General features: G+C 45.8%; 1 protein-coding gene across 1 annotated transcript; it reads right to left on the bottom strand.

The window, feature by feature from the left end:
* Positions 1 to 7,650: 7,650 nt before the first annotated feature.
* On the bottom strand, positions 7,651 to 10,455 carry LOC123430627 (1-aminocyclopropane-1-carboxylate synthase-like). Its single transcript, XM_045114482.1, has 4 exons — positions 10,065 to 10,455; positions 9,841 to 9,972; positions 9,536 to 9,696; positions 7,651 to 9,011 (listed from the first exon to the last, which is right to left on the bottom strand). Exons 1-4 carry the CDS (start codon positions 10,224 to 10,226, stop codon positions 8,003 to 8,005), a joined length of 1,464 nt encoding a protein of 487 aa, XP_044970417.1. The 5' UTR covers positions 10,227 to 10,455; the 3' UTR covers positions 7,651 to 8,002.
* Positions 10,456 to 144,179: the final 133,724 nt, after the last annotated feature.

Genomic DNA, 144,179 nt, shown 5'->3' with positions numbered 1-144,179 from the left:
GAAATAGAACAACCATTATTCTCGGACTTAAAAGAGTAACCGTCTCGCAATAAACAAGATCCAGATATAATGTTCATGCTCAACGCAGGCACTAAATAACAATGATTTAAGTTCATCACTAATCCCGATGGTAGCTGAAGTGACACTGTGCCGACGGCGATTGCATCAACCTTGGAACCATTTCCTACGCGCATCGTCACTTCGTCTTTCGCCAGCCTTCGTCTATTCCGCAGTTCCTGCTTCGAGTTGCAAATGTGAGCAACAGAACCGGTATCGAATACCCAGGCACTACTACGAGAGCCGGTTAAGTACACATCAATAACATGTATATCAAATATACCTGATTTTTCTTTGCCCGCCTTCTTATCTGCCAGATACTTGGGGCAATTGCGCTTCCAGTGACCCATACCCTTGCAATAGAAGCACTCTGTTTCAGGCTTAGGTCCAGCCTTGGGTTTCTTCGGCGGATTGGCAACAGGCTTGCCGCTCTTCTTCGAATTGCCCTTCTTGCCTTTGCCGTTTCTCTTGAAACTAGTGGTCTTGCTCACCATCAACACTTGATGCTCTTTACGGAGTTCAGACTCTGCGACTTTCAGCATCGCAAACAACTCGCCGGGAGACTTGTTCATCCCTTTCATGTTGTAGTTCAACACAAATCCTTTATAGCTTGGCGGCAGTGATTGAAGGATTCTGTCAGTGATAGCTTCTTGCGGGAGTTCAATCCCCAGCTCAGCTAGACGGTTTGAGTACCCAGACATTTTGAGCACATGTTCACTGACAGACGAGTTTTCCTCCATCTTGCAAGCATAGAATTTATCGGAGGTCTCATACCTCTCGATCCGGGCGTTCTTCTGAAAGATAAACTCCAACTCCTGGAACATCTCAAATGCTCCATGACGCTCAAAGCGACGTTGAAGTCCCGGTTCTAAGCCATACAAGACTGCACATTGAACTATTGAGTAGTCCTCCTTACGTGCTAACCAAGCGTTCTTAACATCCTGATCAGCCGTAGCGGGTGGTTCATCACCTAGCGCAGCATTAAGGACATAATCCTTCTTCCCAGCTTGTAAGATTAGCTTAAGATTATGAGCCCAGTCTACAAAGTTGCTTCCATCATCTTTCAACTTAGCTTTCTCTAGGAACGTATTAAAATTCAGGATGACTGTCGCGTGAGCCATGATCTACAACACAAATATATTCAAAGTGGACTTAGACTATATTCAAGATAATTAGAGTTCAACTTAATCAAATTATATGCTAAACTCCCACTCAAAAAGTACATCTCTCTAGTCATTTGAGTGGTTCATGATCCACTTACACTATCCCAAGTCCGATCATCACGTGAGTTGAGTATAGTTTGAGTGGTAAGCATCCCTATGCTAATCATATCAACTATATGATTCATGATCGACCTTTCGGTCTCATGTGTTCCGAGGCCATGTCTGCACATGCTAGGCTCGTCAAGCTTAACCCGAGTGTTCCGCGTGCGCAACTGTTTTGCACCCGTTGTATGTGAACGTTGAGTCTATCACACCCGATCATCACGTGGTGTCTCGAAACGACGAACTATAGCAACGGTGCACAGTCGGGGAGAACACAATTTCGTCTTGAAATTTTAGTGAGAGATCACCTCATAATGCTACTGTCGTTCTAAGCAAAATAAGGTGCAAAAAAGGATTAACATCACATGCAATTCATAAGTGACATGATATGGCCATCATCACGTGCTTCTTGATCTCCATCACCAAAGCACCGGCACGATCTTCTTGTCACCGGCGCCACACCATGATCATCCATCAACGTGTTGCCATCGGGGTTGTCGTGCTACTTATGCTATTACTACTAAAGCTACATCCTAGCAAAATAGTAAACGCATCTGCAAGCACAAACGTTAGTATAAAGACAACCCTATGGCTCCTGCCGGTTGCCGTACCATCGACGTGCAAGTCGATATTTCTATTACAACATGATCATCTCATACATCCAATATATCACATCACATCGTTGGCCATATCACATCACAATCATACCCTGCAAAAACAAGTTAGACGTCCTCTAATTTTGTTGTTGCATGTTTTACGTGGTGGCCAAGGGTATCTAGTAGGATCGCATCTTACTTACGCAAACACCACAACGGAGATATATGAGTTGCTATTTAACCTCATCCAAGGACCTCCTCGGTCAAATCCGATTCAACTAAAGTTGGAGAAACCGTCACTTGCCAGTCATCTTTGAGCAAAGGGGGTTACTCGTAACGATGAAACCACTCTCTTTTAAGCGTACGAGTAATGTCGGTCCAAGCCGCTTCAATCCAACAATACCGCGGAATCAAGAAAAGACTAAGGAGGGCAGCAAAACGCACATCACCGCCCAATAAAACTTTTGTGTTCTACTCGAGAAGACATCTACGCATGAACCTAGATCATGATGCCACTGTTGGGGACGCCGCATGGGAAACAAAAATTTTCCTACGCGCACGAAGACCTATCGTGGTGATGTCCATCTACGAGAGGGGATGAGTGATCTACATACCCTTGTAGATCGTACATCAGAAGCGTTAGAGAACGCGGTTGATGTAGTGGAACGTCCTCACGTCCCTCGATCCGCCCCGCGAACAATCCCGCGATCAGTCCCACGATCTAGTACCGAACGGACGGCACCTCCGCGTTCAGCACACGTACAGCTCGACGATGATCTCGGCCTTCTTGATCCAGCAAGAGAGACGGAGAAGTAGAAGAGTTCTCCGGCAGCATGACGGCGCTCCGGAGGTTGGTGATGACCTTGTCTCAGCAGGGCTCCGCCCGAGCTCCGCAGAAACGCGATCTAGAGGAAAAACCGTGGAGGTATGTGGTCGGGCTGCCGTGGAAAAGTCGTCTCAAATCAGCCCTAAAACCTCCGTATATATAGGTGGGAGGGAGGGGGCCTTGCCTTGGGGTCCAAGGACCCTCAAGGGGGTCGGCCGAGCCAAGGGGGAGGACTCTCCCTCCCAAACCGAGTTGGACTAGGTTTGGTGGGAGGGAGTCCCCCTCCCTTCCCACTTCCTTCCTTTTTTTTCTTTTCCTCTTGATTTTTCTTCTCTTGGCGCATAGACCACTTGTGGGCTGTCCCACCAGCCCACTAAGGTCTGGTGTGTCTCCCCCAAGACCTATGGGCTTCCCCGGGGTGGGTTGCCCCCCCCCCCCCCCCCGGTGAACTCCCGGAACCCATTCGTCATTCCCGGTACATTCCCGGTAACTCCGAAAACCTTCCGGTAATCAAATGAGGTCATCCTATATATCAATCTTCGTTTCCGGACCATTCCGGAAACCCTCGTGACGTCCGTGATCTCATCCGGGACTCCGAACAACATTCGGTAACCAACCATATAACTCAAATACGCATAAAACAACGTCGAACCTTAAGTGTGCAGACCCTGCGGGTTCGAGAACTATGTAGACATGACCCGAGAGACTCCTCGGTCAATATCCAATAGCGGGACCTGGATGCCCATATTGGATCCTACATATTCTACGAAGATCTTATCGTTTGAACCTCAGTGCCAAGGATTCGTATAATCCCGTATGTCATTCCCTTCGTCCTTCGGTATGTTACTTGCCCGAGATTCGATCGTCAGTATCCGCATACCTATTTCAATCTCGTTTACCAGCAAGTCTCTTTACTCGTTCCGTAATACAAGATCCCGCAACTTACACTAAGTTACATTGCTTGCAAGGCTTGTGTGTGATGTTGTATTACCGAGTGGGCCCCGAGATACCTCTCCGTCACACGGAGTGACAAATCCCAGTCTTGATCCATACTAACTCAACTAACACCCTCGGAGATACCTGTAGAGCATCTTTATAGTCACCGAGTTACGTTGCGATGTTTGATACACACAAAGCATTCCTCCGGTGTCGGTGAGTTATATGATCTCATGGTCATAGGAATAAATACTTGACACGCAGAAAACAGTAGCAACAAAATGACACGATCAACATGCTACGTCTATTATTTTGGGTCTAGTCCATCACGTGATTCTCCCAATGACGTGATCCAGTTATCAAGCAACAACACCTTGTTCATAATCAGAAGACACTGACTATCATTGATCAACTGGCTAGCCAACTAGAGGCATGCTAGGGACGGTGTTTTGTCTATGTATCCACACATGTAAATGAGTCTTCATTCAATACAATTATAGCATGGATAATAAACTATTATCTTGATACAGGAATTATAATAATAACTATATTTATTATTGCCTCTAGGGCATAATTCCAACAAGAGGGACGATAATGTGGTAATCATTTAGTGACAAAAAGTTATGCATGACCGATATCTCACAAGTATAGATGATCTATTATTGCCTTTTCGATAAAAATGTCAAACCCAATGAAAGGCAAAAGAGAGTGGTTGATGAAAAGCAGTAAGAAATCTCTGTAAAAGCTACAAAGAGTGTTGGATGATTTGCTTGATCATAAAAACATTTGCAAGAAAATAAATAGTATCAAAAGTGTAATGATGCAGTAAGTGATTCAATCCTTAATTGTGCTAAGGAGGCCCTATGCGGACGTCTTTCGACGTCTTTCGGCATGTATTTTCCTCTAACTAAAACTACTTAAGAAATTTATGGAATTTCCTGCCGCCGTCTCAAGGTGAAACTGAGGTAGAGCATTTTTGTCCTCCGGCAGGCTGATTCAGCCGGAGATCCTTCTCTCTGAAAAGAGAAATTCGAAGACATCATCATCACCAACACTCTAGACATCATTGTGATTATCATCTCCTAAAACACCTTCAACGACACCATTATCTCCATCAAGTCTCTTCAACCTAACTTTCTGATATACAAACTTTTGCATCAGAAGCTTTGTTGAGTATAGTTTATGGTGCTAATGCGCCACTATGACCCCTCCCCCGTGACCTAGCTTCTGGCTCCTATCTTCTTTCCTTTAGAAAGAAGTTCTGAATTTTCTTGTTATTTTTGGAGCTCCAAAAAGTTACCATTTCTTCTCGTCCATCTCCGCTTATGTTTTCCCGTTATCCGATATTTTCCTCATAATTTCCCACTCCGTGTGTTACATTCAAGTTGAAGAGAAAAACATATTAAAATTGAGCAATAATGTGTAAAAGATCGATCAAAAGAGGAGATTAGAATAACAATTAGTAATGTAAACTGAACATATCAGGGCCGTATGGGAACACTTGTTGCCCCCAATTAATCTCTCTCCCGCTCATTCCGATGAGTGTTTTCCACATGGGCACGTAGGTTATACTTCATAGGATTGAATCGATAACTCAACTCACACTAAAAAATATTGGATCGATAACTCAATTCACACTAAAAAAGATTGGATTGATGACTCCAGTAAATTTGTGATATTAGCAATACCATAAGTTAACAAGATAAGATGGTAATATCCAACATTAGTATAACAAAGTCAGAAGGATATTTTGTGTGTGCTCTAAAAATATGCTATTCCAAGCAAGCATTCCACACATATTTGTTTGAAGAACTGCTTGTAATGCTCCAACACTCCAGGTGGTTTTGTTTTTGTTACAACAGTTAATTGAGATCAGATTTATCGGTTTTACAATCACCTCCAATAATAAGTAGTTCTCCAGTTGGTTGGAGATGGTACAGGAATACAAAGAGGAATGCGTGGAGTAACCGCCTCCAAAGTGGTTTTATGTAATAATGATACTCGGGCAAAAAAACTTACAGATATTCCAACACTTCCGCGACAAGTTTTAAAATTGGAAATATTGTTTTTAAGTTCACTCTGCAGATAAGAATGGCAACACATCTCGTGCATGGCATTATTTTTATTATGTTATTTGAAGTAATGATAGTTTAACTCATCGTTCCTAACAAAAAACATAATCATCTATAAGAATATAAGATCACCATATTATGTTGCCTCGAGAAGAAAAAAGGAAATGCAGCTAACCGTGAGGAATATAAGTTAGATAATATTGAAACGCAGTTTGCCCTGGTAACAAAAGTTAGTAAAATACCATTATATTTAGAACACTAATATTATTTAACTTTATATGAGTTTTGTATAAAGAAACTTACCAAAAGTGTATATATTCATCATTTTCCACTTACAAGGCATTACCAATTCAGGAATGTTGTTCTTTTTAGTGCCAATGCGAATGCATTTTGTTTGTTACATATTTTCATCTTTGAAAGGAATGTCAATACTATTGAACATATTCAATTTGTCCTATCAAGCACGTGCAAGAAAAGAGCGAATCATACAGTAAGGCGGTATTTAGGCCTTGTTTGGCACGTATGGCCTAGGGAGATTTTAAGAGGACTATCCCTCTTTTTTGATAAAGTACGCTTTTATCAACTTAAAATGTAGTGTCGAGCAGATACAAAGCATAAAGAGCAACACCTGATCTCTGCATAACTAAGATGAAAATGATTATCCCTCTTGAGTTCAAAATCCTCGAAACTCCCGAAGCTGGTGTTTGGTTTACAAGGCTTTGACCAGAACGACCTAGAAATCCCCTTAGACCCTCCCACGCCCCTAGTTTCACTGGGGTTATGTAATAGCGACAGTCCAAACCAAAAGAAGTTCTAGATGTCTGAACACTTCGGCAAAAACTTTCATAACTTTGAAAGGCCTATTTTTAAGTCTACTTTGCAGATAAGAACTACAACCCATCTCGTGTAGGGTATTATTTTTTATTATGTTATTTGAAGTAATGATAATTGAGGTCGTTGTTCCAAGTAAATACAAAATCAGCTATGGATCACACTATTATGTCGGCTCGAAAAGAAAAGGAGAATTCATAAATAACCGCTTGCTATACGGCTAAAAGAAAATGTTTAGGGCCACAAAGACAACAACGAAGATGCTCTAGCGAGGGAAGAAAGCCTCATCAAAGTTAGATGTTAGGGTTAGGTGATTATAACAAGCTGGTGCTCAGAGGGGGGGGGGGGTAAGATTTAGAGGTAATGCCTGATCAAGTGAAGAACTGACTACATCGCTAGACATGAAGAGTTTATTTTGTGCGAGGGAGACATGAAGAGTTAGATAGCAATGAGAGCGTGAACGAGCGCATGTTGGGGTTGAATGAACTGGAGCGCAGATTAGAGTTAGGTTTTAAGATTGGGTTACTGTAGCTTAAGTACAAGAACAAGAAGAAGAAGAAGATGATGATGAACAGTAATTTTTTTATAAAAAATAACTTCATTTTTTAATGCTATTGTTTGACAAATACTTTATATACTTGCGAAGTTTTATTCTGAAATGACATTTGTGAAAGTCGTGACAAAAAAATCAACACTGGTAGTGGTCGTGTCGTAATGGAAGGACGATCAGGGGCGGAGCATATATAACGGAACCATACCAGGCCATGGCCCATCTTCTTTTCTGGATGTGCTCTTGGTTGTTTGGTTTTTTTAGGCATCTTGGTATTTGGTATGAATTTGGTTCAATAACAGGAGATGACCCATTCAGCAAGCTTCTGGCTCGTCCTAACCCGTTCTTCACTTTGCTCCATGTTCCGCCACGGAGGACGATGACAAATTTTAACAACTCATAAACTGGATTGCTTTTATTTTTAAATAACAAATGTAGATAAACCTTTAGGTATAGACTCATCACTCACGTCTCACGTGGTGTGTGGTACAACATGGACCCTTTGTCGAGGGTGATATACAACATCAATCTTGTACCTCAGTGTACAAGTTTATTACAGCACCTGATCGGGAAGCCTTGATCCGATCAGACCAGACCAAACCATAAACAAGCAAAACAAAGAGGATCGTAATATCCTACGTGGTAACACACGGCTTACCCTACATCAGTAGGTAAAACGTTAATCTACAGCTACATGCTGCATCCGCATGCATTTTGCATGCCTAAACCTTCCCAAACAATCGCATCCATGTATGCACCAGCGGAGCGCCCAGACACCAAGGCCAGGCCCCTGCATGCATGCATGCATGTGATCGAAAAAAGCGTGTACGTACGTACGGCTCACTTGACCGACCGTGGTGACTAGTGACTTAGCTGGCGGCGTGGACGAGCGGAGACTGGGGCGACAGCAGCGCTGCCATGGGGCTGGAGAGCGCGTGGTACTGCGAAGGCATGGCGCCGTGGCGCTGGAGGCTGAGGTGGAGCTGGCCCCTGGCTGCCCAGCGCCGGGCCTTGGCCTTCTGCTGCTGGTGCTGGCGCACGAAGAGCCGGATCCGGTCCAGCGCCACCCCCATGGTCTCGTCGTCCATGTTGGCGTGGCAGACGCGGAACCACCCGGGCTCCCGGCACCGGAACGACGTCCCCGGCGACACGTTGAGCTTCACCTTGCGGATGATCACCCGCCACAGCTCCAGCTCCGCCTCCGCCGTCTTCTCCCGGAGCATGCCCCGCAGGTCCATCCACGTGAAGAGCCCGGCGTTGCCGCCCAGGCACCCGATGCCGACCTCGCGCAGCCCCGACGTGAACAGCTCGTGCCGCGCCGCCAGCCGCCGCGCGCTCTCGCCCAGGAACCGCGCCATGAACTCCTCGTCCCCGAGCATCTTGGCCAGGAAGAGCTGCGTCTGCGACGACACCAGCCCGAAGCTGGACATCTTGCGCGCGCAGGACACCACGGCGTCGTTGTACGAGTAGACGATGCCGACGCGGAACCCCGGGAGGCCGAAGTCCTTGGAGAGGCTGTAGGCGATGTGGATCAGGTCCCTGTCGACCACGCCGGGGACGTCGTGCTCGATCACCTCCGCGATGCTCACGTACTCCGGCTTGGCGAACACCGACCCCGCGTAGATCTCGTCGCAGATGAGGTGGACGCGGTGCTCCGTGGCGAAGGTGGCGAGCATGGCCAGCGTGGCCCGGTCCGCGGTCGTGCCCAGCGGGTTGGACGGGTTGGTGATGAGGATGCCCTTCACGCGGACGCCGTTGCTCCGCGCGCTCTCGTACGCCGACACCACGGCCTCCCTGGTGATCTTGAAGTCGTTGGAGCTGTGGCACTCGATCGGCAGCAGCTTCACCCCCGACCTCCAGCAGCAGTCGCGGTCGAATCTGTGATCACGAACGAAAGCACATACGTCAGGCTTGATGAAACAACTCGTTGTGTGCGTGCATGCATGCATCCTTACGTTGCGCTGTGTATCTTTAGTAGTACTAAGTCTTTTTGAATTTTATTGGTCATCAATTGACCGTGCATAGGTCAGAGATTAACCAAAAAGTCACCAAAGACCAGACCGGCTGCTGGTAAACGTCGTGTGCATGCGTGCGTCTCGCTGAATGCAGCAGGCTAGGTTGCGCCATTCAACTTGAAGACATGAAGCCAAGATTTTTTTTTTATTTAAAACTATGAAGCGAAGAACTTGAATCCTACCTACTTGGACGCATTTTCGTCTCGAAGGTTGGCTATTCCTCGTTGACAATAGACTAGTCTTCTGAGCCCAAAATGGGTTTCCCGACAACTACATAGTATTGTCTACCATTTGACCCGGCTTTCAGGGTCTGTGATTGACTTCTACATGCACGAGAGGTGGCCATGCACCGAATTCAGTTGCTGTCAAGGGGTTGACGAAGCGTACCCTGGGTAGTAAGGCGTGGGCACGAGGAAAGCCTCGCCGGGGTTGGCGAGGCAGAAGGCGAGCGTCTCCTGCGCGCCGGTGGCGCCGCCGCTCATCACGACGCGATCTGGGTCAAACCTGGCCTTCCACCCCCTCACCTGCCCCATGAACTGGGCCATCGCCTGCAACATCAGACTCATATTGGTTAGCAATGATCTGTCACGGCGCTGCTCCGTCGCTTTCGCACTCGTCAACATCTATATTATCACTAATCTTGTATCACTGGCTAGCTTGTCTTATTTCGTGTTAGTGCGTGCTGAGCTCACCTGTCTGAACTCCGGGAGGCCGTGGTAGTCCTGGAAATTGGCGATCCTCTTGAACTGCGAGGCGCCCTCCGCCGTGCAAATGGATGCCTCCGGGTGTGCCTTGCTCCACTCCTCGATCAGGTCCAGCGAGAGCTGCAGCGCCGCCGACGATTAGCTCCATGATTAATGGCGGAAAATGGACAGGAAATATCACTGCTCTGTTATTCAAGGAGACAATTGCGTACTTGGTTCTCGGCGAGGCCCATCTGGATGACACCATCGGGGTTGTCCTGCAGGTGGAAGGGGTTCTTGTCGTACGCCTTCCACCCGTCGAAGTAGGACGAGTTCTCGCCGTGGCCGTCGCCGGCGGCCATCCTCGACAGAAGCTCGGCGGATTTGCTTGCCATCTGCGCTATCGGGTTTCTCAAGATGAGCTAGCTAAAGGTCGATGGATGAGCAGAAGCAGAGACAGAGACGGACAAGAAGAGAGGCCAAGAATGTTATGCGCTAATCTAGCTGAGGATGAAGCTTCTTGAGCTTGCTAGGGAGATTGGTGAAGCTTCTTGAGCTTGAGCTGGCGAGGGAGGGAGGGAGATGGATGGGTAAGCTGGCCGCTGGCGCCTATTTATAGATTCGTGGCCGCTGGCGCTGGCCATGGCGCGGTAGACGCAGGTCAAGGGCAGGGCCTGTTTGGCATACACGCGCATGGTGGTGGGGGAAACTTCCATGAAAGGGAGTGCGAAGATGCAGCGGCTAGCTGGGCCAGATGGTGACCTCTCAGGCCCCGCACGTCCTCGTCCTTGCACCACCCCCCGCCCAGCTGACAATGGTGGTAATCAATTGGCCAATTGATTTGGGAAGAATATATGCGATCCAACTCCAAGGCGACGTGACTTGACGATGGACGCGCGGTCGTGAATTTGAAGTTAGACGCAGTAACGTGCTTGCCCACGTGGGGCTCGGAGAAAAAAAAACCGTCCCGTCGCCGGCGATCCGTTCTGCGGCGTGCGGGCTGGCGACTTCGGCGGACGACGGATGGCGACGTCGGTATCGTCAGCTCGAGCTGGAGATCATAGCCATAAGCTGACAGGAAACCGCGGCGGCCGGACGGGCCTCTTGGATGAAAGCCCTAACTGCGGTGGGCGACCCGACGTCTTTGCCGTCGTTTTCTTTTTGAAGGCGTCGATTTGGGAGCTATGTGGTTGATGACACTGTTTGATTGTCATTGGAGGCGATCTGGACCAGGGAGTGGTGCGACGTGGCATCTACGGCGTTGATGATGGTAGGTTCCGACGACTGGTGCAGCAGAGTCTCGACGATGGATGCGTTTTGATGGACGTGCGTAGGGAGGTGGCATTGTATGGCATCGTGCGGACGTCAACGGCAGGCCTCGCATGAACGATGCGCCAATACCTGCTTTGAAGATGGATCTGTGAAAGACGGCAACCACAAACTCTAAGAATATGTCAGATTGGTGTGTGCTCCAGACTCGGCAAGCGGCTTGGTTAGGGCATTCGGCTTTAGATGTGAGGCTTTGGTGCGAGGTTTGGTTGGTATTTGACTTGGATTATCGGCACCCCTTCATCAACCCGATAGAAATAGCGACATATGATGTTAAAGATGATGACTTCAGACTTACTGATGTACCTCCTTCGTAAAAAAATAAGATAATCTATATCATTAATTTAATGATCTAAACGTTTTTATATTTAAAAAAATATATAATTTTATAATGTTTTTATGAATAATTAATAAAATGAATGCATGCAACGTTTAGATGCTCACGCAGGTGGTCATCCTTCCTTTCTTGGAAAAAAAGCATCGTCAGCTCGATGGGTTGAGGCCCTGTTTGTTTCATAAGTTCTAGGACTTTTTTAAGTCCCAACTTATAAGTCATAAGTCTCTACCTGTTTGTTTACAGGGACTTATAAGTCCCGAGTCCCTATCTGTTTGTTTACAGGGACTTATAAGTCCATGTTGCACCTAATAATACACTTCTTCACATAACCCTTGTTCATACAAATTGCATCGCACAGGCCGACGAGACGGGACGGCGGGGGACGGGGCGATGGGACGGGACTAACCGAGGCAGAAACAGGCGACGGGACGGGACGGGACGGCGGGGGGGACGGGGCGACGGGGGTGGCGACGGGGGGGCGACGGGGTGGCGACGGGGCGACGGGGCGACGACGGGGCGCTACTCCAGCGATGCGGGGCGGTGGGGCGGCGACGGGGCGGGCCGCGACGGGGAGGCTAGCGATGCGGGGCGGTGGGGCGGCGGCGATTGGGGTTGGGAGCGGCGCGGGGTAGGGCGTGGGGCGGCGGGCACTGATGGATGCGGGAAACGACGCGGGCCAACGAGCATAAGTCCCAATAAGCTCCTCCCTGAGAGTCTTATTTGATAAGTCTCAAATCACCACAATAAGTCTCAATAAGTTCCTTGTGTTTGGTTTAGGTGGGACTTATAGGGACTTTTTTAAGTCCCTAAATCAATAAGTCCGTGGAAACAAACACCCTCTGAGTTGGTCAAAAGGAGAGAGCTGGCGTAGCCGGCGCGAGCACCACCGGCGGTTCGCGCTCGTGTTGGACGGGGCGGGGACTGACTAGCCGCCGGCGTCGTGCCTCGTGCGTGCAGCCCGCAATAAATCGGGAGGAGGGTTCGAGAAAGCAGGGGTTAATTTTGCCGTGGAACGTACGCTTGCAGGATTGAATTTGCCTCGAAACTGGCCCGCAATTTTCTGTGTTTTGTCTGAACTTTTGTCGACCTTCTTTGAACTGTTTTAGCAACAACTCGAAACAGATCGCACCGTCGCGTCCTCAAGATCCGGCTGCTTAGCCATCCTGTGTGCAGCATAAACTAAAATTGAGTGTGCAAATAAACTAAACTTGAGTGGTCGCACACCAACCGAACCGAATATACGTGCAGGGAGGGAGGCACACACAGCGCAGAGACAGGTTTTTGGTCGTGTGGCGGTGCGCGTAGGTTTGTGTCGTTCCAATCAAAGAGAAAGTGATGCTACGTTTTTGTCATATTTGTACTTCCGTGTGGCGGTGGCCAGGATCTCCGAGAGTTGCGATGCATCCGCTGTACTACCTTGTTTGGTGTAACGATTGTTTCTCCCTTCCCGAATGCAAGATAGAAGTTTCCAGGTTGACTACACTACCTGACAGTGCGGGTGTAGTATCCGCGTGTATGTAGGCATCTGCGTTTATACCGTTTAAGAAAAGGTAGACAACTTGACATGAAAGTCTCCGAGGTAGGTCCGATCTTCATTTTCACATGACATGAGTACTCTGATTGTTCATTGTTTTGATATAGCTCACTGTTCATGCCGAGTGGTCACATGACACGCATGCATGAGTAGTCGACTGGCCAAAACAACTAGATGGCTAAGCTGGTACCTGGTGGTTGCCAGAAGCAATTCGTGGCCAATTTGGGCACTACGGCGACCACATTGTTTGCGCGCCAAGCCGAGAAAAAGGTGCTAAACATTGTGATCGTGCATGATACTGGCACCACGCATGTGCTGAACACACTGTGACGGTGCTAGTCCAAGGACATGCAAAAGCGAATCCAACAGAATCATCTTTTGGCAAGAAGGTCTACGTTATACAATGAACCTCATATGTGGATAGTAACCATAGAGGGGCGGGCAGTTCATAACTGCGAGAGCGATCAAACACACCAGTAAACGCTCCGCCCATGACAGGTCAAAAGAAAATTAAATCGTGACGGTTTTCGCCACCTCGCGACGACTGACTTTTGGCAGGACTATTTCGTCCGTCTGCTACGGCTGTCTTAAATGTGTAGGTTTAAATGAATTTTCTTGTCTGACATATGTGGTCAAACACTAAATTAATGTTAGTCAATGGAGTTGACAACCTTCCTGGAGTAATTATACAACAACGATGCGCACAATATGAGGGACTTTTTTATTTATGGACTAAAAAAGTTCCTTTAGTCTCATCTAAACCAAATATGAGGGACTTTTATGAACTAAAAATGGGCATTTGGGACTAAATAAAGAAATCCCTAAGAGAGAGCCTTTTTGGGATTTTTTGGACTTTTTTCAACAGTGTCTTTGCTTTTAGCATGTTATTTAATAACCTCTAGTCCATTAGTATGGGTAACATGATCTTTTAACATGTTATTTAATAACCTCTAGTATACATGTTTAGGTTGTCTGTAATGGGAGTATCATAACTAGTATCATGCATGCCAACTAAGCAATTTTGATGAGGTTGCATAGAATTAAGTGAAGAATGAGAGGGTTGAGTATCATATTATGATACCGTATCATATTAAATGATATGCTAGTATGTGTCTTACATGACAATAAATGAACTACCTATAAGAGCAAGTACAATAGAGCTGAGTCAGCTGACTATAAGGAATAAACTAATATATTTTTGCTTAGTTAGAGGAAAGAGAAGAGGAGAGAGAAGGTAAGCGGGCTCTTAGCTAAGAGCCAGCTCTAGCACGTGCTCCTAGGCCTTTTGTGAGTATGAAAGGTGGACCATATAATAAAAAAAGTAGTACACTTTTGCAATGAACTATTGTACATGTTGGCTATAAGATGGGCTATAGATGACATGACAATGGCTTATAGCCACCAGCTGGCTATACTATTGTACTTGCTCTAATACTAACATGATGGACAAGACCCAACCTATGAATGTAGCATATGATCATGTCAGTTTATTGCTATTGTTTTCTGCATGTCAAGTATCTATTCCTATGACCATGCGATTGTGCAACTCACTCACACCTGATGAGTACATTGTGTGTATCAAACGTCGCAATGTAACTAGGTGACTATAAAGGTTCTGTACAGGTATCTTCGAGGGTGTGTGTTGAGTTCGCATGGATCAAGACTGGGATTCGTCACTCCGTGTGATGGAGAGGTATCTCAGGGCCCTTTCGGTAATACAACATCACAACAAGCTTGCAAGCAATGTGACTAAAGAGTTAGCCATGGTATCTTGTATTATGGAACGAGTAAGGATACTTGTTGGTAACGGGATTGAACTAGGTATGGAGATACCCACAATCGAATCTCGGGCAAGTAACATACCGATAGACAAAGGGAACTGTATACGGGATTGATTGAATCCTTAAACATCGTGGTTCGCCTGGTAAAGATCTTCGCATAATATGTAGGAGCCAATATGGACATCCAGGTCCCGGTTTCGATTATTGGCCGAAGAGTGTCTCGGTCATGTATACATAGTTCTCGAACCCGCAGGGTCTGCACACTTAAGGTTCGGTGACGATTTTGTATTATGAGTTATGTGTGATGGTAACCTAATGTTGTTCAGAGTCTTGGATGATATCTCGGACGTCACGAGCAGCTCCGGAATGGTCCGGAGGTAAATATTTATATATGGGAAGTCATATTTTGGCTACCGAAAAAGTTTTGGTTTTTTTCTGGTATTGTACCGGGAAGATTCTAGAAGGTCTCGTAAACTCCCGAAGGAGTCCGTAACTCCACCAAGGGTTCTACCACGTCCCAAGGGTTTGCATGGGCCGAGGGGAGATATCATGGCCTTATTGGGCCAAGCACACAAGTCCCTCAAGGCTCATACATTTGGGAAAGGTGGATCTAGTGGAGGTGTTGAACACCACTACATAACCGAATGCAAAACGGTGGTTATTCATGATCTAGGACATGCTTTCTTCACAAGAATTTATCTTTGTAACTGTAACTGTATGGGAACTTTGGTATGCGAGACGTCAGGCGCTCCATGAACATATTTTTCACAACCCTCTATCTACATACAATTTCATCTTAAAGTATATCCGGGAACTCGAGGAGTGCAATCCAAAGAAAGCTATGATGGGATCTCCAATGGTAGCACTAGTGCAGCTAAGATGGCTACCTCCACTAGAAGGAATTGCAAAAATTTGAGTCGATGGAGCTGTCTCTAGAGATGGTAATTTTGGTTCTTTCAGTGAAGTTTGCAGAAACTCTTCAAGAACATACTTGGGTGCTTCAGTTATCAAGATCAATGGAGTGACGGATCCGACGACACTGGAAGCGTTGGCGTATCGTGAGGCTCTTGCTCTCGCTACTAACATGTACCTTGCTTGTATCCTCGTCGCGAGTGACAACCAAGGAGTAGTCAACGACATCAAGAACCGCATTGGGGGTGCCTACACCAGTACCACCACGGAGATTGTGGAGACAAAGGATAGTTTTGATAGTTGCACCTTCATCTTTGAAGGTAGGGCCACCAATGTTGAGGCACATAGCCTCGCTAAGCATGCTTTCGGTTTCGATTATGGGCACCATGTGTGACTGTTAAACCCTCCAAACATTTCTTGTATCCCTATGAACATTATTGAGCAATAAATGAAGCGTGTTTAGACTAAAAAAGGGACGATCCACCTTTGTATGGAAGGGAAGGAGGGGGACTAGGATTCCACCTCCCCCCTTGGCTACGCCCTAGGGCTTGGAGGGGTTGTTCCCCACGCCCCTGCACCTATATATAGAGGGGAGGCGGCTCCCCAAGAGCACACACGAAGCCCTTGGTGCCCCTCTCTCTCTCTCCCTAGATTGTTTTATCCTCCGTTTGCGGTTTTGGTAGCGCCAGGCGTAGCGTCCCGGGATAGCACCACCACCACCACCACCATGACGTTGTGTTTCTCGAGAACTCATCTACTACTCTGCCCTTGCTCACTGGATTGAGGAGGCGGAGACGTCATCGAGCTGTACGTGTGTTGAATGTGGAGGTGTTGTCCGTTCAACGCTCGATCGGGAGTTCGTGGGACGGATCGTGATTGGATCACGAATACGTACCACCGCATCAACCACGTTCTTTAACGCTTCGGCTTAGCGACCTACAAGGGGATGTAGATACAATCTCTCCTCTCGTTTATGTGCATCTTCTAGATTGATCTTGGTGAGCGTAGGAAAATTTTGTTTCCCATGCAACGTTCCCCAACACATCCATCCCTCCAATAGTGACTGGCTTCCCTCCAAGGAAGTGAACACCAACGCACATCCTTGTCACCCAGAGTTGCGGTTATCCCTAACCCTAGCTCCCTACTTGTGGTTATGTGTCTCATTGTCTTTACTTATAATATATTGTGTTTGTTTACCTTTGTACTAGTTGTTGAATATAGTTCTTAGCATAGATTCACCTTTGCAATTGATAGGAACACTTTCATATTGCACATTATTGCCTAAAATTGCTAAGTGACAATAAAAATTTATAATTGTACCTATTCACGCCCTCTAGGCCCGTCTCTATCCTTTTACCAATCCAACATCGCCCCGCCGCCACTGCCATCAGCGCGGACATGATGGTGGCGGGCCTCTCCTTTGAAGGTGGTGGCGCAGCCAAGCGTTAGATCCGACAATGGTGCTTGGAGCACTAGGTCGTAGCCCCGAGGAAAATCACATTGGCGCTCCAGACGGTGCGACTGTGGATTATTGGTAGCCTCTATCGGTTGAGAGGGTAGCGGCGATACTGCCATAAGGAATTCCTATAGGGGCATGTGGGGGTGCCTCGACAAGATGTAGTATGGCTTATTCCTCTTTTTTATGGCTCCGGTCTATTGGCGGCCGGTGGTGGTGTGATGTTGCTTGCTGTCTCATAAGAGTGGTTGTGTATCCCAAAGTGTAAGGGTGATGTAATCTAGCAATAAGTATCTCCCCCGATTGGATAACCAAGGTTTATCGAACCAAAAGGAGTTCTCCTAGCAAACAAAGTCAATATTACCTACACACACACCACAAAACAAACTTGTTCTCAACATGTGAAGAAGTTTGTCAAGTTTCTTGTCCTGCTAGTTACAAGATTTGCACGGGGCAATGATAGTTGGTAGCTAGATAAAACAGTGCATCAAAGAATTGTAATTGCAAAGAAATTTAAGTATGGGGGAATAGAACTAGGGCTATTGCTTCACTAGTGGCATCTCTCTCAAGCATAAAAGTATGGTGAACAAATTATTGTTGGACATTGATTAAATTGCAATATTTATATTTATGACTCTGATTAGTTATGGTATAATCTTATATAGGCATTATGTTTGTGATAAGTAGACTTTTTCCGATTGCATCTACTACTAATACTCTACTCGAAGACCGCTATCCATCTCTCATCTCAAAGTATTATGTTTACAACAAACAGAGCATTGCAATAAGCATGCCATAATGTAGACAGTAAGACATCAATAAATACGATGAAACACCAACGTTTTATTCTTAGTGGCAACAATACAATACATATCTTGTCATTTTGAGTAACTCGGATGTAGAACACCGCAATATTAGAACCCACTACAATGCACTGTTGGGTAACGTAGCAAAAATTCAAAATTTTCCTACGCATATTCAGATCTTCCTATGGAGAGACCAGCAACGAGAGAGGGGTAAGAGCATCTTCATACCTTTGAAGATCGCTAAGCGGAAGCATTACTAGAACGCGGTTGATGGAGTCGTACTCGCAGCGATTCAGATCGCGGTGTGATTCCGATCTAGTGCTGAACTACGGCACCTCCGCGTTCAACACACGTGCATCCGGGTGACGTCTCCCGCACCTTGATCCAGCAAGGAGGAGGGAGAGGTTGGGGAAGAACTCCAGAAGCACGACGACGTGGTGTCGATGGAGAGACGAGGTCTCCCAGCAAGGCTTTGCCAAGCACCAGCACACAAGAGGAGGAAGAAGGGCAGGGCTGCACCGAGGGAGAGGCAAAAGTCTATCTCCCAATGGCCAAAAGTGCCCGGTATATATAGGGGAAGGGAGGGGCTGCGCCCCCTTGAGGGTTTCTCCCTCCTGGGGGGGGGGGGGCAGCCCTAGATGGGGCTGGTGCGGCAGCCAAGGGGGGAGGAGGGGTGTGGCGCACCCATGGTGGGCCTTAGGCCCACCTGGCTTAGGGTTTGCCTCCCCCCTTTTCTCTCCCCTGCGCATTGGGCTGAGTGGGGAGGCGCACCAGCCCACCTAGGGGCTGGTTCCCTCCCCTACTTGGCCCATCTTACCTCCCGGGGTCGTTGCCCCCCTTCGGTGGACCCCCGGGGCCACCTCCGATGGTCCCGGTACGTTACCAGTGCTGCCCGAAACACTTCCGGTGTCCGAAACCATCCGTCCTATATATCAATATTTACCTCCGGGCCATTCCGGAGCTCCTCGTGACGTACGGGATCTCATCCGGGACTCCGAACAACTTTCAGTAACCTCGTATAACAATTCCCTATAACCCTAGCGTCACCGAACCTTAAGTGTGTAGACCTACGGGTTCGGGAGACAGGCAGATATGACCGAGACACCTCTCTGGCCAATAACCATCAGCGGGGTCTGGATACCCATGGTGGCTCCCACTTGCTCCACGATGATCTCATTGGATGAACCACGATGTCAAGGATTCAATCAATCCCATATACAATTCCCTTTGTTTGTCGGTATAGAACTTGCCCGAGATTCTATCGTCGGTATACCAATACCTTGTTCAATCTCGTTACCGATAAGTCTCTTCACTCGTTCCGTAGCACGTCATCGTGTGACTAACTCCTTAGTCACATTGAGCTCATGATGATGTTCTACCGAGTGGTCCCAGAGATACCTCTCCGTCACACAGAGTGACAAATCCCGATCTCGATTCGTACCAACCCAACAGAGACTTTAGTAGGTACCCGTAGTGCACCTTTATAGTCACCCAGTTATGTTGTGAAGTTTGATACACCCAAAGCACTCCTACGGTATCCGGGAGTTGCACAATCTCACGGTCGAAGGAAAAGATACTTGACATTAGAAAAGCTTTAGCATACGAACAATAGGATCTAGTGCTATGCTTAGGATTGGGTCTTGTCCATCACATCATTCTCCTAATGATGTGATCCCGTTATCAATGACATCTAATGCCCATGATCAGGAAACCATGATCATCTATTGACTAACGAGCTAGCTAACTAGAGGCTTTCTAGGGACACATTTTGATCTATTTATTCACACATGTATTACTGTTTCCTGTTAATACAATTATAGCATGAACAATAGACGATTATCATGAACAAGGAAATATGATAATAACCATTTTATTATTGCCTCTAGGGCATATTTCCAACAGTCTCCCACTTGCACTAGAGTCAATAATCTAGTTACATTGTGATGTATCGAACACCCATAGAATTATGGTGTTGATCATGTTTTGCTCGTGGAATAGGTTTAGTCAACGGGTCTCCAACATTCAGATCCGTGTGTACTTTACAAATATCTATTACTCCACTCTGGACATGGTCCTGTATGGAGTTGTAGCGGCGTTTGATGTGCTTCGTCTTTCGGTGAAACCTGGGCTCCTTGGCTATGGCAATGGCCCCAGTGTTATCACAAAAGAGTGTCATTGGACCCGACGCGCTTGGAACCACTCCAAGGTCGGTGATGAGCTCCTTCATCCAAATTCCTTCATGAGCTGCTTCTGAAGCAGCTATGTACTCCGCTTCACATGTAGATGCTGCCATGACTTCTTGCTTGCTGCTGCACCAGCTCACTGCCCCACCATTCAACACATATACGTATCCGGTCTGTGACTTAGAGTCATCCGGATCTGTGTCGAAGCTAGCGTCGACGTAACCCTTTACGACGAGCTCTTAGTCACCTCCATAAACGAGAAACATTTCCTTAGTCCTTTTCAGGTACTTAAGGATATTCTTAACCGCTGTCGAGTGTTCCATACCGGGATCACTTTGGTACCTCCCTACCAAACTTATGGCAAGGTTTATATCAGGTCTGGTACACAGCATGGCATACATTAGAGAGCCTACGGCTGAAGCGTAGGGGACAGAACTTGTTGGAATTATGCCCTAGAGGCAATAATAAATATATAGTTATTATTATAATTCCTGTATCAAGATAATAGTTTATTATCCATGCTATAATGATTTAGACGGTGTCGTCTCAACGGATTTAGACGGTGCCCTATTTAAAGTAAATGCTGCATTTTCTAATGCGTATCCCCAAAATGATAGCGGTAAGTCGGTTAGAGACATCATAGATCGTACCATATCTAATAAAGGGCGATTACGACGTTCAGACACTCCGTTGCGTTGCGGTGTGCCAGGCGGCGTCAGTTGTGAAACGATTCCACACTTCCTTAGGTAAACTCGTGACTTAAATATTCTCCTCCACGATCAGATCGTAGACATTTAATTTTTCTGTCACGTTGATTCTCAACCTCACTCTGAAATTCCTTGAACTTTTCAAACGTCTCAGATTTGTGCTTCATCAAGTAGATATACCCATACCTACTCGAAATCATCGGTGAGAGTGAGAACATAACGATAGCCACCGCGAGCTTCAACATTCATCGTTCCACACACATCAGTATGTATTATTTCCAATAAGTCGGTTGCTCTCTACATTAGTCCTGAGAATGGAGTCTTAGTCATCTTGCCCATGAGGCACGGTTCGCATGTGTTAAATGATTCAAAATCAAGAGACTCTAATAGTCCGTCAGTATGGAGCTTCTTCATGCGCTTAACACCGATATGACCAAGGCGGCAGTGCCACAAGTATGTGGGACTATCATTATCAACTTTACATCTTTTGGTACTCACAGTATGAATATGCGTAACATCACGATCGAGATTCATCAAGAATAAACCATTCACCAGCGGAGCATGACCATAAAATAGATCACTCATATAAATAGAACAACCATTATTCTCTGACTAATATGAGTAGCTGTCTCGCATTAAGCAAGACCCTGATACAATGTTCATGCTTAAAGCTAGTACTAAATAACAATTATTAAGGTTTAAAACTAATCCCGACGGTAGATGTAGAGGTAGCGTGCCGACGGCGATTACATCGACCTTGGAACCATTCCCGACGCGCATCGTCACCTCGTCCTTGGCCAATCTCCGCTTATTCCGCAGTTCCTGCTTTGAGTTGCAAATGTGAGCAACAACACCGGTATCAAATACCCAGGAGCTACTACGAGCGCTGGTAAGGTACACATCAATAACATGTATATCACATATACCTTTAACGTTGTCGGCCTTCTTGTCCGCTAAGTATTTGGGGGCAGTTCCGCTTCCAGTTTCCCTTGCAATAGAAGCACTCAGTCTCAGGCTTGGGTCCATTCTTTTTCTTCTTCCCGGCATCTGGCTTACCGGGCGCGGCAACAGCTTTGTCGTCTTTCTTGAAGTTCTTCTTTCCCTTGCCTTTCTTGAAACTAGTGGTCTTGTTGACCATCAACACTTGATGCTCTTTCTTGATTTCTACTTCTGCAGACTTGAGCATCGAGTACAACTCGAGAATGGTCTTCTCCATCCCTTGCATGTTGTAGTTAAGCACAAAGCCTTTGTAGCTTGGTGGGAGAGACTGGAGGATTCTGTCAATTATAGCATCATCCAGAAGTTCGACTCGAAGTGAAGTCAGACAATCGTGTAACCCACACATTTTGAGTATGTGCTCACTGACACAACTATTCTCCTCCATCTTACAGCTGAAGAACTTGTCGGAGACTTCATATCTCTCGACACGGGCATGAGCTTGAAAAACTAGCTTCAGCTCCTGGAACATCTCATATGCCCCGTGTTGCTCAAAACGCCTTTGGAGCCCCGTTTCTAAACTGTATAACATGCCACACTTAACCAGAGAGTAGTCATCACTCCGCGTTTGCCAGACGTTCAGAATGTCCTGGGCTGCTGAGGGAGCGGGAAGGTCACCTAGCGGCGCATCAAGGACATAAGCCTTTTTAGCTGCTTCAAGGATGAGCTTCAAGTTGCGAACCCAGTCTGCATAGTTGCTACCATCATCTTTCAGCTTGTTTTTCTCTAGGAATGCGTTGAAATTGAGGTTGACGTTGGCCATCTACAATATTTATAGAGAAAACTTTTAGACTAAGTTCATGACAATTAAGTTCATTTAATTAAATTAAGTATGAACTCCCACTTAAATTGACATCCCTCTAGTCATCTAAGTGATACATGATCCATGTTGACTAACCCGTGTCCGATCATCACGTGAGACGGACTAGTCACCATGGTGAGCAACTTCATGCTGATCGTATTCAACCATACGACTCATGTTCGACCTTTCGGTCTCTTGTATTCGGGGTCATGCCTGTACATGCTAAGCTCATCGAGTCAACCTAGGTGTTTCGCGTGTGTAAATCTGGCTTACACCCGTTGTATGCGAACATTAGAATCTATCACACCCGATCATCACATGGTGCTTCGAGACAACGATCCTTCGCAACGGTGCACACTTAGGGGAATACGTTATCAAAATTTTAAGAGGGATCATCTTATTATGCTACCGTCGTTCTAAGAAATAAGATGAAAAACATGATAAACATCACAATGCAATCATATAGTGACATGATATGGCCATTATCATCTTTGCTCTTTCGATCTCCATCTTCAGGCATCGCATGATCATCATCGTCACCGGCGTGACACCATGATCTCCATCATCATGATCTCCATCATCATGTCTCCGTGAAGTCGTCATGCCAACTACTACTATCACTACTACTATAGCTAACCGTTAGCAATGAAGTAAAAGTAGTAAGCACATGGCGTTGCATCTCATACAATAAATTAAGACAACTCCTATGGCTCCTGCTGGTTGTCATACTCATCGACATGCAAGTCGTGAAACCTATTACAATAACATGATCATCTCATACATCATAGATGCAACATCACAACTTTGGCCATATCACATCACATGTCAAACCCTGCAAAAACAAGTTAGACGTCCTCTAATTGTTGTTGCAAGTTTTACGTGGCTGATTTGGGTTTTAGCAAGAACGCCTTCTTACCTACATGACAGCCACAACGATGATATGCCAAATCTATTTACCCTTCATAAGGACCCTTTTCATCAAATCCAATCCGACTAGAGTAGGAGAGACAGACACCCGCTAGCCACCTTTATGCACGGTGTGCATGTCTGTCGGTGGAACCAGTCTCACGTAAGCGTACGTGTAAAGTCAGTCCGGGCCGCTTCATCCCACAATACCGCCGGAAAAGAATAAGACTAGTAGCGGCAAGAAAATTGACAAATCATCGCCCACAACTTTTGTGTTCTACTCGTGCATAGAATCTACGCATAGAAAACCTGGCTCGGATGCCACTATTGGGTAACGTAGCATAAATTCAAAATTTTCCTACGCATATTCAGATCTTCCTATGGAGAGACCAGCAACGAGAGAGGGGTAAGAGCATCTTCATACCTTTAAAGATCGCTAAGCGGAAGCGTTACTAGAACGCGGTTGATGGAGTCGTACTCGCAGCGATTCAGATCACGGTGTGATTCCGATCTAGTGCCGAACTACGGCACCTCCGCGTTCAACACACGTGCAGCCCGGTGACGTCTCCCGCACCTTGATCCAGCAAGGAGGAGGGAGAGGTTGGAGAAGAACTCCAGCAGCATGACGGCGTGGTGTCGATGGAGAGACGAGGTCTCCCGGCAAGGCTTTGCCAAGCACCGGCACAGAGGAGGAGGAAGAAGGGCAGGGCTGCGCCGAGGGAAAGGCAAAAGTATATCTCCCAATGGCCAAAGGTGCCCACTATATATAGGGGAAGGGAGGGGCTGCGCCCCATTGAGGGTTTCCCCCTCCTGGGGGGCGGCAGCCCTAGATGGGGCTGGTGCGGCGGCCAAGGGGGGGAGGAGGGGTGTGGCGCACCCCTGGTGGGCCTTAGGCCCACCTGGTTTAGGGTTTGCCCCCCTTTTCTCTCCCCTGCGCATTGGGCTGAGTGGGGAGGCGCACCAGCCCACCTAGGGGCTGGTTCCCTCCCCCACTTGGCCCATCTTACCTCCCGGGGTCGTTGCCCCCCTTCGGTGGACCCCCGGGGCCACCTCCGGTGGTCCCGCTACGTTACCGGTGATGCCCGAAACACTTCCAGTGTCCGAAACCATCCGTCCTATATATATCAATCTTTACCTCCAGACCATTCTAGAGCTCCTCGTGACGTCCGGGATCTCATCCGGGACTCCAAACAACTTTCGGTAACCACGTATAGCAATTCCCTATAACCCTAGCGTCACCGAACCTTAAGTGTGTAGACCCTACGGGTTCGGGAGACACGCAGACATGACCGAGACACCTCTCTGGCCAATAACCATCAGCGGGGTCTGGATACCCAGGGTGGCTCCCACTTGCTCCACGATAATCTCATCGGATGAACCACGATGTCAAGGATTCAATCAATCCCGTATACAATTCCCTTTGTTTGTCGGTATAGAACTTGCCCGAGATTCGATCGTCGGTATACCGATACCTTGTTCAATCTCGTTACCGGTAAGTCTCTTTACTCATTCCGTAGCACGTCATCATGTGACTAACTCCTTAGTAACATTGAGCTCATGATGATGTTCTACCGAGTGGGCCCAGAGATACTTCTCCGTCACATGGAGTGACAAATCCCGATCTCGATTCGTACCAACCCAACAGACACTTTCGGAGGTACCCGTAGTGCACCTTTATAGTCACCCAGTTACGTTGTGACGTTTGATACACCCAAAGCACTCCTACGGTATCCAGGTGTTGAACATCTCACGGTCGAAGGAAAAGATACTTTACATTAGAAAAGCTTTAGCATACGAACAATACGATCTAGTGCTATGCTTAGGATTGGGTCTTGTCCATCACATCATTCTCCTAATGATGTGATCCCGTTATCAATGACATCTAATGCCCATGATGAGGAAACCATGATCATCTATTGACTAGCTAACTAGAGGCTTGCTAGGGACACATTGTGATCTATTTATTCACACATGTATTACTGTTTCCTGTTAATACAATTATAGCATGAACAATAGACGATTATCATGAACAAGGAAATATGATAATAACCATTTTATTATTGCCTCTAGGGCATATTTCCAACATGCACCACTCCCTCTGAAGAAAATCTCATCCAACTTGGCCAAAGAAGATAGTTAGATTGGAGGACACACAAAGCTATTTAGTTATACAATAATAAATCCTCAAAAGATTCAATTGAATTTAACGAGCAATCCGATCGCAAAGGGACAGCTCATCATATCCAAGCAAATACATCCATGAATTACATTGATTTGAGCCCGATCATGTGAGGTAGATCACGAGAATTTGATATTGAATATGAGATAGATAGATAGAGAGAGATTGTTATGGACCGTAAGGTCCTAAGGGAACTACTCACACATGGTCATGGAGGCAGCAATGTCGATGAAGAAGCCTCTCACAATGATTCCCTCTCCAACAGAGTATGAGAACATGCCTCCAAATTGGATCCCTCCCCGAAACATAAGCAATGGCGAAAAATTTGGAGAAAATTGGTACAGTGAGTTTCTAAAATTATGGAATATATAAGTAGAGGAATAGGCGTAAGGTTGTGCTTGTGGGGCCCATTGTCCATGAGGCGTGCCTCTAGGCCACACGGAGGCATCGTGGGTCACCTCGTCCCCCTTGGTGCTTTCTCGATCATTTGTTTCCCAAAACATCGTATTAAATCCTCATTTGTTTTGACCTTGCTAGATATTGATTTTCTGATAAGTAAAACACATGTATAAAATAACAACTAATACTGGACACTAAATTAATAGGTTAGTCCAGAAAAAATATAAAATGCCATAAAAGTATACAAAAGTGATAATATAATAGCATGAAATAATAAAAAAATGGTTACACTTGAGATGTATGAAGTTCCATCCTGTGGACGGCACGCATGCCCACTTCATGGTAGTGTTGCGACTATTGGACTCGTATCACGCGGGACGAGCTTGTCAAGGGTGGCAGATGGCGGGATATGGTCCCATGTGTGGTTGTGGTGGTTGTTGGGATGCGGTTGGTGGTTGGCTGGTATGGGTAGTTGGTGGCGAGAAATCTTCATGAGAAAGCCCTTTATGTCCTTCATCGGTTCTCGCGACGATGACTTCGACGGACATCGCGGTTTTTCTTGAAAGCATCATCGAGGAGTTGCTCCTACCTATCCCTCACGGCCTTAGATGTGGAGGGAAAGCTTAGATCTCATGTATTAGGTGATGGAGCGTCTTCGCGTATTTATCCTCCTTGTCGACATCGCCTCTGAGCTCGCTACAATTGGGATACATGTGGTTTGAAGACGACTTGTCATGTGGTTTGTTGAGTTTGTTGCCCTAGCAGCGATGATGTCTATTTGGGGACCATGATAGCATCAAGATGAGTTCGGGTCACGCTTGAGATCTGGTATTGGGTTCTTCTCGGCGTGTCTGATGTGTTGTTCCATGGCTCGCCTTGTAGCTGTGTAATCAGATCTTTGCTGGAATGTGTCCACTTGCTGACAATGAACTCCTCTCCGTGGTTTGGCAACGACTTGTCATGCAGTTACCGAGTCGATGGGATTGGTCGGCACAATCCTTGCATACTTCTCTCACGAAGCTTGTCATCAAAGTCGGAGTTGTCGGTCGTTTGCACGTGTGGTCGTCTGTTAGCATGGGCTATCGTGGGCTCACTTTAGCTATTGGCTAGGATGATTTGTAGGTGGGCCTCTCTAGTGGAGTTAGAGACACGAGTTTATTTCAAAAGCCCAGAGCATCCAAGACAACATCCCAAAGTTTATCCACAACAACCTATGGGCATGTTCATTGTAGGCGGCCGTACTTTGATAGACACCCAAAATTTTGTGTGGCCCCACTAGTCATCCCGCACTTCCCACACACTGACTCCCAAGAAACTGAGCTGAGACACCGGTAAAGGAAAGGTGGTTCATGTTCGCCACAATCTCGCAAAGAGGGCATTGCCCAATACGATTCAACACTTGATCATCGAACATAAGTCTTCGACGGATAAGCTGGCCGAGGAAATAATTAATGTGAGAGGGAAATGTACCCTCCAAAGCTCTGTTAACTCATCGGGTTTATGCACGTCCGCTATTTGATTATATAAAGATTTGATGGAGGATTTACCCGAGGGATCAAACATCCATGAGGAATTGTCCCTTGAACCCGAGAGCGAGAGATCAAACAACAAGTCCAATAAGAAGAGCGCTCTATTGTCTCTGTATGACCCAATGAGTGATTAATAAGAGGTTTTTGAATGCCTTTGTGCACCGCCTCAGCCACCGAGATATTATGTTGAGACGCGATGGAGAAGAGACCCGGGAATTGATCTTGCAAGGAATGGTCACAACGCCAACGATCAAGCTAGAAGAGATTGGCAGTCCCGGAACCCAAATTAAGGTTTAAGAGATTGGATAGCAATCCAAAATTGTGACTGTCGTGGGTATAAGCTTGACAGTAGATGTGTAGGGTACGAATGAGATGGGCAGAGTCCTAGCTACGGCGAGGTTGTATGAGTTCAGGACCCTCTGCGGTGGAGGTAACAGCCCTACGTCTCAGTGCTCTCGGAGCTTGTTACCGAGTGTGATATGATTACAAAGATTTGCTAACCCCTTTACCAGTGGGGGAGGGCGGCTTATATAGAGTGCGCTGCCCCCCACAACGGTTCTGACTCAGGGGTGGAGTAGTGGCGATTGAATGCGGACGTTACAGGTAATGTATGCTCTAAATGCTAATAGATGCACCCGGAAACGTACGGCAGTTTCCCTCCGGAGAGGTTACGACGTACCGAGTGTATCCAGTTGGTGAGCCTGGTGTCCTCCCAATGCTAGTTACCGACTGGATGACGGGGATACCTTGATTCAGTCGGGGCAGACTTAGGGTCCTGTCCTTTGTGTGGGGTAGTCCTTGGATAGGACGTCTACGGCAGGCCTATGACCCTACCCTAGGACTATGACCCCATCATTAGTCCCCAAATGGATTGGGGTTGAAACGTAGAAGCGGTGCTTGAGGTTCAGATCCGACTGAACTAGGTTCGGCTTGGGCGTTGCTTGCCTCTATCCATTTTATGTCTCTCGACCAACGCTCCGAGTGGAAGTGCTTGCGAAACAGACAGTCGGAAACCGAGTACTTCCACGACATCTTTTGACGCGACCGGTCAACTGACAGCGGCGGATTTTCCGGGATCTCAAATTTCGGGTTCCGCGCGCTCAGCGGGGGCGACGTCAGCGCGCTCGAGTAGCGCCTGACTCCTCGATCCTCGCGCCTTTAACTCCTCCACCGATATCGTCGCGGTTGGTTGGGTGGATAAGATTTCGGGCACGCTCGCCAGCGACCCAGTCGGTGTTCTATTTAACTCTGGGCGACGAGACCTTTCAGTTACAATCGCCGAATCCTTCGCTCTTGCTTGCTCCGTCTTCCTCGCCACCTCCTGCGCCTGTACGCCCTTCCCTTCTCCTCTTTCTCGAGAGCTCGCCTTCGCCGCCATGACCAAAGGTCAGACCAGCAAGATGGAGGCAAGGAAGAAGAAGAACAAGGCGGCGGCTGCTCAGCGGCGGCAGCGGCCGTTGCCGACGGGGTGGATCCAGGGAGACTTTCTCCCCTCCACGGTGACGGAGGGGGACCTGCTGGACCTGGTAGAGCACGGCCAGCTCGTGCATAAGTCTTGGAGGCTGCCGACGGACGACGAGGTCGAGCCGACGCCACGGGAGGGGGAGCGCATCTTGCTCCTCAGCCATGTTCACAGAGGTTTTTCTCTTCCCCCGCATCCCTTCTTCAAAGGCATCATGAATCATTTTGGTGCTCAACTCCATCACTTCCCTCCGAATGCCATTGCCCACCTTTCTGCCTTCATTGTTCTGTGCGAATGCTTTATCGGTTGCCCCCCCATTAGGGTTTATTCAAACATATCTTCTCCGCCCGCTCTCAAACCATCAAACGTCTTAGTCAATCGGATGACAAGACGCATCTCCTCCAGCTCTGCGGGGGTTTAGGGTTTCAGAAAAAGAGTCGGAGTAGCTACCCTGCTCTCCAGTTGAGCGAGTCGGTTAGGAACTAGCAGTCGACGTGGTTCTACTGCCAGGACATAGCCTGTCCGAACGCGTCGACTGGGCTGCCTCCATTTAGTCTAGACCGCCCTGCTCCACCCAAGCAACTCGCCCTCTCGAAAGCCGAGAAGAACGACATCCAGCCTTTGGTCGAGGCACTCGTGGATGTTGTCAGGAGGGGGGTCACCGGTATTGACCTGTTGGAAGTCTTCATCGGTCGGCGAGTCCATCCTCTGCAGGCCCGCCATCACGCTATGTGGCACTACTTAGGGCCCGAGGATTCCACTCGGACCAACGTGGAGGGCATTCTCGAGGAGAAGGTGACCTCATGGGTGCTCCAAATCACGGGTCCCTGTGAGAACCCCAAAGGAGCCCGCCGAGTGGCGCCTTACAGCGCGGACAACCCTCCACCGAATCAGGTGAGCAGCATTAGCCGAGTGCATTGAACTGTCTTGATTTCAGTCGTTTATTTATATCTCCGTGTAATGCTTAATGTTTCCGACTGAACCTCATGCAGGAGTGGACCAACTGGTCTTCCCCCGTCTCGAACGGGAATCCGGAGGAGGAGGAGGAAGAAGGCAGCCAGGAGGGGAGCGTGGAGAGCGCCGAATACGTCTCCGACAGCGGGGAGTCGGAGGAGGTAAACAGCGAGGAAGAGGAAGAGGACGAAGAGTCGGATTCGCCACCTCCGCGGCCAGAGCATCGGAGTAAGCGTCGGCATGAGCCTGCCGTCCCTTCAGCCCCTCCTACGTCGTCGAGTGCTCCGCCTGCTGCTCCGGCGGTACCGAGTGTTAGAGGCACCAAGAGGGCCAGGGACGCAGCCACTGAACTTGCGGGTCAGTCCTCCAGGGCGCCCAAGCCGAGTGGGCCCAAACCTAAGAAGGCTCTGCCGCGGATGAGGATGGCCGTCCCCGTCACCTCTACGTAAGTGAATCTAGCTTTCGGCTCTTTCTATTGACCAAGTGAACTCCTGTTTTACAAGTCGAGTGGACTTCACTCGACAGGGTTGCCACTTCTGCGACCTCGCCGGCCCGCCAAGGGGACGACCCCATGGACACGGACGACGTCGTTTCGTCTCAACCAGGTATGCTGTGGGAGAGTCGGGTATTTTATTTCTGTAGACTGCGCCGTCCTTTTCTTTTTCTAAGGCGTTATGTTATTTGGCTTGTCAGGGGCGATCGGCCTGAACGAGGGTGACCAGGGGAGAGCTGACCCCGTCGTGGAGCCTGCCCAAGAGCCTGTCCTGGAGCCTGTCCTTGAGGCCGCTCTTCCTGCTGCCGCCCCCGCCGCCAACGCTCCCCCGACCGAAATGCCTCCCCCGACTGAAGTGCCTCCACCGACTGAAACGGTGCCGGTGGGTGAAGAACTTACTGGGGCGAACCTTGGGATGCCCCATGAACTTTCCACGATTCCCGGTTCGTCGACTGCTGAATTCAGCATTCGGCGTGTCCCAGAGGAGCAGGTGGGGGCGGCCAAGGGGGCCATGATCCAGGTGGAGCTGATGGCCGGAGAGGCCAAGAGGGCTTATGACTCCGTTGCGGCCTTGTATCGGCAGAGCTTGGAGCTGCGCGATGACATCCGAGTAAGTAGCCTAGTAAGTACTTAAGTTTCTTGTGTAACCCACTGGGTGGTATTGTTGTTGCAATGGGTTCACTCCGAGTGAACCCAGTGGGTGTAGTCCCCGAGACTTCTGTCGAGTGCTTGCACCGACAGTTGTCTTTATATATTTGGTCTTTATTTTGGTTGTGTCCGTAGACAATATTTCCGAGTGCGAGTACTTATTGCAGTCGGAGCACTCTTGCGTTAAGAGTCGCCGAGAGTAAGTTGCATGTAGGTGGAGTAGAATTAGCCTTTGAGGCGTAGGAAAACATGCATCTCAACAGGGCGGACCTGCGTGAGGTGCATGCCAGTGGGGTCACTCTCAGTGAACCCACTGGGTCTAGTCCCCGAGACCGCTGTCGACTGCTTGCGTCGGCAGGGGTCTTAAGAACTTAGCCTGTGAACTGATAAACTTGCTGATTACCCTTTGCTTCTTGATGCAGAAAACTTGTGAAATGGGAACTGCTTATGAAGCCTTGAGAGCAGAGAGGAACTAGTACGCTGGTGAACTAGAAGCTGCAATGCTCGCCATGGCCGGCATGAAGAGTGCGCTGGAAGTACGAGAGAAGTCCTTGGAGGAGGCGCTGAAGGCAAACAGGGTGCTGGTGGCGGAGGTGGTAAGGCTGAAGAAATAGAGGACCGAACTGCACAATCAAATGGCTGTTCGGAACAAATGATGGACAGCTCAGGAGAAGTATGTCAACGACTGGGCTGTCCATATGATGTCTCGTCTGGCAGGTAAGTCTTATGCTTTGTCGAGTGGTTGTACCGTGTGACCAACACTCGGTTTTGATTGTCTATTTGCTCGTTTGGTGCAGATTTTTGTACTGATGCCGAAGCTGAAGCAGCGGCTGTGGAGCGGTCCATGAAGGACAATGTGCCACTCAGCGAAGGCGCCAACCGGGATCTGCTCCGTGCGCATATATGCGTAGGCAAAGTGGGTCCTTTCATCAGCCAATTGAGAGAAGTCTTCGGCCGCATTGAGGAAGAGCTTTGGCCGAAAGACGAGCCGCGGCAGGAGATGGGGAGTCTGTTGGCGCGACTGGATGATATTTCGGCCCGAGTGCAATCCTCGAAGAAATCGGCAGCACGTTGCGGTGCTGACGTTGCGTTGTCTTTGGTCCGAGTCCATTGTAAGGAGGTGCGGGAAGATAAGCTGAAAGCATTGAAGGTCGCCAACACAAAGAAGCTTCAATTCGAAGACTTCATGGAGACGTTCCTTGAGACTGCTACCCGCATCGCAGATGGAATCGACTTGGACACTTTTGTGGAGCCCTCCAGTCCTGACGCCGGCCCAGCTGACGCATGATCGAAATTTATCCTCGGTATGCCGAGTGTTTACCTGTAATATACTCTGGCCACTTCTGTTGGCGGTCGTACTTTTAAATCGGTGTGGGTAAGCTTGATCCTCACCGAGTCAGCTATCATTTTTGAACTTATGTCGTCGGAATGAAAACATTTATTCTATTATTTGAATGATGTGTCGAGTGCAACACTTAGTGCATACTCGGAGAAGATTGAGACTGAGGTGATTCTTGGTCACGTCTAAGTCGCCGAGTGTGACGTATATCGCACACTCGGAGGAAGTGAATACTTAGGCGATTAAGGATCGCATCTAAGTCTCCGAGTGTGACGTATAGTGCACACTCGGAGAAAGTTAATACTTAGGCGATTCAGGATCGCAGCTAAGTCCCCGAGTGTGACGTATATCGCACACTCGGAGGAAGTTAATACTTAGGCGATTCAGGATCGCAGCTAAGTCTCCGAGTGTGACGTATATCGCACACTCGGAGGAAGTTAATACTTAGGCGATTCAGGATCGCAGCTAAGTCCTCGAGTGTAACGTATAGTGCACACTCAGAGGAAGTTAATACTTAGGCGATTCAGGATCGCAGCTAAGTTCCCGAGTGTGACGTATAGTGCACACTCGGAGGAAGTTAATACTTAGGCGATTCAGGATCGCAGCTAAGTCCCCGAGTGTGACGTATAGTGCACACTCGGAGGAAGTTAATACTTATGCGATTCAGGATCGCAGCTAAGTCCCCGAGTGTGACGTATAGTGCACGCTCGGAGGAAGTTAATACTTAGGCGATTCAGGATCGCAGCTAAGTCCCCAAGTGTGACGTATAGTGCACACTCGGAGGAAGTTAATACTTAGGCGATTCAGGATCGCATCTAAGTCCCCGAGTGTGACGTATAGTGCACACTCGGAGGAAGTTAATACTTAGGCGATTCAGGATCGCAGCTAAGTTCCCGAGTGTGACGTATAGTGCACACTCGGAGGAAGTTAATACTTAGGCGATTCAGGATCGCAGCTAAGTCCCCGAGTGTGACGTATAGTGCACACTCGGAGGAAGTTAATACTTAGGCGATTCAGGATCGCAGCTAAGTCCCCGAGTGTGACGTATAGTGCACACTCGGAGGAAGTTAATACTTAGGCGATTCAGGATCGCAGCTAAGTCCCCGAGTGTGACGTATAGTGCACACTCGGAGGAAGTTAATACTTAGGCGATTTAGGATCGCATCTAAGTCCCCGAGTGTGACGTATAGTGCACACTCGGAGGAAGTTAATACTTAGGCGATTCATGCTCGCAGCTAAGTTTTTTTTTTGTGTGTGAGAACTCTGAATCTGCACAAAACTGAATCTGTGGAATATATTATTTCTTCAAACTTGTTTGTTACACTGCTTCAGTCGACGATCATGTATAAAAACGCTTGAGGAGATCTCCGTTCCATGTGCGCGGCTCATCTGTCTCCCTCTGAATATTGTAGAGTCTGTATGCTCCGTTGTTCAGTGTTCGAATTATGCCCTATAGGCAATAATAAATATAGTTATTATTATAATTCCTGTATCAAGATAATCATTTATTATCCATGCTATAATTGTATTGAATGAAGACTCATTTACATGTGTGGATACATAGACAAAACACCGTCCCTAGCAAGCCTCTAGTTGGCTAGCGAGTTGATCAAAGATAGTCAGTGTCTTCTGATTATGAACAAAGTGTTGTTGCTTGATAACTGGATCACGTCATTAGGAGAATCACGTGATGGACTAGACCCAAACTAATAGACGTAGCATGTTGATCGTGTCATTTTGTTGCTACTGTTTTCTGGGTGTCAATTATTTATTCCTATGACCATGAGATCATATAACTCACTAACACCGGAGGAATGCTTTGTGTGTATCAAACGTCGCAATGTAACTGGGTGACTATAAAGATGCTCTACAGGTATCTCCGAAGATGTTAGTTGAGTTAGTATGGATCAAGACTGGGATTTGTCACTCCGTGTGACGGAGAGGTATCTCGGGGCCCACTCGGTAATACAACATCACACACAAGCCTTGCAAGCAATGTAACTTAGTGTAAGTTGCGGGATCTTGTATTACGAAACGAGTAAAGAGACTTGCCGGTAAACGAGGTTGAAATAGGTATACGGATACTGACGATCGAATCTCGGGCAAGTAACATACCGAAGGACAAAGGGAATGACATACGGGATAATATGAATCCTTGGCACTGAGGTTCAAACGATAAGATCTTCGTAGAATATGTGGGATCCAATATGGGCATCCAGGTCCCGCTATTGGATATTGACCGAGGAGTCTCTCGGGTCATGTCTACATAGTTCTCGAACCCGCAGGGTCTGCACACTTAAGGTTCGACGTTGTTTTATGCGTATTTGAGTTATATGGTTGGTTACTGAATGTTGTTCGGAGTCCCGGATGAGATCACGGACGTCTAGAGGGTTTCCGGAATAGTCCGGAAACGAAGATTGATATATAGGATGACCTCATTTGATTACCGGAAGGTTTTCGGAGTTACCGGGAATGTACCGGGAATGACGAATGGGTTCCGGGAGTTCACCGGGGGGGGGGGGCAACCCACCCCGGGGAAGCCCATAGGCCATAAGGGTGGCGCACCAGCCCTTAGTGGGCTGGTGGGACAGCCCAAAAGGGCCCTATGCGCCATACAAAGAAAAATCAAAGAGAAAGAAAAAAAAGGGAGGTGGGAAGGAAGGGAAGGACTCCCACCCACCAAACCAAGTCCAACTCGGTTTGGGGGGAGCCTTCCCCCCTTGGACTCAGCCGACCCCCTTCGGGCTCCTTGAGCCCCAAGGCAAGGTCCCCTCCCTCCCACCTATATATACGGAGGTATTGGGGCTGATTTGAGACGACTTTTCCGCGGCAGCCCGACCACATACCTCCACGGTTTTTCCTCTAGATCGCGTTTCCGCGGAGCTCGGGCGGAGCCCTGCTGAGACAAGGTCATCACCAACCTCCGGAGCACCGTAACGCTGCCGGAGAACTCTTCTACCTCTCCGTCTCTCTGGCTGGATCAAGAAGGCCGAGATCATCGTCAAGCTGTACGTGTGTTGAACGCGGTGGTGCCGTCCGTTCGGTACTAGATCGTGGGACTGATCGCGGGATTGTTCGCGGGGCGGATCGAGGGACGTGAGGACGTTCCACTACATCAACCGCGTTCACTAACGCTTCTGCTGTACGATCTACAAGGGTACATAGATCACTCATCCCCTCTCGTAGATGGACATCACCATGATAGGTCTTCGTGCGCGTAGGAAATTTTTTGTTTCCCATGCGACGTTCCCCAACAGTGGCATCATGAGCCAGGTTCATGCCTAGATGTCTTCTCGAGTAGAACACAAAAGTTTTTGTGGGCGATGATGTGCGTTTTGCTGCCCTCCTTAGTCTTTTCTTGATTCTGCGGTATTGTTGGATTGAAGCGGCTTGGACCGACATTACTCGTACGTTTACGAGAGACTGGTTTCATCGTTACGAGTAACCCCATTGCTCAAAGATGACTGGCAAGTGTCGGTTTCTCCAACTTTAGTTGAATCGGATTTGACCGAGGAGGTCCTTGGATGAGGTTAAATAGCAACTCATATATCTCCGTTGTGGTGTTTGCGTAAGTAAGATGCGATCCTACTAGATACCCTTGGTCACCACGTAAAACATGCAACAACAAAATTAGAGGACGTCTAACTTGTTTTTGCAGGGTATGCTTGTGATGTGATATGGCCAACGATGTGATGTGATATATTGGATGTATGAGATGATCATGTTGTAATAGAAAATATCGACTTGCACGTCGATGGTACGGCAACCGGCAGGAGCCATAGGGTTGTCTTTATACTAACGTTTGTGCTTGCAGATGCGTTTACTATTTTGCTAGGATGTAGCTTTAGTAGTAATAGCATGAGTAGCACGACAACCCCGATGGCAACACGTTGATGGAGATCATGGTGTGGCGCCGGTGACAAGAAGATCGTGCCGGTGCTTTGGTGATGGAGATCAAGAAGCACGTGATGATGGCCATATCATGTCACTTATGAATTGCATGTGATGTTAATCCTTTTATGCACCTTATTTTGCTTAGAACGACGGTAACATTATGAGGTGATCTCTCACTAAAATTTCGAGACGAAATTGTGTTCTCCCCGACTGTGCACCGTTGCTACAGTTCGTCGTTTCGAGACACCACGTGATGATCGGGTGTGATAGACTCAACGTTCACATACAACGGGTGTAAAACAGTTGCGCACGCGGAACACTCGGGTTAAGCTTGACGAGCCTAGCATGTGCAGACATGGCCTCGGAACACATGAGACCGAAAGGTCGATCATGAATCATATAGATGATATGATTAGCATAGGGATGCTTACCACTGAAACTATACTCAACTCACGTGATGATCGGACTTGAGCTAGTGTAAGTGGATCATGAACCACTCAAATGACTAGAGAGATGTACTTTTTGAGTGGGAGCTTAGCAAATAATTTGATTAAGTTAAAATCTAATTATCTTGAACATAGTCTAAAGTCCACTTTGAATATATTTGTGTTGTAGATCATGGCTCACGCGACAGTCATCCTGATATTTAATACGTTCCTAGAGAAAGCTAAGTTGAAAGATGATGGAAGCAACTTTGTAGACTGGGCTCGTAATCTTAAGCTAATCTTACAAGCTGGGAAGAAGGATTATGTCCTTAATGCTGCGCTAGGAGATGAACCACCTGCTACGGCTGATCAGGATGTTAAGAACGCTTGGTTAGCACGTAAGGAGGACTACTCAATAGTTCAATGTGCAGTCTTCTATGGCTTAGAACCGGGACTTCAACGTCGCTTTGAGCGCCATGGAGCATTTGAGATGTTCCAGGAGTTGAAGTTTATCTTTCAGAAGAACGCCTCGATCGAGAGGTATGAGACCTCCGATAAATTCTATGCTTGCAAGATGGAGGAAAACTCGTCTGTCAGTGAACATGTGCTCAAAATGTCTGGGTACTCAAACCGTCTAGCTGAGCTGGGGATTGAACTCCCGCAAGAAGCTATCACTGACAGAATCCTTCAATCACTGCCGCCAAGCTATAAAGGCTTTGTGTTGAACTACAACATGCAAGGGATGAACAAGTCTCCCGGCGAGTTGTTTGCGATGCTGAAAGTCGCAGAGTCTGAACTCCGTAAAGAGCATCAAGTGTTGATGGTGAATAAGACCACTAGTTTCAAGAGAAACGGCAAAGGCAAGAAGGGCAATTTGAAGAAGAGCGGCAAGACTGTTGCCAATCCGACGAAGAAACCCAAAGCTGGACCTAAGCCTGAAACGGAGTGTTACTATTACAAGGGTATGGGTCACTGGAAGCGCAATTGCCCCAAGTATCTGGCAGATAATAAGGCGGCCAAAGAAAAATCAGGTATATTTGATATACATGTTATTGATGTGTACTTAACCGGCTCTCGTAGTAGTGCCTGGGTATTCGATACCGGTTCTGTTGCTCATATTTGCAACTCGAAACAAGAACTGCGGAATAGACGAAGGCTGGCGAAAGATGAAGTGACGATGCGCGTAGGAAATGGTTCCAAGGTTGATGCAATCGCCGTCGGCATAGTGTCACTTCAGTTACCATCAGGATTAGTGATGAACTTAAATCATTGTTATTTAGTGCCTGCGTTGAGCATGAACATTATATATAGATCTTGTTTATTGCGAGACGGTTACTCTTTTAAGTCAGAGAATAATGGTTGTTCTATTTCTATGAGTAACATCTTTTATGGTCATGCACCTAATGTGAGAGGATTGTTCATATTGAATCTTGATAGCGATACGCATATACATAACATTGAGACCAAAAGAGTTAGAGTTAACAATGATAGCGCCATATTTTTGTGGCACTGCCGCTTAGGTCATATTGGTGTAAAGCGCATGAAGAAACTCCATGCTGATGGACTTTTGGAGTCACATGACTTTGATTCACTTGACACGTGCGAACCATGCCTCATGGGCAAGATGACTAAGACTCCGTTCTCCGGAACAATGGAGCGTGCAAGTGACTTGTTGGAAATCATACATACCGATGTGTGTGGTCCGATGAGCGTGGAGGCACGCGGCGGATATCGTTATTTTCTCACTGTCACTGACGATTTGAGTAGATATGGTTATTTCTACTTGATGAAGCACAAATATGAAACATTTGAAAAGTTCAAGCAATTTCAGAGTGAAGTGGAAAAATCATCGTAACAAGAAGATCAAGTTCCTACGGTCTGATCGTGGGGGTGAATATATGAGTTTCGAGTTTGGTACTCACTTAAGACAATGTGGAATTGTTTCACAGTTAACACCGCCTGGAACACCACAGCGTAATGGTGTGTCCGAACGTCGTAATCGTACTCTATTAGAGATGGTGCGATCTATGATGTCTTTTACTGATTTGCCGTTATCGTTTTGGGGTTATGCATTAGAAACAGCAGCATTCACTTTAAATAGGGCACCATCAAAATCCGTTGAGACGACACCATATGAACTGTGGTATGGCAAAAGGCCAAAGTTGTCGTTTCTTAAAGTTTGGGGATGTGATGCTTATGTCAAAAAGCTTCAGCCTGAAAAGCTGGAACCCAAAGCGGAAAAGTGCGTCTTCGTAGGTTACCCAAAAGAGACAGTTGGGTACACCTTCTATCTCAAATCCGAGGGCAAAGTGTTTGTTGCTAAAAACGGAGCTTTTCTCGAGAAGGAGTTTCTCTCGAGAGAATTGAGTGGGAGGAAGATAGAACTTGACGAGGTTGTCGAACCTCTCATCCCTCTGGATGGTGGCGCAGGGCAAGGGGAAACCTCTGTCGTTGCAACGCCGGCTGAGGAGGAAGTTAATGATGATGATCATGAAACTCCAGTTCAAGTTTCTGTCGAACCACGCAGGTCGACGAGACCACGTGCTGCTCCAGAGTGGTACGGTAATCCCGTCTTATCAATCATGTTGTTAGACAACAATGAACCTGCGAATTATGAAGAAGCAATGGTGGGCCAAGATTCCAACAAATGGCTAGAAGCCATCAAATCCGAGATAGGATCCATGTATGAGAACAAAGTGTGGACTTTGGAGGTACTACCTGAGGGCCGCAAGGCTATTCAGAACAAATGGATCTTTAAGAGGAAGACGGACGCTGACGGCAATGTGACCGTTTATAAAGCTCGACTTGTGGCAAAGGGTTTTTCACAAGTTCAAGGTGTTGACTACGATGAGACATTCTCACCCGTAGCAATGCTTAAGTCCGTCAGAATCATGTTAGCAATAGCTGCATTTTTCGATTATGAGATCTGGCAGATGGATGTCAAAACGGCGTTCCTTGACGGTTTCCTTAAGGAAGAGTTGTATATGATACAACCCGAAGGTTTTGTCGATCCTAAGAATGCTAACAAGGTGTGCAAGCTCCAGCGATCCATTTATGGACTGGTGCAAGCATCTCGGAGTTGGAACAAACGCTTTGATGAGGTGACCAAAGCATTTGTGTTTATACAAGTGGTTGGAGAATCTTGTATTTACAAGAAAGTGAGTGGGAGCTCTGTGGCGTTTCGAATATTATATGTGGATGACATATTGCTGATTGGAAACAACGTGGAGTTTTTAGAGAGCATAAAGGATTACTTGAATAAGACTTTCTCTATGAAGGACCTAGGAGAAGCTGCTTACATTCTAGGCATTAAGATCTATCGGGATAGATCAAAACGCCTGATAGGACTTTCACAAAGCACATACCTTGATAAAGTTTTGAAGAGGTTCAAAATGGAACAGTCCAAGAAACAGTCCAAGGTACGAGATTGAGTAAGACTCAGTGCCCAGCAACTGATGAAGATAGAGAGCATATGCACTCCGTCCCCTATGCTTCAGCCATAGGTTCTATCATGTATGCAATGCTGTGCACTAGACCGGATGTTAGCCTGGCCATAAGTATGGCAGGTAGGTTCCAGAGTAATCCAGGAGTGGATCACTGGACAGCGGTCAAGAATATCCTGAAGTACCTGAAAAGGACTAAGGAGATGTTTCTCGTGTATGGAGGTGGCGAAGAGCTCGCCGTAAAAGGTTACGGCGATGCAAGCTTTGACACAGATCCGGACGACTCTAAGTCGCAAACCGGATACGTATTTATTCTTAATGGGGGTGCGGTAAGCTGGTGCAGTTCCAAGCAAAGCGTCGTAGCAGATTCTACATGTGAAGCGGAGTACATGGCTGCCTCGGAGGCGGCTAAGAGGGTGTCTGGATGAAGCAATTCATGACGGATCTTGGAGTGGTGCCAAGCGCACTGAATCCAATAACCTTGTTTTGTGACAACACGGGTGCCATTGCCTTAGCAAAGGAACCACGGTTTCACAAGAAGACCAGACACATCAAACGACGCTTCAACCTCATCCGCGACTACGTCGAGGGAGAGGACGTGAATATATGCAAAGTGCACACAGATCTGAATGTAGCAGACCCGCTGACTAAACCTCTTCCACGGCCAAAACATGATCAACACCAGAACTGTATGGGTGTTAGATTTATTACAATGTAATTCACATGATGATGCGAGGGCTAGATTATTGACTCTAGTGCAAGTGGGAGACTGTTGGAATTATGCCCTAGAGGCAATAATAAATATAGTTATTATTATAATTCCTGTATCAAGATAATTGTTTATTATCCATGCTATAATTGTATTGAATGAAGACTCATTTACATGTGTGGATACATAGACAAAACACCGTCCCTAGCAAGCCTCTAGTTGGCTAGCCAGTTGATCAAAGATAGTCAGTGTCTTTTGATTATGAACAAAGTGTTGTTGCTGGATAACTGGATCACGTCATTAGGAGAATCACATGATGGACTAGACCCAAACTAATAGACGTAGCATGTTGATCGTGTCATTTTGTTGCTACTGTTTTCTGCGTGTCAAGTATTTATTCCTATGACCATGAGATCATATAACTCACTGACACTGGAGGAATGCTTTGTGTGTATCAAACGTCGCAACGTAACTGGGTGACTATAAAGATGCTCTACAGGTACTTCGAAGATGTTAGTTGAGTTAGTATGGATCAAGACTGGGATTTGTCACTCCGTGTGACGGAGAGGTATCTCGGGGCCCACTCGGTAATACAACATCACACACAAGCCTTGCAAGCAATGTAACTTAGTGTAAGTTGCGGGATCTTGTATTACGAAACGAGTAAAGAGACTTGCCGGTAAACGAGATTGAAATAGGTATACGGATACTGACGATCTAATCTCGGGCAAGTAACATACCGAAGGACAAAGCGAATGACATACGGGATTATATGAATCCTTGGCACTGAGGTTCAAACGATAAGATCTTCGTAGAATATGTGGGATCCAATATGGGCATCCAGGTCCCGCTATTGGATATTGACCGAGGAGTCTCTCGGGTCATGTCTACATAGTTCTCGAACCCGCAGGGTCTGCACACTTAAGGTTCGACGTTGTTTTATGCGTATTTGAGTTATATGGTTGGTTACCGAATGTTGTTCGGAGTCCCGGATGAGATCACGGACGTAACGAGGGTTTCCGGAATAGTCCGGAAACGAAGATTGATATATAGGATGACCTCATTTGATTACCGGAAGGTTTTCGGAGTTACCGGGAATGTACCGGGAATGACGAATGGGTTCCGGGAGTTCACCGGGGGGGGGGGGGGGGGGAGGGGCAACCCACCCCGGGGAAGCCCATAGGCCATAAGGGTGGCGCACCAGCCCTTAGTGGGCTGGTGGTTCAGCCCAAAAGGGCCCTATGCGCCATACAAAGAAAAATCAAAGAGAAAAAAAAAAAGGGAGGTGGGAAGGAAGGGAAGGACTCCCACCCACCAAACCAAGTCCAACTCGGTTTGGGGGGGGAGCCTTCCCCCCTTGGACTCGGCCGACCCCCTTGGGGCTCCTTGAGCCCCAAGGCAAGGTCCCCTCCCTCCCACCTATATATACGGAGGTATTGGGGCTGATTTGAGATGACTTTTTCGCGGCAGCCCGACCACATACCTCCACGGTTTTTCCTCTAGATCGCGTTTCTGCGGAGCTCGGGCGGAGCCCTGCTGAGACAAGGTCATCACCAACCTCCGAAGCACCGTCACGCTGCCGGAGAACTCTTCTACCTCTCCGTCTCTCTTGCTGGATCAAGAAGGCCGAGATCATCGTCGAGCTGTACGTGTGCTGAACGCGGAGGTGCCGTCCGCTCGGTACTAGATCGTGGGACTGATCGTGGGATTGTTCGCGGGGCGGATCGAGGGACGTGAGGACGTTCCATTACATCAACCGCGTTCACTAACGCTTCTGCTCTACGTTCTACAAGGGTACATAGATCACTCATCCCCTCTCGTAGATGGACATCACCATGATAGGTCTTCGTGCGCGTAGGAAATTTTTTGTTTCCCATGCGACGTTCCCCAACATTCAGCACCTTGGAAATGATGAAAGTCCCTTCCCAGGCCGGAGCCAACTTGTGTGGTCTTTGCTGATCCAGTCGAAGCACCAAATCGCCAGCTTGGAACGTGCGACTCCTGACGTGACGTGCGTGAAAGCGTCGCAGATCTTGCTGGTAAATTGTTGAGCGAGTGAGTGCCATCTCGCGCTCCTCCTCTAGAAGATCGACTCCATCTTCCCTTGCTTGTTCTGCTTCAGCTTCGGAGAAGAGTTCGACTCGCGGGGCATTGTGACGCAGGTCGCTCGGAAGGACCGCTTCTTCCCCATAGACGAGAAAGAACGGTGATCGCCCCGTTGATCTGTTCGGAGTGGTACGGAGGCCCCAAAGCACCGAGGGTAACTCGGTGACCCATGCACCAGCAGCATGTCCTACCTCGCGCAAGAGTCGAGGCTTCAAACCTTGAAGGATAAGTCCATTCGCACGCTCAGCTTGTCCATTGGATTGCGGATGTGCCACTGAAGCAAAATCCACTCGGATACCCTGACTCGTACAGAAACCTTTGAATCTGTCCGAGTCGAAGTTTGTCCCGTTGTCCGTGATTATGCTGTGAGGCACTCCAAATCTGGAGATGATGTCCCTGACAAAATTAACGGCTGTGGAGGTGTCGAGTTTCTTGATGGGCTTGGCTTCTATCCATTTTGTAAACTTGTCGACTGCCACCAACAGATGTGTGTAGCCTCCTTGGCCTATCTTGAATGGTCCGACTGTGTCTAATCCCCAAACTGCAAATGGCCACACAAGTGGGATTGTCTTTAGTGCAGATGTTGGCTTGTGGGACTTATTGAAGTAGAACTGACAACCTTCACATCGGTCGACCATAGCTTTGGCCATCTTGTTGGCCTGCAGCCAGAAGAACGCAGCTCTGAACGCCTTGGCGACGATTGCTCTCGAAGAAGCGTGATGGCCGCAGGTTCCCGAGTGAATATCCTCTAGGATCAACTGTACTTCTTCTGGGGAAATGCAACGTTGGAGGACGCTTGAAACACTCTCCTTGTACAATTGACCATCAATGACAGTGAATGCCTTCGATCTGCGGACTATTTGCCGGGCTTGGACTTCATCTTCTCGAAGTTCTTGTCTCAGGATATATGCCATGATCGGCACCGTCCAATCGGGAATGACTACCAGAATCTCTGTGACCAGATCAACCACAGCAGGCACATCGACTTCAGTCGGATCTGTTGCGCTCTTGGGTTGTACTGGTTCTTCCGTGAAGGGATCTTCTTTGACTGAAGGAAGATGGAGGTGCTCGAGGTAGACATCACTCGGGACTGGTCTCCGAGTGGATCCGAGTTTCGCCAACTCGTCAGCTGCTTGGTTCTTCAGTCTTGGAACATGATGAAGTTCTAGACCTTCAAACTTCTTTTCCAGCTTCCTGACTGCATTGCAGTATGTTGTCATGGTGGGGTTCCTTACGTCCCACTCTTTCATCACTTGGTTGACCACCAAGTCCGAATCGCCGTAGACCATCAGGCGACGGACGCCGAGTGAGATGGCCATGCGCAATCCGTAGAGAAGAGCTTCATACTCTGCCTCGTTGTTAGAGGAATCAAAGTGTATCTGAAGCACGTACTTGAGCTTGTCACCCTTTGGCGATATGATCACAACACCAGCGCCGGATCCATTCAACATCTTAGACCCATCGAAGAACATTGTCCAATGAGCCGAGTAGATGTGAGTCGGTTGCTGTTGTTCTACCCATTCTGCTATAAAGTCAGCCAGGGCTTGAGACTTAATAGCTTTCTTGGCCTCGAACTTGATGTCACAGTACAACATCTCCATCGCCCACTTCGCCACTCGGCCTGACACGTCTCGATTGTGGAGAATTTCGGACAAAGGAGAATCAGAAACGACAGATACCGAGTGGTCTTGGAAATAATGGGCAACCTTCTTCGCAGTCAAATAGATCCCATAGATAAGCTTCTGATAATGGGGATACCTCTGCTTGGAAGGGGTCAGGACCTCGGAGACGTAGTACACTGGCCGCTAAACTTTGTAAGCTTTGCCTTCCTCCTCTCGCTCGACTGTAAGAACAGTACTAACCACTTGATTTGTGGCCGCGATATATAGAAGAAGGGGCTCTTTACTGAGCGGAGCAGTAAGAACCGATTGGGTGGAAAGTAGGACTTTGAGGTCGTCGAATGCGATTTGGGCTTCGTCTGTCCACTCGAAGGTATCTGACTTCTTCATGAGTCGGTACAGAGGAAGTGCTTTTTCGCCGAGTCGACTAATAAACCTGCTCAAAGCCGCCAGGCAACCTGTGAGCCGTTGAACATCGTGTATTCTGACCAGCCTATCCATTCGGACGATGGTCCCGATCTTTTCGGGGTTAACATCGATCCCTCGTTCGGAAACGAAGAAACCGAGTAACTTTCCGCTGGGAACGCCGAATGATCATTTGGCTGGGTTTAGCTTGATATCGTACCTACGAAGGTTGGCGAATGTTTCTGCCAAGTCAGTCAGTAGGTCGGAACCTTTGCGTGACTTGACTACGACATCATCCATATATGCCTCCACATTGCGACCGATCTGGTCGAGGAGGCATTTTTGGATCATGCGCATAAAGGTAGCCCCTGCATTCTTCAAACCGAAAGGCATGGTGATGTAGCAGAAGCACCCAAACGGGGTGATGAAGGCTGTTTTCAACTCATCGGGACCATACAGACGGATCTGATGATAACCCGAGTAGGCATCAAGGAATGACAAACGCTCGCATCCCGCAGTCGAATCGACAATTTGATCTATGCGGGGGAGCGGAAAATGGTCTTTCGGGCAGACCTTATTGAGATGCTTGAAGTCAATGCACATTCGGAGTGACTTGTCCTTCTTGGGTACCATGACGACATTGGCGAGCCACTCGGAGTGGTGAACCTCGCGAATGAAGTTGGCAGTCAACAGCTTGGCCACCTCTTCTCCGATTGCCTTCCTTTTGTGTGCGGCGGACTGACGCAGGCGCTCTCGGACGGGCCGAGCGACAGGATCCACATGCAGTCGGTGCTCAGCCAACTCCCTGGGTACACCCGGCATGTCAGAAGGTTTCCATGCGAAGATGTCCCAGTTCTCACGGAGGAATTGGGTGAGCTCGGCTTCCTATTTAGGATCGAGGGTGGTGGAGATGTTCGTCGGGGAGGCAGACTCGTCCGTCGGGTGGATGCTGATTTTCTTCGTCTCCCCCGCCGACTGGAACGCGGACTCGGAAGCTGGTTTCTTCGAGCGCATCAAGTCGGCAGGGTCGACTGTCTTCTTGTATTCGTCGAGCTTGAGCACCGCCATCTGATGGTCGGCGATTCTTGATCCCTCTTGCAGACACTCCTCAGCTCGCTGGCGGTTGCCGGTGATGGTGATAACGCCCTTTGGGCCCGGCATCTTCAGCTTCAAGTACACATAGCACGGGAGTGCCATGAAACTCACGTACGCCGGGCGGTCCAGAATTGCATGGTAAGCACTCTGGAAATCTACCACCTCGAATGTGAGCTTCTCCTTGCGAAAGTTTTTGTCGGAGCCGAAAGTGACGTCCAACGCGATCTGGCCGAGTGACTTGGCCTTCCGTCCGGGGACGACTCCGTGGAACTGCATATTGCTCTCGCTGAGTCTGGACATCGGAATGCCCATTCCCTTGAGGGTGTCGGTGTACATGATGTTCAGTCCGCTACCGCCGTCCATGAGGACTTTGCGCAGACGGACTCCCTCCACCACCGGGTCGACGACCAGAGCATGTCTTCCTGGAGTGGGGACATGTGTTGGATGGTCCGACTGATCAAAGGTGATCGCAGTCTGAGACCATTTCAGAAACTTGGGAGCAGTCGGAATGGCCATGTTGACCTCCCTGTTCACTAACTTCAGACGACTCTTGCTTTCGACATCAGCAAAAATCATGAGGGTTGCATGGACTTGGGGGAACGGATCCTCCTTGTCTTCCTCGTCCTGCTCGGGATTCTTCTCACTCGATTGTCCTTCGCTGAACCCCTGGATCAGGAGACGACACTGCCGAGTGGTATGCTTCGCGTATATGAGATTGCCTTCTTCGTCCATCTTCGTGTGTACTGGACAAGGCTGATCCAGGATGGGATTGTTGAACGGCTTCTTCTTGGGGGCGGACTGCGCTTTCCCCTTGCCCTTGGACTTGGCGGTGGTCACAGCTGCAGCTTCTGCCTGCGTTATGGGTGGAACCTTCTGTTTCTGCTTCCGAGTGTTACCTCCGTCGGTATCGCCGACTGTCTTGTGTTTGCCGCTCCGGATGCGGTCTTCTTCCTCGCCATTTGCATAACGAGCAGCTATCTCCATCATCTTGCTCATGGAGATGTTGCCTGTCCGGCCGAACTTTAAGTACAACTCTCTGTACCGTACGCCTGCCTTGAATGCGCAAACCGCTTGATGCTCGGTGACACTCTCCACCGTGTGGTAAAGAGTCGTCCATCGCTGGATGAAGTCGCGCAAGGGCTCATTCGGCTTCTGGACACAGTGCTGAAGCTCCACAAGGCCTGCAGGGCGTTTGCACGTCCCTTCGAAGGTCCTGATGAACACTCGGGCAAGATCTGCCCAACTGTAAATGCTTGAGGGGGCTAACTGGTTCAGCCAAGCTCGTGCCGAGCCGTCCAGCATCAGAGGGAGGTGCTTCATAGCGACGTAGTCGTCCCCTCCTCCGATCTGGACTGCCACTCGGTAGTCGTCTAGCCATGTTTCAGGCTTGGATTCCCCCGTAAATTTACCGATTCCCGCTGCCAATCGGAAGTTGGGCGGGATGTGAGCCGAGCGGATGGCTCGACTAAAACACTCGGGGCTGGACACGATGGTCCTGCTGCCACTCGGACGATCCAGATCGTGGCCATCGCGGTGAGCTCGACCCCTGTCGACTCTTCGCTGGGCGATTCGGCCTCTTGCGTCGGGTCTTGGGTCGTAAGCGTCACCGACTGAACGCCGATCATCATGATGTCGGGACCCATAGGGTCCACCCCGCGGAGGGGTGCGTGAACGGCGGCGATCTTCACGGACCATGGAACGACTGCCTCCTCTGTTGTGCTGATAGGAGCCGGGGCTATGAACCGACCGATGCGTGTTCGCATGGGCGGAACTATTGTGGATCCGATTTTGCGATTGGGAGACTGCCGAATTCTGTTGCTGTGCTGTGTGCAACAGAGCACGGATCTGCTCGATTCCTCTTCCTGCCTCTGAATCAGTCGGCTGGAGGGAATCGGCGATCTTGGCTGCCGCAGCCAAGTTGAGGAGAGGTGTGCGGAACAACTCTACGTTGCTCTGCCGGGTGTGCCGACTGGCAGAACGGCGAGGCGGACGGCGTGCACCGGATGCTTCACCGACTTCGCGCTCATTCCGGCCGGCCTGATGGGGATCTTCATGGGTGTTGGCCATGTGAACTTCTGCTGCAGGCCCGCGGCCCACGTACTCGGAAGGGAGCTCAGTCGGAACTGAGCCCGAGCACTGGGGACGCGGGGCAACCACAACAGACTCCAGAACCGCCACTTGAGAGGACGCGAACTGGCGTGCTCGGGCATGTTGCACCCAACGTTGTAGACGCGGACTGCGAGATCGCCTGCTGCGGCGCGTGACGAAGGTGCAAGCCGGTAATGGAGCCGATTGTTGGAGAAGAAGAACGCCGCGAGCGCCGGCAGGGAAGTGCGTGGCCCCGCGACGGGGAAGCGCCTCGACATCGAGAGGTGCATCCCGAAGCCACGCCGAATCGTCGACGATGAAGGAGAGAGCGCCGAAGAGGATCTGGTGACCCATGCTCGAACCTCCACCGGACGATATGACGAAAGGAAGTAGTCGCAAACTCGCCGGAAGTCGCTTAGACGTCTGCCCCAAGGTGGGCGCCAACTGTCGTGGGTATAAGCCTGACAGTAGATGTGTAGGGTACGAATGAGATGGGCAGAGTCCTAGCTACGGCGAGGTTGTATGAGTTCAGGCCCCTCTGCGGTGGAGGTAACAGCCCTACGTCTCAGTGCTCTCGGAGCTTGTTACCGAGTGTGATATGATTACAAAGATTTGCTAACCCCTTTACCAGTGGGGGAGGGCGGCTTATATAGAGTGCGCTGCCCCCCACAACGGTTCTGACTCAGGGGTGGAGTAGTGGCGATTGAATGCGGACGTTACAAGTAACGTATGCTCTAAATGCTAATAGATGCACCCGGAAACGTACGGCAGTTTTCCTCCGGAGAGGTTACGACGTACCGAGTGTATCCAGTCGGTGAGCCTGGTGTCCTCCGAATGCTAGTTACCGACTGGATGATTCAAGGCCTGTTACCGACTGGATGACGGGGATACCTTGATTCAGTCGGGGCAGACTTAGGGTCATGTCCTTTGTGTGGGGTAGTCCTTGGATAGGACGTCTGCGGCAGGCCTATGACCCTACCCTAGGACTATGACCCCATCAGTGACCCCATACTACAATGACAAGTCGGAGAAGATTGGCCCCAAAGATATTTGGCTTTGCCCCCAAAATATGCCCATATTCATGATAATATGGGTTGGGTGTAACGGATATAGCCTATTTTTTCGCAAATTAACTGCACAATTATCACTCTCCTCTTAATTAATGAAAATGACATGCTTTTGTCTCGTTTCGAAGAGAGAAAAAGAATGTGTTTCTGTATTCAATGGAGCATGGTGTCAAATCTGTAGTCAATTTTGATAATCATATGATGCATATATTTTGTAAACAAGAGAACTGTTAGTGCTTGGAGCACACACTAAAAGAGAGCACCAAGGATAATCAATCCTAGCCCGAATTTTCTATGTGTATGCACCCTAGTTATTGCGTTCGTCAAAGTTACTTTACGGCTAGTTAAACATAGGTCGTGTATATGCGATCAATAGAAGATCTTCATGCATCGGATGAAGTTGTATAGATTTTTCGTATAAAAGATATGGACATGTACAATGATTTTATCTTAAAAGTGCCACAAAAAATAAATAATGAGACGAAGAAAAGAGAAAAACTTGTCTTTTCTTATATAAGAGAAGACAAGTGATAATTTTTAGAACAATATTTATTAAAGATAAGTATAAGAAGTGAGTCATTGTAGACCAAGGTTGTCAGAATCGCGATTATGAATCGGATCGGAGCTCCATTTGTAGGATCGTGAATCGTAGATCATAACTACCAGGATCGTAGAATCTAAGATTCTATGAGCAAAATCGTAGAATCGGAGGGGCTAGTTTGGATTGTAAAGTCGTAAGATTCTAAGACTTGAGTCGCGATTCTGACAACTTTGTTGTAGACATATATTTTTATCATTTACAAATTACATACAAAACTTAAGATAAAAATATTTTATTAACCATTGTACATCTATACTACTAATAAAGGATCAAACAAGAACTTCTCTAAGTACACACAACTATTACACCCACAAAAAACAAACACCAATCACCACCACACAATTAGTCAACGAATTGCAATCTAACGGCCTTCCACCATCCATGCACCACGGCATTATGCAGTTACCAAATTCACCAAAGGCTGACCGTGCTCCACCTCCTCCTACAGTCTCATCGTGGATCATTAAAAAATTGCAGGCGCTACAATTAGGCACCCCTGCTGCCATCCTTCGGAGCGGCTCGCCGCCCCGGCGGCCGGCGCTCCTCCACTCAGCCGCCGCCTAACGCACACCAGCCTCTCCATAAGCGCGGAGTCCACAGCTGTTGGGTCAGGCGGGAGTGTGGGTGACGCGTCTCGAGGCGGTCGGGGATGTGGGATCCAGGTGTCCGCGGCGCATCTCGCCGGATCCATGGAAGGCGACGGCGACGACAACTTACGACGAAGCGAGGCGACATGGAGGATCTCGGGCAAGACGCCGGCACTTCTGTCGGTGTTGGGTATAGGCGGCGGCGACCGGATCTGGGGCGGCGGCGGTTGCAAGCGATTTCGATGGCGGCGTGATGTCTCATGTACGGTTGCAACGGTGAATATATAATGAAGGAAGATATAAAAGAAAAGAGAGTCGTGGTGGCGTGGTTCACCGTTTTGGTCACCGGCGGCGGATGAAGACCCGTGTTTTACCTTCGACAGATTGCGAGAGGCCCAAGAAGTTTTAATGAAAGGAGGAGATAGCGGTCGTGCACGCACATCACCAGAACCATAAAGGTAAACATTCATTTATGCATTTCCTTATAGTTCTGTTTCCTAGCAATACTAGGCATAATTTTTACATATTGTAACGGACCATTTTAGAATTAGCTAATTAGTAGGTCATGGCTTTTCAGTTTGCAGGATAAGTTTATCTTAATATTGTAATTACATGTAAGCATCTTCCTTCTACTCTAGGGGGGGGGGTTATTTTGCTGGGCAGCCTATTTGGAATCGCTAATGGATCCTCTGTATCTATGTAACTAAAATGGGTGTTTGTTCTTACTTTGTCGTCTTGGGTATGAATTGCTGAAAAATTCGACATTTGGGTTCAACATCATAAGATTATCACACCAATGTGCTATAATTTTATATATGATAAGATCAAAGGCTGGCAGTTCTATCTAACTCCACTAATTAACTTCTATGTCAATACTGGCCTGCAACTTAGCAACAAATGACACATTTGACACAACTATGACGACACTATGTTATCCTCCCTGATTTCTGTCTTGGTGATCAGAGGTATGTGGATCACACTCCTTTGTATACTTCTTTACCTCGGAAGTGAAGATGTGTGTTTTTAATGTCATCTGAGTTGCATTTTTGTTTTGTTAAGAGAATATTAGAACTGGACTATTTGTCTGGACAAAAAGACAAGGGATCTTCTTATTGCGCATATACAAACTATGTAGTAAAAATACAAAAAAGCGAGCCACAAGATCCAAATTGTAACATGTTGTGTGTTCACTGCATCAGTTAGCCTTAGTGCAGAGAATATGTGTAGAATGTAAGAATTGTTTTCCCTGAACTTTAGCCGCATTGATACCATTTTCATGAGGTAATTACTTACTCATAATCTCTTTTTTTTTGTGAATTTAGTTACTCATAATCTAGGACCTTGAATTTGTTATTGCTTCAGGATTATTGCATGTCTGTTTATGTTCGTTCTCAAATTTAAGCCATTTTTTCTCCTCATGCTATATGATGTATCTCAAGATCTTGTTGCTCTTCGTTCTGAATTTTTTATCCGCAGAACAGTGAAAGGGGACAAGGCTGCACATAAATTCCATGCTGAGGAATGATTTCAGTCTTTCGATTCCACATAACAGTAAGAAGGGCAACATGGCTGCACTTAAATTTGTGTTCATGAAATCAATATCAACAACCAGCAACTCCAAGATTCAAGTGTGGATGCGAGGTATAATCTTTACAACTGTGACTGTCTGGCCCTACTTTGGTCATGTTATCGTTTCCTTAACATAAGCATTTATGATAGGTTTTTTTTCTTAAAGAATGTCATTGACAAGATGCTATGCAGTTTGTTTCAGATTTTAGTCTTCATAGTCCCCTGAGGTTGTTATCTCTGCAGTCTGGCAATGGCAGCTTCTCACCTTTATGGATGACGGACTTGGTTTTCTCATAACGATAGTCGTTTTTTGAATTTTATTGGTACAAAAATTATATTTGCATTCGTGTCTACGCAAATAGATAATAACGACGAACCCTTTAAATTATTCATTGTCCAACAAGGGGATTCGAGCTTCTATTGGATTATATTGTAATAATATGACTTGCTAATTTTGAACCATTATATATCTGACGAAAAACACGATGGCCTGAAGTCAGCCTGAACACTTGTGGCAGATTCTATTTGTTTGGGAACTACATATCGAAAAATGTTGTATATTGGTAAGAGAATATATAATTGATACTACAAAAACGAAAGATGGCTTGATATTTGTATTTTGTGCCATACCGATTTACGTTAAAAAAAAAAAGGCATGCTGATTCATGAAGAATAATATTTCTATGTTTGTCTATCAAATTTGTGTACTAAGCACTTTGTCTAAATGTCAAATTTCACGATGTTTGAAACATCGTATGTTTGTCTAGACGTGTGTTGCACGTGCACTTTTACTAGTACCTGCAAATCTTTGGAAGTAACAGTGGAATCAGTTTGGTGCTAACGTCATCGCAAAAAAAAAAGTCTGGTGCTAACTAACAGCAATGAGAAGCGGTCGCCTTCCCATGAGCATAGCATCAATAGGCAGAAATCGGCAGGTGAGCTGCTCGCTAAATTAGCATCATTAGGAGTAGAAGAGGTGTACGACGCAGCATCTTTTTTCTTCTATTTTTTTGAGAATAACGAAACATCTTTTCAGGAAGGAGACTCCTTTTTGGCATTTAGCAGCCCCTGGGCTGGCGCATACGTATTGCATAAATAAACACATGGAGAGAACCATGGTTGGTTTGATTTGACAGCAAAATACAAGTGCTCCTACCACATCATTAGATTAGTACGGTATTATTTTTGTGAGAAAGTACATAATTAGCTTTCAGTCCTGATGAGAATAAACAAGCCAGGTACAAACCCGTCATCAACATGCAACCGAAAAAAAGGGTATGCCGGTCAACATGGGCAGAGAGCCACACACGTATGACGTGCTAGGTGCTCGGTGGTCCACCACCCTCCATCTACTGACGCATGGGTCGCCAGGTCGGCATTGCACGTACCCACGCGTCCAGTTTTTCTGGAGGCCGGTGAGCAGTAGGGCAGCATGTCATTTATGCCAATGCCACTTGCGTGACCGGTCCGCTCGGGTCCCGTTACACGCTCACATCAACTAGAGCGCGTCCACCATGATTCTCAAACGATATCGATCCAGCTTGTAGGTTATAGCTTGCACCCCGTCCTGGTCTCTCGTCTCGCCCGCGGCCAGACGCGTTCACGCCGCGCGCCGGTGACCACGCGCCGGTCACGGCGGGACGCCACCGTTGCTGTCGCGCGTGGCGTGGGGTCGTGACCGTCGCTCCAAAACCGCCGGGGAGATCATGCCGCGGCCATGCCAGCCGAGTGCCACTGGGTGCACTGACGCCGGCACGCACGGTGTGAAAACGAAACCGAGAGCCCGGGCCGCATGGAGCCAAACCGTCCGTCCGTACGCGCGCGCGCTCTGTGACACTGAGCCACTGAGGCACTGATGCAGTGATATAGTCAGCAGCACTAGTCCAGACGACAGTACGGCAGCGGCTAGCTTGCTTGTGGATCAAGCACACCGTTGGTTGGTCAGGTCTGATATTTTTTTCCTTCTCCCGCGTGTGAACCGCGGGGACATGTATGTCGTCGTTGATCGGACGGCAAGTCAAGCGCGCGCCAGTGGCTAGGGGCTGGTGCCGCCGTGCTCGCACATAGTTCCTCCCGCGCGCACAGTTGTGGAGACTTTGAGGACGGTCTCGGCGTGCAGGGGTGAAAACCATGCGACTTTGTGATCTTATCTGACTCGCCAAAAAATGCCGAGGAGGCGAGGACTGATCTCATCTCTCACGATGGACACCGGATGTGACCTTTTCCCTTTCCTTGCTGATGATGATTCAGAGCTGGGGACCGGCCGATCGGCAAGCGTGGCGCATGTACTCCGACTCCGACGGCAACCGTGCATCCATCCATTCTCCGAGGGAAGAAATCCACGTTCAGCAGATGGCCGTCGTACAGTCGGTCGCTGTTTTCTCGGTTGATTTTGCGTGCATGCGTGTGTGGTCAAGTTCCATTCGTACAGACGAGCACGCGTGTACACGTGCCGTCAATGCTCGCACACGTTGGACCGATCAACGCCGAAAGGAGCTCCATCAACAGGATCGTGGTGACAAGCACCACTGAGCTACTCCCTCGCGAGAAAGGTGGATGGTACAGCGGACAAACTTCGTGCAGTGCCAAAGACTATATCGCGATGGATCCATCTCGAATGCATGCTTGCCGTCATGCCGTGGAGTCGGCAACGGTGAATATTGACCATGGAAAACCGCAGCCAAAAGCGCACCGTGCGTGACTGCATGCGTGTCCATCACTGCTTGCGCATGGGCGGATAAACCGTGCGTGGCGTCTGAAATCGCCACGATGAAATTGTTTCAAAGGAAGCGCAAGCAAATGGGAAGGCGAAAGGGGATAGTTCCTCTTTGTTCACTAAAAAAAAGGGGCAGTGCTTTTTTGTGTACTCGTTGTGGCAGTCCATAAAGGGACGGCATGCAAAGAGAGTTATACGTGCGTGGTTCGACAACGAGCTGCGCATTCGTTTTTTAAATTTAAAAATAATGCAAGCATCATGATTTGAATCCTGATAAGTTAGAAATAACACGGTCCGTCCAACCATCCAACCATAAATTGGTTTGCGTATTGTTTCCTCGTTAATTGGTTTAAAACAGTGCTCCTATAAACACCATACACATTTTGTTGCGGGTGTGCATTCTTGGCATGTCGACTAGCTCATGATGTTGTGTTGTTAAAGAGGCTATTGCACGTGGTATGAGCTATATGTTGCCCATTGTAAAAAAAAACTTTACTTGAGCAAGTCACATTCCTTTGCCTTCATTGGTGGTGCGAGAGGCCATGCCTCAGGCCTCGTTCGACATTAGGGTATTTGCATGTTCTGACGAGTATTTTACCCTCCAGTATAGAAATCCCAAAAATTCTCGAGAGGCTCATTCGGTACCCCAGTATTGGACCAGCCCATCCTGAAAGTTACACCCCAACCCTCCAATACTCGTGTGAGAGGAGACGCGAACTCCTCCTCGTGAAATTTCTCCCCCGACTGTAACGGCGCCGCCTCCTCCGCCCTCTGTCCCTAAGTTCGCAGTCGTCTCGCTTTCTTCCTCGACTCCGTGCAATTGAGCCAGATCAGTGCTGCCTCAGATCCCGATGCTTATGGGCTCTTGTCGTCATCGTCGTCCACTCCATTGCAGCCGTCACCGTCGTCGTCCACTCCATTGCAGTCGTCACCTTGGCCGTCCACTCCAGTGCTGCCACCGTCATGCTGCCTTAGCCCCTGCCGTCTTCGACCGAAACCTGGCATTTTTGTCGGTATGTACTGGTTCCACCTCACCCGTCCCCTCTGTCTAGGGTTTGACTCGTTAGTGTGCTAATATGATTCATTGATGGCTTTGTATATTCTTAGTAGGATATGAGGGTGTAGGGGATTGGGATGGGAGGAAATATGGGGATTTGAGAGGACTGGGTGAAGGCAAGGGGATCATCAAATCCCCTACAATCCCCAACCCCTTGGGGATGGAAAAACTCTTGTGCCGAATGAGGCCTTAGAAAAAAGATACTAGAGAATGGATTCAAATAACTGGTGTTGAGAATGAAATTATGATTGTAATATTTCTTCAACATTTTTTCTGAACTGAATTCTTCTTCTGTACTTTTTTTGCGAGTAAACATTCCTTCCTCATCGCCACGGCCAGGTTAGGAATTTCGGATGCGAAATCGACACGACTAGGTTAGGAATTAAAACCCGTGCGTGCATACCACATACGGTCTTGTCTACTTTCAAAGGCATGCATAATGTATCTCATTGGACAGTTGTCCCGGTCTTTTGCTTTATTTTCTGAGAACTGGAAAATGTCATGCTCACATGCACAGAAGACAAAACTAACGTACAGAAGAGGTCCAAGTAGTCAAATAATGTCACGTAGTACCGTTTTGTATTTGGAGCGTCACTTGCCTTGACGTTCGTCTTCGACTAGCTACTTTGTTTATTGGCAAGCTACGTTTTTCTTTTTTGCTTTTTTAAGGAGAAAGACCTCTGGTCTCCGCATCTAGATGATGCATGTAATCATTTTATTATTTATTTATAAAGATCTTATAAAATAATATATCAGTAAATTTAAAGCCACCATCCTGATAACATTTGTTGTTATTTTTATTCACTTGATGAAGGGATGTCGTTAGTCCGAGACAGCGAGACTAATACCAAACAGACCTCACACTTAAGCCTTAACATCTAAAACCGAAGGCCCCTAGCCAAGCCATATACCTAGCTGGGGCAATGCTACACATACATAACTTTACATGGTTTTTACAAACAAGTGGATTTTGATTGGACATTAAGGGGGACGAGGGCCCACCCCCCTTGAAAATCAGGGAGGGAGTGGTTAGTTAGAAAGAAAGAATCCTAGTCAGCATGTAACCTTATGTGACTCTTTGTATGTCTAGCATTTTTGACCTAGCTGGGGCACACACTAGTCCGGCGCACTCTTAGAGGCCACCGCCGTCGTCTTCCATCAATCAATCTTCAGAGCAGATACCGATGCCACGACCTTGCTAGGTCTGCCATAGACGCCACCACGACGCTAGACAACGCCATCCTCCTGCGTGAGTCCGTCTACACACATCGAATGTCGAGACTCCACTGCGTCCCGCCGTCGCGATCCACAGTTGTCAATGTGTAAGATGAAACACCGCTCCACGAAACATGTTGTCCGTTGGTGCCTCGAGACCATGCACACCTCCAAGACTGACACCCCCAAGGAGGAAACGACGCAAGAGCGCCGCCGCCATCCGATCTACCAATCTAGGGTTTCCCTCGGAGGTGACAGGTAGAGGTCTGGAACTTCTCCATGGCAATGTCTTCAAGAAGAGCACGACACAAAAGAGCGCTGCCATCGCCGGTCTTAGCATCTAGCCGAGCGCAAGGTTTTAACCCAGATCTGTCCAAAGAACCTCCATCAAGTCTTGTGTACGAATCACCACCATCTCCACCGGAGACTAGAAGTAGGCTGCATGCTGTCCCCGTGATGACCAGCCAGCAACTGCGCCGCGCGAGCAGCAGGGCCGCCCGCAAGCCCCAAGCGTGCCACCGGAGAACCCTACACCGAACCCCGCCGCCTGTCAAGGAAAGGACGAGGCTACGTACGCCCAATAGCCACCGCCGCCAGCTCGTGTCGTCGCGCCGTCGGGCCCCATGGTCGTGCCTCGTCGCCACTAGAAGAAAGCGTCCCGCGCCGCCGTCCTCGGACAAGAGGAGTAGAAGGCCCCGCCGCCGACTAGGACGAACGGGCTTTGCCCGACGACCTGCATCAGCGGCGGCGATGAGTGGCGGAGGTGGGAGGAGGGGCGAGGGGCGAGGGGCTGCAGATCTGGGCTCCCCTCGGCCGCCCGCGGGGACGGCGCGGGGAGAGGAGAGGGGGTTAGATTTTATTTGAGAGGAAACTATTTCTGAAGATAATATAAGATCATGCCATTGGCGAGCTATGTAGGAGTATATGACACTATTAACACGAGCAAACCCAGCTGTTAGCATGTCCAAATCAGATCTCACCATCACGCCAAGAGATAAAATAAATCAGATCTCACTAGCCCGATCGCATTGCCGGAATCATGCTAAGCCATTAGCTGCAAAAATGCAGCTAGCTAGCCTGGTCACATCTTTGGAAGAAAAAATGGATGCCTGCGTCCATGCTACTTTCTAGGAAGCCGATAGTGAGGCAGCCTGAATTATCCTTAAATTATTGGCATCTACAGTACGTACTAATAGCCCTTTGCTTTTAGCACGCTAACGATCCTTTTTTGATCTGGTCGGTGCACATGCATGCTGCATGCTGTATGCAACGTACGCTCGACAGTGTCAATTCATGTTTGTAACATGTTTAATTACCGAGTCCTCTCCTTTGGCTGTTCGGAGTTGAGATCAGCCTTCTCGTTCTCGAGCAGAGGAGGACCGCAGGAAGCAACGTGCATGAGGTCCAACACGTCATTGGGATGGGACGGGACCGAGACACATAAGGGGACGTAGTACTGATGGGCCAAGCTTCATGATTGTACCCCATCTTATCACTGAATTGACGGTGCTGAGGATTGTTCATGCTGCACGGTGCTCACTGATCCACGTCGAGTAGAAGGTGGCCAGGAAACGGCTTGGCGTAGGGTTTTCTCAATCTTTTGTCCGGATTGCTGTGCGCGATCCGGCTGTCATTTCGGCGGTGATTCGGTGATACGGCGCCACGTACGTGGGAGCTGGGCGACAAGGGCAGAACGAAGGCGGATGGGACAAAGGCACACCCACCAACGGGAGACGGTAGGCGGGCACAGTTGACTTAAGCCAGCGGCCAAGTTGTTACACGGGGAAGCCGTTGGCCAAATTAGAAGGGTTTTTGGTTGTCCGTATTAGGTTCAATGTCGTTTATACAGAAAAAAAAACTTTGTTGATTAGTTTTTTTTCTTTTGCGAATGAAAATATTTCATTGAACAATCAAAAGAGTCTTTCTTACATATGATATCGAGCTCCTCCGGAGTACTACGCAGCCACACCGCAGTGCGCTGTTTGTGATGACCGAAATGGGCAAGGGCATCGGCAATCTTATTCCTACTTCTTACCACATGTGATATGACATGTTCCCCCACCTCATCTAAGTTCCGTTGGATCTGTGTCACCATGGTTGCACACGGTGATCTATTGAGGCCATCTTGGGTAATCATCCGAGCCGCAGCCAGGCAGTCTGTCTCGATGATCATCGGGAGTTCACTCCAAGCTCTTGCAATGGTTATCGCCTCCAAACAAGCCGCCAGCTCCGCCTCGAGAGGTGATGAGCAGGATCGGAGGTAACGGCAGGAGGAGAAGATCACATGGCCGCCCTCTCCCCGGAGGATCATTCCTGCACCACCAGTATGGTTGTCTGCTTTGAAAGCCCCGTCCACATTCAGTTTTGTCCAACCCGGAGGTGGTGGAAGCCATATTTCTTCCGGCACTGTTGTGTTACTGCTTTCCTCATGAGCTGCTGTAGATCTCCCCTGGTGAGAGATGACCATCTTTCCTTTGGCCATATCGGTATTGGGGTACTGCTTTAAGCACAACAAGGTCTCAATGTAACTGGATAGAAATCTGGTAGAAGCTTCGATAGGCGGGGCCTTTTTGCCATGGGTCAGCTCGTTGTGGACATGCCAGCTGCGCCACATGGTCATCAACACAAGTAAGCGCTCCTCAGGCCCGCACTGATCCAGAAGGTGGAGGAGCCATTCCGCACCCGTGTTTCTTACCTCCTCTAGCTTCGGCATCCGCCACGATTTCGCCATGTCCGTCCATAGTCGTTGGGCGAGCGGGCACCTACAGAGAGCATGGAAGGTTCGTTGGGCGAGCGGGCACCACGAACTCCCTTTTTTAGCAGTTCTAAACCATAAGTAATAGCTTGCCATGATGGTGATGCATTTCCTGTAAACACCTTATCTTCCAAGGCTCCATTAGGGTAATATTTCGCCTTGATTACCTGTGCACATAAGGAATCTGGTCTGGTTAGGAGCCTCCATGCTTGCCTCGCCAAAAGTGCTTGATTGAACAGCCGGAAATCTCGGAATCCAAGTCCCCATCTACTCTTTGGTTCGCAGACTTTATCCCAAGCTTTCCAGTGTGTTTTCCTCTTGCCATTCTTAGCTCCCCACCAAAAGTTTCGGACTAGGCGGGAGAGGTCCTCGCAGACAGAGGCAGGCAATTTGAACACCCCCATTATGTATGTCGGAATCCCCTGTGCCACAGATTTAATCATAGTTTCCTTCCCAGCTTGAGAAAGCGTGTCGCCCCATTCCAGTATGCGCTTAGTGAGACTTTCTTGTAGTTTTTGAAACTTGCCCCGGTTCATCCTACCATCAGGAGTTGGCAGCCCCAAATATTTCCCTTCGAACTCCTCTTTTTCAACATCAAGGATGTGGCGCACCTGGAGTTGCATCTCTGCTGGGCATACATCACTAAACTGGATAGAGCACTTCTGGGTGTTGATGAGTTGCCCGGTAGCTAATGCACACCTTTGGATGACACTTTTAACAAACAAGGCCTGATCGTGATTAGCTTTGAAAAAGACTAAGGTGTCATCCGCAAACAGGAGGTGGGACACTCCAGGAGCCCTTCGACATACTTTAACCGGTGCAATGTTGTTGGAGGCTACTCCTTGCCTGAGTAGGGCAGACAGACGTCAGCAACAAACAGGAAAAGGAAAGGGGACAAAGGATCACCTTAGCGAAGCCCCCGGGAAGGTGTGAAGGAGTCTAAGATAACACCATTGAACTTGACCGAGTATTTTACAGAAGTAACACAAGCCATGATCCACTGTATCCATTGATTAGAGAAGCCCAGCTTTGTCATTGCTTGCTGTAAAAAACACCAGTCGACACGATCATATGCCTTTGATAGGTCGAGCTTATAAGCACAGAAACTATTCTCAGGGTTTTTCTCTTGGTGCATGAAATGTAAGCACTCAAAGGCGAGCAGGGCGTTGTCGGTAATCATCCTGCCATGAACGAAGGCGCTTTGGGCAGGTGATATGATCTCATCAAGAATAGGACGCAACCGATTAACCAGGCACTTAGCCACAATCTTATATATCACATTGCATAAGCTTATAGGCCTGAAGTCCACCAGCCGAGTAGGGTTTGGTACCTTCGGGATTAACACGATGACCGTCTCATTGACCTCATGTGGCATCACCCATGTACTGAAAAAGCTCTTCACCGCAGCAATGATATTGACCTTCATATCAGCCCAGTTTTTCTGAAAAAATCTGGCCGGGAATCCATCCTTCCCCGGGGCTTTGAGGGGCCCTATTTGGAACAGGCTATCCGATATTTCCTGATCCGTGAACTCCTTGCACAAGCTATCATTCATTTCTGGGGACACTTTGGGTTCAAAAAGATTGACAAGGGGCTCTCTTATCAGGGTGTCGTCGGCTGTGAATAACTCCTGAAAATACGAATTGACCATGTTACTCATCACCTTTGGATCACTATGGGCTACACCTTGCGCATCCACTAAACTTTTAACTCTGTTCTTGCGAGCACGCCAGACAGCTTTACGGTGAAAGAACTTTGTATTCTGATCACCATCCCTCAACCAATCCACCCTAGACCGCTGCATCCAGAGGAGTTCCTCCCTATATAAGAGTTCATTCATATGATCCGTTATCTGCCGAATCTCATTCCTATCTGCATTCATATTAAGGAGTTCCTCCAGTCTTGACCTACTTTTTTCCAGTTCGAGGGTGACATTGCTAAATTTTTCCTTGTTCCATACCTGTAGCTTAGACATGAGTTGGTTTAAACCTTGTCTCCCCAAGGTGCACCATTCTTCCTGCTTCCGCCCAGCCCGATGCAATTCTCTCTTGCAAACTAGGCTCACGCTCCCAAGCTATCTCATACTGTTTATGAGATGGTCTCCAAATTTTGTCTGGCTCTTTTTCGCAGCATAAAATGACCGGTAGATGATCTGAGAAAGCACTTATAAGATGGGACACAGCTGCATCAGAGAACATATCATGCCAAGCACTATCAGCTACCACCCTGTCCAGACGGACCTTGACATTCCTCCTCCCTTCTCGTTTATTATCATATGTAAAAGGCAGTCCCGAGAAACCCAAGTCCTGAAGGCCACATACCTCTAGTGTGTCTCTAAAGGCTAGCATTTGTTGATCACCATGAGGTGACACTGAGAAATGTTCAAAGGACCACATTGCTTCGTTAAAGTCCCCCATAACACACCATGGAAGGTCATCTTGCACTTTCAGAGATTGCATCATGGTCCACATACGGTATCTGTGTTCCACTCTGGGTTCCCCATATACGCAAGTGAGTCTCCACTCCGGATCCGACATAGACGACCGAATATACACATCAATGTATCTTTCATTTACTTCTTTAACATCCACACAGAGTTTGTCACACCAAAACAGGGCTAAACCCCCGCTAATACCTTCACTGTCACAGCCAGCAAAGCCCCTTAGACCCAATCTACCACAGAGACGATGGACTTTTGTTGCTTTTTGTCGAGTTTCACACAAGAACACCAGCCGGGCCTTTACCTTTTGGACAAGGCCAACCAGTTCCCGAACTGTCGGTTTGTTAGCAACACCCCGACAGTTCCACGTTAGGCAATTCATTGCTGCTGACGGGGACCACATATGGCCCCGTCAGTTCACCGGCGGCCCCATGGCCGGTTGCCTCCATATCCACCTCACACACCGTTTTCCTGTCCACCTTTGCCCCGACCCTAGGACTGCCTTGTTCCACCGATGGATCCTTGTCCACTTTCCCTTTTTTTTCTGTACTCCTCCCGGCGCAGCAACAACGAAGGGGAGCATGGCGTTGGTAGCATCTGCGACTAGATCAAACCCAAGCATGCCCTCTACCTGGCGTTTGCCCAGGATAGATTCCTTTCCATCTAACGATGCCGATGCAGTTCCAAAAGAACTGATGGTACTCAGACCACGTATAGCCGGTATCATATCATCGGACCCGAGAGGTTCATCCCTGATTACTAGGTTGCCCGGTCTTCTCCCTCCCAACACCTTTTTTGGTACCCCACCCTTCTTCTTCCTTTGCTTGCTCCCTTGCCCACCACCTGTAACAGGAGCTTTGGCTTTGAAGCTTACATCCGTCTGGTTCTTCTTGCTGCATTCCGGTCTCTCCTTATCAAGGTGTAATTTCATGTTATCCACCTCCTTAGCCAGGGTCTGATCAGCAACATCCGAGCCATGCGTTTCCCCTTGCTCAAAGTTATCGTGAGCATCAACTCTCTGTGGGATACCAGCTTCCTCATTCAGCTTACTGCTACCACTAGACCCGAGGTGTTCGACGTTAGTAGCCGATCCAGCACTACCAAAAGAAAAACTCATTCCCCGTCTCGCACGTGGCTGACCCGGCGAGGGAGTGTATGATGTCCTATGCTCAAACTTCTTATAGGGGGAACAACGGAGTGTAGAGTCGTAGGCCTTCGAGGGGAGACCCAGGAGCTTCTTCTCACAAGCTAGCTTATCATGTTCCGTAAAACCACAATGGAAACAGAAGTGTGGAACACGTTCATATTTTAACTGGAAGACACTTCGTTTGACAGTCCCTTGCACTTTATATTCCAGAATAACCTCCTTTTGCAACCTCATGTTATACGGTAGCTTCACTCTGATCCGCAAAAACTCGTTCATTGCATGGCCTGACTCTGGTGCATCCACTTCCAGTACTTCTCCCAAGGTTCCTCATATAGCTTTTCCATACACCCTAGTCTGTTTTTTCCAAGGGACATCAAACACCCGCACCCATACTAGAACGGAGTCAAGGATAGATTCAGACGGTCGCACATCACCATCAAACGGGGCTACTAGCAGGGCATTGCCATCATATATCCACGGCCCTTCCCTACCCACAAAATTAAAGTCTCCTTCTGAGAAGAGCTTGATCACGAAGTGATTACTCTCCATTGGCTTGAATTCCACCCTAGTTCTTAGCTGCCAGATCTTTTCGAAGTGGTTTGAGAAGGTCTTGGCACTTGGGCACTTCTGTGCCCGGTATAGACCCAAAAGATTCCATCTTTCCGCTTCCTCTAGTTCATCTTCTTCCTCCTCAAAATCCACGGCGACGAAGGCCACATCATCCATGACCACTTCACCCCCGATCTGTGCTTCGTTGGGCATCAGCAGACCGCTCCTAGATCTCGGAGCATCCCAATTACTATCCTCTTCCTCTCCTTGGTGCAGCCCATGATCGTAAATCCTCCCAGCCCTAGACGTAACCATGACACGCTCGTGCGGTGGCTTCGGGTGGGTAGGAACCTCACCGGTCCCCCCATGATCATGCTGGGGAACGTCGCATGGGAAACAAAAATTTTCCTACGCGCACGAAGACCTATCATGGTGATGTCCATCTACGAGAGGGGATGTGTGATCTACGTACCCTTGTAGACCGTACAGCAGAAGCGTTAGTGAACGCGGTTGATGTAGTGGAACGTCCTCACGTCCCTCGATCCGCCCCGCAAACTATCCCGCGATCAGTCCCATGATCTAGTGCCGAACGGACGGCACCTCCGCGTTCAGCACACGTACAACTCCACGATGATCTCGGCCTTCTTGATCCAGCAAGAGAGACGGAGAGGTAGAAGAGTTCTCCGGTAGCATGACGGCGCTCCGGAGGTTGGTGATGATCTTGTCTCAGCAGGGCTCCGCCCGAGCTCCGCAGAAACTCGATCTAGAGGAAAAACCGTGGAGGTATGTGGTCGGGCTGCCGTGAAAAAGTCGTCTCAAATCAGCCCCAATACCTCCGTATATATAGGTGGGAGGGAGGGGACCTTGCCTTGGGGCTCAAGGAGCCCCAAGGGGGTCGGCCGAGTCCAAGGGGGGAAGGCTCCCCCCCAAACCGAGTTGGACTTGGTTTGGTGGGTGGGAGTCCTTCCCTTCCTTCCCACCTCCCTTTTTTTTCTTTCTCTTTGATTTTCCTTTGTATGGCGCATAGAGCCCTTTTGGGCTGTCCCACCAGCCCACTAAGGGCTGGTGCGCCACCCTCATGGCCTATGGGCTTCCCCGGGGTGGGTTGCCCCCCCGGTGAACTTCCGGAATCCATTCGTCATTCCCGGTACATTCCCGGTAACTCCGAAAACCTTCCGGTAATCAAATGAGGTCATCCTATATATCAATCTTTGTTTCTGGACCATTCCGGAAACCCTCGTGACGTTCGTGATCTCATCCGGGACTCCGAACAACATTCGGTAACCAACCATACAACTCAAATACGCATAAAACAACGTCGAACCTTAAGTGTGCAGACCCTGCGGGTTCGAGAACTATGTAGACATGACCCGAGAGACTCCTCGGTCAATATCCAATAGCGGGACCTGGATGCCCATATTGGATCCTACATATTCTACGAAGATCTTATCGTTTGAACCTCAGTGCCAAGGATTCATATAATCCCGTATGTCATTCCCTTTGTCCTTCGGTATGTTACTTGCCCGAGATTCGATCGTCAGTATCCGCATACCTATTTCAATCTCGTTTACCGGCAAGTCTCTTTACTCGTTCCGTAATACAAGATCCCGCAACTTACATTAAGTTACATTGCTTGCAAGGCTTGTGTGTGATGTTGTATTACCGAGTGGGCCCCGAGATACCTCTCCGTCACACGGAGTGACAAATCCGAGTCTCGATCCATACTAACTCAACGAACACCTTCGGAGATACCTGTAGAGCATCTTTATAGTCACCCAGTTACGTTGCGACGTTTGATACATACAAAGCATTCCTCCGGTGTGCGTGAGTTATATGATCTCATGGTCATAGGAACAAATACTTGACACGCAGAAAAACAGTAGCAACAAAATGACACGATCAACATGCTACGTCTATTAGTTTGGGTCTAGTCCATCACATGATTCTCCTAATGATGTGATCCTGTTATCAAGTGACAACACTTGCCTATGGCCAGGAAACCTTGACCATCTTTGATCAACAAGCTAGTCAACTAGAGGCTTTCTAGGGATAGTGTTTTGTCTATGTATCCACACAAGTATTGTGTTTCCAATCAATACAATTATAGCATGGATAATAAACGATTATCATGAACTAAGAAATATAATAATAACTAATTTATTATTGCCTCTAGGGCACATTTCCAACAGTCTCCCACTTGCACTAGAGTCAATAATCTAGTTCACATCACCATGTGATTCCAACGAATTCAATACCCATATAGTTATGGGGTCTGATCACGTCTTGCTCGTGAGAGAGGTTTTAGTCAACGGTTCTGAAACTTTCAGATCCGTGCGTTCTTTACAAATCTTTATGTCATCTTATAGATGCTGCTACTACGTGCTATTCGGAAATGCTCCAAATATCTACTCTACTATACGAATCCGTTTCACTACTCATAGTTATTCGGATTAGTGTCAAAGCTTGCATTGACGTAACCCTTTACGACAAACCTTTTAACCACCTCCATAATCGAGAAAAATTCCTTAGTCCATTAGTTACTAAGGATAAATTTCGACCGCTGCTAGTGATTCAATCATGGATCACTCTCTGTACCTCTCAACATACTTTGAGTCAAGGCACACATCAGGTGCGGTACACATCATGGCATACTTTAGATTCTACGGCTAAGGCATAGAAGACGACCTTCGTCTATTCTCTTTATTCTGCCGTGGTCGGGTTTTTTTTTGAGTCTTACTCAAATTCACACCTCACAACGCAACCAAGAACTCCTTCTTTGCTGATCTATTTTGAACTCTTTCAAAAACTTGTCAAGGCATGCATCTTGTTGAAACTTCTATTAAGCGCTTTCGATCTATCTCCATAGATCTTTGATGCTCAACGTTCAAGTAGCGTAATCCAGGTACTCCTTTGAAAACTTCTTTCAAATAACCTTGTATGCTTTATAGAAATTCTACATTACTTCTGATCCACAATAAGTCAACCACATATACCTATCATAAATTCTATAGTGCTCCCACTCACTTCTTTGGAAATACAAGTTTCTCATAAACCTTGTACAAATCCAAAATCTTTGATCATCTCATCAAAGTGTATATTCCAACTCCGAGATGCTTGCACCAGTCCATTGAAGGATCACTGGAGCTTGCATACTTGCTAGTATCTTTAGGATCGACAAAACCTTCTGGTTGTATCACATACAATGTTTGCTCAAGGAAACCGTTGAGAAAACAATGTTTTGACATCCTATGTGCAATATTTCATAAATAATGCATCAACAACTAACATAATTCTAACAGACCTTTAGCATCGCTACGAGTGAGAAAGACTCATGATAGTCAACAGTTTGATCTTGTCGGAAACATCTTTGCGACAAGTCGAGCTTTTCTTAATAGTGACTTATCACCATCATCGTCTGTCTTTCTTTTAAAGACCCATCTTTACTCAATAGTCCTCTGACCATCAAGTAGTTCTTCCAAAGTCTACACTTTGTTTTCATACATGGATCCTCTCTCGGATTTCATGGCTTTCAGCCATTTGTCGGAATCTGGGCCCACCATCGCTTTCTCCATAACTCGTAGGTTCACTGTTGCTCAACAACATGACCTCCAAGACAGGGTTACCGTACCAATCTGTAGTAGTACGCGACCTTGTCAACCTACGAGGCTTGTAGTAACTTGATCTGATGCTCGATGATCACCATCATTAGCTTCCACTTCAATTGGTGTAGGCGCCACAGGAACAACTTCCTGTGCTCTGCTACACACTGGTTGAAGTGATGGTTCAATAACCTCATCAAGTTCTACCACTCTCCCACTCAATTCTTTCGAGAGAAACCTTTCCTCGAGAAAGGATCCGTTTCTAGAAACAAATACTTTGCTTTCGGATCTGAGATAGGAGATGTACCCAACTGTTTTGGATATCCTATGAAGATGCATTTATCCGCTTTGGGTTCGAGCTTATCAGACTGAAACTTTTTCACATAAGTGTCGAAGCCCCAAACTTTCAAGAAACGACAGTTTAGATTTCTCTAAACCTCGGTCTATACTGTGTCATCTCAACGGAAATACGCGGTGCCCTATTTAAAGTGAGTGCGGTTGTCTCTAATGCATAACCCATAAATGATAGTGGTAATTCGATAAGAGACATCATAGTATGCACCATACCAAATAGTGCATGGCTATGACGTTCAGACACATCATCACACTATGATGTTCCAGGTGGCATGAACTGCGAAACAATTTCCACATTGTCTTAACTGCGTACAAAACTCGTAACTCAGATATTCATTTCCATGATCATATCGTAGACAGTTTATCCTCTTGTTACGACGAACTTCACTCTGAAATGGAATTGAACTATTCAATATTTCAGACTTGTGATTCATTAAGTAAATACTTTTGTATCTACTCAAATCGTCAGTGAAGTGAGAACATAATGATATCCAGTGCGTGCCTTAGCACCCATTGGACTGCATACATCAAAATGTATCACTTCCAATAAGTTACTATCTTGTTTCATCTCAATGAAAACAAGGCCTTGCTCATGTGGTATGATTTGCATGTCACTAGTGATTCAAAAACAAGTGAGTATAAAGATCCATCAGCATGGAGCCTCTTCATGCAATTTATACTAACATGACTCAAGCGGCAGTGCCACAAGTAAGTGGTACTATCATCATCAACTCGTATCTTTTGGCACCAATATCATGAACATGTGTAACACTACGATCGAGATTCAATAAACCATTGAAGGTGATTATTCAAGAAAATAGAGTAACCATTATTCTCTTTAAATGAATAATCGTATTGCAATAAACACGATCCAATCATGTTCATGCTTAACGCAAGCACCAAATAACAATTATTTAGGTTTAACACCAATCCCGATGGTAGAGGGAGCGTGCGACGTTTGATCATATCAACCTTGGAAACACTTCCAACACGTATCGTCACCTCGCCTTTAGCTAGTCTCCGTTTATGCCATAGCTTACATTTCGTGTTACTAATCACTTAGCAACCGAACCGGTATCCAATACCCTCATGCTACTAGGAGTACTAGTAAAGTACACATCAACATCATGTATATGAAATACACTTCTTTCGACTTTTGCCAGCCTTCTTATCTACCAAGTATCTAGAGTTGCTCCGCCTCAGTGACTGTTCCCCTCATTACAGAAGCACTTAGTCTCGGGTTTGGGTTTAATCTTGGGTCTCTTCATTAGTGCAGCAACTGTTTTGCCGTTTCACGAAGTATCCCTTCTAGCCCTTGCCTTTCTTGAAACTTAGTGGTTTTACAAACCATCAACTATTGATGCTCCATCTTGATTTCTACTTTCGCAGTGTCAAACATCGCGAATCGCTCAAGGATCATTGTATCTATCCTTGATATGTTATAGTTCATCACGAAGCTCTCACAGCTTGGTGGCAGTGACTTTTGAGAACCATCACTATCTCATCTGGAAGATTAACTCCCACTTGATTCAAGTGATTGTCGTACTCAGACAATCTGAGCACATGCTCAACGATTGAGATTTTCTCCTTTACTTTGTGGACAAAGAATCTTGTTGGAGGTCTCGTACCTCTTAACAAGGGCACAAGCATGAAATCGCAATTTCATCTCTTTAGAACATCACTTATGTTCCGTGACGTTTTAAAACGTTTTCGGCGCCTTGCTTCTAAGCCATCAAGTATTTTGTACTGAACTATCGTGTAGTCATCAGAAACATGTATGTCAGATGTTCACAGCATCCACAGACGACGCTCGAGGTGCAGCACACCGAGTGGTGCATTAAGGACATAAGCCTTCTGCGTAGCAACGAGGACAATCCTCGGTTTTACAGACTCAGTCTGCAAAGTTTGCTACTATCAATTTTCAACTAAATTTTCTCTAGGAACATATAAAAAACAGTAGAGCTATAGCGCAAGCCACATCGTAATTCACAAAGACCATTAGACTATGTTCATGACAATTAGTTCAATTAATCATATTACTTAAGAACTCCCACTCAAAAAGTACATCTCTCTAGTCATTTGAGTGGTACATGATCCAAATCCACTATCTCAAGTCCGATCATCACGTGAGTCGAGAATAGTTTTAGTGGTAAGCATCTCTATGCTAATCATATCAACTATACGATTCATGCTCGACCTTTTGGTCTCATGTGTTCCGAGGCCATGTCTGCACATGCTAGGCTCGTCAAGCTTAACCCGAGTGTTCCGCGTGCGCAACTGTTTTGCACCCGTTGTATGTGCACGTTGAGTCTATCACACCCGATCATCACGTGGTGTCTCGAAACGACGAACTGTAGCAACGGTGCACAGTCGGGGAGAACACAATTTCGTCTTGAAATTTTTAGTGAGAGATCACCTCATAATGCTACCGTCGTTCTAAGCAAAATAAGGTGCATAAAAGGATTAACATCACATGCAATTCATAAGTGACATGATATGGCCATCATCACGTGCTTCTTGATCTCCATCACCAAAGCACCGGCACGATCTTCTTGTCACCAGCGTCACACCATGATCTCCATCATCATGATCTCCATCAACGAGTCGCCATCGGGGTTGTCGTGCTACTCATGCTATTACTACTAAAGCTACGTCCTAGCAAAATAGTAAACACATCTGCAAGCACAAACGTTAGTTATAAAGACAACCCTATGGCTCCTGCCGGTTGCCGTACCATCGACGTGCAAGTCGATATTATCTATTACAACATGATCATCTCATACATCCAATATATCACATCACATTGTTGGCCATATCAAATCACAAGCATACCGTGCAAAAACAAGTTAGGCGTCCTCTAATTTTGTTGTTGCATGTTTTACGTGGTGACCATGGGTATCTAGTAGGATCGCATCTTACTTACGCAAACACCACAACGGAGATATATGAATTGCTATTTAACCTCATCCAAGGACCTCCTCGGTCAAATCCGATTCAACTAAAGTTGTAGAAACTGACACCCGTCAGTCATCTTTGAGCAACGGAGTTACTCGTAGCGATGAAACCTGTCTCTTGTAAGCGTATGAGTAATGTCGGTCCGAGCCGCTTCGATCCAACAATACCGCGGAATCAAGAAAAGACTAAGGAGGGCAGCAAAACGCACATCACCGCCCACAAAAACTTTTGTGTTCTACTCGAGAAGACATCTACGCATGAACCTAGCTCATGATGCCACTGCTGGGGAACGTCGCATGGGAAACAAAAATTTTCCTACGCGCACGAAGACCTATCATGGTGATGTCCATCTACGAGAGGGGATGTGTGATCTACGTACCCTTGTCGACCGTACAGCAGAAGCGTTAGTGAACGCGATTGATGTAGTGGAACGTCCTCACGTCCCTCGATCCGCCCCGCGAACTATCCCGCGATCAGTCCCACGATCTAGTGCCGAACGGACGGCACCTCCGCATTCAGCACACGTACAGCTCGACGATGATCTCGGCCTTCTTGATCCAGCAAGAGAGACAGAGAGGTAGAAGAGTTCTCCGGCAGCGTGACGGCGCTCCGGAGGTTGGTGATGATCTTGTCTCAGCAGGGCTCCGCCTGAGCTCCGCAGAAACACGATCTAGAGGAAAACCCGTGGAGGTATGTGGTCGGGCTGCCGTGGAAAAGTCGTCTCAAATCAGCCCCAATACCTTCGTATATATAGGTGGGAGGGAGGGGACCTTGCCTTGGGGCTCAAGGAGCCCCGAGGGGGTCGGCCGAGTCCAAGGGGGGAAGGCTCCCCCACCAAACCGAGTTGGACTTGGTTTGGTGGGTGGGAGTCCTTCCCTTCCTTCCCACCTCCCTTTTTTTTCTTTCTCTTTGATTTTCCTTTGTATGGCGCATAGGGCCCTTTTGGGCTGTCCCACCAGCCCACTAAGGGCTGGTGCGCCACCCTCAAGGCCTATGGGCTTCCCCGGGGTGGGTTGCCCCCCGGTGAACTCCCGGAACCCATTCGTCATTCCCGGTACATTCCCGGTAACTCCGAAAACCTTCCGGCAATCAAATGAGGTCATCCTATATATCAATCTTCGTTTCCGGACCATTCCGGAAACCCTCGTGACATCCGTGATCTCATCCGGGACTCCGAACAACATTCGGTAACCAACCATATAACTCAAATACGCATAAAAAACGTCGAACCTTAAGTGTGCAGACCCTGCGGGTTCGAGAACTATGTAGACATGACCCGAGAGACTCCTCGGTCAATATCCAATAGCGGGACCTGGATGCCCATATTGGATCCTACATATTCTACGAAGATCTTATCGTTTGAACCTCAGTGCCAAGGATTCATATAATCCCGTATGTCATTCCCTTTGTCCTTCGGTATGTTACTTGCCCGAGATTCGATCGTCAGTATCCGCATACCTATTTCAATCTCGTTTACCGGCAAGTCTCTTTACTCGTTCCGTAATACAAGATCCCGCAACTTACATTAAGTTACATTGCTTGCAAGGCTTGTGTGTGATGTTGTATTACCGAGTGGGCCCCGAGATACCTCTCCGTCACACGGAGTGACAAATCCGAGTCTCGATCCATACTAACTCAACGAACACCTTCGGAGATACCTGTAGAGCATCTTTATAGTCACCTAGTTACGTTGCGACGTTTGATACACACAAAGCATTCCTCCGGTGTCCGTGAGTTATATGATCTCATGGTCATAGGAACAAATACTTGACATGCAGAAAAACAGTAGCAACAAAATGACACGATCAACATGCTACGTCTATTAGTTTGGGTCTAGTCCATCACATGATTCTCCTAATGATGTGATCCCGTTATCAAGTGACAACACTTGCCTATGGCCAGGAAACCTTGACTATCTTTGATCAACAAGCTAGTCAACTAGAGGCTTACTAGGGACAGTGTTTTGTCTATGTATCCACACAAGTATTGTGTTTCCAATCAATACAATTATAGCATGGATAATAAATGATTATCATGAACTAAGAAATATAATAATAACTAATTTATTATTGCCTCTAGGGCATATTTCCAACAGATCACCCCACCACCTGCGGACGACGACGGCTTAGACGACATTGGGGCAGGCAAGCTTCGACCAGGATCACGCGGCTCGGGACTTGCCAGTGGAGATTTGCTGTTAGGGTTTTGGCGATCCCATCTATATGTAGGGTTTCCCAGGGTGTGACCCCCGTGCGGATATCGGTCTTCCTCAACCCGGGAGGGGTTAGGACTCAGAGACAGCGACGACTTCGGATACGTGCGCCGGGCGGAGACCGTCAGTAGCTCCGATAGGCTTCCATCCATAGGCATCGGCAGCGGCGTCGCTGGTAGGGCGGGGAGTCGCCCATGTCGTCAGAGCCCGACCTAAACCCTAGATGAGGCAGACTTTTTTGGACGGACAACTTTGCTGATTAGTTGCTTGTATGTATTGTTGGGTTTGCATCGCATGAAGTTTAAACCACTTTCGAACCAGGCCCGCGAGCTACGTCTGAATGAACAGTTTTTCCACAACCATGCCCACACGATGCACGTGGGCGACGGGGGCTGCACGCAAGGAGACAAGCTCGAGAAGCCGCGTTGCTTATCGAAGCACCGACATTTATTACACTCACCTTCCCTCACTGTTCTCTCTCCCCTCTACCCACTCTCATCGATGGCGGCGGCGGCGTTCAACAGCTTGGAGAACGGCAAGTCGATCTCCTTTCCCTTCAGCGGCATCCGCATCAGCAGTTCGAGAATGGCGGTAAGCACTTTTCCCCTTCTCATGTACTATTTTGCATTCGATCTGTGTTTAGGTTCAATCCGCGTTAGGGAATAGGGGATCAGGATAAATAACATCATCATGAGTCTGTAGTACCGATGGATTTGAGATTCCCGATTCGAATTGAATACAAGAGAAACGGGGATTGGGTGTTAATCTTACACAGTAGTCTCACATCTTAGCCACGGCGATCCTCAAGGCGGTTGGAGCGGAGGGTAACCTTGGCCTTGTTCTTGTCCTCTACCTACACCACTGTCTCTTCTTCCTCGCCGGAGTCCAACTCGACTGGCATACTTCGGTGTCTTGGCTCCGGCGGGCTTAAAAGCATGGCCACTGTATCTTCTTAATCCACCTCCATGGCCATCATTTCTTGTTCCTCCTCCATCATGCCAACAATCCTTATGGTGAAGTACACCACGAGATGATGTCCATGTGGACGCTGATACTCTCTGTACTTGGCCCACTTTGCCCTCCGTCGAGTGCCACCGGAGTCTGCCTGATTTATGCCCCAGCGTAATATGTCAACTGACATAGCGCCCTTTGCTGGGTCAGGAATCAACGTCTTCAACTCCTCCGGCTCGTCTTCTTCACCACAACATCTGACTCTTTGTCAAGGTCTTCCATGTTGCTGAAGTTTGAGCATAATTTCATGGTGTTCTCAAAATTGGTGCGGTCACCGAGCGAGCACCCTAGAAAGAAAGCCATCCATCCAATTCCCCAAGGAAAGGGGTTGGGGATGGGGTTGCAGTTGTTGTTGAGGTTGAGGTTGGGGTTCGAGTTTCTGTTGGATTTCATGGCGATGGTAGGAGGAAGAGTGAGAGGCAGAGAGGGTTAGGTAAGTGGTGATCGTGAGGCTGGGTAAATAAAGGGACTCTGTACGATAGGTTTTAATGGCAATCAACCTTTGAACTTTGTGCTCTTCAAAATGCAGATCAACCCTGATAATAAGGGCAAGGAGGTGGTGGTGCCAATGGATAAGGACAAGGGCGAGGAGGTGGTGCCGCCCTCAGAGGTGCCGCCCGTCGAGCTGTCGCCCATGGACGACGACATGCCAGAGGAGGCCCCCTCCCCCCAAGCGTCAAGCATCGGAACTACGACCACTACCATGGGAAGGGTGGGCTAACTCACTTCGACAAGGTGATCATGGCCCCGCAGCTGGATCCATACCAATGCCCCTCGACTTCATGAAGCACTTCTCGTCTGTGCCGCGGGAGTTTAAGCTCAAGACGAACACCGACTGCTCATGGAGGGTCACTGTCCGGCTGTTGAACGACAGGGTCACTCTCGATCAGGGTTGGGCCACCTTATCCGTCGTCCATGAGATCAAGATCGACTACATGTCGACCTTCAAGTTCGTGACTCCCGACACGCTCAAGTTCACAGTCTTCAACGATGACGACATTGAAGTGGTGACCGAGTGCAAGAGGCACGACGACACCTTCATCATGAACTTGTAGGTCATCCTCTATGCTCGAGCTTCTCTAGTTTAATACCGTATTGCTTTCCTTCTAAACTGATTTATTTATGCGTGGCACTTAAAATTCTTGCTACTATCTTGAGTTTATTTGTTTATGTCGTGTGTGTTATTCTTGACGCTGATGTGTGGTGGTAACCTCACCACCGTGCCGAAGAGGTTAACAGACAACAAGTGTTGTATGCAACCAAACACCTTGCCTTGTGTTTGCGCGTACACGAGCGGGCAACCAAACGTCATGCTTTTTGTTACACCTCACGCACCCCTGGAGGGAATGCGCGCAACCAAACTGTTGGGGAACGTTGCATGGGAAACAAAAAATTTCCTACGCACACGAAGATCTATCATGGTGATGTTCATCTAGGAGAGGGAGATCGGATCCACATACCCTTGTAGATCGCTAAGCAGGAAGCGTTAAGAAACGCGGTTGATGTAGTGGTACAGCTTCATGATTCAAATCACCGCCGTCCCACGATCCGTCCCACGATCCGTCCTAATCTAGCACCGAACGGACGACACCTCTGCGTTCAGCACACGTACAGCTCGATGACGATCTCCGCCTTCTTGATCCAGCAAGAGAGACGGGGAAGTAGATGAGTTCTCTAACAGCGTGACGGCGCGCGAGTGATGGTGATGATCTATTCCTGCAGGGCTCCGCCCGAGCTCCGCACAAATCCGATCTAGAGGAAGAACTATGAGGTATAGGTTTGAGTTGCACGTGGCAAAGTTGTGTGTCAAAAACCCTAAAACCTCTAGTATATATAGGAGGAGGGGAGGGGCTAGCCTTGGGGCTCAAGGGAGCCCCTAGGGCGCCGGCCAAAGTGGAGAGGAGGACTCCAACTCCTATTCGGTTTGGGGAAGGAGGAGTCCTCCTCTCCCTTCCCACCTCCCTCTTTTTTCTTTTCTTTTGGTTTTCTTCTTGTGGCCCCATAGCCCACTTGGGCTGGCCTCACAAGCCCACTAAGGGATGGTGCGCCACCCTAGGACTACTGGGCTCACTCCCGGGTGGGTGGGCCCCTCCCGGTGAAAACCCAGAACCCTTTTGTCACTCTCGGTACACTGTCGGTAATGCCCAAAATCTTTCCGGTGACCAAATGAAACTATCCTATATATCAATCTTCGTTTCCGAACCATTCCGTAAACCCTCATGACATCCGTGATCTCATCCGGGACTCCGAACAACCTTTGGTCACCAACACCTATAACTCAACTATACCAAAACATCACCGAACCTTAAGTGTGCAGATCATGCGGTTCGAGAACTATGCACACATGACCCGAGACACTCCCTGATCAATATCCAATAGCGGGACCTGGATGTCCATATTGGATCCTACATATTCTACGAAGATCTTATCGGTTGAACCTCTGTGCCAAGGATTCATATAATCCCATATAACATTCCCTTTGTCCTTCGGTATGTTACTTGCCCAAGATTTGATCGTCGGTATCTCTATACCTATTTCAATCTCGTTTCCGGCAAGTCTCTTTACTCGTTTCGTAATACAAGATATCGTGACTTACACTTGAGTCACATTGCTTGCAAGGCTTATATGTGATGTTGTATTACCGAGTGGGCCCCGAGATACCTCTCCCTCACACGGAGTGACAAATCCCAGTCTTGATCCATGCTAACTCAACGGAAACCTTCGGAGATACCTGTAGAGCACCTTTATAGTCACCCAGTAACGTTGTGACGTTTGATACACCCACTTGCACTAGAGTCAATAATCTAGTCTCACATCGCTATGGGATTTACATTGGAATGAATCTAATACCCATACAGTTCTGGTGTTGATCATGCTTCGCTCGTGGAAGAGGTTTACTCAGCGGATCTGCTACACTCAGATCCGTGTGCACTTTGCAAATATTTACGTCCTCTCCTTCAACGTAGTCGCGGATGAGGTTGAAGTGTCATTTGATGTGTCTCGTCTTCTTGTGAAACCTTGGTTCCTTTGCTAAAGCAATGGCACCAGTGTTGTCACAGAACAGAGTTATTAGTTTCAGTGCGCTCGGCTTCACATGTAGAATCTGCTTCATCCAAACACCCTCCTTAGCTGCCTCTGAGGCAGCCATGTACTCCGGTTCACATGTAGAATCTGCTACGACGCTTTGCTTGGAACTGCACCAGCTTACCGCACCTCATTAAGAGTAAATATGTATCCGGTTTGAGACTTAGATTCATCCGGATGAGTGTCAAAGCTTGCATCGACGTAACCCTTTGCGACGAGCTCTTTGTCACCTCCATAAACGAGAAACATTTCCTTAGTCCTTTTCAGGTACTTCAGAATATTCTTGACCGCCGTCCAGTGATCCACTCATGGATTACTTTGAAACCTACCTGCCATACTTATGGCCAGGCTGACGTCCAGTCTCGTGCACATCATTGCATACATGAAAGACCCTATGGCTGAAGCATAGGGGACGGTACTCATCTTTTCTCTATCTTCCGCACTTACTGGACATTGAATCTTACTCAACTTTATGTTGGAATTATGCCCTAGAGGCAATAATAAATATAGTTATTATTATAATTCATGTATCAAGATAATCATTTATTATCCATGCTATAATTGTATTGAATGAAGACTCATTTACATGTGTGGATACATACACAAAACACCGTCCCTAGCAAGCCTCTAGTTGGCTAGCCAGTTGATCAAAGATAGCCAGTGTCTTCTGATTATGAACAAAGTGTTGTTGCTTGATAACTGGATCACGTCATTAGGAGAATCACGTGATGGACTAGACCAAAACTAATAGACGTAGCATGTTGATCGTGTCATTTTGTTGCTACTGTTTTCTGCGTGTCAAGTATTTATTCCTATGACCATGAGATCATATAACTCACTGACATCGGAGGAATGCTTTGTGTGTATCAAACGTCGCAACGTAACTGGGTGACTATAAAGATGCTCTACAAGTATCTCCGAAGGTGTTAGTTGAGTTAGTATGGATCAAGACTGGGATTTGTCACTCCGTGTGACGGAGAGGTATCTCGGGGCCCACTCGGTAATACAACATCACACACAAGCCTTGCAAGAAATGTGACTTAGTGTAAGTTGCGGGATCTTGTATTACGGAACGAGTAAAGAGACTTGCCGGTAAACGAGATTGAAATAGGTATGCGGATACTGACGATCGAATCTCGGGCAAGTAACATACCGAAGGACAAAGGGAATGACATACGGGATTATATGAATCCTTGGCACTGAGGTTCAAACGATAAGATCTTCGTAGAATATGTAGGATCCAATATGGGCATCCAGGTCCCGCTATTGGATATTGACCGAGGATTCTCTCGGGTCATGTCTACATAGTTCTCGAACCCGCAGGGTCTACACACTTAAGGTTCAACGTTGTTTTATGCGTATTTGAGTTATATGGTTGGTTACAGAATGTTGTTAGGAGTCCCGGATGAGATCAAGGACGTCACGAGGGTTTCAGGAATGGTCCGGAAACGAAGATTGATATATAGGATGACCTCATTTGATTACCGGAAGGTTTTCGGAGTTACCGGGAATGACGAATGGGTTCCGGGAGTTCACCGGGGGGGGGGGCAACCCACCCCGGGGAAGCCCATAGGCCTTGAGGGTGGCACACCAGCCCTTAGTGGGCTGGTGGGACAGCCCAAAAGGGCCCTATGCGCCTAGGAAAGAAAATCAAAGAGAAAAAAAAGAGGAGGTGGGAAGGGAAGGAAGGACTCCCACCCACCAAACCAAGTCCAACTCGGTTTGGGGGGGGGGGGAGCCTTCCCCCTTGGACTCGGCCGACCCCCTTGGGGCTCCTTGAGCCCCAAGGCAAGGTCCCCTCCCTCCCACCTATATATACGGAGGTTTTAGGGCTGATTTGAGACGACTTTTCCACGACAGCCCGACCACATACCTCCACGGTTTTTCCTCTAGATCGCGTTTCTGCGGAGCTTGGGCGGAGCCCTGCTGAGACAAGGTCATCACCAACCTTCGGAGCGCCGTCACGCTGCTGGAGAACTCTTCTACCTCTCCGTCTCTCTTGTTGGATCAAGAAGGTCGAGATCATCGTCGAGCTGTACGTGTGCTGAACGCGGAGGTGTCGTCCGTTCGGTACTAGATCGTGGGACTGATCGCGGGATTGTTCGCGGGGCGGATCGAGGGACGTGAGGACGTTCCACTACATCAACCGCGTTCACTAACGCTTCTGCTGTACGATCTACAAGGGTACGTAGATCACTCATCCCCTCTCGTAGATGGACATCACCATGATAGGTCTTCGTGCGCGTAGGACATTTTTTGTTTCCCATGCGACGTTCCCCATCAGTGGCATCATGAGCTAGGTTCATGCGTAGATGTCTTCTCGAGTAGAACACAAAAGTTTTTGTGGGCGGTGATGTGCGTTTTTCTGCCCTCCTTAGTCTTTTCTTGATTCCGCGGTGTTGTTGGAGTGAAGCGGCTTGGACCGACATTAGTCGTACGCTTACGAGAGACTGGTTTCATCGCTACGAGTAACCCCGTTGCTCAAAGATGACTCGCAAGTGTCCGTTTCTCCAACTTTAGTTGAATCGGATTTGACCGAGGAGGTCCTTGGATGAGGTTAAATAGCAACTCATATATCTCCGTTGTGGTGTTTGCGTAAGTAAGATGCGATCCTACTAGATACCCATGGTCACCATGTAAAACATGCAACAACAAATTAGAGGACGTCTAACTTGTTTTTGCAGGGTATGCTTGTGATGTGATATGGCCAACGATGTGATGTGATATATTGGATGTATGAGATGATCATGTTGTAATAGTAAATATCGACTTGCACGTCGATGGTACGGCAACCGGCAGGAGCCATAGGGTTGTCTTTATACTAACGTTTGTGCTTGCAGATGCGTTTACTATTTTGCTAGGATGTAGCTTTAGTAGTAATAGCATGAGTAGCACGACAACCCCGATGGCAACACGTTGATGGAGATCATGGTGTGGCGCCGATAACAAGAAGATTGTGCCGGTGCTTTGGTGATGGAGATCATGGTGTGGCGCCGATAACAAGAAGATTGTGCCGGTGCTTTGGTGATGGAGATCAAGAAGCATGTGATGATGGCCATATCATGTCACTTATGAATTGCATGTGATGTTAATCCTTTTATGCACCTTATTTTGCTTAGAACGACGGTAGCATTATGAGGTGATCTCTCACTAAAATTTCAAGACGAAATTGTGTTCTCCCCGACTGTGCACCGTTGCTACAGTTCGTCGTTTCGAGACACCACGTGATGATCGGGTGTGATAGACTCAACGTTCACATACAACGGGTGCAAAACAGTTGCGCACGCGGAACACTCGGGTTAAGCTTGACGAGCCTAGCATGTGCAGACATGGCCTCGGAACACATGAGACCGAAAGGTCGATCATGAATCATATAGATGATATGATTAGCATAGGGATGCTTACCACTGAAACTATACTAAACTCACGTGATGATCGGACTTTAGCTAGTGTAAGTGGATCATGAACCACTCAAATGACTAGAGAGATGTACTTTTTGAGTGGGAGTTTAGCGAATAACTAGATTAAGTTAAACTCTAATTATCTTGAACATAGTCTAAGTCCACTTTGAATATATTTGTGTTGTAGATCATGGCTCACGCTACAGTCATCCTGAATTTTAATACGTTCCTAGAGAAAGCTAAGTTGAAAGATGATGGAAGCAACTTTGTAGACTGGGCTCGTAATCTTAAGCTAATCTTACAAGCTGGGAAGAAGGATTATGTCCTTAATGCTGCGCTAGGAGATGAACCACCCGCTACGGCTGATCAGGATGTTAAGAACGCTTGGTTAGCACGTAAGGAGGACTACTCAATAGTTCAATGTGCAGTCTTGTATGGCTTAGAACCGGGACTTCAACGTCGCTTTGAGCGTCATGGAGCATTTGAGATTATCCAGGAGTTGAAGTTTATCTTTCAGAAGAACGCCCGGATCGAGAGGTATGAGACCTCCGATAAATTCTATGCTTGCAAGATGGAGGAAAACTCGTCTGTCAGTGAACATGTGCTCAAAATGTCTGGGTACTCAAACCGTCTAGCTGAGCTGGGGATTGAACTCCCGCAAGAGGCTATCACTGACAGAATCCTTCAATCACTGCCGCCAAGCTATAAAGGCTTTGTGTTGAACTACAACATGCAAGGGATGAACAAGTCTCCCGGCGAGTTGTTTGCGATACTGAAAGTCGCAGAGTCTGAACTCCGTAAAGAGCATCAAGTGTTGATGGTGAATAAGACCACTAGTTTCAAGAGAAACAGCAAAGGCAAGAAGGGTAATTCGAAGAAGAACGGCAAGCCTGTTGCCAATCCGACGAAGAAACCCAAAGCTGGACCTAAGCCTGAAACGGAGTGTTACTATTGCAAGGGTATGGGTCACTGGAAGCGCAATTGCCCCAAGTATATGACAGATAAGAAGGCGGCCAAAGAAAAATCAGGTATATTTGATATACATGTTATTGATGTGTACTTAACCGGCTCTCATAGTAGTGCCTGGGTATTCGATACCGGTTTTGTTGCTCATATTTGCAACTCGAAACAGGAACTGCGGAATAGACGAAGGCTGGCGAAAGATGAAGTGACGATGCGCGTAGGAAATGGTTCCAAGGTTGATGCAATCGCCGTCGGCACAGTTTCACTTCAGTTACCATCAGGATTAGTGATGAACTTAAATCATTGTTATTTAGTGCCTGCATTGAGCATGAACATTATATCTGGATCTTGTTTATTGCGAGACGGTTACTCTTTTAAGTCAGAGAATAATGGTTGTTCTATTTCTATGAGTAACATCTTTTATGGTCATGCACCTAATGTTTGAGGATTGTCCATACTGAATCTTGATAGCGATACGCACATACATAACATTGAGACCAAAAGAGTTAGAGTTAACAATGATAGCGCCATATTTTTGTGGCACTGCCGCTTAGGTCATATTGGTGTAAAGCGCATGAAGAAACTCCATGCTGATGGACTTTTGGAGTCACTTGACTTTGATTCACTTGACACGTGCGAACCATGCCTCATGGGCAAGATGACTAAGACTCCGTTCTCCGGAACAATGGAGCGTGCAAGTGACTTGTTGGAAATCATACATACCGATGTGTGTGGTCCGATGAGCATGGAGGCACGCGGTGGATATCGTTATTTTCTCACCTTCACAGACGATTTGAGTAGATATGGTTATGTCTACTTGATGAAGCACAAGTCTGAAACATTTGAAAAGTTCAAGCAATTTCAGAGTGAAGTGGAAAATCATCGTAACAAGAAGATCAAGTTCCTACGGTCTGATCGTGGGGGTGAATATCTGAGTTTCGAGTTTGGTACTCACTTAAGACAATGTGGAATTGTTTCACAGTTAACACCGCGTGGAACACCACAGCGTAATGGTGTGTCCGAACGTCGTAATCGTACTCTATTAGAGATGGTGCGATCTATGATGTCTCTTACTGATTTGCCGTTATCGTTTTGGGGTTATGCATTAGAAACAGTTGCATTCACTTTAAATAGGGCACCATAAAAATCTGTTGAGACGACACCATACGAACTATGGTATGGCAAAAGGCCAAAGTTGTCGTTTCTTAAAGTTTGGGGATGTGATGCTTATGTCAAAAAGCTTCAGCCTGAAAAGCTGGAACCCAAAGCGGAAAAGTGCGTCTTCATAGGTTACCCAAAAGAGACAGTTGGGTACACCTTCTATCTCAAATCCGAGGGCAAAGTGTTTGTTGCTAAAAACGGAGCATTTCTCGAGAAGGAGTTTCTCTCGAGAGAATTGAGTGGGAGGAAGATAGAACTTGACGAGGTTGTCGAACCTCTCATCCCTCTGGATGGTGGCGCAGGGAAAGGGGAAACCTCTGTCGTTGCGACGCCGGTTGAGGAGGAAGTTAATGATGATGATCATGAAACTCCAGTTCAAATTTCTGTCGAACCACGTAGGTCGACGAGACCACGTGCTGCTCCAGAGTGGTACGGTAATCCCGTCTTATCAATCATGTTGTAAGACAACAATGAACCTGCAAATTATGAAGAAGCAATGGTGGGCCCAGATTCCAACAAATGGCTAGAAGCCATGAAGTCCGAGATAGGATCCATGTATGAGAACAAAGTGTGGACTTTGGAGGTACTACCTGAGGGCCGCAAGGCTATTCAGAACAAATGGATCTTTAAGAGGAAGACGGACGCTGACGGCAATGTGACCGTTTATAAAGCTCGACTTGTGGCAAAGGGTTTTTCACAAGTTCAAGGAGTTGACTACGATGAGCCATTCTCACCCGTAGCGATGCTTAAGTCCGTCAGAATCATGTTAGCAATAGCTGCATTTTTCGATTATGAAATCTGGCAGATGGATGTCAAAACGGTGTTCCTTAAGGAAGAGTTGTATATGATAGAACCCGAAGGTTTTGTCGATCCTAAGAATGCTAACAAGGTGTGCAAACTCCAGCGATCCATTTATGGACTGGTGCAAGCATCTCGGAGTTGGAACAAACGCTTTGGTGAGGTGATCAAAGCATTTGGGTTTATACAAGTGGTTGGAGAATCTTGTATTTACAAGAAAGTGAGTGGGAGCTCTGTGGCGTTTCTAATATTATATGTGGATGACATATTGCTGATTGGAAACAACGTGGAGTTTTTAGAGAGCATAAAGGATTACTTGAATAAGAGTTTCTCTAGGAAGGACCTAGGAGAAGCTGCTTACATTCTAGGTATTAAGATCTATAGGGATAGATCAAAACGCCTGATAGGACTTTCACAAAGCACATACCTTGATAAAGTTTTGAAGAGGTTCAAAATGGAACAGTCCAAGAAAGGGTTCTTGCCAGTTTTACAAGGTACGAGATTGAGTAAGACTCAGTGCCCAGCAACTGATGAAGATAGAGAGCATATGCGCTCCGTCCCCTATGCTTCAGCCATAGGTTCTATCATGTATGCAATGCTGTGCACTAGACCGGATGTTAGCCTGGCCATAAGTATGGCAGGTAGGTTCCAGAGTAATCCAGGAGTGGATCACTGGACAGCGGTCAAGAATATCCTGAAGTACCTGAAAAGGACTAAGGAGATGTTTCTCATGTATGGAGGTGACGAAGAGCTCGCCGTAAAAGGTTACGTCGATGCAAGCTTTGACACAGATCCGGACGACTCTAAGTCGCAAACCGGATATGTATTTATTCTTAATGGGGGTGCGGTAAGCTGGTGCAGTTCCAAGCAAAGCGTGGTAGCAGATTCTACATGTGAAGCGGAGTACATGGCTGCCTCGGAGGCGGCTAAGGAGGGTGTCTGGATGAAGCAGTTCATGACGGATCTTGGAGTGGTGCCAAGCGCACTGAATCCAATAACCTTGTTCTGTGACAACACGGGTGCCATTGCCTTAGCGAAGGAACCACGGTTTCACAAGAAGACCAGACACATCAAACGACGCTTCAACCTCATCCGCGACTACGTCGAGGGAGAGGACGTAAATATATGCAAAATGCACACGGATCTGAATGTAGAAAACCCACTGACTAAACCTCTTCCACGGCCAAAGCATGATCAACACCAGAACTGTATGGGTGTTAGATTTATTACAATGTAATTCACATGATGATGTGAGGGCTAGATTATTGACTCTAGTGCAAGTGGGAGACTGTTGGAATTATGCCCTAGAGGCAATAATAAATATAGTTATTATTATAATTCCTGTATCAAGATAATCGTTTATTATCCATGCTATAATTGTATTGAATGAAGACTCATTTACATGTGTGGATACATAGACAAAACACCGTCCCTAGCAAGCCTCTAGTTGGCTAGCCAGTTGATCAAAGATAGTTAGTGTCTTCTGATTATGAACAAAGTGTTGTTGCTTGATAACTGGATCACGTCATTAGGAGAATCACGTGATGGACTAGACCCAAACTAATAGACGTAGCATGTTGATCGTGTCATTTTGTTGCTACTGTTTTCTGCGTGTCAAGTATTTATTCCTATGACCATGAGATCATATAACTCACTGACACCGGAGGAATGCTTTTTGTGTATCAAACGTCGCAACGTAACTGGGTGACTATAAAGATGCTCTACAGGTATCTCCGAAGGTGTTAGTTGAGTTAGTATGGATCAAGACTGGGATTTGTCACTCCGTGTGACGGAGAGGTATCTCGGGGCCCACTCGGTAATACAACATCACACACAAGCCTTGCAAGCAATGTGACTTAGTGTAAGTTGCGGGATCTTGTATTACGGAACGAGTAAAGAGACTTGCCGGTAAACGAGATTGAAATAGGTATGCGGATACTGACGATCGAATCTCGGGCAAGTAACATACCGAAGGACAAAGGGCATAACATACGGGATTATATGAATCCTTGGCACTGAGGTTCAAACGATAAGATCTTCGTAGAATATGTAGGATCCAATATGGGCATCCAGGTCCCGCTATTGGATATTGACCGTGGATTCTCTCGGGTCATGTCTACATAGTTCTCGAACCCGCAGGGTCTGCACACTTAAGGTTCGACGTTGTTTTATGCGTATTTGAGTTATATGGTTGGTTACCGAATGTTGTTCGAAGTCCCGGATGAGATCACGGACGTCACGAGGGTTTCCGGAATGGTCCGGAAACGAAGATTCATATATAGGATGACCTCATTTGATTACCGGAAGTTTTTCGGAGTTACCGGGAATGTACCGGGAATGACGAATGGGTTCCGGGAGTTCTCCGGGGGGGGGGGGGGCAAACCACGCCGGGGAAGCCCATAGGCCTTGAGGGTGGCACACCAGCCCTTAGTGGGCTGGTGGGACAGCCCAAAAGGGCCCTATGCGCCTAGGAAAAAAATCAAAGAGAAAAAAAGAGGAGGTGGGAAGGGAAGGAAGGACTCCCACCCACCAAACCAAGTCCAACTCGGTTTGGGGGGGGGGGGGAGTCTTCCCCCTTGGATTCGGCCGACCCCCTTGGGGCTCCTTGACCCCAAGGCAAGGTCCCCTCCCTCCCACCTATATATACGGAGGTTTTAGGGCTGATTTGAGACGACTTTTCCACGACAGCCCGACCACATACCTCCACGGTTTTCCTCTAGATCGCGTTTCTGCGGAGCTCGCGTGGAGTACTGCTGAGACGCTGGAGCGCCGTCACGCTGCCGGAGAACTCTTCTACCTCTCCGTCTCTCTTGCTGGATCAAGAAGGCCGAGATCATCGTCGAGTTATACGTGTGCTGAACGCGGAGGTGCCGTCCGTTCGGTACTAGATCGTGGGACTGATCGCGGGATTGTTCGCGGGGCGGATCGAGGGACGTGAGGACGTTCCACTACATCAACCGCGTTCACTAACGCTTCTGCTGTACGATCTACAAGGGTACGTAGATCACTCATCCCCTCTCGTAGATGGACATCACCATGATAGGTCTTCGTGCACGTAGGAAAATTTTTGTTTCCCATGCGACGTTCCCCATCACTTTATACCTTGTAATACTCGCAAGAACTCCTTCTTGGGCTGCTCCATTTTGAACTTCTTGAAAACTTTATCAAGGTATGTGCTTTGTGAAAGTCCTATTAGGCGCCTCGATCTATCCCTATTGATCTTAATGCCCAATATGTAAGCATCTTCTCCTAGGTCCTTGATACGTCCATTTTGGATCATGCTTTCATGTTGATAGTTATTGCTTTTTGGGCTGTTATATTACTTGTGGTACCGTATTTATGCCTTTTCTCTCTTATTTTGCAAGGTTTATTTGAAGAGGGAGAATTCAGGCAGCTGGAATCCTGGACTTGAAAAGGAGAAAATCCTAGTCCACTATTCTGCACATCTCCAAATGCCCTGAAAATTTACGTGGAATTTTTTGGGAATATATAAAAAATACTGGGCGAAAGAACTACCGGAGGGGGGCCACCAGGGCTCCACAAACTTGCCCACCGCCACCACCCCCTGGTGGCGCAGGGCAGGCTTGTGGGCTTCTTGACGGCCCACTAGCCCCCATCTTTTGCTATATGAAGCGTCCTGGTCTGGAAAAAAATCAAGAGGGAGATTTTTCGTGGTTTTGCCGCCGCCACGAGGAGGAACTTGAGCACATCCAATCTAGAGCTCCAGCAGGACGATCCTGCCGGGGAAATTTCCCTCCCGGAGGGGGGAATCGTCGCCATCGTCATCACCAACACTCCTCTCGTCGGAGGGGAGGCATCTTCATCAACATCTTCATCAGCACCATCTCCTCTCCAATCCCTATCTCATCTCTTGTAACCAATCTTCGTCTCGCAACTCCGACTGGTACTTGTAAGTTTGCTAGTAGTGTTGATTACTCTTTGTAGTTGATGCTAGTTGGATTACTTGGTGGAAGAGTTTATGTTCATATCCTTGATGCTATTCATTACACCTCTGATCATGATTATGATTATGTTTTGTGAGTAGTTACTTTTGTTCCCGAGGACATGGGATAAGTCATGTTGATAATAGTCATGTGAATTTGATATTCGTTCGGTATTTTGATATGTTGTATGTTGTTTTTCCTCTAGTGGTGTTATGTGAACGCCGACTACATAACACTTCACCATATTTGGGCCTAGAGGAAGGCATTGGGAAGTAGTAAGTAGATGATGGGTTGCTGGAGTGACAAAAGCTTAAACCCCAGCCTATGCATTGCTTCGTGAGGGGCTGATTTGGATTCACTAGTTTAATGCTATGGTTAGACTTTGTCTTAATTCTTCTTTTGTAGTTGCGGATGCTTGCGAGAGAGGTTAATCATAAGTGGGATGCTTGTCCAAGTAAGGGCAGTACCCAAGCGCCGGTCCACCCACATATCAAACTATCTTTTATGAAATTCCTTTGGGTATGCTTGACAAACTGCTGGCTAATCCTTTCACAGGAGATGGATCTTCACATCCAGACTTGCATCTAATCTATGTAGATGAAGTTTGTGGTTTATTTAAGCTTGCAGGTTTGCCCGAGGATGAGGTAAAGAAGAAAATATTTCCTTTATCTTTGAAGGATAAGGCTTGACATGGTATTGGCTATGTGATGATACTAGATCATGGGGCTACAATCGGTTGAAATTGGAATTTCTTCAAAAATTCTATCCTATGCATTTAGTACATCGTGATCGGAACTTTATTTATAACTTTTGGCCTCGTGACAGGGAAAGCATAGCTCAAGCTTGGGGGAGGCTTAAATCAATGTTATATTCATGCCCCAATCATGAGCTCTCGAGAGAAATCATCACTCAAAACTTTTATGCTCGGCTTTCTCATGAAGATCGTACCATGCTTGACACTTCTTGTGCCAGTTCTTTTATGAAGAAGGATATTGATCACAAGTGGAATTTATTGGAGAGAATCAAACGCAACTCTGAATATTGGGAGCTGGAGGAAGGTAAGGAGTCAGGTATGAATTTCCAGTTTGATTGCGTTAAATCTTTTGTTGAGACAAACACTTCTAGAGATTTTAGCGCTAAGTATGGACTTGACTCTGAGATAGTGGCTTCTCTATGTGAATCTTTTGCTGCTCATGTTGATCTTCCCAAAGAGAAGTGGTTTAAATATCATCCTCCTGTAGAAAGCAACATGGCCAAAACCAATCTAGTTGAGGAGAAAGTAATTGCTTTTAGTGATCCTGTTGTTCCTTGTGCTTACACTGAAAAACCACCATACCCTGCTAGGATAAAGGATTATTCTAAAGCTCCAACTGTGATATGTAGGGGTTACATTAGATCACTTGCACCCCCTGAGGAGATTAGAGTTGAACCTAGTGTTGCTATTATCAAAGATCTCTTAGCCGAAGACATGGACGGGCATGTTATCAAATTCTGTGAGGACTCCGCTAGAATCTCTAAACCTCATGCAAAAGACAAACACGGACCTGTAGTTGGCCTGCCCGTTGTTTCTGTTAAGATAGGAGATCACTTTTACCATGGTTTATGTGATATGGGAGCTAGTGTTAGTGCAATGCCCCATTCTCTATATGATGAAATCAAAGATGAGATTGCACCTGCTGAGTTAGAACCCACTGATGTCACTATCACGCTAGCTAATAGAGACACTACCTGCCCTTTGGGAATTGTGAGAGACGTAGAAGTCATGTGTGGTTAGACAAAGTATCCTACTGATTTCCTCGTCCTTGGTAGTGCACAAGATAGCTTTTGTCCCATCATATTCGGTAGACCCTTTCTCAACACTGTCAATGCTCACATTGATTGCATTAAGCAGACTGTCACAGTAAGTTTCGGGGGTGTGTCTGATGAATTTAACTTCCCCAAGTTTGGAAGACAAACCCATGAAAGAGAGTCGTCTGGTAGAGATGAAATCATTGCTCTTGCCTCTATTGTCGTACCTCCTACGGATCCTTTAGAGCAATATATGCTTGAGCATGAAAATGATATGCATATGGAGGAGAGAGACGAGATAGATAAAATTGTCTTGGAACAATATCCTATTCTCAAGAATAATCTTCCTGTTGAACTGCTTGGGGATCCTCCCCCACCAAAGGGTGATCGTGTGTTCGAGCTTAAACAGTTGCATGATACTCTTAAGTATGCCTATCTTGATGAGAAGGAGATATATCCTGTCATTATTAGTGCTCTCCTCTCAGAGCGCGAAGAGAAGAAGTTACTAAAAACTCTGAGGAAGAACCGCGTTGCTATTGGATATACTCTTGATGATCTTAAGGGTATTATTCCTACTCTATGTGAGCACAAGATTAAAACCGATCCTGACTTTAAACCAGTTGCTCATCATCAAAGGAGATTAAATCCTAAGATGAAAGAGGTCGTTAGAAAAGAAATATTAAACCTTCTGGAAGCAGGAATCATTTACCCTGTTGCTCATAGTGATTGGGTAAGTCCAGTACATTGCGTACCTAAGAAGGAAGGTATCACCGTCGTTCCTAATGATAAGGATGAACTAATCCCACAAAGGATTATTACCGGCTATAGAATGGTGATAGACTTCCGAAAACTGAACAAGGCAACCAGGAAAGATCATTATCCTTTGCCGTTCATCGACCAAATGCTAGAAAGGCTATCAAAACACACACACTTCTCCTTTCTAGACGGTTATTCAGGTTTCTCGCAAATACCTGTTGCACAATCTGATCAAGAGAAAAACCACTTTCACCTGCCATTTCGGTACCTTTGCCTATAGACGTATGCCTTTTGGCTTTTGTAATGCACGTGCCACCTTTCAAAGATGTATGATGGCTATATTCTCTAACTTTTGTGAAAAGATTGTCGAGGTTTTCATGGATGACTTCTCTGTTTACGGGTCTTCCTTTGATGATTGCCTCAGCAACCTTGATCAAGTCTTACAGAGATGCGAAGAAACCAACCTCGTCTTGAATTGGGAGAAGTGCCACTTTATGGTTAATGAAGGTATCATCTTAGGACACAAAATCTCTGAAAGAGGCATTGAAGTTGATAAGGCTAAGGTTGATGCAATTGAGAAAATTCCTTGCCCCACAGATATCAGAGGTATACGAAGTTTCCTAGGTCATGCTGGTTTCTATAGAAGGTTCATTAAAGACTTCTCTACGATTTCTAGGCCTCTTACCAACCTCTTGTAGAAGGATGTTCCATTGTTTTTGATGAGGATTGTGAGGAAGCCTTCGAAATACTTAAGAAGGCTTTGATAACCGCACCTATTGTTCAACCACCTGACTGGAACTTGCCCTTTGAAATCATGTGCGACGCAAGTGATTATGTTGTTGGTGCTACTCTAGGACAAAGAGTTGACAAGAAGTTGAATGTCATTCACTACGCTAGTAAAACTCTAGACAGTGCCCAAAGAAACTATGCCACTACGGAGAAGGAATTTTTAGTAGTCGTGTTTGCATGTGAAAAGTTTAGATCTTACATAGTTGACTCCAAAGTCACTATTCACTCTGATCATGCTGCTGTTAAGTACCTCATGGAGAAGAAGGATGCTAAGCCTAGGCTAATCAGATGGGTTCTCCTGCTACAGGAATTTGATTTGCACGTCGTTGACCGAAAGGGTGCTGATAACCCTGTAGCAGATAACTTGTCTAGGCTAGAGAATGTCCTACATGACCCACTACCAATTGATGACAGCTTTCCTGATGAGCAATTAAATGTCATCCGCACTTCACATAGTGCACCATGGTATGCCGATTATGCAAACTATATCGTAGCCAAATACATACCACCCAGTTTCACCTATCAACAAAAGAAGAAATTCTTCTTTGATTTGAGACACTACTTTTGGGATGATCCTCACCTTTATAAGGAAGGAGTAGATGGTGTTATTAGACGTTGTGTGCCTGAACATGAACAGAGACATATCCTGCAGAAGTGTCATTCCAAAGCCTACGAGGGACACCATGCTGGAGATAGAACTGCCCATAAGGTATTGCAATCAGGTTTCTATTGGCCCACTCTCTTCAAGGATGCCCGTAAGTTTGTCTTGTCTTGTGACAAATGCCAAAGGATAGGGAACATCAGTAAGCGTCAGGAAATGCCTATGAACTATTTACTTGTCATTGAACCATTTGATGTCTGGAGCTTTGATTATATGGGACCTTTCCCCAGTTCCAATGGGTACACTCACATCTTAGTTGATGTGGATTACGTTACTAAGTGGGTAGAAGCTATCCCCACTAAAAATGCTGATCACCACACCTCTATTAAGATGGTTAAAGAAGTCATATTCCCAAGATTTGGAGTCCCTAGATACTTGATGACTGATGGCGGTTCACACTTCATTCATGGTGTTTTCCGCAAGATGCTAGCTAAGTATGATGTCAACCATAGATTTGCATCTCCTTATCATCCTCAGTCTAGTGGTCAAGTGGAGTTGAGTAATAGGGAGATCAAGTTGATCCTACAAAAGACCGTCAATAGATCTCGAAAGAACTTGTCTGGCAAACTTGACGATGCACTATGGTCTTATAGGACTGCTTATAAGAATCCCATGGGCATGTCACCGTATAAAATGGTTTACGGTAAGGCCTGTCATTTACCTCTTGAGCTGGAACACAAAGCTTATTGGGCACTCAAAGAGCTCAACTTTGATTTCAAACTTGCTGGTGAGAAGCGGTTGTTTGATATCAGCCCGTTAGATGAATGGAGACCCCAGGCATACGAGAATGGCAGGTTGTTCAAGGAAAAGGTTAAGAGATGGCACGACAAACGAATACAGAAATGAGAGTTCAACGTAGGTGATTATGTCTTGCTATACAATTATCGTTTGCGATTCTTTGCAGGCAAGCTTCTCTATAAATGGGAAGGTCCCTATGTTGTCGAGGAAGTATATCGTTCCGGTGCCATCAAAATCAATAACACGGAAGGAAATTTTCCTAGAGTGGTAAATGGGCAAAGAATCAAGCATTACATCTCTGGTACTCCCATAAATGTTGAGACCAATATCATCAATGTCATAACTCCAGAGGAGTACATAAGGGATGTTTATCAGCCTGTTTCAGACCTTGAAAACGAAGATGTATCTGTTTCGGTAAGAAATCGGACTCCGATACTTTTCCAATAGGAAATTTCTTCCGTTTTAGAATTTTTGGAAAATTAGAAAAATAAAACGCAGTCCGGAGAGCGAACGAGGTGGCCACAAGCCCTGCCACCGCCCCTACCCCGCTGGTGGCGGAGGGCAAGCTTGTGGGCCCCTCGTGTGCCACCCGGACTCCGTTTTCTTGCAGAGACTCCTTCTGGACCAGAAAAAAAATCAATATATAGTCGCCCGAAGGTTTTGATCTCCGTATCGCGCAGTTTTCCTCTGTTTTCGTTTGAAGCTTGTTGTCTGCCGCAGATTTAGGTCAAGATGTCTTCTCAAGATTCACAAGAAGAGATCTATGTGGCCGATGATCGTGCTAACTCTAGGATTAATGGGGACTTGGAACCATATGGTTGGACCACTGATGAGGAAGAGGACTATGAGGCCAAAGGGAAGGAGCAAACAAGTTCCGATGAAGAGGAGGCTCCTCTACCTCAACCTGCAAACACCCATGTGGAGTTCAAGAAGTCAAGCCTCCCTGACCATAGGAAGAAGCCTAAGATCTTGTTTATCCCTTCTCGTTTCTTGCAGGAGAGTAAGCAGGAGTTTTGCCATAGAGTTTTGAAACTTGAGGAGGAAAATGACGATCTAAGGGAGCAAAACTTTTTGCTCAAGTGGAAATTAGACAAGCTCAAGACTGCTCCAACAACACCAGCATCACCACCGAAGGAAGGCAACTAAGCATTGGTATGGGCAATCCCCTTGGCTTCTGCCAAGCTTGGGGGAGTGGCCCTGGTATCGTATCACCTTTATATCTTTTTCTTTTACCTTTGTTTTAGTTCTTTCCTTTTCAGTTTTTATTTCTTCTCTTAGAGCAATAAGTCTTTAGTTTTTAGTTTGAGTCTTTTGCTTTTGTCTCTCCCCCGATGTATTTGAGCTCGAGAGCTATATAATAAAGAGTTTCTTAGTCAAGGGCTTTGCTTTGTGCCATGATCAATAGTATGAAAAGAACGATAGCATGAAAGATCATGAGACGATCTTATGGAAAGTGATAACTTCACTTATGACACGTATGATGATTGAAACTTGTTGAGAATAAATCAACATAGACATTAGTCATTGTTGCAATTAATAATAAGTAATAAGGAAAGAGAGGTTCACATATAAATATATCATCTTAGACACTTTTTACAATTGTGAGCACTCACCAAACTATTACATGCTTAGGAATAGACGTTGGACAAGGAAGACAACATAATGAGTTGTGTTTGCTTGGTTCCAAACAATGTTATATGATTAGAGACCCCTTAGCATGTGACGATTGCTTACACCTCATATTAGCCAAAACTCCCACACCAAGTAGAGATACTACTTGTGCATCCATAAACCTCCAACCAGTTTTGCCATGAGAGTCCACCATACCTACCTATGGATTGAATAAGATCCTTCAAGTAAGTTGTCATCGGTGCAAGCAATAAAAATTGCTCTCTAATATGTATGATCTATTAGTGTGTGGAAAATAAGCTTTGTACGAACCTATGATGAGGAAGACATAAAAGCGAGAGACTGCATAATAAAGTTCTTTATCACATGAGGCAATATAAAGTGGCGTTCCTCCGCACTAAGAGGACACCCATCCAAACCTCAAAAGCGCATGACAACCTCTGCTTGCCTCTGCGAAGGGCCTATCTTGTACCTTTACTTTTTACCCTTGTAAGAGTCATGGTGATCTTCACCAATTCCCTTTTTGCCTTTGTCTTGGCTACCGTCACATGCTTGGGAAAGATCTATATTCATATATCAACTTGGAGTTGAGTACTTATGCTTTATTGTGTTGACTTTATCCTTGAGGTAAATCGTTGTGAGGCAAAACTATAAGCCCCTATCTTCCCGTGTGTCCAGCTGAAACTTTGACACCATGAGTACCACGTGAGTTGTAACAATTCTGAAAAAGAAAAGAGATGATTGAGTATGTGGGTTTGCCTTACAAGCTCTTATTTGACTCTTTATGATGTTGTGATAAATTGCAATTGCTTCAGTGACTATGGAGTATTGTTGGTTACTTCTCGGTAAGGTTTTTGCTTCATGCTTTACTTTGTGAAGGAATTGTTACTTTCCCATAAGATTCTTTATGATATATTGATGTCCTATGTGTGATCATGATGCCCTCATGTCCGTATTATGTTTTATCGACACCTACGTCCCTCAACATGTGGACATGTTTATGGAACTTGGTTTTCGCTTGAGGACAAGCGAGGTCTAAGCTTGGGGGAGTTGATACGTCCATTTTGCATCATGCTTTCATGTCGATATTTATTGCTTTTTGGGCTGTTATATTACTTGTGGTACCATATTTATGCCTTTTCTCTCTTATTTTGCAAGGTTTATTTGAAGAGGGAGAATTCAGGCAGCTAGAATCCTGGACTTGAAAAGGAGCAAATCCAAGTCCACTATTCTGCACATCTCCAAATGCCCTGAAAATTTACGTGGAATTTTTTCGAAATATATAAAAAATACTGGGCGAAAGAACTACCGGAGGGGGGCCACCAGGGCTCCACAAGCTTGCCCACCGCCACCACCCCCCTAGTGGCGCAGGGCAGGCTTGTGGGCTGTCTGACGGCCCACTAGCCCCCCTCTTTTGCTTTATGAAGTGTCCTGGTCTGGAAAAAATCAAGAGGGAGATTTTTCGTGGTTTCGCCGCCGCCACGAGGCGGAACTTGAGCAGATCCAATCTAGAGCTCCGGCAGGATGATCCTGCCGGGGAAATTTCCCTCCCGGACGGGGGAATCGTCGCCATCGTCATCACCAACACTCCTCTCATTAGAGGGGAGTCATCTTCATCAACATCTTCATCAGCACCATCTCCTCTCCAATCCCTAGTTCATCTCTTGTAACCAATCTTCGTCTCGCAACTCCGATTGGTACTTGTAAGGTTGCTAGTAGTGTTGATTACTCTTTGTAGTTGATGCTAGTTGGATTACTTGGTGGAAGAGTTTATGTTCAGATCCTTGATGCTATTCATTACACCTCTTATCATGATTATGATTGTGTTTTGTGAGTAGTTACTTTTGTTCCAGAGGACATGGGATAAGTCATGCTGATAATAGTCATGTGAATTTGATATTCGTTCGGTATTTTGATATGTTGTATGTTGTTTTTCCTCTAGTGGTGTTATGTGAACGTCGACTACATAACACTCCACCATATTTGGGCCTAGAGGAAGGCATTGGGGAGTAGTAAGTAGATGATGGGTTGCTGGAGTGACAGAAGGTTAAACCCCAGTCTATGCGTTGCTTCGTGAGCGGCCGATTTGGATCCACTAGTTTAATGCTATGGTTAGACTTTGTCTTAATTCTTCTTTTGTAGTTGCGGATGCTTGCGAGAGAGGTTAATCATAAGTGGGATGCTTGTGCAAGTAAGGGCAGTACCCAAGCGCTGGTCCACCCACATATCAAACTATCGAAGTAACGAACGTGAATCATATGAACATGATGAAACTAGCATGACAGAAATTCCCGTGTGTCCTCGGGAGCGTTTTTCCTCCTATAAGACTTTGTTCAGGCTTGTCCCTTGCTACAAAAGGGATTGGGCCACTTGCTGCACCGTTGCTACTACTTGTTACTTGTTACTTTTTGCTCGTTACGTTTCACCTCAGTACACCACCACTTGTTACCGCTACTTTCAGTGCTTGCGGTTATTACCTTGCTGAAATCCGTTTATCAGAGCCTTCTGCTCCTCGTTGGGTTCGACACTCTTACTTATCGAAAGGACTACGATTGATCCCTATACTTGTGGGTCATCAGTCCTTCATTGAAAAACATTTGTTCAAGTAATCTTTTATGCTCTCTAAAAACTCCACATTGTTTCCAATCAGCAATATGTCATCCACATATAATATTAGAAACGCTACACAGCTCCCACTCACTTTCTTGTAAATACAAGATTCTCCAACAACTTGTATAAACCAAATGCCTTGATCACCTCATCAAAGCGCTTATTCCAACTCCGAGATGCTTCCACCAGTCCATAAATAGATCGCTGGAGCTTGCATACTTTGTTAGCATTCTTTGGATCGACAAAACCTTCGGATTGCATCATGTACAACTCTTCCTTAAGAAAACCGTTAAGGAACGCCGTTTTGACATCCATTTGCCAGATTTTATAATCAAAAAATGCAGCTATTACTAACATGATTCGGACGGACTTAAGCATTGCTACCGGTGAGAATGTCTCATCGTAGTCAACTCCGTGAACTTGTGAAAAACCCTTTGCCACAAGTCTAGCTTTATAAACGGTCACATTACCATCCGCGTCCTTCTTCTTCTTAAATATCCATTTGTTCTGAATAGCCTTGCGACCTTCAGGTAATACTTCCAAAGTCCACACTTTGTTTTCATACATAGATCCTATCTCGGACTTCATGGACTCCATCCATTCGTTGGAATCCGAGCCCACCATTGCTTCATCATTATTTGCAGGTTCATTGTTGTCTAGCAACATGATAGATTAGACAGGATTACCATACCAGTCAGGAGCATTACGTGATCTTCTCGACCTGCGAGGTCCGATAGTAACTTGATCCGAAGCTTCATGATCATCATCATTAGTTTCCTCCTCAACCGGTGTTGCCTCGACAGAGGTTTCCCCGTGCCGTGCGCCACCATTTAGATGGAGCACAGGTTCCAGAACCTCATCAAGTTCTATCTTCCTCCCACTCAATTCTTTCGAGAGAAACTCCTTCTCAAGAAAAGCTCCGTTCTTAGCAACAAACACTTTACCCTCGGATCTGAGATAGAAGGTGTTCCCAACTGTTTCCTTTCGGTAACCTATGAAGGTGTACCCAAGACCTGGATATTGATCATCAGGCCTGTGACAGATGGGTATGGGGAAAAGATGCTAAGGCCTACACAGCCAAGAGATACTATTCTCACATTCACAGCAGTATTACACCAAACCCTTTACTCAACTGGATCTGGAAAAGCTGTTGTACCATGAAGATTAAGATGTTTGTCTGGATTCTCATCATGGACAGGCTTAACACTCAAGGCATGCTTGAACGCCGTCACTGGAATGTTTCCGACTCCAATCTCTGTGTTCTATGCCATGCTCGAGTCAAGGAAGACAGAGATCACTTATTCTTCAACTGTCTTTTCAGTACCACGGTCTGGAATTACTTGCAGATCACATGGCAGGGTCCATCCATGTGGAGTGCTACTGTAGCTGCTAAAAGAGACTTCCATAACCCCTTTTTTGCTGAGGTGGTCTTCACTACATGTTGGAACATCTGGACTATCATAAATGCAAAGGTCTTTAACCAGGAGCAGCCAAAGTTCAGAAAATGGAGATCTGGCTTCATCCATGACATTTCACTGTTAGGTCTTAGAATTAAGGCTAGTTTCACGGATGATCTCCTTAAATGGGTTTCCTTTTTGCCTTCTTGAGGTTTGTAGCCTTAGCTCCTCATCCCACTTGTACATTTTAATTTCTTCTTGTACATACTGCTCTTATATATGGGAATAAAATAAAAAAGGTTGTGGGGGGGGGGGGTTCCCTACAGTAGCCGGTCAAAAAAAGACACACTTTTCCGCTTTGGGTTCCAGCTTTTCAGGCTGAAGCTTTTTGACATAAGCATCGCATCCCCAAACTTTAAGAAACGACAACTTTGGCCTCTTGCCATGTCATAGCTCATATGGTGTCGTCTCAACGGATTTTGACGGCACCCTATTTAAAGTGAATGCAGATGTCTCTAATGCATAACCCCAAAATGATAACGGCAAATCGGTAAGAGACATCATAGATCGCACCATATCTAACAAAGTACGATTACGACGTTCAGACACAGCATTACGCTGTGGTGTTCCAAGCAGTGTCAACTGTGAAACGATTCCACATTGTCTTAAGTGAGCACCAAACTCGAAACTCAGATATTCGCACCCTCGATCAGAACGTAGGAACTTGATCTTCTTGTTACGATGATTTTCAACTTCACTCTGAAATTGCTTGAACTTTTCAAACGTTTCAGACTTGTGCTTCATCAAGTAGATATATCCATACCTACTCAAATCATCAGTGAAGGTGAGAAAATAATGATATCTGCCGCACGCCTCCACACTCATTGGACCACACACATCAACATATATGATCTCCAACAAGTCCCTTGCACGCTCCATTGTTCCGGAGAACGGAGTCTTAGTCATCTTGCCCATGAGGCATGGTTCGCACGTGTCAAGCGATTCAAAATCAAGTGACTCCAAAAGCCCATCGGTATGGAGTTTCTTCATGCGGTTTACTCCAATATGACCTAAGCGGTAGTGCCACAAAAATGTGGCGCTATCATTGTTAACTCTACATCTTTTGGTCTCAATGTTATGTATATGTGTGTCATCACAATCAAGATTCAATATGAACAAACTCCTAGAAATATGCCCTAGAGGCAATAATAAATTAGTTATTATTATATTTCTTTGTTCGTGATAATCGTTTATTATCCATGCTATAATTGTATTCAATGAAAACATAGATACATGTGCGGATACATAGACAAAACAATGTCCCTAGCATGTCTCTAGTTGGCTAGCCAGTTGATCGAAGATAGTCAAGGTTTTCTGGCTATGTGCAAGTGTTGTCGCTTGATAACTGGATCACATCATTAGGAGAACCATGTGATGGACTAGACCCAAACTATGAACGTAGCACATTGATCGTGTCGTTTTATTGCTATTGTTTTCTCTGTGTCAAGTATTTATTCCTATGACCATGAGATCATATAAATCACTGGCACCGGAGGAATACCTTGTGTGTATCAAACGTCGCAACGTAACTGGGTGACTATAAAGGTGCTCTACAGGTATCTTCGAAGGTGTCCGTTGAGTTAGTATGGATCAAGACTGGGATTTGTCACTCCGTGTGACGGAGAGGTATCTCGGGGCCCACTCGGTAATACAAGATCACACACAAGCCTTGCAAGCAAAGTGACTAAGTATAAGTCACGGGATATTGTATTACGGAACGAGTAAAGAGACTTGTCGGTAACGAGATTGAAATAGGTATGCGGATACCGATGATCAAATGTCGGGCAAGTAATATACCAAAGGACAAAAGGAATGACATACGGGATTATATGAATCCTTGACACTAAGGTTCAACCGATAAGATCTTCGGAGAATATGTAGGATCCAATATGGGCATCCAGGTCCCGCTATTGGATATTGACCGAGGAGTGCCTCGGGGCATGTCTACATAGTTCTCGAACCCGCAGGGTATGCACACTTAAGGTTCGATGATGTTTTAGTATAGTTGAGTTATATGTGTGGTTACCGAATGTTGTTCGGAGTCCTAGATGAGATCATGGACGTCACGAGGGTTTCCAGAATGGTCCGGAAACGAAGATTGATATATAGGATGGTTTCATTTGGTTACCGGAAGGTTTTCGGGCATTACCAGCATTGTACCGGGAGTGACGAATGGGTTCCGGAAGTTCACCGAGAGGGGGGCAACCCACCTGTAGGGAGCCCAATGTCTTTAGGGTGGTGCACCAGCCCTTAGTGGGCTGGTGGGACAGCCCAAGAAGGCATTGGCGCCAAGAAAAGTAAAAACCAAAGAGAAAAGAAAAAAAGGAGGGGAGGTGGGAAGGAAGAGGAGGACTCCACCTTCCAAACCTAATTGGAGTAGGATTCCTCCTCTCCTCCCTGGCCGGCGCACCCCTTGAGGGCATGGCCCTCAAGGCAAGCCTCCTCCCCCTCCGTCCTATATATAGTGGTGTTTTAGGGCTGATTTGAGACAAGTTTTTCCACGTGCAACTCAGATCTAGACACCATAGTTCTTCCTCTAGATCGGATTTCTGCGGAGCTCTGTCGGAGCCCTGCAGGAGTAGATCGTCATCACCACCGGTGTGCCATCCCGCTGCCGGAGAACTCATCTACTTCTCTGTCTTGCTTGCTAGATCAAGAAGGCCGAGATCATCGTCGAGCTGTACGTGTGCTGAACGCGGAGGTGCCGTCCGTTCAGCACTAGATCGGAATGGATCGCGGGACGGTTCGTGGGACGGTTCGTGGGATGGTTTGTGGGACGGATCGAGGGACGTGAATACGTTCCACTACATCAACCGCGTTTCTTAACGCTTCCTGTTGTGCGATCTACAAGGGTACGTAGATCCAAATCTCCTCTCGTAGATGGACATCACCATGATAGGTCTTCATGTGCGTAGGAATTTTTTTGTTTCCCATGCAACGTTCCCCAACAGTGGCATCATGGGCTAGGTTCATGCATATATTTTATCTCGAGTAGAACACAAAAGGGTTTTGTGGACGGTGATGTTCGATTTGCTGCCCTCCTTAGTCTTTCCTCGATTCGGCGGTGTTGTTGGATTGAAGCGGCCCAGACCGACATTATTCGTACGCCTACAAAAGGCTGGTTCCATCAATTGACATGCAACCTCGTTGCATAAAGATGACTGGCGGGTGTCAGTTTCTTCAACTTCAGTTGAATTGGTTTTGACCGAGGCGGTCCTTGGAGAGGTTAAATAGCAATTTGCACATCTCCGTTGTGGTTTTTGCGTAAGTAAGATGCGATCATACTAGATACCCATATCAGCCACGTAAAACATGCAACAGCAAATTACACGACGTCTAACTTGTTTTTGCAGGGTATGCTTGTGATATGATATGGCCAATGACGTCATGTGATATATTGGATGTATGAGATGATCATGTTGTAATAGTTAATATCGACTTGCACGTCGATGGTACGGCAACCAGGAGGAGCCATAGGGTTGTCTTTAAACTAACGTTTGTGTTTGCAGATGCGTTTACTATATTGCTAGGATGTAGCTTTAGTAGTAATAGCATAAGTAGCACGACAACCTCAATGGCGACACGTTGATGGATATCATGGTGTGGCGCCGCTGATAAGAAGATCGTGCCGGTGCTTTGGTGATGGAGATCAACAAGCACAAGATGATGGCCATATCATGTCACTTATGAATTGCATGTGATGTTAATCCTTTTATGCACCTTATTTTGCTTAGAACGACGGTAGCATTATGAGGTGATCTCTCACTAAAATTTCAAGACGAAATTGTGTTCTCCCCGACTGTGCACCGTTGCTACAGTTCGTCGTTTCGAGACACCACGTGATGATCGGGTGTGATAGACTCAACGTTCACATACAACGGGTGCAAAACAGTTGCACACGCGGAACACTCGGGTTAATCTTGACGAGCCTAGCATGTGCAGACATGGCCTCGGAACACATGAGACCTAAAGGTTGAGCATGAATCATATAGTTGATATGATTAGCATAGGGATGCTTACCAGTGAAACTGTTCTCAACTCACGTGATGATCGGACTTGAGTTAGTGAATTTGGATCATGTACCACTCAAATGACTAGAGAGATGTACTTTTTGAGTGGGAGTTCTTAAGTAATATGATTAATTGAACTAATTATCATGAACATAGTCAAAAGGTCTTTGCGAAGTACGATGTAGCTTGCACAATAGCTCTACTGTTTTTATATGTTCCTAGAGAAAATTTAGTTGAAAGTTGATAGTAGCAACTTTACGGACTGAGTCCGTAAAGCTGAGGATTGTCCTCATTGTTGCACAGAAGGCTTATGTCCTTAATGCACCACTCGGTGTGCTGCACCTCGAGCATCGTCTGTGGATGTTGCGAGCATCTGACATACACGTTTTTGATGACTACGTGATAGTTCAGTGCGTAATACTTAATGGCTTAGAAGCAAGGCGCCGAAGACGTTTTGAAACGTCGGGGAACATAAGAGATGTTCTAGGAGATGAAATTGAGATTTCATGCTCGTGCCCTTGTTGAGAGGTATGAGACCTCCGACAAGATTCTTTGTCTACAAAGTAGAGGAGAAGAGCTCAATCATTGAGCATGTTCTCGGATTGTCTGAGTACAATAATCGCTTGAATCAAGTGGGAGTTAATCTTCCAAATGAGATAGTGATGGTTCTCCAAAGTCACTGCCACTAAGCTTCTAGAGCTTCGTGATGAACTATAACATATCAAGGATAGATATGGTGATCCTTGAGCGATTCGCAATGTTTGACACTGTGAAAGTAGAAATCGAGAAGGAGCATCAATTGTTGATGGTTAGTAGAACCACTAGTTTCAAGAAGGGCAAGGGCTAGAAGGGATACTTCATGAAACAGCAAACCATTTAATGCTCCAATGAAGAAACCCAAGATTGAACCCAAACCCGAGACTGAGTGCTTCTGTTATGAGGGGAACGGTCACTGAGGCGGAGCTACCCTAGATACTTGGTAGATAAGAAGGTTGGCAAAGTCGACAGAAGTATATTTGATATACATGATATTGATGTGTACTTTACTAGTACTCCTAGTAGCACGAGGGTATTGGATACCGGTTCGGTTGCTAAGAGATTAGTAACTCGAAGTGAAAGCTACGGTATAAACGGAGACTAGCTAAAGGCGAGGTGACGATACGTGTTGGAAGTGTTTCCAAGGTTGATGTGATCAAGCATCGCACGCTCCCTCTACCATCGGGATTGGTGTTAAGCCTAAATAATTGTTATTTGGTGTTTGCGTTGAGCATGAGCAAGATTGGATCGTGTTTATTGCAATACGATTATTCATTTAAAGAGAATAATGGTTATTCTATTTGCTTGAATAATTACCTTCAATGGTTTATTGAATCTCGATCGTAGTGTTACACATGTTCATAATATTGGTGCCAAAAGATACAAAGTAATAATGATAGTACCACTTACTTGTGGCACTGCCGCTTGAGTCATGTTGGTGTAAAATGCATGAAGAAGCTCCATGCTGATGTATCTTTGTACTCACTCATTTTTGAAACGTTTGAGACATGCAAACCATACCTGTTGTTATAAACGCATGAAGAAACTCCATGCGGATGGATCGTTTGGATTCACTTGATTTCGAATCACTTGAGACATGCAAAATCATACCACATGGAACAAGAAAGTGACTTGTTGGAAGCAATGCATTTTGATGTGTGCAGTCCAATGAGTGTTGAGGCACGCAGTGGATATCGTTATGTTCTTACTTCACTGACGATTTGAGTATATATAGGAGTATTTACTTGATGAATTACAAGTCTGAAATATTGAAAAGTTCAAAGCTATTTCAGAGTGAAGATCGTCGTGACAAGAGGATAAACTATCTACAATATGATCATAGATATAAATATCTGAGTTACGAGTTTTTGGTACGCAGTTAAGACAATGTGGAAATTGTTTCGCAATTCATGCCACTTGGAACACCATAGTGTGATGGTGTGTCTAAACGTCATAGCCGCGCCCTATTGGATATAACACATACTATGATGTCTCTTAACGAATTACCACTATCGTTTATGGGTTATGCATTAGAGACAACCGCATTCACTTTAAATAGGGCACCGCATATTTCCGTTGAGATGACACAGTATGAACAATGGTTTGGAGAAACCTAAGCTGTCGTTTCTTGAAAGTTTGGGGCTGCGGCGCTTATGTGAAAAAGTTTCAGTCTCATAAGCTCGAACCCAAAGCAGATAAATGCATCTTCGTAGGATATCCAAAACAGCTGGATACATCTCCTATCTCAGATCCGGAAGCAAAGTGTTTGTTTCTAGGGACGAGTCCTTTCTCGAGGAAAGGTTTCTCTCGAAAGAATTGAGTGGGAGGGTGGTGGAACTTGATGAGGTTAGTGAACCGTCACTTCAACCAGTGTGTAGCAGGGCGCAGAAAATGTTCCCGTGGCGCCTACACCAATTGAAGTGGAAGGTGATGATGGTCATTAGAGCTTCGGATCAAGTTACTACAAACCTCGTAGGTCGACAAGGTCGCGTACTACTACAGAGTGGTACGGTAACCCTGTCTTGGAGGCCATGTTGTTGAACAACATTGAACCTACGAGCTATGGAGAAGCGATGGTGGGCCCGGATTCCGAGAAATGGTTGAAGGCCATGAAATCCGAGAGAGGATCCATGTATGAAGACAAAGTGTAGACTTTGGAAGAACTACTTGATGGTAGTAAGACTATTAAGTAAATATGGATTTTTGAAAGGAAGACACATGATGATGGTGAAAAGTCACCATTAAGAAAAGCTCGACTTGTCGCAAAGATGTTTCCGACAAGATCAAAGAGTTGACTATGATGAGACTTTCTCACTCGTAGTGATGTTAAAATTTTGTTGGAATTATGTTAGTAGTTGCTGCATTATTTATGAATATTGCACATAGGATGTCAAAACATTGTTTCCTCAACGGTTTCCTTGAGGAAAGGTTGTATGTGATACAAGGAGAAGGTTTTGTCGATCCTAAGGATGCTAACAAGTATGCAAGCTCCAGTGATCCTTCTATGGACTAGTGCAAGCATCTCAGAGTTGGAACATGCGCTTTGATGAGATGATCAAAGCTTTTGGGTTTGTACAAGGTTTATGAGAAACTTGTATTTCCAAAGAAGTGAGTGGGAGCACTATAGAATTTCTGATAAGTATATGTGGTTGACATATTGTTGATCGGAAGTAATGTAGAATTTCTGTAAAGCATAAAAGGTTGTTTGAAAGGAGTTTTTCAAAGGAAGACCTGGATAGATCTATTTGAACATTGAGCATCTAGATCTATAGAGATAGATCAAAATGCTAAACAGAACTTTCAATGAAATGCATGCCTTGACAAGTTTTTTAAGGAGTTCAAAAATAGATCAACAAAGAAGGAGTTCTTGGTTGCGTTGTAAGGTGTGAATTTGAGTAAGACTCAAAAGCCCGACCACGGCAGAAGAAAGAGAAAGGACGAAGGTCGTCCCCTATGCCTTAGCCATAGACTCTAAATTATGCCATGCGGTGTGCCGCACCTAATGTGTGCCTTGCCATGAGTGTGTCAAGGGGTACAAGGAGTGATCCAGGATTGAATCACTAAAACAGCGGTCAAAGTTATCCTTAGTAACTAGTGGACTAAGGATATTTTTTCTTGATTATGGAGGTGATTAAATAGTTTGTCGTAAAGGGTTACGACGATGCAAACTTTGACACTAATCCGAATAACTATGAGTAGCAAAACGGATTCGTATAGTAGAGTAGATATTTGGAGTATTTCCGAATAGCACGTAGTAGCAGGATCTATAAGATGACATAAAGATTTGTAAAGCACAAACGGATCTAAAAGTTTCAGAACCATTGACTAAAACCTCTCTCACTAGCAAGACGTGATCAGACCCCAGAACTATATGGGTGTTGGATTCCCTAAAATCACATGGTGATGTGAACTAGATTATTGACTCTAGTGCAAGTGGGAGACTCTTGGAAATATGCCATAGAGGCAAAAATAAATTAGTTATTATTATATTTCTTTGTTCGTGATAATCGTTTATTATCCATGCTATAATTGTATTTAATGAAAACATAGATACATGTGTGGATACATAGACAAAACAATGTCCCTAGCATGCCTCTAGTTAGCTAGCCAGTTGATCGAAGATAGTCAAGGTTTTCTGGCTATGTGCAAGTGTTGTCGCTTGATAACTGGATCACATCATTAGGAGAATCATGTGATGGACTAGACCCAAACTATGAACGTAGCGTATTGATCGTGTCGTTTTATTGCTATTGTTTTTTGCATGTCAAGTATTTATTCCTATGACCATGAGATCATATAAATCACTCGCACCGGAGGAATACCTTGTGTGCATCAAACGTCACAACGTAACCGGGTGGCTATAAAGGTGCTCTACAGGTATCTCCGAAGGTGTCCGTTGAGTTAGTATGGATCAAGACTGGGATTTGTCACTCCGTGTGATGGAGAGGTATCTCGGGGCCCACTCGGTAATACAACATCACACACAAGCCTTGCAAGCAAAGTGACTAAGTATAAGTCACGGGAACTTGTATTACGGAACGAGTAAAGAGACTTGCCGGTAACGAGATTAAAATAGGTATGCGGATACCGATGATCAAATCTCGGGCAAATAACATACCAAAGGACAAAGGGAATGACATACGGGATTATATGAATCCTTGACACCGAGGTTCAACCGATAAGATCTTTGGAGAATATGTAGGATCCAATATGGGCTTCCGGGTCCCACTATTGGATATAGACTGAGGAGTGCCTTGGGGCATGTCTACATAGTTCTCAAACCCGCAGGGTCTTCCCACTTAAGGTTCGATGATGTTTTAGTATAGTTGAGTTATATGTGTGGTTACCGAATGTTGTTCGGAGTACCGGATGAGATCACAGACGTCACGAGGGTTTCCGGAATGGTCCGGAAACGAAGATTGATATATAGGATGGTTTCATTTTGTTACCGGAAGGTTTTCGGGCATTACCGGCATTGTACCAGGAGTGACGAATGGTTTCCAGATGTTCACCGGGAGGGGGACAACCCACCCGGAGGGAGCCCAATGGCTTTAGGGTGGCGCACCAGCCCTTAGTGGGCTGGTGCGCCAGCCCAAGAAGGACTTGGCGCCAAGAAAAGAAAAAACCAAAGAGAAAAGAAAAAAAGGAGGGGAGGTGGGAAGGAAGAGGAGGACTCCACCTTCCAAACCTAATTGGAGTAGGATTCCTCCTCTCCTCCCCGGCCGGCGCACCCCTTGAGGGCTTGGACCTCAAGGCAAGCCTCCTCCCCCTCCCTCCTATATATAGTGGTGTTTTAGGGCTGATTTGAGTCAACTTTTGCCACGTGCAACTCACATCTAGACACCATAGTTCTTCCTCTAGATCGGATTTCTGCGGAGCTCGGGCGGAGCCCTGCAGGAGTAGATCGTCACCACCACCGGTGCGCCATTGCTACGGTAACAAAAGTCCTTCCTTGGCGCTAGGAATTCTTCTTGCTACTTCTCTTGTTTTGCGTCGGTTTTTCCCTTGAAGAGGAAAGGGTGATGCAGCACAGGAGCACTAAGTATTTCCCTCCGTTTGAGAACCAAGGTATCGATCCAAAAGGAGGGTCTCGTCAAGTCCAGAGTACCTGCGCAAACACAAACAAGCTTGCACCCAACGCTTCAAAGGGGTTGTCAATCCCTTCAAGATTGTTTGCAAAGTGAGATCTGAAGGCGGAAAGTGCAACGAAGTAAAAAGTGTAAGGCTGAAAATATGGTGTGGAGTAGACCCGGGGGCCATAGTGTTCACTAGAGGCTTCTCTCAGAATAGCAAATATCACGGTGGGTGAAAAAATTACTGTTGAGCAATTGATAGAACCACGCAAAGTCATGACGATATCTAAGGCAATGATCATACATATAGGCATCACGTCCGAGACAAGTAGACCGATACTTTTTGCATCTACTACTATTACTCCACACATCAACCGCTATCTAGCATGCATCTAGTGTATTGAGTTCATGACGAATAGAGTAACGCCTTAAGCAAGATGACATGATGTAGAGGGATAATCTCAAACCAATGATGAAAACCCCATCTTTTTACCCTTGATGGCAACAACACGATGCGTGCCTCGCTACCCCTTCTGTCACTGGGTGAGGTCACCGCACGGTATGAACCCAAAACCAAGCACTTCTCCCATTGCAAGAATCATAGATCTAGTTGGCCAGACAAAACCCACAACTCGAAGAGAATTACAAGGATATGAAATCATGCATAAGAGAGATCAGAAGAAACTCAAATAAGATTCATAGATAATCTGATCATAAATCCACAATTCATCGGATCTCGACAAACACACTACAAAAGAAGATTACATCGGATAGATCTCCATGAAGATCATGGAGAACTTTGTATTGAAGATCAAAGAGAGAGAAGAAGCCATCTAGATACTAACTATGGACCCGTAGGTCTATGGTGAACTACTCACGCATCATCAGAGAGGTCATGGTGTTGACGAATGCTACTGCGAGAACACACCTTCCCCGGCAACGGCGCCAGAAATCCTTCTGCTACTGCGACAACAGAGCTTCCCTGGCAACGGCGCCAGGAATCCTTCTGCTACGGGCTACACCTATAGGGACATCCTTGGCAAATATGCAAAGGATTTCCCCGCGGCCTTGGAGCCTTGCGTTGCTGTTCCCTTGAAGAGGAAAGGGTGATGTAGCACAATGGCGGTAAGTATTTCCCTCAGTTTGGGAACCAAGGTATCAATCCAGTAGGAGGATCGAGTCAAGTCACAAGTACCTGCACAAATACAAAGAGCTTGCACCCAACGCTATGAAGGGGTTGTCAATCCCTTATAGATTGTTTGCAAAGTGAGAACTGAAAGCAAAAAGTAAACAAAGCAAAGTAAAACTAAAAGTGGAGATGATAGTTGTGAATAGACCCGGGGGCCGTAGTGTTCACTAGTGGCTTCTCTCATGAAAGCAAGTAGACGGTGGGTGAACGAATTACTGTCGAGCAATTGATAGAACCGCGCAAAGTCGTGACGTTATCTATGGCAATGATCATATCTATAGGCATCACGTCCAAAACAAGTAGACCGATACTTTCTGCATCTACTACTATTACTCCACACGTCGACCGCTATCTAGCATGCATCTAGTGTATTGAGTTCATAAGAACAGAGTAACGCCTTAAGCAAGATGACATGATGTAGATGGACAATCTCAAATCTATGATGAAAGCCCATCTTGTTACCCTTGATGGCAACAACACGATGCGTGCCTTGCTGCCCTTTGTGTCACTAGGAAAGGTCACCGCACGGTATGAACCCAAAACCAAGCACTTCTCCCATTGCAAGAATCATAGATCTAGTTGGCCAAACAAAACCCAAGACTCGAAGTGACTTACAAGGCTATCAAATCATGCATATAAGAAATCAACAAAGACTCAAATATAATTCATAGATAATCTGATCACAAATCCACAATTCATCAGATGTTGACAAACACACCGCCAAAAAGGATTACATGAGATAGATCGCCATGAAGATCATGGAGAACTTTGTATTGAAGATCCAAGAGAGAGAAGAAGCCATCTAGCTACTAACTACGGATCCGTAGGTCTGAAGTAGACTACTCACGAGTCATTGGAGAGGCGATGATGTTGATGTAGAAGCCCTCCAACTCCAAAGTCCCCTCCGGCAGGGCACCGGGAAGGGTCTCCAGATGAGATCTCGTGGAAACGGAATCTTGCGGCGGCGGAAAAGTGTTTTCGTGGATGCCCTGATTTTTTCTGGGATTTTAGGGAATTTATAGGCCAAAGAGCTAGGGCAGGGGAGCGCCAGGGAGGCCACAAGCCTGGTTGCCCCCCCCCCCGGTCGCGACAAGAGGTCTTGTGGGCTCCCTGTGGGCCTCCTGCCTTGGCCCTCAAGTCCCCCGATCTTCTTCTGTTCTGGAAAATTTTATTTTGGGGATTTTATTCCGTTTGGACTCCGTTCCAAAATCAGATCTGAAAGGAGTCAAAAACACAGAAAAAACAGGAACTGGCACTTGGCACTGAATTAATAAGTTAGTCCCAAAAAAGATATAAAAGGTATATAAAACATCCAAAGTTGACAAGATAACAACATGAAACTATAAAAAATTATAGATACGTTTGAGACGTATCAATGAAGAAGCCCTCTGTGTCCGAATCCCCCTCCGGCAGGGCACCAGAACGTGCCCGAGATGGGATCTTGCGGAGAGAGAAGCTTGCGGCGGCGGAAACCTGATTTCGATGACCTCCTGATTTTTTTGGGATTTTTAGGGAATATATAGGCGCAACCCCTAGGGCAGAGGGCGCCCAGGGGCCCACAAGCCTGTGGGCCGCGGCCTACCCCCCTGGCCGCGGGGTGGGGGCTTCTGGGGCCCCTGAGGCTCCCCTGCCTTGGCTCCCAAGCTTCCCGATCTTTTTCCGTTATGGAAAAAATCTTTTCGGGGATTTTCTTCCGTTTGGACTCTGTTTCAAAATCTCCTCTGAAAAGGGTAAAAAACATGGAAAAAACAGGAACTGGCACTTGGCACTGAGTTAATAAGTTAGTCCCAAAAATTTTATAAAAGGCATGCAAAACATCCAAAGTTTGACAAGATAATAACATGAAACCATCAAAAATTATAGATACGTTGGAGACGTATCAACCATCACGCTGCCGGAGAACTCATCTACTTGTCCGTCTTGCTTGTTGGCCGAGATCATCGTCGAGTTGTATGTGTGCTGAACGCGGAGGTGTCGTCCGTTCGACACTAGATCGGAACGGATCGTGGGACAGATCGAGGGACGTGAAGACGTTCCACTACATCAACCGTTTTTCTTAACGCTTCCTGCTGTGCGATCTACAAGGGTACGTAGATCCAAATCTCCTCTCGTAGATGAACATCACCATGATAGGTCTTCGTGTGCGTAGGAAATTTTTTGTTTCCCATGCAATGTTCCCCAACACAAAACCCTCACATTGGGTGCATGACCATAAAATATATTACTCATAATAACAGAACAACCATTATTCTTTGACTTAAATGAGTAACCGTCTCGCAATAAACAAGATCCAGATATAATGTTCATGTTTAACGCATGCACTAATTAACAATTATTTAAGTTCATAACTAATCTTGATGGTAATTGAAGTGAGATTGTGCCGGCGGCGCATCAACCTTGGAACCATTTCCCACGCGCATCGTCACTTCATCCTTCGCCATCCTTCATTTATTCCACAGTTCCTGCTTCGAGTTGCAAATATGAGCAACAGAACCGGTATCAAATACCCAGGCACTACTATGAGAGTTGGTTAGGTACACATCAATAACATGTATATCACATATACCTGGTTTTACATTGGCCGCCTTCTTATCAGCCAAATACTTGGGGCAGTTGCGCTTCTAGTGACCCATCCCTTTGCAATAATAGCACTCTGTTTCCGGCTTAGGTCCAGCCTTGGGTTTCTTCGTCGGATTGGCAACAGTTTTGCCCTTCTTCTTGGAGTTACCCTTCTTGCCTTTGCCGTTTCTCTTGAAACCAGTGGTCTTATTGACCATCAACACTTGATGCTCTTTCTGGAGTTCTGACTCTGCGACTTTTAGCATCGCGAATAACTCACCGGGTGACTTGTTTATCCCTTGCATGTTATAGTTCAACACAAAGCTCTTATAGCTAGGTGGCAGTGATTGAAGAATTCTGCGAATGATAGCCTCTTGCGGGAGTTCAATCCCCAGCTCAACTAGACGGTTTGAGTACCCAAACATTTTGAGCACATGTTCACTGACATACGAATTCTCCTCCATCTTGCAAGCATAGAGTTTATCGGAGGTCTCATACCTCTCGATCCGAGCGTTCTTCTAAAAGATAAACTTCAACTCCTAGAACATTGCATATGCTCCATGACACTCAAAGCACTGTTGAAGTCCCGGTTCCAAGCCATACAAGACTGTACATTGAACTACTGAGTAGTCCTCCTTATGTGATTGCCAAGCGTTCAAAACATCTTGGTCAGACGTAGCGGGTGGTTCATCTCCTAGCGCATCATCAAGGACATAATTCTTTTTCCCAGCTTGTAGGATGAGCCTAAGATTACGAGCCCAGTCTACAAAGTTCCTACCATCATCTTTCAGCTTAGCTTTCTCTAGGAACGTATTGAAATTCAGGGTTGCTACTGCGTGAGCCATTGATCTACAACATAAAATATTGCAAAGTGGGCTTAGACTATGTTCAATATAATTAGAGTTTAACTAATCAAATTACTAATAAACTCCCACTCAAATAGACATCCCTCTAGTTACTTAAGTGTGGCATGATCCAAACTCACTAACTCAAGTCCGATCATCACGTGAGTTGAGCGTAGTTTCAGTGGTAAACATCTCTATGCCAATCATATCTACTATACGATTCATGCTTGACCTTTCGGTCTCTTGTGTTCCGAGGCCATGTCTGCACATGCTAGACTCGTCAAGTTTAACCCGAGTGTTCCGCATGTGCAACTGTTTTGCACCTGTTGTATGTGAATGTTGAGTCTATCACACCCGATCATCACGTGGTGTCTCGAAACGACGAACTGTCGCAACGGTGCACAGTCGGGGAGAACACAATTTTATCTTGAAATTTTAGTGAGGGATCACCTTATAATGCTACCGTCGTTCTAAGCAAGATAAGGTGCATAAAAGGATTAACATCACATGCAATTCATAAGTGACATGATATGGTCATGATGTTGTGCTTCTTGATCTCCATCACCAAAGCACCGGCATGATCTTCATCGTCACCGGCGCCACACCATGATCTCCATCATCATGATCTATATCATCGTGCCGCCATCGAGGTTGTCGTCCTATCTGTGCTATTACTACTAAATCTACAACCTAGCAATATAGTAAACACATCTACAAACACAAACATTAGTTTAAATACAACCCTATGGCTCCTGCCGTTTGCCGTAGCATCGACGTGCAAGTCGATATTAACTATTACAACATGATCATCTCATACATCCAATATATCACATCATGTCTTTGGCCATATCACATCACAAGCATACCCTGCAAAAACAAGTTAGACGTCCTCTAATTTGTTGTTGCATGTTTTACGTGGCTGCTATGGGTATCTAGTATGATCGCATCTTACTTACGCAAAAAACACAACGGAGATGTGAAAATTGCTATTTAACCTCTCTTCAAGGACCGCCTCGGTCAAATCCAATTCCACTAAAGTTGAAGAAACCGACACCCGCCAGTCATCTTTATGCAACGAATTGCATGTTGCTCGATGAAACCGGTCTCTTGTAAGCGTACGAGTAATGTTGGTCCGGTCCGCTTCAATCCAACAATACCGCCAAATCAAGAAAATACTAAGGAGGGCAGCAAATCGAAGATCAACGCCCACAAAAACCTTTGTGTTCTACTGAGATAACATCTACACATGAACCTAGCTCATGATGCCACTGTTGGGGAACGTTGCATGGGAAACAAAAAATTTCCTACGCACACGAAGATCTATCATGGCGATGTTCATCTATGAGAGGGAAATCGGATCCACATACCCTTGTAGATCGCTAAGCGGGAAGCGTTAAGAAACACAGTTGATGTACTGGTACAACTTCGTGATTCAAATCACCGTCGTCCCACGATCCGTCCCGATCTAGCACCGAACGGACGGCACCTCCGCGTTCAGCACATGTGCAGCTCGATGACGATCTCCGCCTTCTTGATCGAGCAAGAGAGACGGGGAAGTAGATGAGTTCTCCATCAGCATGACGGCACGTCGGTGATGGTGACGATCTATTCTTGTAGGGCTCCGACCGAGCTCCGCAGAAATCCGATCTAGAGGAAGAACTACGAGGTATAGGTTTGAGTTGCACATGGCAAAGTTGTGTGTCAAAACCCTAAAACCTCTAGTATATATAGGAGGAGGGGAGGGGCTAGCCTTGGGGCTCAAGGGGGCCCCTAGGGCGCCGGCCGAAGTGGAGAGGAGGACTCCAACTCCAATTCGGTTTGGGGAAGGAGGAGTCCTCCTCTCCCTTCCCACCTCCCTCTTTTTTTGGTTTTCTTCTTGTGGTGCCATAGTCCACTTGGGCTGGCCTCACCAGCCCACTAAGGGCTGGTGCGCCACCCTAGGACTATTGGGCTCACTCCCTGGTGGGTGGGCCCGTCCTGGTGAGAACCCGAAACCCATTCGTCACTCCCGATACACTCCCGGTAATGCCCGAAATCTTTCCGGTGACCAAATGAAACCATCCTATATATCAATATTCGTTTCTGGACCATTCCGAAAACCCTTGTGACGTCTCTGATCTCATCCGGGACTCTGAAAAACCTTCGGTCACCAACACCTATAACTCAACTATACCAAAACGTCATCGAACCTTAAGTGTGCAGACCCTGCGGGTTCGATAACTATGCAGACATGACCCGAGACATTGCCCAGTCAATATCCAATAGCGGGACCTAGATGTCCATATTGGATCCTACATATTATACGAAGGTCTTATCGGTTGAACCTATGTGCCAAGGATTCATATAATCATGTATAACATTCCCTTTGTCCTTCGGTATGTTACTTGCCCGAGATTTGATCGTCGGTATCTCTATACCTATTTCAATCTTGTTACCGGCAAGTCTCTTTACTCGTCCCGTAATACAAGATCACGTGACTTACACTTGAGTCTCATTGCTTGCAAGGCTTATATGTGATGTTGTATTACCGAGTGGGCACCGAGATACCTCTCCGTCACACGGAGTGACAAATCCCAATCTTGATCCATGCTAACTCAACGGACAACTTCGGAGATACCTGTAGAGCACCTTTATAGTCACCCAGTAACGTTGTGACGTTTGATACACACAAGGTATTCCTCTGGTGTCAGTGAGTTACATGATCTCATGGTCATAGGAATGAATACTTGACACGCAGAAAACAATAGCGACAAAATGACACGATCACATGCTACGTTCATAGTTTGGGTCTTGTCCATCACATCATTCTCCTAATTATGTGATCCAGTTATCAAGTGACAACACTTGCATATGGTTAGAAACATTAACCATCCTTGATCAATTGGCTAGCCAACTAGAGGCTTACTAGGGACATTGTTTTGTCTACATATCCGCACATGTATCTATGTTTTCATTCAATACAATTATAGCATGGACAATAAACGATTATCTTGAAATAGGAAATATAATAATAACTATTTTATCATTGCCTCTAGGGCATATTTCCAACACAAACTAGGTGCGGATGTTAATTTTCTGTTCGTTTTCCTCAGCCAGAATCCATGGACCAGTCTCGCATGGAACGGCCGTCAAACACGCCCTAGTGCATCTATAGCCCGAGCCCCTGTTTTTTTGTTAAACGTATGCAAAATTTGTTAGATCGATGCTTGGTCAAAAAAGTTGATTCAATCGGATCCTTCACTTAGTCATTATACACTTGGACCGGCAACATGCCTCAAATCGGGACCAAATTTAGGGACCATGTGAAGGTGTCGTGATCGGGCGTGACCGGGCACCACTGAAGCTTCGTGCTCTCTCATCTCTACACAACATGAAGAATCCAACGATGTGGCGAGATGGCCTTGTCTGCCAAATTTTAGTCCCACCTCGCCGTGCCAAAGGGACGTCGATCGGCTTAAATAGCCATGTCGGTGGATGGCGACAGGCTTCTCTACTAATTGCACGGGTTAATTTATTCTTGGTGTGAGAATGAGGTAGCTTGACACTATATTGCATTTCACCAAATGATGATTGTTCATCCACTCTCATTTGTATACGTTGATATCCCTACTACAATGACATAGATTTTATTTTATGATTCAAAAAGAGGCGTGCAAACATTAATGTTTCATTTGTGAAGTAGATAGACCATGACTATGATCTTCTATGTGATAGGCACATAAGCTTCATAGTAATAGCCCATCCGCTCCTCAAAGGGTATAATGATGACTGAAACTTATCGCTTCTGAACGACATGACTATTTAAGCGAGTCGATTAGCTCCTCTGGCGGCGAGGTGGGTCTAAAAACATCCGAAATCCGTCGGCCTAATACAGATGTGAAAATCTGAAGTATGAGAATTTTATTTGGTGTTTTTTTACAACCCGTCGGGTCAACACGGGCATGATGATCAACGTGCATCTGTTTGCATGTATTTGCGGTTTTGGCAATACGGTTTGTGCTTGCAAATGATATAATTGAGAACTTTCTGTTCATTGTCCCTCGACGTGCCGTTTTAAAGCCCAAATTTTCGGTTCTGACTGTAGATGCTCGAATCTCCGGGACACGTTTATGTGGCGAACGTTTGTTGGGGCAAATTGCCAGCGAACACCTCACTTGCCATGCCGAATGACTAAAATTGATATGTGTTTTTGGGAGAAATGCAGTTTACACAAGGTGAAATTGTCATGTATGGAAATAATTGCCAACAATATTTTAGAAAAAAAACGCCATCCACGTGATATAGGTCTAATGGTTGTTAGGGTGTTCGCTCGGAACGCCTTCCCAACAAACATTCACCCATTATCATTTTGGCTATCTTTTTAGCTGTTTTATTTTGTAAACATGTATCCACTTCCCCAACATATACGCAATCCTTCATTATGTATTTGATCTTTGTGTTGCCAGAGAAATGTCGAGAGAGTGACGTGAATTTGGTGCGCTTGTGTTGGTTGCTATGAGACGAATGCTCCATTTTAGCAAAATAATATAGGGTAGAACCTTAAACCTTACCATAACTCCTTTTTATTAATAATTGATGGCCGATAATCAAATGATCTAAATAAGAGTGGTATTAGAGTATATTACATTCACAAGACATGTAACCATCATTGCATCCCCTTTTCAGACTACGTTTGGCTTTCTGAATAATCGTACCATCGTGTTCTTCGCAAGAGTGTATACAGAATTCCAGATTTCTTTGCTTGTGGTCACATATAATATTGTTCTTGTGTTTCCATATACTCCAACAACCAACCATCAAACATTCTTTGTAGAATGGAGTCATAGATTTTTGTTTGCCATCGGCCAGCAAATCAATTAATTTGATGTTTAAATACATAAGGGGAGTTTATAAAAGAAAGCATAAGTAGATATAAAGAATTTTGTCTGGAAGAAATATTGTTCAGAGTAAGCATTTATAGAAAATTTATGGAAAAAACAAAAACACGTGTGGAAATTGTTTTTTCAATTTATTATCTTAACAATTTACCAGCAAGATGATACGAGATGAAAACGACATTGTGTAGAGATAGTGAACACATCTCAACCCTTGGCTAAACCTAAAAATGATATCGACTATAGATGTGCATTGATTAAAAAAAGCATATCTTGCATAGAAAAAAACGTGAGTTCACCCATAATTTGATTTTCTATTAAAAAATGCCACTTACCGAGGTAGCTCATTCACCACAATACACCTATGAAGTTATAATTCTTACCATTTGTCTTGTCTCGTGCGCAACAATGCGTGCTTTCCCATTAAGTCAAGTTTAGTAGCGTCATAAAAATTGAGGAGCTAGCTCTCTGCATGCAGTGAAATCAAATTCAGATTAAGTGGTTGCGCGAAACAATGAAGGTTCGATGGAACGAAGTCATCTAACCCAATTCTCTGATCCATGGGGAGCAAAAGAGACATGGACATACATTATAAGAGAATGAGAATGAGAAAAAAAATAGTCATTTACACATTTAGAATCAGAAGAACACATTAGTACCACATAAAGCCTAAGATCAAATGACGTATGATATTACAAATAGCAAAATAAACTTAGGATGAGTCGCCTGCTTGAGAGTGCATGAAAAAAATTGTTAATGATTATTTTTGATAGACTTCTTGCATAAGAAGAGGTAGTGAGAGCGCATAGAGTTCACGGAAAAGTAGTTTTACATGGTCGACATATTCAATTATATGAATAGCTTACATGTAAAGATAAATAATATGTTGGGAATGAATCTCTTAGGTATGTAAAATCTCATTCAGATTACAATCTTTGATTACCGGAGGAATTCAAGGAAGACCACAGGAGAAAGAAGAAGAATAGCAAGACAAGCCAAGCCCCATATTCGGCGCTCTAAGCGCTGCTTAGAGCCGCCGTTGCTTGCGCGACGCGTAGCGGGCCGGTCCAACACCTGCCCAAAAGTTAAAGAAAAGGCGCTCTAAACGCTGCTTAGAGGGACCTCCTATGCGCCGCTCGTTGCGGCTAATTGCCGAGTGGACGCACAGTGGGTCGCCCGACTAGGCCGGCCAAGATTATATTTTTGACTTTTTTCTGTTCCTTCTTTTCTTTTCTGCTTATTTGTTTTTTTCTTTCTTTTTTCCTTTTCTTTCTTTTTTTCCTTTTCTTCTCTAATTTGAAGTAAAACATTTTTAGGATTTGAAGAATAATATTTAAAAGTCAGAACTTTTTTAAAATAGCAAACATGTTTGAAATTTTTCAAAAAATATTGAAATATGAACAAATATCAAATTCACGAACAAAATTATAAAACCGTGAACATTTTTCGAATCTGGAAAAATATATTGAAACCATGAACAGTTTCAAATTGTGAACAAATTTTCAAACATGAACAATTTCTGAAACCATAACACATTTTTTCAATTATAAAAAATTCGAAACATGAATATATTTCAAATTATGAACAAAATTTTCAAATTGTGAACATTTTTCAACTTCCGGAACATTTTTAAAATTCAAGAATATTTGTTTCAAAATCCTGAATATTTTCAAATTATGGAACATTTTTCCAAATTTCGGAACGTTTTTTTTTAAAGATGAAATATTTTGATAAATTTCCAGAACAACTTTTAACATTCCGGAACATTCTCTGAAAAATACTGAACAATTTCTCAAATTCTAGATCATTTTTTGAAAATCCAGAACGTTTTTTCAAATTGTGGAACATTTTTCAAATTCCAGATAATTTTTTGAAATTCCGCAACAGTTTTTCAAATTCCAGAACTTTTTCTAATTTCGGAACATTTTTTTGAAATTCGGAACATTTTTTGATTATCCGGAACAGTTTTTCTAATTCCGGAAAAAATCAATTTGGGAATATTGTTTGAAAATCCGGAACATTTTTTAAATTGCGAATTTTTTTTCAAATTCTGAACTTTTTTATAATTCCAAACATTTTTGAAAATTCCAGAACATTTTTTCAAATTCCGCAACACGTTTTGAAATTCGGGAACTTTTTCCCAAATTCGGAATATTTTTTGAATTCCGAAACATATTTTCAAATTCCACAACATTTTTTAAAATCCGGAACTGTTTTTCAAATTTCGAAACATTATTTGAATTTCCGGAACTTTTTTTCAAATTTAGGAACATTTCTTAAAGTTCCGAAACATTTTTCCAAATTCCGAACATTTTTTAAAATTCTGAAATATTTTTTGAAAATCCAAAACATTTCTGAACAGAAACAGAATAAAAAACAGAAAAGAAAACTAAAAAATGAAAACCGTTTCTGGGAATCTTCTAGAAATTTACCAAAACCGAAAAAAAGTTAAAACCACTAGAAGTTCCCAAAACGGGGATTGCTAATGGGCCGGCACAAACCCATCGCTGGCCGGCAACTTCTGTGCGTTTTCCCGCTTATTTGACGCAAAGAACGTCAAATAGGTTTTCCCTGCTTAGAGTCACCGGTGCTCTCGCGACGTGTAGCGGGTCGGTCCAACAACCTGCCAAAAAGTTTAAAAAAAAGGCTGACGTTAGCAACATCGACGGCCGAAGACTTGGCGTAATAACCACTAGACTGAGATTAGTTTGTTGTCTACTATCCGAAAATAATGATATTTGACCATTCTTTTAGAACAAAATTAATATATTCTCTCTCTGTTTCTAAATATAACGGTTTTTACCTATTTTTAATAAGGACTACATAATAATATACATTTATATGTGGTTCGTATAGGAATCCCTAAAAAGGTTTATATTTAGAAATGGAGGGAGCATTATTTACCTAGTATAAATTATTTTCGAAATGAAAACATAAATCCAAAAAAGAATTCACAAAAATATGAAAGACCCATGAATTTGAAAAATATTCCAAAGTTCAAACTGTTCATACAAAAAATGAAAAGGTTCATGATTTTTGTTGTTGTTTCTAATTTTAGAAAAGTGCACGAACTTGAAAAGGTTCGTACAGATTGACAAAAGTCTGTGTATTGGGAAATTTTATGATTCCGGAATTATAATTCATGAATTTCAAGAAAACTTCATGAAATTTAGATAGAAAGTGCACAAGAATTTGGAGGAAGTTGGCAGATTTAAAAAAATCCATGAGCTAAAAAATTCGTGCATTTAAAAGAAGTCCATGACTGAAAAATTCATGAATTCAAAAAATACTTTAAGATTAAAAAACATGGATAAAAATTAACGAATTTGAAATAGTTAACGAATTGAAAAAATTAGAAAAAAAAATGAAAAACCCAAACGAAATCTGTACTTGAAAACCAAAACCACCCCCCAGAAATGTTGAACTTTTTAAAAGATTCCCAAAATCAGTGAGAGAGCAATAATGCATGCATTGATCGAACTAGCATACATGATGTGCGCGCACCGTGTGAAAGCCGGATAAATGAGCCGAATGGACACGGCCAAGGATGAACAGGAGGTGTGCACCGGTTTGCAGAATGAATTGAGAGGAACTAATTAAAAGATACCCCATGCGGGAGCCCCGAATAGTGTGTCATGCCGCCGACACGTGTACGTGTGGTGAACGCACTTCTTTATTTACTGTATGCGTTTTTATTTTTTAGATTGTTTTTTAGGGGGTGTTTTTTTGGCTTTTCGATTTATGTATAGGTTTTCCCATGTTTAGAAGAATATAACACAAATTTATTTCGCGCTAATTTCTCTTGTCTTTTGACGAGAATCATATATTTGATTTTTGTGGAAACACATGTTTATTTTGGCGAGACGTATAATCGTGCTTCTTAAAAAGGAAAAAAATATAGAAAAAGTTCATGATATTTTTTGTTTCCACGAGAAGCACATCTAATGGAGGCACACTATAATTTTGTGGGAAACACATCTGAGCTTCTCGAAAAAATAAATAAATGTGAAATTTGTTGTGTGCTTCCACGAGAAGCAGTGGTGGAGCTAGCAAATTACTAAAGCCTAGACACGTCACAAGCTAAAATTTACGTTGTTCTATCAAACACCACAAGTATCGTATATTTGGATAATATACGCACTAATATTTCATAGACCATAGAAATAAATAAACACATGAGATACAATACTAATTAACCCGCTAATTAGGGATGTATTAACATAAATTGAACAATTTGTCGATATATCATACACGTAAATAACTCACCTAGCTATTGCTTGCCCTAGGTAACCCTCGTCCTTCACATTTTACTCCCACTTTTTGCCTCTTCGCCGTCGGCTTGCGCATGTGTGGCTAGGGCTCGCCGAAGTGCGGATGGTGATGAGGACAAGCCACGATTCGTTGCTGGAATTCACACCACAGATGGGGTCGTAACTGTTGGAAATATGCTCTAGAGGCAATAATAAAATAGTTATTATTATATTTTCTGTTTCAAGATAGTCGTTTATTATCCATGCTATAACTGTATTGAATGAAAACATAAATGCATGTGTGGATATATACACAAAACTATGTCCCTAGTGAGTTTCTAGTTGACTAGCCTGTTGATCAAGGATGATTAAGGTTTCCTAGCCATGGACAAGTGTTGTCACTTGATGACGGGATCACATCATTAGAGAATGATGTAATGGACAAGACCTAAACTACAAACGTAGCATATGATCGTGTCATTTTGTTGCTATTGTTTTCTGCATGTCAAATATTCATTCCTATGACCATGAGATCACGTAACTCACTGACACCGGAGGAATGCCCTGTGTGTATCAAACGTCGCAATGTTGCTGGGTGACTATAAAGGTACTCTATAGGCATCTCCGAAGGTGTCCGTTGAGTTAGCATGGATCAAGACTGGGATTTGTCACTCCATATGACGGAGAGGTATCTTGGGACCCACTCGGTAATACAACATCACATATAAGCCTTGCAAGCAACGTGGCTAAAGAGTTAGTCATGTGATCTTGTATTACGGAACGAGTAAAGAGACTTGTTGGTAACGAGATTGAAATAGGTATGGAGATACCGACGATCGAATCTCGGGCAAGTAGCATACCGAAGGACAAAGGGAATGTTATATGGGATTATATGAATCCTTGACATAGAGGTTCAACCGATAAGATCTTCGTAGAATATGTAGGATCTAATATGGACATCCAGGTCCTGCTATTGGATATTGACCGAAGAGTGTCTCAGGTCATGTCTACATAGTTCTCAAACTCGCGGGGTCTGCACACTTAAGGTTCGGTGACGTTTCGGTATAGTTGAGCTGTAGGTGCTGGTGACGGAAGTTTTGTTCGGAGTCCCGGATGAGATCCCGGACGTCACGAGGAGTTACAGAATGGTCCAGAAACGAAGATTGATATATAGGAAGTAGGTGTTTGGATTCCGAAAGGATTTCGGGCATTACCGGTAGTGTATCGGGAGTGACGAATGGGTGCCGGGGGTCTACCAGGTGGGCCCACCACTCCCCAAGGGGGGCACGTGGACTTGATGGTGACGCAACAGCCCTTGATGGGCTGACTTGTCAACCAAAGAAAGCCCATGCGAAAAAAGTGGAAAATTCAAAAGAGGTTGACAACTTGGGGAGGGGTCCTAATCCAAGTAGGATTGGAGGAGGACTCCTCCTCTCCTAGTTCGGTCGAGCCCAAGGGAGGCTCCCTTGTTGCGCAAGCCTAGCCCCTCCTTCCTCCTATATATACTAGAGGTTTGAGGGTTTTTGAGACACAATTTCAGCCACGTTCTACCCTCTCCTCTAGTTCGTAGTTCTTCCTCTAGACGGGATTTCTGCGGTGCTTATGCGAAGCCCTGCTGGAATAGATCACCACCATCACCGACGCGCCGTCACGCTGCCAGAGAACTCATATACTTCCATGTCTCTCTTGCTAGATCGTCATCGAGTTGTACGTGTGTTGAACGCGGAGGTGACGTCCGTTCGGTACTAGATCGGGACGAATCGTGGGACATCGGCGATTTGGATCGCGAAGACGTTCCACTACATCAACAGAGCTTCTTAACGCTTCCCGCTTAGCGATCTATAAGGGTATGTAGATCCGATCTCCCTCTCGTAGATGATCATCACCATGATAGGTCTTCGTGTGCGTAGGAATTTTTTTGTTTGCCATGCAACGTGCCCAACAGTGGCATCATGAGCTAGGTTCATGCGTAGATGAAATCTCGAGTAGAACACAAAAGAGTTCGTGGGCATTGATGTTCAAATTGCTGCCCTCCTTAGTCTTTTCTCGATTCGGCGATATTGTTGGATTGAAGCGGCCCGGACCAACCTTACTCGTACGCTTACGAGAAACCGGTTTCATCAACTGACATGCAACTTGTTGCATAAAGATGACTGGCAGGTGTCGAGGCGGTCCGTGGAGAAGGTTAAATAGAAATTTGCATATCACCATTGTGGCTTTGCGTAAGTAAGATGTGATCATACTAGATACCCATAGCAGCCACGTAAAACATGGAACAACAAATTAGAGGACGTCTAACTTGTTTTTGCAGGGTATGCATGTGATGTTATATGGCCAAAGACATGATGTGATATATTGGATTTATGAGATGATCATGTTGTAATTGTTAAATATCGACTTGCACGTCGATGCTACGGCAACCGGCATGAGCCATTGGGTTGTCTTTAAACTAACGTTTGTGTTTGCAGATGCGTTTACTATATTACTAGGTAGTATCTTTACTAGTAATAGCATAGATAGCACAACAACCTCGATGGCGGCACAATGATGGAGATCATGATAATGGAGATCATGGTGTGGCACCGGTGACGATGAAGATCATGCCGATGCTTTTGTGCTGGAGATCAAGAAGCACAGATCATGGCCATATCATGTCACTTATGATTTGCATGTGATGTTAATCCGTTTATGCACCTTATTTTTCTTAGAATGACGGTAGCATTATAAGGTGATCCCTCACTAAAATTTCAAGATAAAATTGTGTTCTCCCCGACTGTGCACCGTTGCGACAGTTCGTCGTTTTGAGACACCACGTGATGATCGGGTGTGATAGACTCAACGTTCACATACAACGGGTGCAAAATAGTTGCACACGCGGAACACTCGGGTTAAACTTGACGAGGCTAGCATGTACATACATGGCCTGGGAACGCAAGAGACCGAAAAGTCGAGCATAAATCATATAGTAGATATGATCAACATGGAGATGTTCACCACTGAAACTATACTCAACTCACGTGATGATCGGACTTGAGTTAGTGAATTTGGATCATGCGACACTCAAATGACTAGAGGGATGTCTATTTGAGTGGGAGTTTATTAGTAATATGATTAGATAAACTCAATTGTCTTGAACATAATCTAAGTAATCTTTGCAAAAAAATATGTTGTAGATTAATGGCTCGTGCAGTAGCAACCCTGAATTTCAATACATTCCTAGAGAAAGCTAAGCTGAAAGATGATGGTAGCAATTTTGTAAACTGGGCTCGAAATCTGAGGCTTATCCTCCAAGCTAGGCAAAAGAATTATGTCCTTGATGCAGTGCTAAGAGATGAACCACCCGCTACGGCTCACCAAGATGTTTTGAATGCTTGGCAGGCTCGTAAGGATGACTACTCACTAGTTCAATGTGCAGTTTTGTATGGCTTAGAACCGGGACTTCAAAGACGTTTCGAACGTCATGGAGCATATGAAATATTCCAGGAGTTGAAGTTTATCTTTGAGAAGAATGCCCGGATTGAGAGGTATGAGACCTTCGATAAATTCTATGCTTGCAAAATGGAGGAGAATTCGTGTGTCAGTGAACATGTGCTCAGAATGTCTCGGTACTCAAACCGTGTAGCTGAGCTCGGGATCGCTCTCCCGCAAGAAGCTATCACTGACAAAATTATCCAGTCACTGCCACCTAGCTACAAGAGCTTCGTGTTGAACTATAGCATGCAAGGGATGAACAAGTCACCCGACGAGTTATTTGTGATGCTGAAAGTCGCTGAGTCAGAAATCCAGAAATAACAGCAAGTGTTGATGGTCAATAAGACCACTAGTTTCAAGAAAAACGGCAAAGGCAAGAAGGGTAACTCCAAGAAGAGTGACAAAGTTGTTGCCCCTCCGGCGAAGAAACCCAAGGCTGGGCCTAAGCCAGAAACTTAGTGCTATTATTGCAAAGGGACTGGTCACTGGAAGCGCAACTTCCCCAAGTATCTGGCCGATAAGAAGGCGGCCAACGCCAAACAAGGTACATATGATATACATGTTATTGATGTGTACCTCACCAACTCTCGTAGTAGTGCCTGGGTATTTGATACCGGTTCTGTTGCTCATATTTCCAACTCAAAACAGGAACTGCGGAATAAACGAAGGCTGGCGAAGGATGAAGTGACGATGCGCGTGGGAAATGGTTCCAAGGTTGATATGATCGTCGTTGGCACGGTCTCACTTCAGTTACCATCGGGATTAGTTATGAACTTAAATAATTGCTATTTAGTGTCTGCGTTGAGCATGAACATTGAAAGGATCGATATGGTTGACTAGAGGGGGGGGGGGTGAATAGGCAACGACCACTTTTTAATTAATCTTAACAAGTTAGGGTAAGCAACATACGGGTTCACTAAAATAGCAACAACGAGGTGAACATATATGATGCTAACAACAAGAACAACTAAGACAAGTAAGAGATAGACAACAACATAAGCATACACAAAGTAAAGGTTAGAGATAACCACAAGTGGAACCAATGAAGACGAGGATGTGTTACCGAAGTTCCTTCCCTTTGACAGGAAGTACGTAGAGGCACAATGCTCCCCAATAAGCCACTAGGGCCACCATATTCTCCTCATGCCCTCGCACGATGCAAGGTACCGTGATTCCACTATAGGTGCCCTTGAAGGCGGCGACCGAACCTTTACAAACAAGGTTGGGGAAAACTCCACACAAAGCTTGGAGGCTCCCAACAAAACCACGAAGCTTCACCACAATGGAATGTGGCTCCGAGGTGACCTCAACCATCTAGGGTGCTCAAACACCCAAGGGTAACAAGATCCGCAAGGAATTGGTGGGGGAATCAACTTTTCTCTTGGTGGAAGTGTAGATCTAGGCCTTCTCAACCAATCCCTAAAGAATCAACAAGTTTGATTGGCTAGGGAGAGAGATTGGGCACTTTTGAGCTGAGGGAGCAACAATGGAGCTTGGGAGGGTCAAAGGTGGGGTTCCACATCAAGAAGAACCCCTTATATAGTGGGGGGGGGGAATCCAACCGTTTTCCCACTCACAGCCCGAGCCTAGCGGTACTACCGCTAGCACTCCAGCAGTACTACCGCTGGCTGCACCGGTACTACCGCTGGCACTCTAGTGGTACTACCGCTGGCTGCAGCGGTACTACCGCTGGGCCCATGGTAGTGCAGAAGCACTACCGGGCCAACCACCGCCAAGAAAGTCTTTCCAAAAATGTCCGACGAAGTACAACCGCTAGGAAGGCGGTACTAAGCTCCTGGAGCGGTACTACCGCTGACCAGGGGCGGTACTACCGCTGATCAGGGGCGGTACTACCGCCAGCACTAGCGGTACTACCGCTAGGCCCAGCGGTACTACCGCTGGGAGACCTTTTGCTTAGATGAGATAAAAACAGAGGCGGGAGCCACTCCAAAGTTGCAGGTAAGGGGAAAGGAGATAAAGTGTGTGCGTGCAAAATTGATTCCACCCAAACCTTTCCACTACGGGTCCCCTCTTGATAGTACGGCGTTCCTATGACTCAAAGAAGGAGAATCGCAGAGTACACCATGCTTCTGTTCCAAGGAAAGAGGGGGCGAGTCGTCTTGTGCCGTTGACATGTGTTATCTGAAATCTTAACACACACGATTAGTCCTTTGCGGTACTGTCATCAATCACCAAAATTACTTAGGCATAAACTATGCCCTAACAATCTCCCCCTTTTTGGTGGATTGATGACAATACCGGATTTGCACACTGAATAGCATGTGAAAATAAATATAGTGGTATAGGAAAATAAGGAGCATATGACTCACATCATATGATAGAAATAAATCTCACACTAGTTCAAGTCTCACATCACACAAAGCAAAGATAGCAAATAAAAGCAAACCAAGTTCAAAGCAAACACGATAAGATAAGCAAAGCTCAAATCTCAAATCCAGCTCCTAGACTCTCCCCCCCTTTGGCACAAGACACCAAAAAGGGGCACACCTAATGACACAGGTGGTCACTCCTCATCCTCATCAGCCCCAGACTCGTCCGTGGCATCCGGATCGTCCTGCTCCTCCTCATTGTCCTCCTGAGACGCCTCCTCCTCTGCATCAGACCACTGATAACCTTGAGCCCGCATCCAAGTAGACTCTGCAGTGATGTCGTCCTTTGAGCCGCTGGAGATATCAACATCAAGTGTCCTCAGGACACGCTTGTGCCTCTCACGGTTCTCCTTCTGGGCCACATGAGTCTGATAATGTCTCTTGGCCTGCATACAGAAGAGAGTCTTCGTTTTATCCTTCAGTTTCACTGCCCAAGATGGCATAGCAAAAGAGTGGGACTAAGAAGCGAGGCCTCTTTCAGCAGCAGTCTATGTGTCAGTGTCCATGTGCTGAGACGAAGTGGATGGGTTGGCCCATTTGTCCTTGATGCGGAGCCTGATAGGATCGTGCACAAAGTAATCAACCTGAAGGTGGAACTCCTCAATCAAATAGACGCCGTGCCACCTCTCGCGAATATAGGCAAACAAGTAGGGCCCGTAGATGGGAACCTTGCGGTTCATGATGCAGTTCCAGAGCTCATTGAACATCACGTCATAAATATCGAGAGGGGCAGATTCCTTAGTCATAGCCTCCTCACAAAGCAGAAGCATCTCAGCTGGATAACCATGCACCTCGTCAAAGTTGCCATTGCAAGGAAAAAGAGTGTTGTGGAAGATCCGATGCATGATATCCAGATGCTTGGGGAGCACACCTTTCTTCACATAAAGTTGTTGCAGCCTGTCCTTGGCGGGGGCCCTAGTAGATGAAGTTGGAGCATGAGGACGCGGCCCAAGAGGATTGTCAGCTCCCTGAAAGTCGACCTTGAGAAACTTCATGAATTCTGACCAGGAACCTCTCATCTTCTGAGTACCAGTCATCCAAGTCATGGTGCGCTCTTCATCAGGCGAGAAGTGAACAGTGACATAGAATTGGGCGACAACATCTGGATCAAAGTCACACTTGAAGGTGATGATCTCCTTAATGCCAAGCTTGTCAATCAAAGAGAGAGCCTCACTAAAGTAATCCGGGTTCCTCTGATGGTGAGCCAAGTCAATCCACTGAACTGGAACAAACATCTTCTTGAAGTTCTTGATGATGTCGCGATAGATCCTGCAGTGATCTTGTGACCAAACATGCTCGACATCCTTGATCTGAGCCTTCTCTTCTAGATAGTGATTTTTGGTGCGGAACCGCAGAAAATCCTTACGGGGCAGAGTGCGAACGTTGACCCCCTTGTCCTTGTGAGCTGTCTTCTTGAAAGACTTCTTTTTGGGTTGCAAACTGGAAGTGGCGGAGCCCTCTGGAGCATCTTGAGTGCGATACTGCTTCGGCTGGGTGTCCCGTGGGGGATTCGAGCGGCGAGCACCACCTGTGACACACAAGACACACACCGAAAAAGAGGACAGGAGGAGTCAAGGCAATGAACAAAAATAGGCATAAAAGTAAACTCACATTGCCAAAAAAATGAAAAGAAGAAAAATATCCTCCTGGCGGTAGTACAACTACACCTGGCGGTAGTACCGTTGGGGTCCTAGCGGTAGTACCACTACCCCTGGCGGTAGTACCGCTGGGGTCCTAGCGGTAGTACCGCTACCCCTGGCGGTAGTACCGCTAGGGGGTTGACTTTCAGATCTGAATAAGAAAAAGACCCATATGAACGGCTAGATTGGATTTACGAGAGCCATGGGTACTACATATAATCACTACAAAAACCACCATAGCCCTAAACACATGAGGATCTCAAGAATCATCTAGATAAAGACATGCCTAGTCAAGAGGATTCAAGTTTTAGATCTAATCCAAAATAAGAGAAGAAGTGCTTGATCTAAAACATGAAGAACCTAGAGCATGGCAATATAAACGCAGTGAATCATAGGACCTACACTCCCCTAGAATATCTCCTTCGTTCCATCCAAGAACAAAGCACAACACCATAGCCATGGATCCAAATCACCAATGCTCCTAACCCTAGAACAAGAAAACATCAACCAAGAGAATAAAGGGAGGAGCTTTACCGGAGTCCATGGAACTTGGTGGAGGAAGGAGGAGTGGAGCAAACCCTCCAACTCAACGGAGAGAAGGGGCTCCATAGATAGAGATCCAAATAGGGGGAGTTCGGGGTTGGGGAGGGAAGTGCCACGAGGAAGAAGAAAGAAGGCAGGAAAAACGAGCTCCCCCTCCTTTATATAGTCCAAGGGGTACTGGCCAGCGGTAATACCGCTGGGGTCCTGGCGGTAGTACCGCTGACCGCAGGGTAGTACCGCTGCCTGTAGCGGTAGTACCGTTGGGGTCCTGGCGGTAGTATCGCTCCCCGTGGCGGTAGTACCGCTCCCCCTTGAGACAGCCCTAAAAGCCCTAGTCAGGTCGCGGTAGATTGGGGTCCTGGCGGTAGTACCGCTGGGGTCCTGGCGGTAGTACCGCTACCCGTGGCGGTAGTACCGCTCCAAATGGCACAACGAGACATAGGATTGCATAAGAAAGACGTGGGCAAACGACAAGTCAGTGTAATAAGAAGATAACACCCGCAAGATATACTGACTCGTCATTTTGTATCCTTTCCTCCATATGAGAGAAAGGTGGGGGCGGTGGCCGAGGCCACCTATGTTTGAGACAAAGGTATGACACCGCGAAGAATTATCCTTGGGTTCATGACCAACGCTCGTCTTTGAAGCACAAGTGCCATTTGGTAATGGCTAAAGTGAAAGACTAGATCAATTTATGCATAATGGGGGGAGGAGGAGTTCATTGAGAGAACAACACTCCCCCTATGTCCATGCCTACATCTAGAACAAGATCGAATGCATAGTGAGGTGCAAAGTGCCTAACTTCAATCCACATTACCTGAATCAATGATATTTAGCTCATGCCTTAACTCCCGGAACCTTGCTTCATCTAGGGGCTTAGTGAAAATATCTGCAAGTTTCTCTTCAGTGTGGATGAAGTGAACCTCAATATCACCAAGCTTGATATGTTGACGAATGAAGTGATGGCGAATATCAATATGCTTGGTCTTGCTATGTTGCACTGGGTTGAGGGAAATCTTGATAGCACTTTGATTGTCACATAGAAGAGGCACTTTGTCACAAGTGACACCGTAATCCTTTAAAGTTTGCCTCATCCATAGCAATTGTGCACAACAACTTGCAGCTGCCACATACTCAACTTTGGTGGATGATAGTGAGACACAATTCTGCTTCTTCGAAGACCAACTTACCAGTGAGCGACCAAGGAATTGGAATCCTTCAGAAGTTGACTTCCTCTCCACACAATCTCCTGCCCAATCTGAGTCAGAATAGCCCACTAGGTTGAAGTTTGCTCCTTTGGGATACAATAGACCAAAGTTTGGGGTATGAGCCAAATATCGAAAGATTCACTTAACAGCCATATAATGACTTTCTTTTGGTGCGGATTGAAACCGTGCACATATCCCTACACTCAACATAATATCTGGTCTAGATGCACAAAGGTAAAGGAGGGATCCAATCATGGAGCGATATACCTTTTGATCCACTGCTTTACCATTCGGATCACTGTCAAGCTTACATCTTGTTGGCATGGGGAACTTGACCGGCTTGACATCTTCAAGCTCGAACCGTTTGAGCATGTCTTGAGTGTACTTGGCTTGTTTGGTGAAGGTCCCTTCTAGGCCTTGTTTAATCTCGAATCCGAGGAAGAACTTCAACTCTCCCATCATGGACATCTCAAATTTCTCGGCCATTAGTGCAGCAAATTCTTCATTGAAGGAAATGTTAGGAGAACCAAAAATGATATCATCAACATATAGTTGGCATATGAACAAATCCCCTTTAACCCTCTTAGTAAAAAGAGTGGGATCTATCTTCCCAATTTCAAACCCACGATCTTGTAACAACTCAGTAAGATACTCATACCACGCACGTGGGGCTTGTTTAAGGCCATAGAGTGCCTTATTAAGTTTGTACACATGATTGGGGAGCTTGGGATGTTCGAATCTCGGGGGTTGTTTGACATAGACCAACTCATTTAAAGGACCATTAAGAAAGGCACTTTTCACATCCATTTGTTGTAATTTGAAATTATGATGAGAAGCAAATGCAAGCAACATGCGAATAGATTCTAGACGAGCAACGGGGGCAAAGGTTTCACCGTAGTCGATACCCTCGACTTGGGAGTAGCCTTGAACCACCAATCTTGCCTTGTTTCGAATCACAATCCCATTGGCATCTTGCTTGTTTTTGAAAATCTATTTGGTCCCGATGACATTATGTTCCTCCTTTGGTCTTGGCACTAAATCCCAGACTTGGTTACGCTCAAAGTTGTTAAGTTCTTCATGCATGGCCATAAGCCAATCCTCATCATCGGGCGCTTCTTGTACCTGTTGAGGTTCACAATACGAAACAAACGCGTGATGCTCACAATAATTCCAAATCTGTTGATGGGTGGATACTCCCTTTTTTAAACTGCCAAGTACATTCTTCATAAGATGTGACTTGACTCTCAGCTTGTTCGCAATCTTGGCTGCTCGACGCTCCAAGAGTTCTTCATTGGATAACTGGGGAGCATCGACTTGTTTACTTTGCTTGCCCTTGCGTCTTGAACCTCCCTTGGCACCAGCTTTGGTGCTGCATAAGGGAATTGCGAGACAGTATCCTGATCATCTTGACTTTTGACTTGAGCAAGTTCACTTGTTTGTCCTTGTACTTGTGGTTGCTCTTGATCTTGATCTTGTGCTTCTACTTGGTCTGGATCTTGTGGTTGCACTTGATCTTGATCATGAGCAGGTTCGGAACCTTGGGTAAGTGCTTGAATATCATGGGACACATCACCATTGTTGGGTAATTGATCTTGACCTTGAGCTTGTTCATCTTGTTGAGAGTCTTCTCTTTGTTCATCAGAAGCGTGTGGGGCTTGTGGGCGTGATGGCTCCTTCGGCCACAAGGGGTTCCTCAATGGGGAGTATTTGACCAATCCCCATCCTTCTTATGGCTTGGGGAGGAATTTCATCACCTACATCACAAAGACCACTTTGCTCCACTTGGGAGCCATTATTTTCATCAAACTCCACGTTACACGTCTCCTCAATGAGTCCGGTGGACTTGTTGAGGACACGGTAAGCATGAGAGTTTGTAGCATAACCAACAAAGATGCCCTCATGTGCTCTAGAATCAAATTTAGCTAAACGTGCACCTTTCTTGAGAATGAAACACTTACAACTGAATACCCGGAAGTACTTGAGATTGGGTTTGTTTCCAGTGAGAATCTCATATGGAGTCTTGTTCAAGCCTTTGCGAATATAGAGCCGATTGGACGCATGACATGCTGTGTTGATGGCCTCAGCCCAAAAGTTATATGGAGATTTGAATTCCGCCATCATTGTCCTTGCAACATCCATCAAGGTCCGTTTCTTCCTTTCTGTCACGTCATTTTGTTGAGGGGTATATGGTGCTGAATATTGATGTTTTATTCCCTCATCACCTAGAAACTCATCCAAGGTGTAGTTCTTGAACTCGGTGCCGTTGTCACTTCTAATCATCAAGATCTTTGCTTCATGTTGACGTTGAGCTTCATTAGCAAAGTTGATGACAGTTTGTTGACTCTCACTCTTCCTTTTGAAGAAATATACCCAGGTGTATCTTGAGTAGTCATCAACAATCACCAAGCAGTACTTTCTGCCTCCAAGACTATCAAATGATGGAGGACCGAAAAGATCCATACAGAGGAGCTCCAATGCCCTCTTAGTGTAAATGAGAGTCGTTGGACGATGAGCAGTTTCATGAATCTTTCCTTCAATGCAGGCACTGCAAGCACGATCTCTAGCAAAACTCACATTTGTTAGTCCACGAATATGGTCCCCTTTTAGAAGACTTTGCAAAGATCTCATATTGACATGAGCTAGTCGGCGATGCCAAAGCCAGCCCACATCAACTTTAGCCATTAAGCACGTCGCAGTCTTAGTGGGTCACTTTGAGAAGTTCACCACATAAAGACCATTTTTGACATATCCAACATAGGCTACTTTAAGAGTCTTGCTCCACAGGAGGACCACAGTATCAAGATTAAAGAAAGTGGAAAAACCCATAATTGCAAGTTGACGAACCGAAAGTAAATTGTAGGCAAGAGACTCAACAAGCATGACCTTCTCAATAGATAACTCTTGAGAGATGACCACCTTCCAAATCCCAATACCTTTGACGAGGATGCATCGGCGAATTGGACATGGGTGGGCATAGATGGAGAAGGATGCACATCCACCACTAAGTCCTTGCTTCCGGTCATATGATTTGTTGCTCCACTATCGAGCAACCATGACACCCCACCGGAAGCAAACTCCTGCAATAGATCAAGGCTTGGTTTTAGGTACCCATTTTTTAATGGGTCCTTTAATGTTAGATAAAAGGGTCTTAGGAACCCAGATAGCCCATTCAATGGACTCATAGTAAGAACCAACAAATCTGGCATAAACATGCCCATCACTAGCACGACATAAGACATAGGAAGGATTGAGTTTGCCGGCTGTGTTAGTAGGAATGGTTTTGCCCTTCTTGACGTTACCATCGTCCACCTTGTTCCTGTTCACCTCCTGAGTCCCTTCGCCCTCTTTGACAAAGATGTCCATGAGGGTAGGGGATCATTTGTTCCTGTTCCTCCTTTTTCCTTTTTTACTTGGAGGTAAGTCCAAGTCCCTCCTTTCCTACAACACCCTTTTGATTGCTCAAGAGGTCGTTCAGGCTCTTCTCACCTTGTATGCATGCCACAAGGCCCTTCTCAAGTTTCTCCTTTAACTTGGCATTTTCCTCCACAAGATGTACATGCTCACAACAAGGATTAGTTGTACAAGCATTATCAATTAACACAAAGGGAGGACAAGTAGAGATCTCCTTGGTAAGCTTTGCTTGGAGTTGATCATGAGACTCTTTCAGAGAGAAATGAACACCTTTCAAGACTTTGTGAGCCTTGTCAAGTGTGTCAAACTCCACTTTGAGTCTGTCATGGCCAACCCCAAGAGCATACTTCTCAGACTTAAGCATACGAGTAAGAACAGTATCATGATCTAGTTTCTTTTGCATTTTAGCGTAGTCATCATTGCATGACTCCTCAAGAGCCAAACGAAGAGTGCGCTCCTTTTCTAGAGCAATAGATAATTCAGCAATTTCATCGGCATAGTCACGACTGTGTCCCTGAAGCTCGGAGATGGTCTCCTCATGAGACTCGATGAGGTCATTTGCCTCACCCAGTTGTTCCAAGAGAGCAACAAAGTGCTTCTTGGATTCTCCCTTAATAGTGCACAGAAACTTGTCAAGATCATGCTCATTAAGTTCCCCAACGTCACTATCATCAACACAATTTAACAATGAAGGAGCAGTAGCGATGTTGGTTTTAATGATGGGGGTTACCTGATTGATACCTTTTTCCATGAGGCACTTGGCGATGTGGTTCTCGTTGGGGGCGTTGAAGAGAGACACCTTCTTGGGAGAGGGGGTGGCAATAGCAACAGTTGCCGTTGCCACTGTATCATCATCATCATCATCATCGGAAGGGTACTCTTCAAGGGCCACCATGCCCTTTGGGTGAGGTTTCTTCACAAATTTGTTCTTGATTGGGAATGACTTGGTTTTGTCTTTGCGAATGAGCTTGCCCCCGTTGTCTTCCCTTTTCTCATAGGGACATTCGGCCACGAAGTGACTCACATTACCACAGTTATAGCATGTCCTCACTCGTTTCTTGGGTCTGAACCCACTCGAGTTGTTCTTGGTGAAGGTGGGTCTTGAGTTCCTCTTGGTGCCCCAGAATTGCCTTGACGCAAGAGCCATGTGCTCATGATAAGCATACTTCGTGTCTTTAGGGCAGCTCTCCTCTTCTTCATCCTCTTCTTCTTCTTCAAAAGTTGATTTTGCCTTTAACGCAAGGTTGGGTGAAGCTGTCTTTGAGCGAACACGAGCAAGTGCATTGTCAGCTGTCTCGTTCATGATTGACATTGCAATGAATTCATCCAACACCTCACTGGAAGACAAGGAGTGGAAGTCTGGTCGCTGACGAATGATAGATGACATGGCTTTATTGAAAGGCATGATGGCTTTGAGAAACTTGCGCTTGACCCATGTATCATCCACATCCTTGCTCCCATGGTCCTTGAGTGCCACAGCAATAGCAACCACCCTCCGATACAGATCACGAGGGTCCTCGTCTTCCTTCATCACAAACTCATCGGCCTTATCAAGTACCACTTCATAGTTGGACCGTTGAATGCTTGAGCTTACCTTGTACAACACCATAATGTGCTCCCAGCAGTCCTTGGACAAAGTGAAGGGACGCAAGTGAGGAAGATCTTCAGGTGGCACTGCATACTGGAGAATAAACAAAGTAGAGTGATTATATTGATTGTCCGCATCTTCTCTTGGAGTGAGGTTGCTTGGATCATGGGGATAATATCCTTGCTCGATGATTCTCCACAAATTTGTTGAGCTATGATTCCAATGAGACTTAATAGATAATACCCAATTAGCAAAATCACCTTTTACAAGCTTAGGAGGAGGACCAACAGGATTAGGACGCGGTGTGGGAACCGGTCCTCCATGGACTAAGGGTGGTGGAACAGATGCATACGTCCCATTCCCATCATTTTTTAGAGGAAGGGAAGGTTGCATACCTTTAGCCGTTTCCCTGACGGAATTGGCCTCTGAATCCGTGGTGGTGGGTTTAACCAGCAATGCTGGTTCGGGAGAGTTTTTAATTCCCTCAATTAACTCTTTAAGCATGGTCTTGACCTCGTTCGTCATGGACGTCTTGAGTGCGGCCATAGCCGTATTCAAGTCGTCCCTTGTGATCGAAGTCAAGTCCATGCCTTCGGTTTGTGCACGGGGAACTCCCTCATCATCTTCCATACTCTTCGGGTGGTTAAACCCTTAATAAAGAGACGTGGCTCTAATACCAATTGAAAGGATCGATATGGTTGACTAGAGGGGGGGTGAATAGGCAACGACCACTTTTTAATTAATCTTAACAAGTTAGGGTAAGCAACATACGGGTTCACTAAAATAGCAACAACGAGGCGAACATATATGATGCTAACAATAAGAACAACTAAGACAAGTAAGAGATAGACAACAACATAAGCACACACGAAGTAAAGGTTAGAGATAACCACAAGTGGAACCAATGAAGACGAGGATGTGTTACCGAAGTTCCTTCCCTTTGACAGGAAATACGTATCCGTTGGAGCGGTGTGGAGGCACAATGCTCCCCAATAAGCCACTAGGGCCACCGTATAATCCTCACGCCCTCGAACGATGCAAGGTACCGTGATTCCACTATAGGTGCCCTTGAAGGCGGCGACCGAACCTTTACAAACAAGGTTGGGGCAAACTCCACACAAAGCTTGGAGGCTCCCAACAAAACCACGAAGCTTCACCACAATGGAATGTGGCTCCGAGGTGACCTCAACCGTCTAGAGTGCTCAAACACCCAAGAGTAACAAGATCCACAAGGGATTGGTGGGGGAATCAACTTTTCTCTTGGTGGAAGTGTAGATCTAGGCCTTCTCAACCAATCCCTAAAGAATCAACAAGTTTGATTGGCTAGGGAGAGAGATCGGGCAATTTTGAGCTTAGGGAGCAACAATGGAGCTTGGGAGGGTCAAAGGTGGGGTTCCACAGCAAGAAGAACCCCTTATATAGTGGGGGGGTGAAAATCCAACCGTTTTCCCACTCACAGCCCGAGCCTAGCGGTACTACCGCTCGCTGTAGCCGTACTACCGCTGGCACTCCAGCGGTACTACCGCTGGCTGCAGCGGTACTACCGCTGGGCCCATGGTAGTGCAGAAGCACCACCGGGCCAACCACCGCCAAGAAAGTCTTCACAAAAAGGTTTGACGAAGTACTGCCGCTAGGAAGGCGGTACTAAGCTCCTGGAGCGGTACTACCGCCAGCCCTAGCGGTACTGCTGCTAGGGCTAGCGGTACTACCACTAGGGCGAGCGGTACTACCGCTAGGCCCAGCGGTACTACCGCTAGGCACAACGGTACTACCATTGGGAGACCTTTTGCTTAGATGAGATAAAAACAGAGGCGGGAGCCACTCCAATGTTGCACGTAAGGGGAAAGGAGATAAAGTGTGTGCATGCAAAATTGATTCCACCCAAACCTTTCCACTATGGGTCCCCTCTTGATAGTATGGCATTCCTATGACTCAAAGAAGGAGAATCGTAGAGTACACCGTGCTTCCGTTCCAAGGAAAGAGGGGGCGAGTCGTCTTGTGCCGTTGACATGTGTTATCTCAAATCTTAACACACACGATTTGTCCTTTGCGTACTGTCATCAATCACCAAAATTACTTAGGCATAAACTATGCCCTAACAAACATGATATCTGGATCTTATTTATTGCGAGACGGTTACTCATTTAAGTCTGAGAATAATGATTGTTCTATTTATATGAGTAATATCTTTTATGGTCGTGCACCTAATGTGAGGGGTTTGTTCATATTGAATCTCGATTATGATGACACTCATATCCATAACATTCAGACCAAAACATGTAGAGTTAACAATGATAACGTCACTTTATTGTGGCATTGCCACTTGGGGCATATTGGTGTTCAGTGCATGAAGAAACTCCATGCCGATGAACTTTTGGAGTCGCTTAATTTTGAATCACTTGACACATGCGAACTATGCCTCATGGGCAAGATGACTAAGACTCCGTTCTCTGGAACAATGGAGCGTGCGAGTGACTTATCGGAGTTCATACATAATGATGTGTGCGAACCAATGAGCATAGAGGCGCGCGGCGGATATCGTTATTTTCTCACCTTCACTAACAATTTGAGTAGGTATGGCCATATCTACTTGATGAAGCACAAGTTTGAAATGTTTGAAAAGTTTAAACAATTTCAGAGTGAAGCTGGAAATCATCGTAGCAAGAAGATCAAATTCCTACGATCTGATCGAGGAGGAGAATATCTGAGTTACGAGTTTGGTGCTCACTTAAGACAATGTGGAATTGTTTCACAGTTGACACCACCTGGAACACCACGGCGTAATGGTGTGTACGAACGTCGTAATCATACTTTGTTAGATATGGTGCGATCTATGATGTCTCTTAGCGATTTGCCATTATTGTTTTGGAGCTATGCATTAGAGATAGCTTCATTCACTTTAAATAGGGCACCATCAAAATCCGTTGAGACGACATCATATGAGCTACGGTATGGTGAAACGTCCCAAACGTATCTATAATTTCTGCTTGTTCCATGATCTTTTGGGTGACATTGTTATATGTTTTGCTACACTTTTATATCTTTTTACGCATATTTGGACTAATATACTATCTGAGTGCACCCACTGCCAGTTTCTGTCTGCTGATGTCTTTTTTGCAGGGGCTTTTACCCCATTTTCCGATGCCCCAAAAATCCCGAGAAAAATATATAAAAATCAGCGTACCGGAAGCTTCCAGATCACTGAAGATGGGCCAGGGCCTGCCGAGGCGACCTCCCGGTGCGGCCTAGCCCCCGGTCGCACCCACAGACCGCCTGGGTGGACCCCACTTATACATCTCAAACGTATCTATAATTTTTTATGGTTTCACGCTGTTATCTTGCCTTCTTTGTATGTTTATGTACCTTTTTATATATTTTTGGGACTAACTTATTAATTCAGTGCCAAGTGCCAGTTCCTGTTTTTTCCATGTTTTTTACTCTTTTCAGATCTGATTTTGGAACGGAGTCCAAACGGAAGAAAAACCCCGAGATGATTTTTTCCCGAACAGAAGAAGTCCAAGGGGCTTTTGGGCCAAGCCAGGTGGGCTCCACGGAGCCCACAATCCCCCACTCCGCCACCAGGGGGAGGCAGCGATGGGTAGGCTTGTGGCCTCCCTGGCCGCCCCCTGACCTAGGTCTTTGGCCTATAAATTCCCAAATATTCCGCAAAAAATCAGGGGATCCTCGAAAATACTTTTCCGCCGCCGCAAGCTTCCGTTTCCGCGAGATCTCATCTGGAGACCCTTCCTAGCGCCCTGCCGGAGGAGACTTTGGAGTTGGAGGGCTTCTTCATCATCATCATCGCCCCTCCAATGACTCGTGAGTAGTTCACTTCAGACCTACGGGTCCGTAGTTAGTAGCTAGATGGCTTCTTCTTTCTCTTGGATCTTCAATACAAAGTTCTCCATGATCTTCATGGAGATCTATCCGATGTAATCTTCTTTGACGGTGTGTTTGTCGAGATCCGATGAATTGTGGACTTGTGATCCAATTATCTATGATATATATTTGAGTCTTTGCTGATTTATTATATGCATGATTTGATAGCCTTATAAGTCTCTCCGAGTCTTGGGTTTTGTTTGGCCAACTAGATCTATGATTCTTGCAATGGAAGAAGTGCTTGGTTTTGGGTTCTGCCATGTGGTGACCTTTCCGAGTGACAGTAGGGGCATCAAGGCACACATCAAGCAGTTGCCATCAAGGGTAAAAAGATGGGGGGTTTATCATTGGTTTGAGATTATCCCTCTACATCATGTCATCTTGCTTAAGGCGTTACTCTGTTCTTACGGACTTAATACACTAGATGCATGCTGGATAGCGGTCAACTTGTGGAGTAATAGTAGTAGATGCAGAAAGTATCGGTCTACTTGTTTCGGACGTGATGCCTATAGAAATAATCATTGCATAGATATCATCACGACTCTGCACAGTTCTATCAATTGCTCGACGGTAATTTGTTCACCCACCGTCTACTTGCTTTCATGAGAGAAGCCACTAGTAAACACTACGGCCTCCGGGTCTATTCACATCCATCGTTTACAACTCCGCTTTTACTTTGCTTTGTTACTTTGTTGCTTTCAGTTCTCACTTGGCAAACAATCTATAAGGGATTGACAACCCCTTCATAGCGTTGGGTGCAAGCTTTTGTGTTTGTGCAGGATCTTGAGATACTCCTCCGCTGGATTGATACCTTGGTTCTCAAACTGAGGGAAATACTTACCTCCGTTGTGCTACATCATCCTCTCCGCTTCGAGGAAACACCAACGCAGAAGGATTCCTGGTGTCGTCAACATGCCCATTTCTGGCGCCACTGGAAGGTCTTTTGTGCAGCAGCATAACGGACATCAGAAGCATTCCTGCGCCATTGCCGGGGATCCCTTTTGAAACATCAAAAGTATTTATGGCGCCGTTGCCGGGGAGGAGGATCGCTTGCCGAGGAGATCAAGACAAGAGTAATCTCCCGTCAACACGCCTATTTCTGGCGCCGTTGCCGGGGAGGAGAAATCAAGATCTATCCAAGTAGGTCTCACAAACTCTTCTCTTGCATTTACTTTTGTTGCGAGTTGCCTCCCATTTTCCTCTCCCCCACTTCACATTTGCCGTTTTCATTCGCCTTTCTCCTTCGCCGTTTTCTCTTGCCCTTGCCGTTTTCCTTTGCCGGTTTCTTGCTTGCTTGTGTGCTTGTTTGTTTGTTGAAGACATCATGTCTGAAAACACCAAACTTTGCGACTTCTCGAGCACTAATAATAATGATTTTATTAGTACTCTGATTGCTCCCGCCACTAGTGCGGAATCGTATGAAATCAACGCAGCTTTGCTGAATCTTGTTATGAAAGAGCAATTCGCTGGCCTTCCTAGTGAAGATGTCGCATCCCATCTCAATACCTTCATTGAGCTTTGTGATATGGAAAAGAAAAGAGATGTGGATAATGACGTGATTAAGTTGAAACGTTTTCCTTTCTCTTTGCGAGATCGCGCAAAAACTTGGTTTTCTTCTTTGCCTAAAAATAGTATCGATTCTTGGGATAGGTGCAAAGATGCTTACATATCCAAGTATTTTCCGCCGGCTAAGATCATCGCCTTACGTAAAAATATCATGAATTTCAAGCAACTTGATCATGAACACGTTGCACAATCTTGGGAGAGGATGAAGCTTATGATTAGAAATTGTCCTGCTCATGGCTTGAGTTTGTGGATGATTATACAAATCTTTTACGCTGGCTTGAATTTCGCTTCTCGCAATATCTTGGACTCCGCCTCAGGTGGAACGTTCATGGAAATCACATTAGGAGACACTACAAAACTCCTAGACAATATCATGACCAACTACTCTCAGTGGCACACTGAAAGGTCGCCTGCTAGCAAAAAGGTGCATGCTATAGAAGAGATTAACTCGCTTAGTGCTAAGATGGACGAGTTAATGAATTTGGTTGCTAGTAGAAATGCTACCATAGATCCTAATGACATGCCACTATCTTCTTTGATTGAGAGTAGCAACGCTAGTTTGGAGTGAATTTTGTTGGTAGGAACAATTTTGGCAACAACAATGCTTTTAGAGGAAACTATGTTCCTATGCCTTTTCCTAGTAACCCCTCTAACAATTATGGCAATTCCTACGGCAACACTTATGGAAATCACAACAAATTACCCTCTGATCTAGAGAGTAATATCAAAGAGTTCATCAACTCTCAAAAGATTTTCAATGCGTCCATAGAGGAAAAACTACTCAAAATAGACGATTTGGCTAAGAGCGTTGATAGGATGTCTTGTGATATTGATGCTTTGAAAGTTAGATGCGCTCCTCCCAAGATCAACTTGGATGAAACTTTGAAAGCTGTGCGTATCTCCATGAATGAGAGCAAAGAAAGAACCGCCCAAATTCGCGCTAGACATGAATGGTTTAAAAGGGTGCGTTCTAGTGATGCAAATCACGAAGATCTTAAAGTGCTTGGTGTGTCTCCTCTTGAATCTTTGTTTTCTCATGTCAAACCTACTTATGGAGGGGCTGGATATGAATCCACTTTGGTTGAAAACGCCCCGATGATTCGGAGTCCACCTATCTTGATGATAAAGGTGTGGAGAGTGGAGTAGAAGAAGTCAAAATTTTGGGTAGTAATGAAACTCCCACTTTGGATTTCAAGGAATTCAATTATGATAATTGCTCCTTGTTTGAATGCATTTATTTGATGCAATCCATTGCAAACTCTCCACATGCTTATAGCCAAAGCAAAGCCTTTACCGCGCATATCGTAGATGTTATGATGAAATCTCTTGAAGAGAAGCTCGAACTAGAAGTCTCTATACCTAGAAAACTTCATGATGAGTGGGAACCTACTATCAAAATCAATATCAAAAACTATGAGTGCAATGCTTTGTGTGATTTCGGTGCTAGTGTTTCCGCGATTCCAAAGTCTTTATGTGATATTCTTGGTTTTCATGAGATTGAAGAGTGTTCTCCTAATTTGCATCTTGCGGATTCTACTGTCAAGAAACCCATGGGGAGGATCGATGATATTCTTATTGTTGCAAATAAGAACTATGTACCCATGGATTTCATTGTACTTGACATAGATTGCAATCATTCATGTCCCATTATTCTTGGTAGACCTTTCCTAAGGACTATTGGTGCTATCATCGATATGAAGGAAGGGAATATTAGATTTCAATTTCCTTTAAAGAAGGGCAAGGAGCACTTTCCTAGAAATAAAATAAGATTTCCTTATGAATCAATGATGAGGGCTACCTATGGTTTGAGTACCAAAGATGACTATATGTGATTCCATCACTTTCGCCTAGCTAAGGGCGTTAAACAAAAGCGCTTGTTGGGAGGCAACCCAACAAATTTATCCTTTTTCTTTCTGTTTTGTGTTTTCCACACTTTCATAATTGTGTTATGATTGTGTTTTTTGTGTTTCTTTTTGCGTTTATGCCAAGCAAAACCATTATGATTAGTCTTGAGGATGATCGTTTGGTCATGCTGGGAAAGACAGTAACTTTCTGCTCACGAAAAGAAATTTCATTTTTTTCTGTAAGAGCTTTTGAGTTGATTCTTTTTGCTGCTGATTTCTTCGCAAATTCTTCATACTATCGTAATGTTTTAGAATTTTTGAAGTACCACAGGTATACGAAATACACAGATTGCTACAGACTGGTCTTCTGTTAACAGATTCTGTTTTTGTTGTGTTGGTTGCTTATTTTGATGAAACTATGGATAGTATCGGGGGATATTAACCATGGAAGATGGAAAGTACATTTACCCAACATCAGCACAAGTAGAATTTAAGTTTCCTACAGTACCTAAGGAAGTGGTGGTTTGCTTTCTTGTACTAATGTTATCACGAGTTTCTGTTTAAGTTTCGTGTTGTGAAGTTTTCAAGTTTTGAGGGAAGTTCTTATGGACAAAAAGATAAAAAGTGGCAAGAGATCAAGCTTGGGAATGCCCAAGGAACCCCAATAGATTCAAGGATGTCGTTAAAGCCTAAGCTTGGGGATGCCCCGGGAAGGCATCCCCTCTCTTGTCTTCAATCCATCGGTAACGTTACTTGGGGCTATATTTTTATTCACCACATGTTATGTGTTTTTGCTTGGAGCGTCTTGTATCGTAGGAGTCTTTTATTTTTGTTGTGTCACAATCATCCTTTCTGCACACCTAGAGAGAGAGACATGCACACACCGTGATTTTGTCGAGCTTCACTTATATCTTTTGGTAGACAATTTAGCTCACATCTGCTTCACTTATATCTTTTGAGCTAGATACTTTTGCTCTATGTGCTTCACTTATATCTTTTAGAGCACAGCGGTGCGTGGATTGGTAGTTGATCTATTCTTTGAAAGTAGTCTCAAAAGGGGTAGTTATCCAAAGGGATACGAAAACTTCCACCTTCATGTGCATTGAATAGTTAGAGAAGTTTGATTCATCTCAATTAGTTTTGAGTTGTGGTTATGATAATATTGAAGTCATGCTAGTAAGGTGTTGTGGATCTAGATATACTTGTGTTGAAGTTAGTGATTCCCGTAGCATGCACGTATGGTGAACCGCTATGTGATGAAATCTGAGCATGATTAGTATATTGATCGTCATCCTTTGCGTGGCGGTCGGGATCGCGCGATGG

Source organism: Hordeum vulgare, chromosome 2H (genome assembly GCF_904849725.1).
Source record: "Hordeum vulgare subsp. vulgare chromosome 2H, MorexV3_pseudomolecules_assembly, whole genome shotgun sequence".
In the NCBI taxonomy this organism is placed as follows: Eukaryota; Viridiplantae; Streptophyta; class Magnoliopsida; order Poales; family Poaceae; genus Hordeum; species Hordeum vulgare.
Note: the sequence above shows the minus strand (reverse complement) of the source record. Positions and strands in the feature narration are given on the sequence as shown.

Bases quoted from the DNA above. Each gene is read 5' to 3' on its own strand.
- LOC123430627 (XM_045114482.1), bottom strand. From the start codon at position 10,226: ATGGCAAGCAAATCCGCCGAGCTTCTGTCGAGGATGGCCGCCGGCGAC. The intron at 9,697-9,840 runs GTGAGCTCAGCA...CTGATGTTGCAG, and splicing joins GCCTCCCGGAGTTCAGACAG to GCGATGGCCCAGTTCATGGG. The intron at 9,012-9,535 runs GTACGCTTCGTC...TCGTGATCACAG, and splicing joins CCCACGCCTTACTACCCAGG to ATTCGACCGCGACTGCTGCT.